Source organism: Plecotus auritus (assembly GCF_963455305.1).
Source record: "Plecotus auritus genome assembly, chromosome: 10".
In the NCBI taxonomy this organism is placed as follows: domain Eukaryota; kingdom Metazoa; phylum Chordata; class Mammalia; order Chiroptera; family Vespertilionidae; genus Plecotus; species Plecotus auritus.
In genome coordinates, this window is record NC_137785.1 from 30,271,103 (window position 1) to 30,413,024 (window position 141,922).

Genomic DNA, 141,922 nt, shown 5'->3' on the forward strand with positions numbered 1-141,922 from the left:
GAGGGGAGAAGACCCGACCAACTGGGCTCTTCGTGACTTGGGCAGAGCTGCTCGGCGAGCTTTGCCTCCGAAAAGGACTGTCCCCAGACTTCTGTGACCGCCTGGGCCGCCCCCGCCCTCGAGGTCTATAAAAGACCCGCTTCTGCCTGCGAGGGCGAAAGTGAGCCCCTTCACTTCTCCACATCCAGAGCCCTAGATTCACATTGAAAATGGTGATAATACCGGATATACGGGATCCATGTGCTAGCTTTAAACGTTGCTCTAATTCAGTGCTTCTCAAACCATTAACACCAGCATCATCTGGGAATTTATTAAGATGCAAGTTTGGGGGAAACAATCCAAAAGAGATTCAGAAGATCTAGGGTGGGCCCAGCATTCTGTGTGCCAACAAGCTCTCCAGGGACTGCAGTTTGAGTAAAAGTTATCATTAAGTCCAGTAATAAAACTGGGAAAATAACACTACATATTTCATGGAGGTAACGGCCTGGGACATAGGTACTGCTTGATACTTGGGGCTATTGTTACGGTTATAATCATCAAAAGTCATAAACACTGCTGTGGAAGAAAAGTCAGAGACACCACTCTACAGAGTAAATCAGGGATATTTTTCAATATATGAAATACAATGATTCTAATTCAGCAGGTAGTTGCATAGCTAATGATAATTTTTACACAAAAGCACACCTTTTACCATTTGGCTATTTTATTTTATTCTTTAAAACATATGCAGGAGAGTTTCATAAACTCCAGGTGGGCCTATTGCCCAAGGAACAGATTCTTATAGGCTACAGAGTCAACATTTGAGAACACTAAGACTGAATGCCCTCAGTTACAAGCAGACAGTGGAGTCAACATGGTTTCAAGTTTGTGACATAAAATGACATGTCATTACTCATTCCTAATTCTCAGGCATAAAAGAAAAAGTTATTCAAGACACTTATTAAAGATCTAGAGGCCCAGCCCTGACCGGTTTGGCTCAGTGGATAGAGCGTTGGCCTGTGGACTGAAGGGTCCCGGGTTCGATTCCGGTCAAGGGCATGTGCCTTGGTTGTGGGCACATCCCCAGTAGGGGGTGTGCAAGAGGCAGCTGATCGATGTTTCTCCCTCATCGATGTTTCTAACTCTCTCTCCGTCTCCCTTTCTCTCTGTAAAAAATCAATAAAATATATTAAAAAAAAAAAAAAGATCTAGAGGCCCAGTGCATGGAATTGTGCACGGTTAGGTCCCTAGGCCTAGCTGCAATCAGGGCCAAGTCCTCCGCCCAGCGTCGCTCTTCCACCTCCGTGACCCCTGCCTCGCGAAGCTCCACACTCACAGCCCCCACCCTGCAAGGCTCCTCAGCCTCCACGGCCCCGCCCCGCCACACTGCGAGAGTTGGACCGGTCATTTGGTCGTCCTGGTCGTAACGGCCACTGGCTTTTTATATAGATAGATAGTAAGGCTGACTGCATTCAGGGGTGCTATTGCATGCCCATAGGGACCACTGTAATAGGAACTTGAAGTGTGTCCACATAAGGACATCCAAACCTAGAGTTTTTATATGAATTTATTATTTGAGCCAAACTGACAGCATTGCTGGGAAGCAAGATCTCAAATGCTCCAGAGAATGGCCGTTTTATAGTTTTCTTGTATACACATAAAATTAAGGAGGAAACCTAAGAAATATTACATGAAGGTGGGAGAAAGCAAGGTCTGGGATAGTTAACAAGATTGTGCTCCTGTGAGGGTGGTTATCCCTCTGAGGTGTCTGGAAGAGAGGATTACTCTAGCACATCAAAGGTGTGTTAACCTAGATGCACAGAAACAATGGACAGGGCTTGCTTAAATACCTTTTACTGAAAAAGTTATATGCTTGGGACATGACTATCCACCATGACCTGCCCAGTTAGGAATTTATGATCAGAACAACCTATGAGGTTATTTTAGGTTAGATTTATTACAGCACCTTTTTTGTCCACAAATGAAAGAGAGATTGGGATCTATTGCAATATAACAAGGATATGTGGGAATATATAGCCAAGGAGGGTGGTGGGGGAGGGGGGGGAGGGGGAGGTGTCAGTGGATGGATAATTACTGAGAGTAACCATAGAGGTAAGAGGGTGTTCTGGCTAAGCTGACCTAACAAGAATGTTGCTGAAGGCAGGCCAGAGTGATCAGGCATCACCTGGGGGATGGAGGAAATGACTAACCTGATTAGATGATCAGATATAGAGGGGGGGTGGTCCTTGTTAAACTGACTTAGCAGGATTCTTGCTAAAATTAGATAATGCAGACAGGACACAGAAGTCCAAAAGTCAGGGTCTAGTTGAGAAGAGAGTTCAGAAGAGCCTGGGTAGATGTTGCTTGAGGAGAGTATCCTTTTGTGTTTGTTTTTTGTTAATCCTCACCCAAGGATATTTTTTCCATTGATTTTTACAGAGAGTGGAAGGGAGGCAGGGAGAGAGAGAGAAACATCCATGTGAGAGAGACACATCTACTGATTGCCTCCCACATGTGCCCTTCACCAGGAATCGAACCTGAAACCCTTTGGTTTGTGAGCTGATGCTCAAATCACTGAGCAACACCTGTCAGGACTTGAGTAGAGATTCTTTTTCACAGGAAGCAAAACGTCCTCCTCTCCTCACTCAATTATTTGTCACTGCTCACTTCCAATATATAGTGTGATTGAGGGCCACATTGAAAGGACCTATTCAAACTGCTGAAGAAATTACAACCAACCTAGATTGCTATACATAGCAAATCATCTTTCAAGAAAAAAATGAAATAAGATTATTTCAAGCCAAAAATAACAAATTTAATGGAAAATTAATCTGCATAAAATACAATTTTAAAATTATGTTTGAGAAAAATGAAAAGTGATTCCAGGTGAAAGCTCTGCAATGATAGGAATGAGGATCTGAGAGAGGACTGTATCTGGGGGGTCAATATACCTCTTCATTACCTGTATAAAATATGAATAATATTTCCTTGTGGAGTTAGAATGATGGAATTACCATGCATACTATAAAATCATAGAAATTGAAATCGGACAAAGTGATTAATATTCTGAGACTCTTATATTGTCCAGGAGGAAGGTAAAGGTATTTATAACTTTGTGTTAGAATGAGTATTTGTAATTTTTAGCTTAAGTAATCTATATATGTAAAAGCCTAAGCGACTGGAACGACCAGTCACTATGATGTGCACTGACCACCGGGGGGCAGATGCTCAATGCAGGAGCTGCCCCCTGGTGGTCAGTGCGTTCCCACAGACAACCTCCCTCACTGGCCAACCTCCCATGGTCCCTTCCCCTGGCCCCTGGCCCCCGGGCTGGGACGGGGAACCAGGGGTGAGTGGCGGTGGATGTGGCCCCTTTCCCAGGGGGGCCAAGGGCTGGCTCCCTCCTCGGGGCCAGTGGCCAACCTCCCATGCCTTGTCCCTCACCAGGCCAGCAGGCCCCAATTGGCCCGCTGCCTGCCTGCTGTGGTGGCGGCGTGGTGGTGAGGGAAGGAGGGGAGGAGGTGGAAAACCGAGCGGTGGCAGGGTGCCGATGATGGCAGCATCAGCGTCCAGCATCCATTCCTTCCGCACCCAGCCTGGTGACTGCTGCCTTGTCTCCGGCCTGGCCCTGATTGGCCTGGCCCCAATCAGCCCTGATCACCAGCCAGGCATAGGGACCCCACCTGTGTATGAATTTCGTGTACCAGGCCTCTAGTCCTATATAATAAAAGGCTAATATGCAAATCAACCAAATGGCAGAACGACCAGTCGCTATGATGCCCACTGACCACCAGGGGGCAGATGCTCAATGCAGGGGTTGCTCCCTGGTGGTCAGTGCACCAGGAGCCGGGCTTATGGCTGGGGAGTGCAGTCGTGGTGGCGGGAGCCTCTCCCGCCTCCGTGGCAGTGCTAAGGATGTCCGACTGCCGGCTTAGGCCTGCTCCTCTTTGGTTGCATCAGAAGATGCTCAACCAACTGAGCCATTGGCTGGCCTATAGTTTTCTTTTTTTATAATGACTTTGTATGGTTTTGCTATTAAGGTAATGTTAGCCTCATAAAATGAGTTAGGAGGGATTCCCTCTACCTCTATGTTCTGGAAGAACTTTTAGAGAATTGGTGAACTTTCTTCCTTAAATATTTTGTAGAATCCACCAGTGAGCCCATCAGGACCTATTTTTTTATGTTTTGAAATGTTATTAATTATTGAATCAATTTTAATAGATTTATATCTAATCAGGTTATCTAATTTACTTGGTCCTTTGTGTTTTGAAAGATTATGTCTTTCATGGATTGGTCCACTTATCTATGTTATAAAGTTGTGAGCACAGAGTTGTTCATAATATTGCTTTATTAACCTTTAATGCCCATAGGATTATTAGTAAATGGTCTGTCTTTTATTTCTGACTTCCCCTGTTTCTAGTTTGTTAGTATAATGGGCTGAAGAGTGTCCCCCTGCACCTAAAATTGATATGTAGGAGCCTCAACCCCAATGTGACTATATTTGAGGATGGGTTTTTTAGGAAGGTAATTAAAGTTAATGAGATCATAAGGGTGGGGCGTTATGATGGAATCAGTGTCTTTATTATTTTTTTTAAATAATTCTTTATTGTTGAAAGTATTACATATGTCCCCCTTCCCCCTGAATTGACCTCCTCCAGTCCGCCCCCGCCCTAGGCCTTCTCCACCCTATTGTATGTGTTGGGATTCAGTGTCTTTATTAGAAGAAGAAGAGACACCAGAGATAACTTCCCTCAGGCATGCAGAAGAAAGACCAGGTGAGGACACAGTAAGAAACCGTGGTCTACAAGACAGGAAGAGGCCTCATCAGAAACCAAATCTAACAGCAACTTGATCTTGAACTTATAGCCTCCAGGACTGTGAGAAAATAAATTTCTATTGTTTATCTATCACCTAGTTTGTGTTATTTTGTTATGCCAACCCTTGCAGACTAATATAGTTTGCCTGGTGAGAATTTTATTAATCTTTTCAAAGAACCAGGTTTAAATTTTGTTGATTTTTGTCTATTAATTTTCTATTTTAAATTTCATTAATTTCTGCTCAAATTTTTATTACATTATCCTGCTAACTTTGGGTTTATTTTATACTTTTTTCTAGTTTCCTAAGGTAGAAGCTATATTATTGATGTTTTCACTGCTATAAATTTCCCCTTAAACACTGCTTTAACTGCATCTGATGAATTTTGGTGAGTTGTATTTTTATTTTCATTTAGTTCAAATTCTTTTTTTAGTTTCTCCTGAGATTTTCTTTTATATGTGATTTTTATTCATTAATTATACCTCAATAAAGTCAGGGGTTAGGGAAAGAGAAAGGTCATCTGTTAATTAATGAATATCTACTAAATTTGGATATGCCAGGTATCAATCCAAGATAGTGGCAAATAATAGTCTTTGGCTTCATGGAGCTTATAGTCTAGTGGAAAGTACTTGTTACTTCATTAAAAAACCAAATCCCAGGCTCCCACATGATGGGCAAGGATTCTTGGCTCTAGACAGAAAAGGAGCAAGCTGGAACAAAGAGAACCGAGTGGCAGAAATACAAGGCAGTGAGCATCAAGCGCTCTCCATGAGTAACACTGTCCACAGACTTGTGTTGTCTGGTCCTAGGGCTGGTTGTTGGGGTGGATGCTAAAGACTCTGACCCCTTTTTTCAATTTTGTACTTAGTAAACAGCATCCTTGTCACACTTGGCTTTTCAGACATGGCAGATACTATTAGTTCCCTTCTTTTTTAAAAAAATATATTTTTATTGATTTCAGAGAGGAAGGAAGAGGGAGAGAGAGAGAGAATCATTGATCAGCTGCCTCCTGCACACCCTCTACTGGGGACTGAGCCCGCAACCTGGGCATGTGCCCTTAACCGGAATTGAACCCTTCAGTCCCCAGGCCGACGCTCTATCCACTGAGCCAAACCAGCTAGGGCTAGTTACCTACTGTATTTCCTATGCTGTACTTTACATCCCCCAGTATTCTGTAACTGCCCATTTGTACTTCTTAATCCCTTCATCTTTTTCCCCAAATCTCCTCCCATCTGGCAACCATCAAAATCTTTTCTGTATCTATGACTCTGTTTCTGATCCTCTTGTTCATTTATTCTGTGTTACAGATTTCACATATAAGTGAAATCATAAGGCATTTGCCTTTTTCTTATTTCACTCAGCAAAATACTCTATAGTTCCATCCATCTTGTTACAGGTGGCAATATTTCATTCTTTTTTTATTGCTACCATATTCTATTGTATATAAGCACTATTTGTTCTTCATCCATTTATCTAATGCTGTAATGAACATATGAATGCATATGCCCTTTTGATTTAGTATTTTGTGTTTCTTTAGATAAATACCCAGAAGTACAATTGCTGGGTCCTTCATACAGGTTTTATTTATTTTTTAAACGAGAAGTTTATTTAAACAACAAGACACTTGACTTAAAGGAAAAACTATGATTCATTTTTTTAGAGTAATTTATCTCTACTTAAAGACAGCTTGCCCTACATGTAACAGTTATATACAAACAAGTTATAAAATTGTCCTTGATTTTACACTGATAAATGAAAAACATTAAAACTACCCAATGAAATAAGGATGCAAGAATTTTTGTTGTTCTTTTATTGTTAAACAGTGAGAGCAAAATAAATTCCTGGAATCTATAATAATAAAAGTGTAATATGCTAATTAGACTAGAGGTCCTTCCGGACGAAGCCGGGGCTGTGAGGGAAGCTGAGTCCCAGGTGCCTGCCGGTGGCCAGAAGGAAGCCCAGGTCCCAGGTGCCAGAGGAAAGCCGGTGCTGGCAGCCAGGGGAAGGAAGGCCTCTAGTCTAAAAGCTGAATGAGCATATCCCCTAAATGAAGAAAGAGGACATTTTCACAGAACCAGTAATTTTTCCTCATCCCATCTCCATTTGATGTTGGCTCAGTAGTTGAGTGTCAACCTATGAAGCAGGAGGTCATGGTTCGATTCCCAGTCAGGGCACATGCCAGGGTTGCGGCTCAATCCTCAGTGTGGGGCATGCAGAAGGCAGCCAATCAACGATTCTCTCTCATCATTGATGTTTCTATTGCTCCCTCTCCCTTCCTCTCTGAAATCGATAAAAAAATATATTTAAAAACAAACAAAAAGAACATACCATTGGCCATTTAGTTAAAAAAATGCAAATGCCTGTGTACATACATCAGTTACTTTATGTACAACAAAGGAATGGGGAAGCGGAAAATGAAAGAATAGAGCAAATTATACAAGGGGCCCAGTGCATGAAGTCGTGCACCTTGAAAGGAACTGTGGGCCACGAGGCTGTGGTTGGCACTGGGGTGGGTCTTGGACCATCCTCCGTGCCCCTGCCTGGCCCCTCCTGCCCTGGCCCCCGGTCCCCTGTCTGCCGACAGCCTCTCCCACCACCACCACTCCCACATACTAACGGCACTGGCCCCACTTGCACCTGCTGACGGCATGGAGCGATTGGGGCGGTGCCAGCAGCGGGTGTGAGCTGCGGCTGCTGGCCCCAATTGCCCCTCAGAAGCAGGGGGAGGTGGAGAAGCCCTGAGGGGCGATCGGGGCTGGCAGCCGCTGCTCATACCCGCTGATGGTGCTGAGTGATTGGGGCCAGCGCTGGGGGTCAGCAATGGCTGTGAGTGGTGGCTCCAGTGCCAGCAGCAGGTGGGAGTGCCTAGCAGGACAGCGGTGCATGGGAGCAAAGAATTTTCAGTAACCACCAGAGGCTCGCCCCGATGACAGAGACTGGCACCCCACCTTGGTCTGGCACCCCTGCTCACCTGCTCCACCATCCTGCCGTGGCCAATGCTTGCCATGTTGCATGCTCTGCCCCCTGCTGCTGATGCCCGCCATGTTCCACAAGCACCCCCTGGTGGTTAGCACATGTCATAGCGACCGGTTGTTTGGTTGTTCGGTTGTTCGATTGTGCCGCCGTTGGGTCTATTTGCATATTAGGGTTTTATATATATACTAGTAGATAGTCAGATGTGTTGAAACCCAATTGCAGTTTTCTAATTGAGAATATCTTCTTGGTCTGGAGGAACAGAGTTCTGGAGTAAAGTAGCCGGTTCCTTTTTTAGTAGACACCTCCTGTCTGCTCCTGGAACACATCAATTATATCTTCATCCTCCATTTCCAATTATGCAAGTGTGTCTGTTTCATTGATTGGCTGCCCATCAAGTGGAATCTGATCTACCTCATTGAAAACGAATGAAATAGGCTTTCATTAGTTTCCTAAGTGGTGTATGCCTCTTAATCTTAAACTGCACCACAGAACCATCCTGCCCCACCGCCCTCAAATAATATGATCGTTGTTCTCAGTCTTGACTCCTTCCTTGGGCTTTTCGTTGGCCATGGCTAGAGCTGGCATCTCCTCAGCTGCCACTTCACAAAAGAGGTACCAGGTCTGCACCAAACGAGCACACAAGCAGCACCAGGAGTGGCCCAGGCTTTATTTTAAAGTCTATATTGTCTGGTATAAGTATTGCTACCCCAGATCTTTTTGTTTCCATTTTCATGAAATATCTTTTTCCATCCCTTTACTTTCAGTCTTTTGTGTTGAAGTGAGTCTCTTGTGAGACAGTTTGTAAGAGTCTTGTTTTGTCATTCATTCAGCCACCACATGTTTTTTGATTGGAGCATTTAATCCATTTGCCTTCAAATAAATTGTTGACAGATATGTATTAACTAGAGGCCTGGTGCACAAATTTGTGCACAGGTGGGGTCTGGCTTGCCCCCATTGGGGCCAACGGGCCAGGCCGGCCGGTGGGGAGGGGCCAAGTTGGCGGCTGGCCCTGCCCCTGATCAGGGTTGGGGGGCCAATCAGGGGTGGGGCTGGCCTGGGGGAGCGGCTGTGAAGACCCACTGAGCTGGAGCTGAGCATGGGCCCCAGGCTTCCCAGGGAGGACGGCCTCAGCAAGGAAACAGAAACCACCAGAAGGCTCTGCACACAGGCCCTGAGCTCCCTTTGGCCAGGCGGACTCAGAGCTGGTGTCTCTGTGTGTACAATAGACAGAGCCCGGCACTCGCCTTTGTCTGTTGGTCAAATCCACTGCACCGAAAAACGTGTTTTGTTAAGTTGTATGAGTTCCTTATATATTTTGGATATTAACCCTTTATCAGATGTATCATTGCCAAATATGTTCGCCCATATATTGGGCTCCTTTTTTGTTTGGGTGATGGTTTCTTTTGCTGTGCAGAAGCTTTTTATTTTGATACTAGAGGCTCGGTGCACAAAATTCATGCACGGGTGTAGGTGTCCCTCAGTCCAGCCTGCACCCTCTCCAATCTGGGACACCCCTCTCACAATCCAGGACTGCTGGCTCCCAGCTGCTCACCTGCCTGCCTTCCTGATTACCCCTAACTGCTTCTGCCTGCCAGCCTGATCACCCCCTAACCACTCCCCTACCAGCCTGTTTGCCCTTAACTGCCCTCTCCTGCAGGCCTGGTCACCCCCAGCTGCCCTCCCCTGCAGGCTTGATCACCCCAACTGCCCTCCCTTGCAGGCCTGGTCCCTCCCAACTGCCCTCCCCCACTGGCCTGATCGCCCACAACTGCCCTCCCTTGCAGGCCTGGTCCCTCCCAACTGCTCTCCCCTGCTGGCCATCTTGTGGTGGCTATCTTGTGTCCACATGGGGGCAGTCATCTTTGACCACATGGGGGCAGCCATCTTGTGTGTTGGAGTGATGGTCAATTTGCATATTACTCTTTTATTAGATAGGATAGTCCCATTTGTTTATTTTCTCCTTAGTTTCCTTTGCCCTAGGACAGTGGTCGGCAAACTCATTAGTCAACAGAGCCAAATATCAACAGTACAACAATTGAAATTTCTTTTGAGAGCCAAATTTTTTAAACTTAAACTTCTTCTAACGCCACTTCTTCAAAATAGACTCGCCCAGGCCGTGGTATTTTGTGGAAGAGCCACACTCAAGGGGCCAAAGAGCTGCATGTGGCTTGCGAGCCGCAGTTTGCTGACCACTGCCCTAGGAGATGTATCCATAAACCTATTGCTATGAGAGAGGTCTGAGATTTTGCTGCCTATGGTTTCCCAACTTACATTTAAGTCTGTTATCCATTTTGAGTTTATTCTTGTGCATGGTGTAAGTTGGTGGTCTAGTTTCATTTTTTTTTTTTTTGCATATTATCTGTCCAATTTTCGCAACACCATTTATTGAAGAGACTGTCTCAACTCCATTGTATGCTCTAGCATCCTATGTCAAGTGTTAATGAAGCATAATGGCTTAGGTTGATTTCTGGGTTCTCTGTTCTGTTCCATTGATCTATATGCCTGTTCTTGTGCCAGTACCAGGCTGTTTTGATTATGGTGGCTTTGTAGTATAACTTCGTATCTGGTATTGTGATTCCTCCAACCTTGTTCTTCTTTCTCAAGATTGGAATATTTGTTCTAGATCTGTGAAATATGCTGTCAGTATTTTAGTAGGGATTGCATTGAATCTGTAGATTGCTTTGTGTAGTATGGACATTTTAATGAATGTTAATTATAGCAATCCATGAATATACTAAATTCTTCCACTTGTTTATATCTTCCTCTATCACTTTTTCAACATCTGGTAGTTTTCAGAGTACAAGTCTTTTACCACCTTGGTTAAGTTTACTCCTAAGTATCTTAGTTTTTTTGTTGCAATAATAAATGGGATTTTTTTTTTTTTTTAGTTTCTCTTTTGGAGAATTCATAATTGATGTATAAAAAAAGCCATTGATTTTTGTATCCTGCTACATTGCCAAATTAATTTATTAAATCTAGTAGATTTTTGGTGTAGTCCTTAGGGTTTCCTATGTACAATATCATGTTGTCTGTGAATAATGACAGTTTTACTTCCCCCTTTCCAATTTGGATGCCTTTTATTTCCTCTTCTTATGTGATCACTGTGGCTAGGACTTCCAGCACTATATTGAATATCAGTGGTGAAGCAGACATCCCTGTCATGTTCCTGTTCTTAGGGGAAATAGTTTTTGTTTTTGCCCATTAAGTTTGATGTTGGTTGTAGGTTTGTCATATATGGTCTTTATTAAGTTGAGATATGCTCCATTTATTCCCAATTTGCTGAAGAGTTGTGTTTTGTTTTTTATAAAAAACTAGAAGCCCAGTGCATGAATTCGTGTATGGGTGGGGTCCGGCAGGCCTGGCCCAAATCAGGGCGGATCGGGGCTGGGCCTGTCAGGAGGAGGAGATGGTGGGAGGTTGGCCAGCTGGCCCATCGGGCTGATCAGGGCTGGACCAACTGGGGGAAGGGGCTGTGGGCAATTGGCCAGCAGGCCCTGACCCCGATTGGGGTTGGGGGGCCGATTGGGGGTGGGGCTTGCCATGGGGAGGGGCTGTGGGTAGTGGGCCAGCCAGCCCCGCTCCCTATTGAGGTGGGGTGGAGATCAGAGTTTCCCTTAAGATCAGGACCAAGATAGGTATGTCTGCTTTCACCACTCTTATTCAACACAATTCTGGAAGTTTTAGCCACAGTAATCAGACAAGAAGAAGAATTAATGGGCATGCAAATTGTAAAATGGGAAGTAAAACTCTCATTATATGCGGGTGACATGATATTGTGTATAGAAAATGCTAAACACTCCACCAAAAAAACTACTAGATCTAATAAATGAATTTAGCAAAGTAACAGGATACAAAATTTTTAGAAAATTAACTTTTTGGTACTTGAAAAGAGACTTCTAAATTTCAATGGGAAAAATAATATTCAGGAATTGGTAGCATTTTTATGTACCAATAATGAACTGTCAGAAAGAGAGATCATTTTGGATCATTAGAATTCCTTCCTAATTATTTTTCCCATTGAAATTTAGAAGTCTCTTTTCAAGTACCAAAAAGTTAATTTTCTAAAAATTTTCATGGCACTTGAAAATTAAAGTGGTTGGGCCTGATGGACTTTTGTTTGTAGTATGGGGTAAGAAATAGTACCTCTTTAGGTACTTTTAAAGTTTCTTTGGTTACATGTCTCTTTAGGTTTCTCTCTCTTTTGCAGCCCATTTTTATAACCTGAAAGTGCCCTGATTAATGTTTAAGCTACCTATGTTTTCAATGTATGAGTGTAATTTTGTATATTTTCTAATAAAGTTTTTCTAATTCGATGTCAGGAGAGGGAGTGCAGTGAGAGTTAATATCTGTGTCTCTGGAATCAGGCACAGATTTCATTCCTGGCTCAGCTGCTTACCAACTCGCCTTGGCCAAATGCCTCATCCGCAAATGCTTCCAAACAGCCTGCTGTGAACTTTAATGAGAAAATGTGTCTAAAGATGTAGTGCACAGCACAGGGAATGCAGTCAATACTGGTGTAATAACTTTGCACGGTGACAGATGGCTACTAGGTTTAGTGTGGTGATCACATCAGAAGGTATATATATATATATATATATATATATATATATATATATATATATAATTAAATCGCGGTTACACACCTGAAACAAATATAATATTGTATGCCTACTACACTTTAATAAAAAAGTTTAAATTAAAGCAAGACTAATAAAATAATTACATGGAAAAGCAAAAACCAAAGAGAAAATGTATTTAAAGCAATCGAGTTACTAAGTTGTCTGTCTTATGCTAGTAGTTTTTCTGATGTTTCCTTAAAAATATAGATTTCCCTTTTATACAAGTTCTCAACTGTAACTGCTTCAAATGATACTGACATCAGTTCTGGCTCCACACACATAATAATTATTCTAGATCTGGTCCCAGATTATACACCAGCATGACACGGCTTCTCATTGTTTTCTCCAAAAGCTCAGCCAAGGGCCCCCATGCTTACCAGGGCCATTCTTCTGGGTTTCAGCCCCTGGGAGTTAAGTGGAGTCACCAACTATTCACCAAAATTTCATATCTTCCTCTTTCCATATAACTAAACTATCACACTCAGATATTCCTCTGTCATCTAGCTCTGTGTGTGTGTGTATATACACACAGAGTAGAGGCCCGGTGAATGAATTCATGCATGGATGGGGTCCCTCAGGGTGGCATGTGGGGATGGGGCCCCAGCTTGTGCCCCCAGGCTCACAGCCCCGCAGCCCCACCTGGCACCCTGCTGTGGCCTGGCACCGCCCCCTCACCTGCTCCACCATCCTGCCTGCAGGGTGATTGATTGGGGCCAGGCGCCCTGCCGCCACTGGTTGCCATCGGTGGGGTGATCGGGCCCCTGCTTGCACCTGCCGTGGTCTGGCACCGCCCGCTCACCTGCTCCAGTATCCCGCTCTCATCGGGGGCCCATTGGGGCTGGCAGTACCTCCACCTGCTGCCAGCGCTGCATCACTGACGCCCGCCATGTTCTGTGCTGCCCCCTGGTGGTCAGTGCACATCATAGTGAGCGGTCGAACTCCCGTATTGAACAATTTGCATATTAGGCTTTTATTATATAGGATCCTTGCATTTTTAAATTTTTGAGCTGCTTTTTCTTTAACATAAGAGACAATGGAAAGTTGGGGGTTCAATTTTTATTGTAACTCAGCTATTCACAGGATTAGGCTTTGGGTTTAATTTTCATAAATCTCAACCTGGCTGCTGAAGGAAATAAAGATTTTTTATTTTATTTTAGGACAGTCGTAGAAGCTTTCTATCCCTTACCTTGACCTTGAGCTGAGAATTTAATGCCCAGAGGCCCCCCCCTTTTTTTTGCACTTAGAAGCAAGAAACCAAGTGCATTATATTCTTTTTTAAATTTTCAATAAAATGTTCTATGGCAGCAACTACTTGGTCACCCCAGAACCTTACCTCATAGTCACTTCATTACAGGTATCAGCAGTCCCAGCTGTCACCTTGGAATGCCAGAGACACTCACCCAGCCCATATTACTTGTTGCAGCCCCACAGACCTTTTCCCCACCAGGGCCAGTGCTGTGGCTGGACTGGCCCTTGTTCTTATTGTGATTGCAGGATGCACTTTGGCAAAAACAATCAGGGAACTTTGAAAAGCAAGATTTATTGCTCTCAGGTCCTGGAGAGTACATGGCATGCTCAAGGGCTACACAGTGAGGTTGAAGTGTGGGGGATAGGGGAGGCAGAGCGAGAGAAGACCTGAGCTCTGACTTTATTGGGATCTGAGCATGAGTGGCTGGGGCTTCATGAGGTCACTCATTATTGGCCAATTTGAAGCACAAGAGTGGGAATTAGGGCACAGGAAACTGGAGGCCGGGTCATTGAAGTGGTCTGTTATCTATGTCACCCAGGGTTTTCTGAAAGGGGAACTTTGTGAGTATGGAGAGCCTTTTTTCTTATCGGATTGTTTTGCTAGTAACTGTCATACAGCTGGCAGTACGTCTATTCGAGATGGGTGTCTTTTGAAATGGGTGCGTTGGCAATTAGCCCTTAATATCAGGCACTTACACTACTGCAGGCAATCATTTTAATCACTGTTTTGACACTGCATGCCACAGACAACCAATGTCTCCTTTACCATTGAAGACAAGGTCATCAATGAGGTTACATCTACTGGATTAGAGAATCAATTCCAGATTCCCCTCCTTGAGGTTCTGTTCCCCTGGAGCCACTCACAGTTCTGATAACCATTGATCAGTCAGGATTCAGCCAGGGAAGTAGAACCCCAATAAGTATTCTGGGATAAGGGTTGATTATAAGAATTCGACGTCACATAACAGTGGGATGAGGTGGGAAAGAAAGGCCTGGAAGGGGAGCTGGAGTTCCATAGGTGTCACCAACTTGTCAACCTGAGAAGCCATGAGCTTTCTGCTGCCAATCTGGGATTGCAGAGTGGGAGCTGGTGAAGTCCACAGAAGAGACTGTCGCCTTTGTGGGTTCACAGTCAGAAACCTGGAGATGGGCCTGGGCTAGTCAGTCAGCAGGGCCAGAGTCGAGGAGAGCTGGACATGGAGTGGAGTTGAGCAGGGCAAGCTGAACCCCCGGCTCCTCTGCATCTGTCACTGGTCTGACCATGATGACTTTTAGAGAGTGATGGCTGCCGCTTCACTTCCAGCACCCAAGTCTCATGCTAAGTGCTTTCCTGGCCAACTCTGACCCAAAACCATACAGGGAAAGGGCTTCTGAGGAAGATAGCTCTAGTCTAACCAAGATGACACATATTCATGTAGTGAGTTTAAATATGGAGATATTTAAATAAATAAAATTGGAAGTGAATTAGAAGAATTATGAGAGAATCTTGACACCTGTACTTGCTCAATTTCTCACAAAGTATTTGAATGGATGTTCTAGTACTTAATCTTCACTGCTTATGAATTATGATCATTTGATTTTTGAAGAAACTGAGTGATAGGTTAAGAGAGATGCCTGATGCCTCTTAGTTATTAAGGCAGAATTGACACACGGTCTTGCTTGCCTATTTCCAAATGCTCAGTCACAGTGATATATAATTTTCAGCCTCACTTCCTATATGGTGGAGCCTATAGGACCACATCCTTGTTCTCCCTTTTACAATCTCATCACTCCTTCCCCCTCATTTTATAGATGTTTTGATGTTTCCTCTCTCTGTACTCATTTTCTTCATTTACTCTTCCACAAAATGTTTACTAACTTATAAGAGTCCTCTTTTCACAAACCTTGCTGATTTCCTGGTATCGTTCCCAAACTTTCTCACTACTACGGAACCTCTTTTATGGAAACATGTAAGTTTTGTTACAAAGTAGTCTGAAGATTTGGGTTCTTATTCTGGATTCACCTTTCATTTGGGCCATTAGCTCTCTCACTACACTTTAGGTTCCTTGTGTTTTAGATGAGAATAGTGGCTATAACCAGGGTCATTGGGAGCATACATTAGAATATTATATGTGAGAACACTTCATAAACTCTTAAGCACTAGAGAAATGCCACTGATTGTTAGCAATGCCTATGTGATTCTCAAATTAAAAAACTGGTACTGAAGGATAGACCAAATAAAAAATATTGCCTACATTTATTCACATGTAACCAACCCAGAGCAGACCCAGAGGAGGTTGTGTCCACTGAGGATGCATACACTGACAATGGGCTGGGAAGAGAACACGAGGAAACAACTCCTCCAGCTGCCCTGACTTGGGTCCCCTGGATGGAATGGAAGTGTGGGATGTCCAGGCCTGGGTCCAACCCTGGGGTAAACAGATTACCAGACTGAGTTTAGGACAAATTTTGATCCAGCATGTATTGGAAAACACTTAAGAATAAAGGCCTTTGAGTTAGCTAGATCTGCTTTAAATCCTCATAAAAACGGTCACATCGGCCAGGTCACCGAGTTTCCCAGGGCTTCAGATTCCTAAACTATAAAATGGAGAGGCAGGAGGGCAAAAGATAATCTAGTGTGTGTGAAAACATTAAACATAGAAGGCTTACTCATGATAGGTGCTCAGTGCTATCTGTGATAATAAATATTTCATTGTATTAGCTCACTTGGTACAAGGAACATATCTTATTCATTGATGTAACTCCAGATCTTGGTTCAATGCCAAGACACAATATGGCCGCAACAAAATTTTCTGAGTGAATAAATGAGTAGATGACCCAGTAAATGAAGAGCTCATAAGGCTAAATGTGATAGTGAGGGAAGCCAAAAGCTAAAATGTAATCTGGCATGGGGTCTGCAGTTGGTGAGGATGTGGTATCCTAGCTTCTCTGAACCACAAGTTGTGTGGAAAACAGTGTATGGCCCTGGCCAGATTGGCTCAGCGGTTAGTGTCAACCCATGGACCGAAGGGTCTCGGGTTCCATTCCCGGTCAAGTGCATGTACCTTGGTTGTAGGTTCAATCCTCCACCCCTGGTTGGGGCACAACCAATCGATGTGTCTGTAGCACACTGATGTTTCTTTCTCTCTCTTTCCCCTTCCCCCATCCCTTCCACACTCTCTAAAAATCAACGGAAAAAAATATTCTCACTCTTTGGATGAGGATTAAAAAAAAGAAAAAGAAAAAGAGAAGAAAACAGTGTATGTCTAGACTCCTCCCTTTGCCACCTCTTCCAGCTCCCAGACCTGTCATTCTAGGAGACTGCTCCATATCCTCTCCTCAAGGGCCTGGTCAGGCCTCACCCTTCATGTCCTGACACCTGGACAAAATTCCAATTGGCACAGTTCTGTGGCACCTTCTCTAGCAAGCGACCTAACCCTCCTCCACTATAGATGATATGCTTGGCTCTGACCCCTATGCAGCAGGTATCAGTGTATGTGGGGATACTCTGTGGCTGGGAGTTATGTGCAGTGGCCCAAGCTCATTGTCCTCACCCAAGGAGCACTCACTCACTCACTCCTCCCTCCTACTCTGTTCCCACAGGCAGCATCCAAACCCTGCAGATTCTACATCATCTACCACCTGTGGTGGTCTGGGCCACCCTCATCTCCTGCCAGCATTTTGTGGAGGCTTCTTCCCCCAGTTCTTCTGGGAAGCCTCCACACCACCAGCTGATACACTCCTGGCTTCCTCTTCCTTCATTATATAGTCTGCAACTGTTCACTTCCTGTGGGAGGTTAACTCATCCCTGCCCCACACTGAGCTCTATCAGGGCAAGAAACTGGGGTGTCTCATTCCCCTTTGCACCCTAACATTGAAGCAGAAAATGATGGGTGATTGATGCACAGTTACTGAGAGCAGGCATGAATAAAATGCATATCAGGAAGATGGACAGAGGAATGCATGAGTGGATAAATGACTAGAAGAGTGATGGGTAGGGATGGAATGAGAGCTGGAAAAAATGGAATGAAGCTTGCACATTTGTAGTGTGGAGAAGGGGCTTTGACAGACACATTCAAGAGGGAATTGCTGCTAGTGGGTACAGGGACAATTCTTTTAATTCCTGCCTCCGTAGTGAGGAAGTCTCTCTCATACCTTCTGGGACTCCCATAACCACAGGATCCTTAATGGGCAGACAGAGGACCCAATGCCATCCTTCTCTGCCTCAATGGCACCAACAATTGTGGGGCAGCTACTGAGTCCTGCTCCAATGGGGGAAGGTGGTGGGTCTTGGAAGGGGATGTGCCAGAAATCCCCTTCCAAGACCATTAGTCCTAGGGGCTGAGACCACAGAGACCTTCAGTCTGAAAACAAGTCAACTTTATCAGCTTAAGACTACTCCAGATTCCCTCCCTCACTGGCAGGACTTGGATGCAGGGAAAGCACAGGTGGAGTCTAAGATGATGGATTTTTAGGCCTTTGCAACCTTATTTTGTGTACCTTCTATACCAAGTGCTAAGCCTGTGAGGAAAGTAAATGAGGGGAAATTTATTATTTACAAAGGAAAAATAGGAACTTTATGGTAAGAAAACCAGCAGACAATATCTTAAGCAAGTGATCAAGGTCACCGTCACCAATAATGTCATATTAACATCACAGCCCCTTGCTGTGAAGCACTGAGAAGGGCACAACATCACTCTTGTGGCATCCTTATCATAAAGACATAACCTCAATCTAATTTTGAGAAAAGCATCAGGCAAACCCAAACTGAGGGACAGTCTACAAAGATTTGTAGTAATTCTGGTCACCAATTATAATGTGTGTGGGGGAGTGTTTCACCATACCACTAAGTAATTCTCTGTGACACCAGCTGGTTGTCCTACAATTCAACGCAATTCTGTCACTATCTACCTGAAGATAGTGTCAGATCCCACAGATAAAGAGCTCAGTCCTATAAGACTGCACCCCTATACACACTTCAGATGCCAGTTGCAAGCCCAGGTTATCACCTGTGCTCTGATTAAATGGCTACAGATTGGAGGTTCCCATGACTTCCTCCTCAGGTTTAATTTGTTAGAGTGGCTCACAGAACTCAGAGAAACATTTTAATTACTAGATTATCAGTTTATTATAAAAGTTTATAACTCAGCCCTGGCTGGTGTGGCTCAGTTGGTTGGAGCATTGTCCTATACACCAAAAGGTTGAGGATTCAATTCCTGATCTGGGAACATACCCAGGTTGTGGGTTCGATCCCTGGTTAGGGCACATATGGGATGTAGCTGATCGATGTTTCTCACATTGATGTTTCTCTCTCTCTTTCTTCCTCTCTCTGGAATTAAAAAAAAAAAGTAGGGGAAAAACCAAGATGGCGGCATAGGTAAACACCTAAACTGCTGCCTCGCACAACAATTTCAAAACTACAACTAAAAGACAGAACGGACACCATCCAGAACCACAGGAAAGCTGACTGAGTGAAAATTCTACAACTAGAAGGATAGAGAAAAGCTCACAGAGAATTGGAGGTACGGCAAAGGGTCTTTGGGCGCGCGGAGAGGAAGGGCGGCTGAGAGCCTGGCTGACTTTCTCTGGCGGAAGGGGGAAGGGAGCCCCCGACCACACTGAACCCCAGTTCTGACTGCACTGAACCCCTGTTCCGGGCGAGCCCCTGGGGACCCACGCTCTTGTGGGGGGAGTCTGGACTCTCAGGCGGACACTCGGGAGCCGGGGAAGGCGGAGGACTGAAAGTCCTCTCGCGCCAGTGCGCACAAAGGCTGCGGAGGCTGCCACAGGCTTTCCCTAGCGGAAGGGAGTGAGAGGCTCCTGACGGCACTGAACCTCAGTTCTGACTGAAGTGAGCCCCAGTTCTGACTGCAGTGAACCCCAGTTCCAGGCGAGCCCCTGGGGACCCACACTCTTGTGGGGGAGTCTGGACTCTCGGGCGGAGAATCGGGAGCCGGGAAGGCAGAGGACTGAAGGCACACACGTGCGCGCAAGGGCAACGCTGACGCTGACGGGAAGCCAAGACTGAGACCCCACCCCATCCAAGCTGAGCACAGAGGCTATTGCAATTTGGCAAGTCTAATCCTATAAGGCTGTCTCCAGCACCGGACTTCTCCCAGCATAGACACAGCTGATCCTTACAGCCAACTGGCCTGGAGGTCAATTCTTCCCAGTGATACCAACAACAATAAAGACTTAATTACAACAAGGCTGTACACACAGCCCACAAAAGTGTGCACCAAGAGTGTCCACCTCAGGTTAACTGGGGAGGCAGACCCACTGGGCCAAATTGGAAACCTAGCACACAAATCTACCAACTCAGGGAAGCAGTGAAAATGCGGCGTCTAAGAATCAGATCACAAACAAAAGAAATGGAGGAAAAAAAACGACTGGATATAGAATTCAAAACCACGGTTATAAGGCTTTTTAAGATTATCCTAGAAAAGGCCGATAAATATAACGAGACCCTCGAAGATATGAAAAAGGACCAACTAGAAATTAAACATACACTGACTGAAATAAAAAATATTATACAGAGACCCAAAAACAGACAAGAGGAACACAAAAATCAAGTCAAAGAATTGAAATACAAAGAAGCAAAAAACACTCAACCGAAAAAGCAAAAAGCAAAAAAAAAAAATCCAAAAAGTTGAAGATAATGTAAGAAGACTCTGGGACAACTTCAAGCGTACCAACATCAGAATTATGGGGGTGCCAGAAGAAGAGAGAGAGCAAGATACTGAAAACCTATTTGAAGAAATAATGACCGAAAACTTCCCCCACCTGGTGAAAGAAATAGACTTACAAGTCCAGGAAGCCCACAGAACCCCAAACAAAAGGAATCCAAAGAGGACTACACCAAGACACATCATAATTAAAATGCCAAGAGCAAAAGACAAAGAGAGAATATTAAAAGCAGCAAGAGAAAAACAGTTAGTTACCTACAAGGGAGCACCCATACGACTGTCAGCTGACTTTTCAATAGAAACTATGCAGGCCAGACGGGAGTGGCAAGAAATTTTCAATGTGATGAATAGCAAGAACCTACAACCAAGATTACTCTACCCAGCAAAGCTATCATTCAGAATTGAAGGGCAGATAAAGAGTTTCACAGACAAGAAAAAGCTAAAGGAGTTCATCACCACCAAACCAGTATTATATGAAATGCTGAAAGGTATTCTTAAAGAAGAGGAAGAAGAAAAAAGGAAAGATAAAAATTATGAACAACAAATACATATCTATCAACAAGTGAACCTAAAGATCAAGTGAATTAAAAACCTGAGGAACAGAATAATCTGGTGAATATAATAGAATCAGGGGCATAGAAAGGGAGTGGACTGATAATTCTCAGGGGGAAAGGGGTATGGGGGGGTTCATAAAGAGACTGGACAAAAATCATACACCTATGGATGAGGACAGTGGGGGTTAGGTAAGGGCAGAAGGTGGGGTGGGAAATGGGTGGAGGGGAGCTATGGGGGAAAAAAGGAGAAATAATTGTAATAATCTGAATAAAGATTTATTTTAAATTAAAAAAAAAAAGTATATAACTCAGAAACAATCAGGTGGAAGAGATACATAAGGCAAGGTATGGGGAAAGGGCACAGAGCTTCTATGCCCAGATCTCCAAATGCTCACCAACCCATAGACTCTCCTAGTCTCATCCTTTTGGGTTTTTATGGAGACTTCATTAACCTTCGTACGATTGATTAAATCATTGGCCCTTGTGGATTGATTCAACTTCCAGATCCTCTTCCCTCTGCAAAGATGAAGTGGGGTCGGTTGAAATTCAAGCCCTCTAATCATATTGTTCGGTTCTCCTGGCAACCAGCCCCCACCCTTAAGCAGGGTCAAAAAGTCACCTTATTAGCATAAAAAAGACACCTTTGCGCAAGGGTGTTTGGAGCCAGAAAGAGGACAAAGACCAAATATATATCTTATTGTATATTGCACAATTATAACTTAACTTGTCAAAAGTGTCAAGGTCGTGAGAGGCAAGGAAAGATTTAGGATCTATCACAGATTGGAGGAGACTATGCAAATAAAGCAACCATGACAACAAAAGGCAATGAGGGATACTAGAGTGGATCTTAGAATACAGAGAGTTGATTAGCTGGGGAAATCCTCATAAAGTCTAGAGTTTAGGCAATAGTATTGTACCGATATTAATTCTTTTGTTTTGGCCATTGTATTATAGTTATGCAAGATGTTAACACTAGGGGAAGCTGAGTATAGTTTGGTATATGGAAACTCTAAGTATTATTGTGAATCTAAAATTATTTCAAAACAAAAAATTACAAAACATAGATTCAAGAGCAGAACATTTCAGGAAAATGTGTTTGTGGGTGGGAAGGAGTGGTGAGGTCACTTGAAGTGGGGATGATGGGGGCAGTTGAAGGGTCATGAGAAAATCTGGCTAACAGGTGTCGAAAGTGTACAACAGTGAGCAAGAAATCCAGGGAAGCCATCCAGGAGGCAGATGGATTCTGGAGTTCTGAAGACCACACTGAAGATGGAGATTTGGGAGTCATTGGTCTCTGTGAAATAATTAAAACTAGGGGAGTGAGAGTGAGGAACAGAGAGGATGGATAGAGAGAGGAGCAGGAGGGGCCAGACTAAACTCTAAGAAATAAAACTATTTCAATATTGGGGTACATTTTGTGCTTTAGAAAATCAGAATCTAGATTCATATTTGCTTATATATGCATAGAGAATCCAAATGCTACAAATCAGTACTTTCCGCCCCTGGACAGTGAGCGGTTGGTAAACATTTGCCAGTGCACTACTGTACTTAATTAACCTAATTCACTTAACTAGTCCCCTATTAGTGAACATTTGAATTATTTTCAATATTTTTGTACCACAAAGGGGGTGGGGGGAGGCTGAAGTGAATAACTTAATAACTTGCCATACCTCATACTTGTGAATATGTCTGTAAGAAATTGTCTAGCACCATAATTCCTGGTTAAAAGCTAGGGACACTGATACTTTTAACAAATATTTTGAAATAGCTTTCCTAGAGGTGAGGCCCACTCATGTTCCCTCCAGCAGCAGATGCTGCCTGTTGGTCCCCATCATCCCCAGCACAATGCCAGCAAACTCCTTTCTGTCACAGCCAATCTGACACATGAAGAATTGTTCTTCTTTATAGTTTAAATTTTCATTTCTCTTGAGATGAGTGAATTTTCTTATAAGACACCTTAAATTTTCCTTTTCTATGAACCATATCTTCATATTGTTTGCCTATTTTTTAACTGAATTGCTGTTTTTCATATTGATTTTAGGAGCTTTTTTTATATGTGGAAAATTAACCCTTTGTTATATTACTAGCAATTATTATTATTATCATGATTATTATTATTTTAGAAGTAGACTCTTGGTTCTAACAGTCTTTTTAAAAAATATTTTTTATTGATTTCAGAGAGGAAGGGTGAGGGAGAGAGAGAAAGAAACATCAATAATGAGAGAGAATCATTGATTGGCTGCCTCCTGCACTCCCCCTACTGGGGATTGAGCCCGAAACCTGGCCATGTGCCCTTGACTAGAATCAAATCTGGGACCCTTCAGTCCACAGGCCAATGCTCTATCCACTGAGCCAAACTAGCTAGGGCACAATTATTTTTATTAGTATGTCATTTGTTTTATTTTTTATTGCATTATTTAAAAGAATGTTTTTTATATTCATGGCATCATACATAGAAAGGCCATCCCAGCCCTAACTGGTTTGGCTCAGTCGATAGAGCGTTGGCCTGCAGACTGAGGGGTCCCAGGTTCGATTCTGGTCAAGGGCATGTACCTTGGTTGCAGGCACATCCCCAATAGGGGGTGTGCAGGAGGAAGCTGATCAATGTTTCTCTCTCATCGATGTTTCTAACTCTCTGTCCCTCTCCCTTCCTCTCTGTAAAAAAAAAAATCAATTAAAAATAAATTTTTAAAAGTCTTTTAAAAAAAAAAGAAAGAAAGAAAGGCAATCCCAAAGCTGATGTTAATTTTTAAAAATACTCCTCCAGCCCTAGCAGGTTTGGCTCAGTGGATAGGGACCTGGGTTCGATTCTAGTCAGGGCCCATGTGGGAAGCAACCAGTTGAGACAGAGAAACATCAATGTGTCTCTCTCACATCGATGTTTCTCTCTATCTCTCCCCCTCCCTCCCTTCCACTCTCTCTAAAAATCGATGAAAAAATATCCTCTGTTGAGGATTAACACACAAAAAAAGAGATTTTTAAAAATACTCTTCCATATTTATTGAGAGTATTTTATGGTTTTTGTGCATTATGGTTACATGTTTGCACCATTTGAAATGGATCCTGATTTGAGGTTTTGGTTCTGTGGGGAAAGGGAAAATTTCCTCCCCTATTCCTCTAGTTCTTCCGTCCTCAACAGGAGACAGATTGACAAGAGAAAAATAAAACTTAATTTCCTGTGCACAGGAGCCCCACATACATGAGAAAGTTAGAGACCCCACATACATGACATGTTCAAAGACAGAAAGGGAAAACAGGGTATAAGGGACATTCTGAGTTAGGGATGAGGTAAGGCCCCTGGGGCTCCAGGGGGAAGGGCTCAGCAGGACGATAAGGAGAGCAGAGGGTCAGTAATTAGGTTTGCCCTGTCCTCTAATTAGGTCATAAAAATTTATTTCTGGTAATAATTCTTTTTATGGGCAAAGTCCCTGATTAAATTCTTTTGGATAGTTGAGGGGACAGGGGGCAGAAGTTTCTCTTGAGCCTGCAGGCTCTTGGTTAGCTCAAAATAATCCATATACCACAGCCACACATCTTGGCGCAACTCTTTCTGAAGCCCTGTAGCTCTATATGCCTTATCCTCCTCTATAGCACAGTGTCTGAAACCTAGGAGACACTCAATAACTATTTGTTAAATGGATGGAAAAAATTAGCACACAGGCCTGCTAACACAAGAGTCTGAAACCATTATTTCCTATTAGAGTCCTGGTGCATGAATTTGTTCACCAGTGGGGTTCCTTGGCCTGGCCTGCAAGATCGGGCTAAAACTGGCTCTCTGACACCCCCAAGGGGTCCCTGATTACGAGAGGGTGCAGGCCTGGCTGAGGGACCCCACTGGTGCACAATCAGGGCTGGGGAGAGACGCAGGAGGTTGGCCAGCCAGGGAGGGACTGCAGGAGGGCCCCAGGGCGTGTCCGGCCCATCTCGCTCAGTCCCGATCGGCCGGACCCCAGCAGCAAGCTAACTTACTAGTTGGAGCATATGCTCCCTCGTGGTCAGTGCATGTTATAATGAGCTGTTGAGCGGCCTTAGCATATCATTAGCATATTATGCTTTGATTGGTTGAATGGCTGACCATTTGACCAGACAGTTAGCATATTAGACTTTTATTATATAGGACTAGTGGCCCAGTGCACAAAATTCGTGCACGGGGGGGGGGGCATTTGTGCATTATGGTTTTTGTGCATTATGGTTACATGTTTGCATCATTTGGAATGGATCCTGATTTGAGGTTTTGGCTCTGTGGGAAAAGTGAAAATTTCCTCCCACAGGGATTGGGCCTAAACCAGCAGTCAGACATCCCTCTTGCAATCTGGGACGGCTGGCTCCTAACTGTTCACCTGCCTGCCTGCCTGATCACCCCTAACTGCCTCTGCCTGCCTGCCTGATCTCCCCTAACTGCTTCTGCCTGCCTACCTGATCTTGCCCCCAACTGCCCTCCCCTGCTGGCCTGATCTCACCCCTAACTGCTCTCCCCTGCCAGCCTGGTTGCCCCCAACTGCCCTCCCCTGCTGGCCTGATCTCACCCCCAACTGCTCTCCCCTGTCGGCCTGATTGCCCCTAACTGCCTCTGCCTGCCTGATCACCCCTAACTGCCCTACCCTGCAGGCCTGATCTCACCCCCAACTGCCCTCCCCTGCCAGCCAATTTGGTTCTAATTGGTCGGTTTCTATGCCAGTCATTGTCTCTGGGCCTATATCCGGGCCTGATCAGAGAGGCAGGGATGAAACAGAGGTGCGGCTGCTGGCGAAGCCTGGAGAGAAAGAGAGAGGCAACAGCTGATCAACAGCTGCCACAGAGGTTGAGGATTAGACCCTGCCTCTCTCTCAGGCCTGATCCGCAGCCCCCTTGGCAGTCAGTAATGGGTCACCACGCGTACACTGGCGGCAACCTAACACTGACTGCAGGACTGACTTCTGGTGTTCGGTTGAGCCTTTAGTCAGTCGTTATGGACCCTGGGTTTTTATATATTAGGATTGCCCCTGTGAGTGACCTTCTTGTGGAATGCCTCCCATTTTCCTCATTTCTCCCAGGAGAGCTCAGAGCATTTCCCACAGAGCAATGTTCACTGACTTCTCCGAGGATGGGGAGACTACCAGCAGCTCTCTTCAGGCGAGGGCCTTTTGCGGGGACCACCATGGCGCTGATTGCATCTGTCTGAAATACTGGTCTCTGTGTGGTGGTTACCTAACTCGTCTTGCTGAATGCGTTTTCATAATGTGGGGTGGTAACTTGGTGGCGACTACTATATGCCTAGCTCCAGAGTAGAGAAAACATGTCTTCTTTGTCTGGCCCTGAAAACCATTGCAGATGTTAACACAAAAGTCCTGGAAAAATACTCTTTCCTTGAGTATTTGAGAAACAAACAATTCAGATCTGTTTTCCTTGGTGTGCAGTACTTGGTTCTGGTTTACAGAATGTAAATTAAAAATGTAATGTGTAAAGACAAAAGGAAAGTTTGTGGGGTAAACAGCTGATGTCATATAATATGAGTGCGTAGATGTGGGAGCAGAGAAGGGAAGCAGGGAAACAGGTGCTCAGGTGGCCCCAACGTTCACTATCCTGCTTTCAAATGTTCTTTTTCCAACAAAACTCAGCCCAGAAATCCACTCCTGCTCCTCTTGCCCTCTGGCCTGCTCTAATCAAGAATTCCTCCATCACTTGTACTAGGCAAGGCTTCTCCATTCCAACATGGACAAGCATAAATGGCTCTGACCCAGGGTCCAGAACTGCCAAAGAAGGAGAGGCAGGAGCTCAAATGAGAGACAGTTCATGACTTGGAGGAAACGGTTCTTCCTGGCACAGGAAAAGCCAGTACATCCTGAGGAAGCCACTTGTGCAGAGCCAGATCCTGCCTGGCCCAGAGGGCGCGTCCATGAATGTACAACATTTGAAGATGAAGAGTGAGCCTGAGGCTTCCCTGATCAGACAGAATCTGACACAGGCTCCAGGGGAGGAGGGTTATAAGGGAATGCATGGAGTCAAGTGTTCAAGGTCAGCTCAGCAAACAGTAGACACCAAGGAAAGGAGCCAGCAGGCCAGCGTGGCACTGAAATGCTTCCTTCGTTTAGATACTGGCTGGCACACTTGGGTAGGAACCCGCTGTGTTGGGGGAGTGTGGGCACTTGTTTAACCTGAGTGTGACTGGGGAGATTTTGATAAAGAAATGAGAGGAAAAAATATTTTAGAATATAATAGAAGTAATCCTGTTATTTGCAGATTTTTAATATTTTCTACAACTTTTGTGATATTATACTGTTAGTACAGTTTTGATAATATTATTATATTTAAAATATTTTTTCTTGAAATATTAATGTTTATTGCATGTAAATGGCTAATTATTTTGTGCCTACAATCTGTTAATAGGTTTATTTTGTATATTATAAAAATAATAATAAAAGAAAAGAAAAAAACTTATAAAAATTAAATACATGAAAAATATTTATTACCTCCCAGTTTTGTGAGTCAGCGTCCCTCCCCAGGTGCTAGCCAGAGCTGATGTCTCTTCTCATGGCTCAACTGGGAAGGAGCTGCGTCCACGTTCATTCTGTTTCTCACAGGCCGGGGCTCTGGGGGCATCCGCTCTTCACTGGCTGTTGGCCAGAGGCTGCTCTCAGTCCTCTTGTCCAACATGGCAGCTTGTGTCATCAGATGTGCAAGCCAAGAAGATAATTAAGAAAGTCTGCTAGCAGAGAGAAGCATGATCTTTTGTAACTTAATCATGGGTGTGACATGCCATCCCCTTTGCCATATTCCATTGGTTAGAAGCAAGTCAAGAAACCAGAGCCACACTGAAGGGAAGGAGATTATACAAGGGCGCCAATAACAGGAGGTGAGGATCATTGGAGGCCTGCTTAGAAGTCTGCCTCCTGTAGGAACGGAAGTACCTAGAGAAAAATACCTAAACTGCACTTCCCTCTGGTCTAGACTGTTCTTGAGAACTACTAGTATTTAAGGAGACAACCTTTTAAATTAATTTAATGGCAAAGAAGAAAAGTTAGAAAAATGCCAGTCCTTCTAAAACTTTTTAGGGCTAATTTCCTAATAGTTTATAAGCATTGGGCTTCATCTCTAAGGAGACTGGCTTTCAAAAATAGTAGTTAATGAAAAATAGGTCACTCACCTGTAATTAATCAAAACCAGAGCTTGCTCACTCCCACTTGCACCCCACCTCATCAAATTTAGTGTATTATCTTTGGGAGAGAGTCTGAGAGTATTGCAGTTGCCTATTACCACATAACAAAGCACCCCAAGGTTTACCAGTTTAAAACATGTATTTTGCTCACAAATCTGCAATTTGTGCATGTCTGCTCCACTCAGCATCAGCTGGGGTGGCTTGAATACATGGAGCTGGAATCTTCTGAAGACTCTCTCGCTCATATGTCTATAACTGATGCTGGATCGCACCTGGAGTCGTGGCCAGGACACCCACAGGTGGCCCTTTTATGTGGTTGCTTGGATTTTCTCACAGCACGGTGTCTAGGTTCCAAGGGGAGCATACTGAGAGAGAAAGACAAGCAGAGTGTATCACCATTTAGGATTTAACATCAAAAGTCACCTAGCATTGTTCTCATCATAGTCTTAGGTGAGCTGGATTCAAGAGAAGGAAACATAGACCCCATATCTTGATGGAGGAGTCTCAAGGTCTCCGGTAAGAAGGGCACGTGGGATGGAATTTATCTTTGGAAAACACAATCTGCCACAGAGAGCAAACTAGCCCCCTGCCATCCTGAACTTTCATGAGTGTCACTGACAACAGACACCATAGGTGCGTGTAGTCGTGAAGAGGCAGCAGGTATAATCTTGGTCCATGGAAGTACCATCCTTTCTGCCTCCCTCCCACTGGGGCACGAGTTTGGGAACAGAACTGCATGCCTGGACTAGAGAAGAGACATGGCCCAGGGTCGCCGGCCAAGATTGTGGGCTTGGGATTCTCATTTGTCCTGTTATTGTAAAGCCTATAAAACTCCCTGTGTTCCTTTTCTATTGCTGCAAAACAACTTAGCATCTTAAACAATGCCCACTTATTACTTCACAGTGTTATAGGTCAGAGGTCCGAGCAGGTTTGGCTGGGTTTGCTCAGGCTACTGCGAGGCTGAAATGAAGATGCTGGTGGCTGGGCCCTGGAGAAAAATGTGTAAATGCCCCAGAAATGATATCTATTAGAGGTAGCTTCTAACATCAGTTCTCTGCTGAGTGCTGCTAGGGAGGTTTTGGCCACCAGAGGATGCAAGAACCACAATGCCTGTCCCGTGGGAGACTTGCCTGAGTTCCAGCTCCTTTCAACATACCTGTTTACCTCTCTGTCACTCACTTTTTCACATCTGTACCCATCAAATCTAATGCAGGTGGGCATTGTGAAAATGAAATAATGCCAGCAGCAGCAGCATAGCCTGATACTTGCTAGAAAAGCAGAATCTCAGGCCCCAAACCCAGGTCTGCTGAATAAAAATCTGCACTTGGTGACCTAGCTGGTTTGGCTCAGTGGATAGAGCCTGCAGACTGAAAGGTCCTGGGTTCAATTCCGGGGCATGCAGAAGGCAGCTGATCAATTATTCTCTCTCCTCATTGATGTTTCTATCTCTCTCTCCCTTCCTCTCTGAAATTAATCTATAATAATAAAAGAGTAATATGCAAATCGACCGGACCACCGTACAGCAGAACGACCATCAGACCACCTTCCGGACGACCACACTATGACATGCACACACTGGAGACAGACTAGCCAAGGCAGGTGCTATGTGATTGGTTGGGGGCCTGGTCATCGCCCCATGATTGCCCTGCAGAGGGAGGCCCAGGCCACCAACCTACAGGCTGCGGCAGGTGAGCAGGGCCTACCTCTTTGGGGCAATTGATCACTGGGCTCCTGGACTGTGAGAGGGCCCATGCTGGGCTGAGGGACACCCCCCCCCCCAGTGCACAAATTTTGTGCACTGGGCCTCTAGTAAAAATACATTTAACGAAAAATCTGCACTTTGTGAAGAACCCAGGCAGTTCGCGTGAGCACTGAAGTTTGAAGGGCACTCCAGCTCAGTGGTTCGCAGCCTTGGCTGCTTGTTAGAATCACCCCAGGAACTTAAAAAATTCCTGATGTAAAGGCACCTACCCCCCCCACCCCCACCCACATTTGATTTGAACAATCTTGGGGTCTGGATTATTAAAAATTCCCCTGAGGATTCTAATGTTCAGCCAAGGTTGAGAATCGCTGTAAGTCCAGCTCATTCCACACTGTAGAGCCTGGTGTACAGATGCGGTGGGCACAGTTCTAACCTCTGATCTGATGTGGAAGAGGGGGTATGTAGAAAAAATACTGTCAGAGCCACGAGGCGGGGGTTGGTTTTGTCTTCTCAAATAATGGCCAGTTCTCCTGTATACCATTCCCTTTTTCTGCTCCTCCCCGTGGTGCAGAAAACAGAAGCTACAGTCTGAATGTATTTCCTGCTCAAATGAAATGCTATATTGTTCTTTAGCGAATTCCCTGAACCTCTCAGATGTTGACTCTTTCAATCAGGGCCTTCCTGCTTCCCCTTCTGTCAAGTGCCCTTACTCCTCTGGGCCCACAAACCCTTCTCCTTCTTGGGTCCCTAAACAACTCTCCTCCCAGACATCAGAGATGTAGGAAGGATGTGAAATGATGTGCTCTGGCTTCACCTCGTGTTTCTGCCCATCAGGAGGAGGCCCCCGCTGGAGCCCACCTTCCCATGGCTTGCCTCCCACTGTCTCCCACTTTCTTCCTTGAGACCTGGCCATCTAAAGGCCTGCAGTGCCTGTCCAGGGTGGGGCTGTGGCCAAGGCTCCTGCTCAGCCCATTCTGCTCCTGGCACCAGGAATCAGTGTCTGACATCCAGGGTGCTCCTGGCCTGTACGTAGGGCCTCAATGAAGGGCAGGTGATGGCGAGTGAAAAGGCCACCCCCAGTGGACATGGAGACTGATGATAGGCAGGCTGAGGAGGAGCAATGGTAATGGTTGGAGTGCTTCAGGATCTAACCCCAGTGTAAAAGAAAGAAAAACGTTTCTTCATTCTCAGATCACAAGGGAAGAAACTTCCACCAGTACGTGGGTAAAAAGAAAGAGTATTATGACTGGACAAGTTGAGGCCAATTTGGGGTTGGGTCCCAGGAAAGTGAAGAGGCCCAAATAGCCCAAATCTTTCCCTTCATGTTGCCCTCGGGGTATTTTAAAATCTCCTGTTTCTGTAAGGCCCAGGCCTCAGCTTGTCTTGGATCAGATCCAAATGAGGTAACAGACATTAAGAATTTTTATCCCCAAAGCTGTGTGCTGCAAAGGAACTTCTAGGGATCATGAAAATATATATTTGCCAAAATTAATGGAAGTGTACACTCAAAACAAGTACATTTTATTGTGTGTAAATTATACCTCAACAAGTTGATTTTTTAAAAAGCGTATCAGAAGATTGGCAAGAATACCTATCAATACTATCAAAGCTGGATGATGTAAGATCACAGTTCATTATGTTTTTCTCTCTACTTCTGGGAATGTTTGAAAATGTTCATAATAAGATGTTCTCTGTGCTAAACTTAGTTCAGGGAAGCAAAGTCAATCTTGAATTCCTCCATTTCACAAGCAATTTTTTGAGCATCAACTGTGTGCCAAACATGGTGCTAGGCACTGGGAATCCGATGGCCCAGTTATGTCCTGTCCCTGCCTGTGGTGTGCAGAGTCTAGTGGAAGAGATGGACATTCAAATAATCACTCAGAGAAACGATGACTTTCATAATCAATATAAAGCAGTAGGAAGTCATGAGAGATTGTAGAAGGACCCATCTTACTCTAGGCAATTAGAAAGACCACTAGAGGAGGCAATAGTTACACTGAATGCTGAAGGAGAACAAGGGAGTGAGGAAAAAAGTGCCACAGGAGCATATAAATCAGCAAACTTTCATGCTGTGCGACTAATACCTAGTACTTTCCCTTGGGGAGCTCTCATTTCATCAGGATATTCCAAATGTTGATGAATACCCTGGTTCAAGGTGATAACTGCTCTGACAAAAACAAACAAACATTCATTTCTTTCGGGACCAAGGTAAGAAAGGTTTCTTGGAGAGGATTACTGCTGAAGTATTTACAGTGAATGTTGCCTGTAAACCGAGTGTGAAAGTGAAGTGGGTGTTCACCAGGTAGGCCAAAGGGTATGCAGGAAGCAGAAATGCTCCAGCCAGTCAACAACTGAGTGAACATTGTGTCCAGAGATGATCCAGAAAGAAGAGGTGAGCCTGAAGCTGGACTTTGAAAAATGGGCATATTTATATAAGAGAAAGAATTCTCCAGGCAGCCTGATTACATGTGTTTTCAGGGAGAATTTCTGAGGATACGTGTGGGAGACAGTGTGACTTGAGAGGAGTGTACAGTCTGAGGAGTAGTGGGAGATGTGGTCTGGTATTTAAGTTAGATGGGGTTGGCATGGGGCCTTGAATGCCGAGCTGAGGAGGTTTGAGGTGTCAACTGATGGTCATTGGTGTCAATTCAGGGTCAACAGGAGTCCCCAATTTGGGGTGTGGTATAGGGGGAGACTTTATTTAGTGCAGATAGCTCAGTTATGATATAGCATGGCTATGGAGGCAACAATGGGCACAAGGCAGTTCCTGGCCTGCTGGAAGGGGTGAATGGAATCAATACTGACAGAAAAGAAAGACAAAATTGGTATCCACCATGAAATGAACTGACATAGTTCTAATTTTCTCAAAATAAGTTTTTGAAAAATTAAGTGCTATATTTTCATATAGCATTCTCAAACTTTAGATACATATATAGTTGTATTAAAAGACACATAGTTAACATTTATACATCATGTAATGTTAAAAAGATATAAATCAACAGCCATGCCCTGCTTTCCAGCCACTTATTATAAGCAGTCGCTTTCATCTTTTAGCTCTTCTGATGTTGCTCTATGTTGCTGTATAATATGCATTCCTAATATATTTTCTGCATTTTAATATTATTGAAGAATGATTCATCCTATCTAATAAAAGAGTAATATGTAAATTAACCATCACTCCGCTACACCCACAAGCCATGCCCACCAGCCAATCAGGAGCTAGTATGCAAATCAACCCAACCAAGATGGCTGCAGCCACAGAGCGAGCAGGAGGCTTGGGTTTCCCCGGCAATGGAGGAAGCCAAGCTTTCTGCACACCCTGGCGGGCCCAGGCCTCCACTCAAGGCTACAAAGTTTCAATTATAGAAGATAAATAAATCCCAACAAAAATGGCTGCAGCCACGGAGCTGGAGAGAGCAGGAGGCTTGAGTTGTCCATGGTGATGGAGGAAGCCAAGCTTCCTCAGCCCTAGCCTGCCTTGGTCTCCACTCAAGGCTACAAAGTTTCAATTATAGAAGATAAGTAAATCCCAGATACCAGGGCCTCTGCTTGGGTCACTGGGGGGCGTGGCCAGCCTGCAAACCAACACAGGCCCCTCACCCAGGCCTCCCCATGCCCCAAGGGAACCCCCACCCTGATCCAGGACTCCCTTCAGGGCAAACCAACTGGCCCCCACCCATGCACCAGGCCTCTATCCTATCTAATAAAAGAGTAATATGCAAATTGACCATCACTCCAACACACAAGATGGCTGCCTCTATGTGGTCAAAGATGGCTGTCCCCATGTGGACACAAGATGGCCACCACAAGATGGCCAGCAGGGGAGGGCAGTTAGGAGGGACCAGGAGGTCTGCAAAGGAGGGCAGTTGTGGACAATCAGGCCAGCAGGGGAGGGCAGTTGGGAGGGACCCAGGCCTGCAGGGAAGGGCAGTTGGGGGGGACCCAGGCCTGCAGGGAAGGGCAGTTGGGGGGACCAGACCTACAGGGGAGGGCAGTTAGGGGTGACCAGGCCTGCAGGAGAGGGCAGTTAGGGGCAATCAGGCTGGCAGGGAGCAGTTAGGCATCAATCAGGCTGGCAGGAAAGTGTTTAGGGGGTGATCAGGCTGGCAGGCAGAAGCGGTTAGGGGCAATCAGGAAGGCAGGCAGGTGAGCAGCTGGGAACCAGAAGTCCTGGATTGTGAGAGGGATGTCCGACTGCCCGTTTAGGCCCGATCCTACTAGGTTCAGGCCCTCAAGGGGTCCCAGATTGGAGAGGGTGCAGGCTGGGCTGAGGGACACCCCCTCCTGCATGAATTTCATGCACCGGGCCTCTAGTATATAATAAAATGCATCCCGTTTTTTGTTACTAGTTTTTTAAAATACATTAATTGCACTCTTGTTTATTAAGTATTTACAATGCCCTAAGGCAGTGGTTGGCAAACTCATTAGTCAACAGAGCCAAATATCATCAGTACAATGATTCAAATTTCTTTTGAGAGCCAAATTTTTTAAACTTAAACTTCTTCTAACGCCACTTCTTCAAAATAGACTTGCCCAGGCCATGGTATTTTGTGGAAGAGCCACACTCAAGGGGCCAAAGAGCCCCATGTGGCTCGCAAGCCGCAGTTTGCTGACGATGGCCCTACGGACATTACAAGTAAGTTTTTGAAACATTAGCTTAGCACTTTTATTCAGGCATATTGATAATAGAAAAAGTAGAACAATCCTATATAATAAAAGCCTAATATGCTATGTGTCTGGTCATCTAGTCGGCCGTTCAACCAACCAAAGCATTATATGCTAATGATATACTAAGGCTGCTCAACTGCTGGCTATGATGTACACTGACCACCAGGGGGGCAGACAGTTGATCAGTCGACCAGTTGCTTTGACATGCACTGACCACCAGGGGGAATATGCTCTGACAAGTAGGTGAACTTGCTGCTGGGATCCAGCCAATTGGGACTGAATGAGATGGGCTGGACACGCCCTGGCTGGCCAACCTCCCTGGCTGGCCAACCTCCCCTGTCCCTCCGCAGCCCTGATCATGCATCGGTGGGGTCCCTCAGCCTGGCCTGCACTCTCTTGCAATCCAGGACCCCTCAGGGGATGTCAGAGAGCCAGTTTCAGCCTGATTCCACAGGCCAGGCCGAGGGACCCCACTGGTGCATGAATTCATGCACTGAGCCCCTAGTCGTATATAATAAAAAAGTAATATGCAAATTGACCACCACTCCAACACACAAGATGGCCGCCCCCATATGGACACAAGATGGCTGGCAGAGGAGGGCAGTTGTGGGCGATCAGGCCAGCAGGGGAGGGCAATTAGGGATGACCAGCCCTGCAGGAAAGGGCAGTTGGGGGGGGGAGCCGGCCTGCACGGGAGGGCAGTTGGGGGCGACCAAGTCAGCAGGGGAGGGCAGTTAGGGGCAACCAGGCTGGTAAGGGAGGGCAGTTAGGGGTGACCAGGCAAGCAGGGGAGGGCAGTTAGGGGCAATCGGGCCATCAGGGGAGCAGTTAGGCATCGATCAGGCTGGCAGGGGAGTAGTTGGGGGTGATCAGGCTGGCAGGCAGAAGCAGTTAGGGGCAAGTAGGCAGGCAGTCAGGCGAGTGGTTGGGAGCCAGCAGTCCTGGATTGTGAGAGGAATTGGGCCTAAACAGGCAGTTGGACATCCCTCAAGGGGTCCCAGATTGCAGAGGGTGCAGGCTGCACTGAGGGACACCCCCCTCCCGTGCACGAATTTCGTGCACCGGGCCTCTAGTTAATTATAATGTCCTATTAAATCATCTATATATATAAAACCCTAATATGCAAATAGACCAAATGGCAGGAAAACCAAACAACTGGTCACTATGACGTGTGCTGACTACCAGGGGGCGCTTGCAGAATACTGTGGATGTTGGCAGCAGGCGACAGAGCGTGGAACATGGCGGGCATTGGCCGTGGCCAGATGGTGGAGTAGGTGAGCAGGGGCTCCAGACCATGGCAGGTTGCTGGTTGCTGTTATCAGGGCAAGCCTCTGGTGGTTAGTGAAAATTCTTTGCTCCTGCACACCGTGGTCCCACCTGGCACTCGCACCTACTGCTGGTGCCAGCCCCGCTCACACTCGCCAGCCCTGATTGCTCCTCAGGGCTTCTCACCTCCCCCTGCTCCTGATGGGTGATTTGGGCTGGCAGCTGCCTCTCACACCCGCTGCCGGTGACAGCCCACTCACACCTGCTGCCAGCCCTGGAACCACCACTTGCACCCGCTGCTGGTGCCCAGCGCCATTCCCGATTGCTTGGCACCGTCAGCGGGTGCGAATGTTGGCTTCCAGCCCCGATTGCCCCTGAGGGTTTCTCCACCTCCCCCTGCTCCTGAGGGGTAATCAGGGCAGCAGCTGCCACTCATACCCGCTTATGGCTCCAGCCCCACTCCCACCCATTGTTGGTACCAGCCCCTATCGCTCCATGCCATCAGCGGGTGCAAGCGGGGCTGGCGCCATCAGCCCATGGGAGCAGCAGTGGTGGGAGCGGGTCTGCTGGCAGACAGGGAACTGGGGCCCGTGGCTGGAGGGGCCAGGTGGGGGCACAAGGATGGGCCAAGACCCACCCCTGTGCCCACTGCAGCCTTGCAGCCCACAGTTCCTTTCAAGGTGCACCCCTAGTATCATATAAAATGCCTTTTTCCTTTGTCTCCATTGCAAACTATGCTGCATTGAACATCCCTGTACAAAAATGATTAGGCATTTTCATCACTTGGATTCTTAGAATAAAAATTATTGGGCCTAATAAATGCAGACTTTTTCCATTTTAATTTTGATAGAAATTTTAATAGAAAGGCTGAAATAATTCAACAAGCAGTTATCTTTTTTTACCCCATGTTTTTGTATGTATGATCTGATGGGAGAATGCAGGGAGCAAGATTTTTAATGAGTAATTCAACTTTTTGATTTATTTGCTATATGACCATTTATATTTTGTACTAGAGGCCCGGTGCATGAAATTCGTGCTCAGAGACGGGGGGTCCCTCAGCCTGGCCTGCGCTCTCGGGGATGTCTGACTGCTGGTTTAGGCCCGATTAGCAGTCAGATATCCCTCTTGCAATCTGGGACGCTGCATGCACCAGTGACCATACTTTTCATACAGGTGAAAGGCATCGTGCTATTGTATGGGCAGCTACATTTTTTTGCCCTGATTATAAAAAGTAGTACATAACATGATCCTTCTGAGGCAGTAATACCATTTTCCCCATCTTATGGGTGGAAAAAGAGAAGCAGAGAAGTTAAGTAATTGGCTTTGTCACACAGTTATATGTGTCAGACTCAGGGATGATCACAAAATGTGCAAGCCAGAGTCCATGCATGTCATTGCTGCATCATCCTGTTTTTTCAGTGTTAGAGTAGCCTTGCCAGGATTTAATTTTTAAATCTAAGGGACTGTTCCCAATATATAGGGTAGGGTCCCTAGGCCTGGCTGGCAATCAGGGCCGATCTGTGGGGTGACTGGTGGGTGGGGCGATCGGGAGGCCCCCACTGGCACTCACCTAGACTGGCAGCCTGGTGCCACCCACTGGTTGGCCCTGCCCCCTGATCGACAGCTGCCATCCAAGGCTTGCCTGTGCCTCGGGCAGGCCCTAGGCAGCTGGGGGGCTGAGGAGACTGGGGGACTCCGGAGGCAGGTGCACCTACTGCCCCAGCAGGGCTGAGGGGTGTGGGTGCTGCCATCTTGTGGCTATGGGTGCCGCCATCTTTGAGGATGGGGCAGTCAATTAGCTGCCATCTTTGAGGGCAGGGCAGTCAATTAGCATATTTCCTCCTTATTGTCTGTGGGCGCCGCCATGTTTGAGACGGTGTGAGGGTCAATTAGCATATTCCCTCTTTATTAGATAGGAGATATACACACAGACACACACACACACTAGAGGCCCGGTGCACGAAATTCGTACATGGGGGTGTGTGTCCCTCAGCCCAGCCTGCACCCTCTCCAATCTGGGACCCCTCGAGGGATGTCCGACTGCCCGTAGGATTGGGCCTAAACGGGCAGTCGGACATCTCTCTCACAATCCAGGACTGCTGGCTCCCAACTGCTCGCCTGCCTGCCTTCCTGATTGCCCCTAACCGCTTCTGCCTGCCAGCCTGATCACCCCCTAACCATTCCCCTGCCAGCCTGATTAAGGCCTAACTGCTCCCCTGCCAGCCTGATTGCCTCTAACTGCCCTCCCCTGCAGGCCTGGTCACCCCTAACTGCCCTCCCCTGCAGGCCTGGTCACCCCTAACTGCCCTCCCCTCAGGCCTGGTCCCCCCCCCCCCAACTTCTCTTCCCTGCAGGCCTGGGTCCCCCCCAACTGCCCTTCCTTGGAGGCCTGCTCCCTTCCAACTGCCCTCCCCTGCTGGCCATCTTGTGGTGGCCATCTTGTGTCCACATGGGGGCAGCCATCTTTGACCACATAGGGGCAGCCATCTTGTGTGTTGTAGTGATGGTCAATTTGCATATTACTCTTTTATTAGATAGGAGATAGATAGATAGATAGATAGATAGATAGATAGATAGATAGATAGGTAGATAGAGACTAACTTGTGGCTTTTCCAATCGTTATCGTATCTTTGTTTTCTACTTCATTATTTTCTGCTCTTGTCTTTATTATTTTCTTCCTTACATTCTCTTATCTCTTTCTATATTTCTTTTTTTAAAAAATTCTTTGTTGTTGAGAGTATTACAATGTCCCTCTTTTTCCCCTATTTGCCCCCCTTCACCTGGTTCCCACCCCACCCCAGGCATTCACCGCCCTATTGTCTATATCCATAGGTAATATGTATATGCATATAAGATCTTTAATTAATCTCTTCTCACCCCTATCCCACACCTCTTCCCTCTGAGATTCATCAGTCAGTTCCATGATTCCATGCCTCTGATTCTATTTTATTCACCAGTTTATTTTGTTCATTAGATTTCTTGTTTGTTTATTTTGATATTTATATTCAACTAGAGGCCCAGTGCACAAAATTTGTGCATGGGGGGGTCCCCTCGGCCCAGCCTGCACCCTCTCCAATCCGGGACCCCTTGGGGGATGTCCGGCTGCCTGTTTAGGCCTGATCCTGGGAGTCAGAAATCCCTCTCATGATCCTGGACTGCTGGCTCTTAATTGCTCACCTGCCTGCCTGCCTGGTAGCTCCTAACTGCCCTCACCCCCGCTGGTTTGATCGCCCCTCACTGCCTCTGTGTGCCAGCCTGATCGCCCCCAACTGCACCCTCCCTGCCGGCCTGGTTGCCCCCAACTGCCCCCCCCACTGGCCTGGTCACCCCCAATTGCCCCCCCCCCTGCCGATCTGGTCGCCCCACGCAGCCTGCTGTTCAGTCTTTTGGTCATCCCTCACTAACCACCATGGTTTTGTCCAGAAGGACATCTGGAAGATGTCTGGTCTAATTAGCATATTACCCTTTTATTAGTATAGATTGTTGATAGATATATATTAGTTGCCATTTTATTGTTCATATTTTTTTAATCTTTTTTTCTTCTTCATCTTCCTCTTCTTAAAAATACTCATAACATTTCATGTAATACTGTTTTGATGATGTTGAATTCCATTAGCTTTTTCTTGTTTGTGAAGTTCTTTATCTGACCCTCAATTCTAAATGAGAGCTTTTCTGGTTAGAGTAATCTTAGTTGTAGGTCCTTACTATTCATCACTTTGAATATTTTTTGCCACTCCCTACAAAGTTTCTGTTTAGAAATCAGCTGACAGTTGTATGGGTGCTCCCTTGTAGGTAAGTAACTGTTTTTTTCTTGCTGCTTTTAAGATTCTCTCTTTGTCTTTAGTCCTTGGCATTTAATTATGATGTGTCTTGGTGTGGGCCTCTTTGGGTTCCTTTTGTTTGGGACTCTCTGTGCTTCCTAGACTTGTAAGTCTGTTTCTTTCACCAGGTAGTGAAGTTTTCTGTCATTATTTCTTCAAATAGGTTTCAATATCTTGCTCTCTCTCTTTTCCTTCTGGAACCCCCATAATACAAATGTTGGTACACTTGTAGTTGTCCCAGAGGCTCCTTACACTATCTTCATACTTTTGGATTCTTTTTGCTCTTCTGATTGGGTGTTTTTTGCTTCCTCATATTCCAAATTGTTGATCTGATTCTCAGAATCCTCTACTGTTGAATCCCTGTAAATTGTTCTTTATTTCAGTTAGTGTATGCTTAATTTCTGACTGATCTTTGACATCCTCAATAAGATCCTTGAAAATCTCATAAGTCCCTTGAAGCTCTCATGAAGATCCTTGAGCAACATTATAACCATAGTTTTGACTTCTGTATCCTATAGTTTGCTTGCTTCTATTTCTTTCATTTGTGACATGTTTATTTGCCTCCACATTTTGGCTGCTTCCCTGTGTTTGTTTCTATGTATTAGGTAGAGCTGGTATGTCTCCTGGAATTGGTAGAGTGGCCTTGTATAGTAGGTGTCCTCTAGGGCCCAATGGCTTAGCTTCCCAGTCACCTGAGGTGGGCACTCTAGGTGTGCCCCTGTGTGGGCTGTGTGCACAGTCATGTAGTTGAGCCTTGATTGCTGTTGATGTCATTGGGAAGAGCTGACCTTTAGGCCAATGGCTGTGAGGACCACCTGTGACTACACTAGAAGAGCTGCAGTGCAAGAAATAGCCCTATGGAGCAGGACTTGCTTCAGTGGGGCTTTGGTGCTCACTGAGTTTGTCCCTTGAGTGTGTTGTTTGTGGATGTGTAGAGTTGTAATCTGGTATGGTCTGAAGCTGACCACCAGGGACACTGGCTATGGGGCCTTCTGAGAGGTACAAAGTCAGTCACTGCCTGGGGCCATCCTGCAGGAGCTACAGAGAATTCTGCAGATGGTTGCTATTTATATTGGGCATGGAAGTGATTAGGTGAGGCCCAGGTGTGAAGCAAGGCAGGCTTGTGCTAGTGCTGGGTCTTGGGCCTTTCATTGATAAGCATGCTGACACCAGCTGATGCTTGTTTGAGAGATTTTAGCAGAGTCTGAAGCCTGAGCCAGGACAGGACTTTCATGTGGAAAAGGTGCTGCAAAGAGCTTGGGTGGGCTGCAAATTAGGTGGGACAAGGTCTCAGGGATTCAGTAGGGCAGAGCAAACAGTATGATCCAGGCTAATGGAGACTCATATATGGCTTCCAGTGAACCCTATAACAGGGGAGGTCCCAGCACAGGAATAATGACCCCTGTAAGCACCCCTGTCTGCGAGAAATCTGCCCCTGAGTTCCTTCCCTGATGCCAGATAATTCAATTCCTCCCTATATGTATCTGAGTCCCCCTAAGCCACCCAGTGCTGGAGATCAGAGTGATCAAGTCTGAGTAAGTTCATGTGCCAGCCCTTTAAGAAGAACACCTGGGTCTCCAGCAGCCTCCCTATTGTGTAACTCAGCCACAATCCCTGCTGGTTTTTATAGCCCATACCTCTGGAACCCTGGACTGGGGGTCTGGTGTGGGGCTGGGACCCCTTGCTCCTCACAGATGGCCTCCACAGCCAAGATATCCCTCCAGATTAAAAAAAAAAAAAAAAAAAAAAAGCACACATGGTTATCAGACCAGCCAGTTCCATGCCTCTGCACTAGTCTCAATATGCTTCCCTCTTTGCTTCTTTAGTTTTAGGACTTCCATTCAGCCAGCTTTCAAGTGGTTCTGAATGATGCTTGTTCTATAGTTTAATTATATTTTTTTCAAGAAAAATGATCTTAAATATAATAATATTACATGCAATAAACATTAATAATTCAAGAGTAAAAGGATTTACCAAAACTGTACTAATATAATATGGTATCACAAAAGTTGTAGGAAATACTAAAAATCTGCAAATAACAGGATTACTTCTATTATATTCTAGTTACTATATTTCCCCCCCTCTGGCTCTATTTTTGATCATCAGTTTATGTTGTTCATTATGATATTTATATTTCTCTGACTGGTTTATTTTGCTTTGCATGATGCTCTCCAGGTCCATCCAAGCTGTTGCAATTGGTAAGAATTCCTTCTTTTTTACTGCAGTGTAATATTCCATTGTGTAGATGTACCACAGTTTTCTAATCCACTCATCTGCTGATGGGCGCTTAGGTTGTTTCCAAGTCTTAGCTATTGTAAATTGTGCTGCTATGAACATAGGGGTGCATATATCCTTTCTGATTGGTGTTTCTGATTACTTGGGATATATTCCTAGAAGTGGGATTGTTGGGTCAAATGGGAGTTCCAATTTTTTTTTTTTAAAGAAACTCCATACTTTTGTGAATGATCCATGTGCACTTGAGAAGAATGTATATTCTGCTGAGTTGGGGTGAAATGTTCTATAAACGTCTATTAAATCCATTTGATCCAGTGTGTTCTTTAGAGTCTCTGTTTCCTGGAAGATCTGTCCAGTGAAGTCAGAAGGGTGTTAAAGTCCCCTACTATGGCTATATTGTTGTCAGTCTCTCTGTTAAAGTCCTCTAGAAGTTTAAATATATATATATATATATATATATATATATATATATATATATATATATATATATATATATTTAGGTGCACCTATATTGGGTGCATAAATGTTTATCAGAGTTATATCCTCTTGTTGGATTGGTCCCTTTAGTATTATGTAGTGACTTTTGTTGTCTCTTGTGATGGCCTTCATTTTAAAGTCTATTTTGTCGGATATGAGTATTGCTACTCCAGCTTTTTTTTTCTTTACCTTTTGCACAAAATTTTTTTTCCATCCCTTTACTTTCATCCTGTGTGTGTCTTTTGTTTTGAGGTGGGTCTCTTGTAGACAGCATGTAGTTGGGTCATGTTTTTGTATCCATTCAGATACCCTATACCTTTTGATTGGAGCATTTAACCCATTTACATTTAGGGTTATTATTGAGAGGTACTTATTTATAGCTATTTTAATTCTGTATGGCTAGGTTTCTCTCTCTGTTTCTTCTTCTCAGCAATCCCTTTAGCATGTCTTATAATGCTGGCTTGGTGGTGATGAACTCCTTTAGCTTTTTTTTGTCTGGGAAGCTCTTTATTTGACCATCTATTTTGAATGATAGCCTTGCTGGATATAGTAATCTTGGTCTCAGATTTTTGCTTTCCATTACCTTGAGTACTTCATGCCATTCCCTTCTGGCCTGTAGAGTTTCTGATGAGAAATCAGGTGTCAGCCTTATGGGAACTTTTTTGTAGGTAACAGTTTTCTTTTCTCTTGCTGCCTTTAAGTTTCTCTCTTTGTCTTTAATTTTTAGCATTTTAATTATGATGTGTCTGGGCGTGGGTTTGTTTGGGTTCTTCTTGTTTGGGGCTCTCTGTGCCTCCTGAACTTGTGCAACTTTTCCCTTTACCTGGTTAGGGAAGTTTTCTACCATTATTTCTTCAAACGTCTTCTCTATTCCTTTCTCCCTCTTCTGGCACAGCTACTATTCTAATATTGTTACGTTTCACATTGTCCCACAGCTCCCTTAAGCTGGTCTCCTGTTTTTAAATTGTTTTTTCTTTTTGGTTCTCTAATTGAGTGATATTTTCAACTCTATCTTCTAATTTACTGATTCGATCTTCAGCTTCCCCTAATCTGCTGTGTATTCCTTCCAATGTGTTCTTTATTTGTGATATGTTGTTCTTTATCTCAGACTGTTCTTTTTTCATAGTTACTATATCTTTTTTTCATACTGTTGAGCATTTTTAACATCATTACTCTGAACTCTGTTTCACATAAATTTCTTATCTCTGCTTCATTTATCTCTTCTTCTGGAGAAGCCTCTAGTTCTTTCATTTGGTGGTTGTTTCTTTGTTTCCCCATTTTGGTTGTCTGTTTGGGTTTGTGACTATGTATTAGGTATGTTCTCTAAACCTCTCAATCTCTAGTGCAGGACAATGTTAAAGGCTGTTTCTGTCTAATTGGATTAGGCAAAGACTCAAAGCCTCCAGAGACCGCCTCTGTCTCAGATTAATAAGATTCCGACTTTAATTGCCCCCAGGCAATTGTCTTTAGGTGTGGCAAGAGTTTTTTCAACAGGGTGGGGCAGTTGCTTCTGCCTGGAGGCTAATTGTTACTTTTAATCTCTTAAGTGGCCTCAAGACAAGGTGTTTTCCAATAGGGTGTGTCTTCCCCCCAGGGCAAGGTAGACGTCTATGTGGGAAAGATGTCCACTGCTGCGTGAGGAACTGACTCAGCCCAGGAAACTTGGGGTGTCTGCCTTCTGCACTCTATCCCTGCTGAGTCCCCAGTCCTGGGTTCTGCTCTCACAGCTCCAGTCCACTTCACCCTCCCTCTGCCAAAGCACAAAGTGAGTGGCTTCACTGGGAATTTTTGTGCATTGGCCCTTCAAGTGGGTGCCCGAACTTCAACTGTCACTCCCTGGCAGACAGCACCCCACTGCTTTTCACAGCCAGATGTCATGTGGGTACCCTCCTCAGTTTTGGTGCTCTCTGTTGGGGAGCCCAGCTTCAGGATTAGATTTCAGAGTTCTCAGTGGCACTCCCCACAGCTGAGATATCTCTCTGGGACTTCAGTTGCCATCTGTGGGTGCCTGGCCAGCTCTTTCACACCACTGCCCCTCCTATCAGTCTCTAAGCGGTCTCCACCTTCAGTCCTTGGGTATCAGGGTCTTTCCTGTGAGTTTTCCATTGATTATTCAGGAAGCCTTTCCGTATTTCAGCTGTAATTCCAGCTTGTCCCTGGGAGCATGTCCGTGCAGCATCCTCCTACTCTGCCACCTTTTTTTTTTTAATAGTTTCATTGTAACTTTGATGTGGTTGTGGGAGGCAGCACGTACAGGTGCTTACCTATTCCACCATCTTGGTTCTTCTCCTCTCTCTTTCTACCTTTCTAATTTGGATACTTACTTCATTAAATAGCACTTAATGCTATCACTTTCCTTCAAATTTTTATATGTGGCATTTTAATTATTTTTAGTTCCATATATTATCTAGTTTCTACTATAATATCTTTTTGGACTCATGAGTTATTTAGAAATGTGTTTCCTAATTTTCAAATACAGCATGTCCCCAAAAAATGTATGCACACTTTAACAGCTGATAGCTCAATTTTGAAAATGAAATGTATTTTAATAAACACTGTCTTTATAATTATTCAAAGTGTGTGCATATATTTTTGGACATCGCATATCTGAATTTTTCTAGTTATATTTTTGTTATTGATTTCTGATTTAATTTTATTGTGATCAGAGATTGCATTTGTTTATCATTAACGTTGCATTGACACTATCTTTATGATAGGGGCTTAATCACAAGGAACAACAACAGCCTGTAATTATTGGAATCGAGAGTCTAGGTCAGTGGTCGGCAAACTCATTAGTCAACAGAGCCACATGTGGCTCGCGAACCGCAGCTTGCCGACCACTGTCCTAGACTGTGATGAAATTTTGTAAATATTCCATATGTGCTTAAAATACTCTTTCCTTATTGGGTACAATTTGTTCATTAGTGCATCCAAGCTTAGAACTGTTGTATTTTCCTAGTGAACTAAACTTTTATATTGTTAAGTTGTGGCTGTCTTTACCTTTAAAAATGTTTTTGTCCAATATTATAGCTACACTACTTTTCTTTTGTTAGTATTTTCCTGTTAAATCTTTTTTCACCACTTTATTTTCAACCTTTCTTTATCCTTACATGTCAGTTTGTCTGGTAACAGCATGTAGCTAGATATTTTCTGTATCTACTTTGGCTGCTTGTCTTTTAACTAGAGCTATTAGTCTTTTTACTTGCATTATAATTATGGATCTGCTTGTTATATTTCAGCCACAATATTTTGTGCAGTTTCTCTTTATCCCACTTTTTCATGCTTCTTATCTGTTGCACCTTATTTTGGATTGAGAGTTTTCCTTTTTCATTTTTGTCCCATTACTAATTTAGATGTTATACATTCTTTCTATTTTAGATGCATGTGTAATGTATTGAAGTTTCTTATCAGTATCTTTATTCTCCTTGAACAACACAAGGACTTTAGAACACCAGTTCCAGTCATCCATCCTGACTTTTAGGCCACTATTATTGTCGATGTAAGAAACATCCAAACCTGTAGATAATTTTTATGAGTTTATTTGAGCCAAACTGACAACAATTGCCAGGAAGAAAAAGCTCCACAAATTGAGAAAATACTCTGCAGAATGGCAATTTTGCAACTTCTTTTATACATTAGAATAAAAGGAGAAGATATAAGGAGGTTACATGAAATCCATTGGTGGTAGATTAGGGAGGTGGTTAAAAGTAAAGTGGGAAATCTCTCAGACTGGATAAAGAGTAAAATGGAGAGAGGCATGCTTCTTTTACATTGATGGGTATCAGATAGTTACTAATTAACGTTTACAACACAGAGATGGTATGCAGGGAACGAGATAATGAAGAACAGAGGTTGTGCCCTGAGCGGTCTGGAAAAGAAGATTGCTCTGACATTTCAAAGGTATGTTATCTTTGATGCAAACAAACAAACAAACAAACAAAAACAACAACAAATAATGGACAGCTCACTTAGGTAAAGAGTCACCTTTGTCAAGGAAGCTGCAGGCCTAAGACATGACTACCTGCCATGACCCACTGTTAAGAATTCGTATGTTCAGACCATCCCATACGGTTACTTTCAGTCCCTGAGTTTGTAAGGCCCGCCATGCAGGTCTTCCCTGAGCTTGTCAGGTTTAGTATGTGCCCCTTTCTCGTCTACATTATCATGTATTTTAGTTCTAGACTGTTTTTTTAACCTGAAAAAACAAAAATGTGTTGTTTTATTCTTTGACTGTTCATTTAGTTCCACCCACACATTCATCACTTTTATTGTTCATTATTCCACCTTACAGCTTATATTTTCTCTGAGATATTGTTCCTTTCTGCAAAGCTAAATTCTTTTCCTTTTTTTTTTTTTAAATCCTCACCTGAGGACATGCTTTTATTGATTTGAGGAGAAAGATATGTGAGAGTGAAATATCAATTGTTTTGCCTCCCTCACGCACCTGGACCAGGGATAATGCACCCCAATCTGGATCAAACCCTCAGCCGGGGTGTCTGTTCCTAAGGGGCCTGTGTGGCCAGTTCCCCTACTCCTTCCCTTTCTTTTCTCAGGTTTGCAGGGCAAGGCTAGTTGTTTCCTATAAAATTAGCCATACTTAAAATTTTTTAAATATTTTAAAATAAAAGTAAAAAATATGCATTATACCAATACATACAACAGAAGAAATTTTAGCCAGATCAAAGCTATTCTGTTTGGAGGAGTGTCCTCCTCACAGGCCTGACTGTGGAGCCAAATGAAATCTTTCCAGTTCCTCCCTTCTTTGGTCTCTTTGCAAGCAAGCATGCATCACCTTCTCATTTTAAGAATTTGCTTAATAATAATAAGAGAACCGGCTTTGCAGATGCCGCTGCCCCGAAGCCGCCCGTGACCAGCCATGGTGAACCCCACCGTGTTCTTCAACATCACCGTCGACAGCGAGCCCTTGGGCCGCGTCTCCTTCGAGCTGTTTGCAGACAAAGTTCCAAAGACAGCAGAAAAATTCTGTGCTCTGAGCACTGGGGAGAGAGGATTTGGTTATAAAAGTTCCTGCTTTCACAGAATTATGCCGGGATTTATGTGCCAGGTGGTGACTTCACACGCCATAATGGCACAGGCGGCAAGTCCATCTATGGGGAGAAATTTGAGGATGAGAACTTCATCCTGAAACATACAGGCCCTGGCATCCTGTCCATGGCAAATTCTGGGCCTAACACAAACGGCTCCCAGTTTTTCATCTGCACTGCCAAGACCAAGTGGATGGATGGCAAGCATGTGGTCTTCGCCAGGTGACAGAAGGCATGCATATTATGACGGCCATGGAGCGCTTTGGGTCCAGGAATGGCAAGACCAGCAAGAAGATCACCATTGCTGACTTGGACAACTCTAATAAATTTGACTTGTGTTTTATCTTTCCCACCAGACCATTCCTTCTGTAGCTCAGGAGAGCGCCCCTTCACCCCAATTTGCTTGGAATGTTCCATAATCTTTGTGCTCTTGCCAGTTTATTGGGTTCCATAATTTCCTTACCCCTTCCCAGTCTAGCTGGATTGCAGAGTTAAGTTTATGATTATGAAATAAAAACAAAACAGTTGTCTGTCAAAATAATAATAATAAGATAACCAATATAACGGCATAGATAAATGCCTATACTCACTGCCTCCCACAACCACATCAAGAACCACCTGAAAGCTGGATGAATGGAAGTCCTATAACTAGAGAAGTAAAGAGGAAAGCACATTGAGACTAGTAGGAGGGGCAGAGGTGTGGAATGAACTGGTCTGACACCCACGTGTGCTGTTTTTTAAATCTGGAGGGATATCTTGGTTGTGGAGGCCACTCGTGAGGGGCAAGGGGTCCCAGTCCCATACCAGGCCCCTAGCCTAGGGTTCCAGAGCTGGGAAGAGAAGTCCTCACAACTACAGGCTATAAAAACCAGTGAGGATTGTGACTGAGAGACACAGAGGCTGCTGGAGATGCAGGCATTCCTCTTAAAGGGTCTGTACACAAACTTACATGGACCTGCTTCTTCTGAGCTCCAGTTCTGGGGGAACCCAGACATGAGGAGGAACTGGATTGTCTGGCATTGGGGTAGGAACTCAGGGCAGCTTTCTTCCAGACAGAGGTGCTCACAAGGGTAATTGTTCCTGTGCTGGGACCTCCTTTGTTACAGGGTTGACTGGCAGCCATATATGAGTCTCCATAAGCCTGGAGCACACTATTTGCTTCACCCAGGAGATTTCCTGAGACCCTGCCCCATCCAATTTGCAGCCCCACCCAAGCTGTTTGCAGCAACTTTTCCATATGAATGTCCTGTTCTGACTCAGGCTTCAGACTTTGCTAAAATCTCTCAAACAAGCTGCAGCTGGTGTTAGCATGCCCCAAACCTACCAATAAAAGTTCCCAATCCCAGAAATAGCACCAGTCTGCCTTGCTTTATAGCTATGCCTCACCTCCTGCACAGTAGCTCTCCCACTGTAGTTGCAACTGGTCCTCACAGCCAATGGCCTTGGAGGTCAACTCCTCCCAGAGACATCAAGAGCAGTTAAGGCTCAACTACAAGACTGTGCTCACAGCCCACACAGGGGCACATCTAGAGTGCCCAGCTCAGGTGACTGGGGAGGCTAGGCCACTGGGCCCTATTGGACACCTACTACACAAGGCCACTCTACCAATTCCAGGAGACATAACAACTCTACCTAATTCAGAGAAACAAACACAGGGGAGAAGCCAAAATGCAAAGACAAAGAAACATGTCACAAATGAAAGAAATGAAAGCAAGAAAACTACAGGATACATTGAGTTTAAACGTATGGTTATAAGGTTGCTCAAAGATCTCCACGAGACTTTCAAGGATCTTAGTGAGAATGTCAAAGACATGAGAAAGGACCAGTCAGAAATTAAGCATACGCGAACTGAAATAAAGAACAATTTACAACAGTAGAGTAGAAGATTCTAAGAATCAAATCAACAATTTAGAATATGAGGATGAAAAGCAAAAAGAAAAAAGAATCCAAAAATATGAAGATAGTGTAAGGAGCCTCTGGGACAACTTCAAGTGTACCAACATTTGCATTATGAGAATGCCAGAAGGGGAAGATAGAGAGAGAGGGTAAGATATTGAAAACCTATTTGAAGAAAGAATGACAGAAAACTTCCACTACCTGGTGAAAGAAATAGACTTACAAGTCCAGGAAGCACAGAGAGTCCCAAACAAGAGGAACCCAAAGAGGCCCACACCAAGACACATCATAATTAAAATGCCAAAGACTAAAGACAAGGAGAGAATCTTAAAAGCAGCAAGAGAAAAGCAGTCAGTTACCTACAGGGGGGTGCCCATATGACTGTCAGCTGATTTCTAAACAGAAACTTTGTAGAGAGTGGCAAAAAATATTCAAAGTGATGAATAGTAAGGACCTACAACTAAGATTACCCAGAAAACCTCTCATTTAGAATTGAGGATCAGATAAAGAACTTCACAAACAAGAAAAAGCTAAAGGAGCTCATCACCACCAAACCAGTTGATATGAAATGTTGAAGGGTTTTTGAAGAAGATGAAGGAGGAGGAGTAGGAGGAGGAGGAGGAGAAATAAAAATAATAATAGAGGAATATGCAAATTGTCCGGGACGCTGTCAAAGTAACAATAACAACCAGACAGCAGGCTGCGTGGGGTGACAAGGCCAGCAGGGGGGTTAGTGAGGGACAACCAAACGACTGAACAGCAGGCTGCGTGGGGTGACCAGGGTGGCGGGGGGGGGGCAGTTAGGGGTGACCAGGCTGGCAGAGGGGGGCAGTTGGGGGCAACCAGGCCGACAGGGGGGGCAGTAAGGGGCAACCAGGCTGTCAGGCAGGGCAGTTAGGGGCGATCAGGCAGGCAGGCAGGTGAGCAGTTAGGAGCTAGTGGTACCGGATTGTGAGAGGGTGCAGGTTGGGCTGAGGAGACACCCCCCCATGCACGAATTTTGTGCACAAGGCCTCTAATATGAACAATAAAATGGCAACTAATACATATCTAATAACAATTGAATATAAAAATCAAAATAAACAAACAAGAAATCTAATGAACAAAATAAACTGGTGAATAAAATAGAATCAGAGGCATGGAAGCACGGAACAGACTGACAATCTCAGAGGGATGAGGGATCAGGGGTCCCAAAGAGATTAACCAAAGATCTTACCTATGGACATAGACAGTAGGGTGGGGAAGGCCTGGGGTGGGGTGGGAACTGGGTGGAGGAGGACAATGGGGGGGGGGCGTAAAGGGGGACACTCTCAATAATAAAGATTAAAAAGAAAAGAATTTGCTTAGTAAGTGGTGTGTAAAAACACCCAATGCTAAACAAAACCAACATGGGACATGACAAGCATTCCAGAATTTTTATGTTTGTCCTACCTCTATTTTTGCAGCATCTAATTTCCACCATCTTGTACAGTGTGGTTATTGAAATCATGATCCATGGATACTTATTTACATACTCTTCCCCTGGCCCCTAGAACATGTAATAGCTAAAATAGTAATTGGGCACTCACCGTGCGCCCAAGCCCAGCCTAAGCATTTTACTTCTATTACTGTATCTCATTAGAGTCTCTCAAAAGCCCTTGAGGCGGGTAATAACATTTTCCACACTTCAAAGATGAGGGCTGTGACTGGGTCCATCTGTCCATGGCTTACCTCCCATTTTCTAGAAGAGCAGCCTACAAGGTGTGTCAGTGGGAGGGGAGACAACCTAGAAAATCACTGCAGTGTCTCAAAAGGCTCTCCACCATCACTGCTGAAATGAAGCCTCCAATATCTTCCTTGACGAGTTCTCAGTCTGGGCAGAATACTGGATGGAAGTTCTCATTATAAATGTCTCCAAAACAGTTATTTTCTACAGAAAATATTGTATTTGTTCCTGACACATCCTTGCAAGAAAAAAAAATGTGGTTCTTTAAGTTTTGAGAAGTAGAACAGGCCATCCTTTCTTAGACTGCGCCCCTCTATGCAGTTTTTAAGGTCAGAATAAAATATATAAAATGAGGAGGCAAAACAGAAAACTAGGTGCTGGGACAAAAGCTGGGGAGAAGGAAGAAACCCTTGGAAGGCCTAGTCTTTAACCCTCTGGTTGATGCAATGCAAATATATCCATCTTTATCCCTCCTGCCCTTGTCAAGGTGCTGAGTCCTCGGGAACTCAAGGTACACGAAGAGTCTTTCCCAGATAGCCCCAGTTTTTAGGACAGGAAATGGTCTTGGACAGGGTGTCTGCTCTGAGAGCAGCAGCACCAACACTTGGATCCAAGATGCTGGAGAGACAAAGCAGAAGTTCACGAGAAACAGAGGCCCGAGGAATACTGTCTGGGAGGTCAAGGAGGAGGTCGCTGGGAGGGAACAGCCAGTTAGTACCTGGAGAGGCATCTGTTAAGTAGAAAGCAAGCTGAGTCTAGCCCAGAGGAAGGACTCTCAGATTGAGCAAACAAGGAACTGAAGGGGAGGACTTCAGAACATTTGGGACTTTCCAAGGTGGAGGGTGTGGGAGGGGATTTGTTAAAATCAGACACACTTGAGTAAGAAACCTTACATATATATGTAGAGTGTGGGTGAGATTTGGTAAGAAGTCAACTTACCAAACCCACGTGGATACAGAGAAAAAAAGCCAGAAGTCACAGTTCAATGGAAACAGATACTAGTAGATACAGTCAGGAAACCATGAAATATCTGGGGAACGCAAATATCACCTTATTGCTTATTACTTGTCATAAGCCTGTACTCTCCTGAATACCCACAGAGGAGTGGAAAGTGGAAGTCAGCATTGACTCTTTCTGCATCAACTCTTCATGGGGAGAATGCTATGGAAATGGTATAAAATCTGGACCCCCTCAACCCACTGCGCTGGCCCCGCTGGGAAGAGACTCCAGTGGGCAATCTCATGCTCCTGCTACTCCCTCGAATGTGGGGAAGGCAGGAATAATGAAGCAGGAGGTTTTCAGTCCACAGAGCTTTTAGGATAGGAAACAAGGGACCTTCATGTGGAGTTCTTAGTAACCCTGTTCTGTTTTGAGATTTCATTTCCACACAATAGCCCTTCCCGTGTTTCCAAAGATATTAGTTTCTAATAAGTTTCCTTCTCTCCACAGCCCTAATGCCAACCATCAGTTTTACTCAAAAATCTGTCTGGAAGGCAGACATCAGAAAAGGTCAAGCCCTGGTCAGTGTTCCCAGTAGTTAGAGCCTCAGCCCACACACCGAAGGATCTTGCATTCGATTCCAGGTCAAGGGCACGTACCTAGATTGCAGGTTTGATCCCTCATCCCAGTTGGGGCCAGAAAGAGCCAAGTTTCCTCCTCCTCCTCCACTTTTTCCTCCAACCCTTTCTTCTACTCTCTTTAAAAAGCAATGGGAAAATATATATACTCAGGTGAAGAGTAACCAAAAACAACCCCACACACAAAAGAAAAAAGAAAAGGTGAAGACAATACTGACTGTAAGGCCAGGTGCCCATATAACTCAGCCCTTAGAAAGAATCTTGCATCAACCTTGTTTCTGGAAAACACTAATCTTGCTCAGGGAGAGAAGGGTGGGTTCTAGACCTACAACTAAGATTACCCAGAAAACCTCTCATTTAGAATTGAGGATCAGATAAAGAACTTCACAAACAAGAAAAAGCTAAAGGAGCTCATCACCACCAAACCAGTTGATATGAAATGTTGAAGGGTTTTTGAAGAAGATGAAGGAGGAGGAGTAGGAGGAGGAGGAGGAGAAATAAAAATAATAAGCGACATCTTGACAGCTAGACATCTAATCCTCATTGACATGCTAAGGATTCCCAGGGTCAGCCCTGTTCTGTTTGGCCAGCTGCCTGCTGAACCTCTCCATCTGGAGGTTCCACATGCATTTCCAACAAGTTTTCCTAAATAGAAGTTTTGATATTTTTCTGCAAAACTTTTTTTATTTCAGTCTTCCACTGCCTCCTCCATTGGTAAACCAAAGGCTGAGCCTCATGCTGGGCCACACTCCTAAATATAAGCTGATAGGCAATAATCATGCACATGTAGATATAGATATATCATAATTAGGTCTACTTAATTAGGACAGTGTGCATTTTACACAGGAAAAGACGAATGAATGGATACTTGATATGTGACAGAGGAGACATGTAAATGAATAGCAGCACTATTAGTAATATTACAAATTGGAAAGCCTTTGAATGTCCATTAACATAATCAATAAGTATATAGTAGTATTTATCTACAATTTATTTCATAAGTGGAATATTATACAATACTAGAGGCCCGGTGCACGAAATTCGTGCATGGGAGAGGGGGGTGTTCCTCAGCCCAACCTGCACCCTCTCCAATCTGGGACCCCTCGAAGGATGTCCGACTGCCCGTTTAAGCCTGATCCCAGTGAAATCGGGCCTAAACGGGCAGTCGGACATCCCTCTCACAATCCAGGACTGCTGGCTCCCAACTGCTCGCCTGCCTGCCTTCCTGATTACCCCTAACCGCTTCTGCCTGCCAGCCTGATCACCCCCTAACCACTCCCCTGCCAGCCTGTTTGCCCCTAACTGCCCTCCCCTGCAGGCCTGGTCACCCCCAACTGCCCTCCCCTACAGGCCTGGTCCCCCTCAACTGCTTTCCCCTGCAGGCCTGGGTTCCTCTCAACTGCCTTTCCCTGCAGGCCTGGACGCCCCCAACTTCCCTCCTCTGCTGGCTTGGTCACCCCTAACTGCCCTCCCCTGCAGGCTTGATCACCCCCAACTGCCCTCCCTTGCAGGCCTGGTCCCTCCCAACTGCCCTCCCTTGCTGGCCATCTTGTGGTGGCCATCTTGTGTCCACATGGGGGCAGGATCTTTGACCACATGGGGGCAGCCATCTTGTGTGTTGGAGTGATGGTCAATCTGCATATTACTCTTTTATTAGATAGGATAGAGGCCTGGTGCATGGGTAGGGGCCAGCTGGTTTGCCCTGAAGGGTGTCCCAGATCAGGGTGGGGGTTCCCTTGGGGCATGGGGTGGCCTGGGCGAGGGGCCTGTGGTGGTTTGCAGGCTGGCCACGCCCTCTGGCGACCCAAGCAGAGGCCCTGGTATCTGGGGTTTATTTATCTTCTACAATTGAAACTTTGTAGCCTGGAGCGGAGCCAAGCCTTCTGCTTGCTCCGTGGCAGCAGCCATTTTTGGGGGAATTTATGTATCTTCTATAATTGAAACTTTGTAGCCTTAAGCGGAGGCCTGGGCCGGCCAGGGTGTGCAGAAAGCTTGGCTTCCTCCATCACTGGGGGCAACCCTAGCCTCCTGCTCTTTCCAGCTCCATGGCTGCTGCCATTTCTGTTTGGGTTTATGTATCTTCTATCATTGAAACTTTGTAGACTTTAGTGGAGGCCTAGGCCGGCAAGGGCAGGCGGAAAGCTTGGCTTCCTCCATTGCCGGGGAAACCCAAGGCTCCCTCCTGCTCTCTGTGGCGGTAGCCATCTTGGTTGGGTTTATTTGCATATTCGCTCCTGATTGGCTTGTGGGCGTGGCTTGTGGGCGTGGCTTGTGGATGTAGCGGAGTGATGGTTAATTTGCATATTACTCTTTTATTAGATAGGACTAGTAGCCCTGCGCACAAATCCGTGTGCCAGTAGCTCTCTGCAGGGCTGGCCGCTCCATGCCCGCTGCCCAGAGGCTCTCCACAGCCCAGAGGCCCATCTGCGGCCAGGCATGGAACGCTTGCTTCATTGCCAGGGTGACAATGCAAGTGTTCCGCACCCCAGACTGGCCAGAGGCCCATTCACGGCCAGGTGCAGAATGCTTGCCTCATCACTGCAGCGACGAAGAAAGCATTCTGCCATGCTGCTCACACTGCCCGCTCTCAGTGCCCCCCACCCGGGACTGGGGGACTCCGGCGGGGCTAAGAGGACTGGGCACCACCATCTTGTGGCTATGGGTGCTTCCATCTTTGTGACGGAGTGCTGGTTAATTTGCATATTACCCTTTTATTAGATAAGACTAGAGGCCCAGTGCACAAAACTTGTGCACTGGGCCTCTAGTAAATAAATCAAAACAAAATAATGTGGATGGATGATAGCTGATGAATGAGTACTTCTGGAGGGAGGCAGGGGGAGGGGCATACTTCAAGGTGTGCTTGTTTCTCAAATTGGGTGGGTGGGAGTTATGAGGTTCATTTTGCTGTTACACTTTGTAACTCACATCTATGGTATAGACATACTTTAATATGCAGTGATTATATATATAAAAGCCTAAGCGACCGTCGCAACCGAAACAACCAAATGGACAACTGAACAGGCTGCATGGGGCGACCAGGCTGGCAGGGGGGTTAGTGAGGGATGACCAAATGACTGAACAGAGGGCTGCGTGGGGTGACCAGGTTGGCAGAGGGGCAGTGAGGGGCGACCAGGCCTGCAGAGGGGGGCAGTGAGGGGTGACGAGGCTGGCGGCGGGGGGGGGGGAGAGTTAGGGGCAACCAGGCCAGCAGGGGGGCCAGTTAGGGGTGATCAGGCAGGCAGGCAGGTTAACAGTTAGGAGGCTGTGGTCCCGGATTGTGAGGGGGATGTCCTAGTGCTGGTTTAGGCCCAATCCCGATCGGGCCTAAACTGGCAGTTGGACATCCCCCAAGGGGTCCTGGATTGGAGAGGGTGCAGGCTGGGTTGAGGGGACCTCCCCCCCGTGCACGAATTTCGTGCACCAGGCCTCTAGTTATGTAATAAAAATGAAAAGTCAGAGAGAAGTGCCTGGGCCTAAGCCCTGGGAATAAAAGTGAGATGGGAGGAGAGCCAGGCCCTGTGGCATTTTGGAGGCTATGAGAACCTCCCAGAAGGCAGAATGGTCTCCCAGGTTCCAGCTTCTGAGAGCAGGGCAGGAAGATGAGAAGTGGAAAGTGTGTGAGATTTGGATTTGGCCACCTGGAGGGTCTTTAGGCTTGGAGGAGCAGTTCTGGGAGAGCAGTGGGGTGAGAAGCTAGGTTGTGGCTGGCTGCTGGCAACAGACGGACACGTGGATGGAAGGGGCCACATGCTGACCTGACAAGCTCAGTGGAGGCCTGCATGGCAGTCTTGCAAACTCAGAGACCTAAAGTCACCACAAAGGATGGTCTGAAATGAAACTTATGGTGGGTAGTCACCTCCTAGGCCGGTATCTTCACTGACAAGGTCAACCTTTACCTTAACTGAGCCTATCTGTCTTTTTGCACCTATGATAACATATCCTTGAAATGTCTGGGTAACTTGTAACTTCCCTTTTTCTGGACCCCTTGGGATACAACCTAATGTGCCTGGGCACCAGGACAGATACCACAAATTCCTTCATTATCATGTTAATTGTTCCTGTACCCACCTAAGTATGTGTCTATCATTTTACTTTTTATCCAATCCCTGGAGTTCCCCGCCCCCCCGTTCCTCCCCTCCCCCCGTTCCTCTCCCCCACTCGCCCCCCCCCCCCCCCCCCCCCCCGCCGCTTTGCTTTCTCCCACCTCTCTAGTCTATCACCAGGTGGGATTTCATGTAAACCACCTAGATTTCTTCCCTTTGATTGCAATGTATACATAGAGATGTAACCCGCCCTTCTCCAGAGCATTATCGCAATCCGTTGAGGTTCTGCTTCCTGGCAATTGTTGACAGTTTGGTTCAAATAAATTCACAAAAATTCTTTACAGGCTTGAATGTTTTTATGTTAACAGATGGATTAGTAGAGGCCTAGGATGAAGACAGCCCCTTCCTCAACAGGACAGTCAAGAGGGAAGGGCACTACCTTCAGCCTCTTCTATGGAATGAACTCCCCCACCCCCACTTTGTCATTTCTCCTGCTGGCCAGAGGGAAACATGACTCCAGTGGACATGCTATTCCAATTGGCAAGGTCACGACTCTCTGGCCCAGCCAGGACTCCCGGGGGAGGGAAGGGCCTGTTCTTTGCCCTTATCCTGGAAGTCCAAACCCCGTGAAGACAGAAGAAGGTAGAAGCCGTAAGGTAGGGGTATTGGGGTGCCTGCAAAGGACCCTGGGGTCCAGGCCTGGCCTGTAAGAGTCTTCTGTGAACCAGGGGAACCCTCTCTGAGAACCACAGTCCTCCTTCCCTATTGCCTGGCAGCTGGGTGCCAAGAAGCCCTTGTTGTAAGGACAGACAGACTGATCTGACCTCTCCAGACCCAGGCAGCCTCCAATATCACAGCCGAAACCGCAGGAACTGGCCCGGCTTCCTCTCATCTGAGGAGGCCGCAGCCCAGCCACCCTCCCATTGTTAGTCTTGGGAGGGGCAATTGCTGAGCAAACAGGGAAGGGAAATCCTGGATTCTGCCTCATGATCAGCCGTTACCCAGGCCTGAGGCCTCTGGGGCCCCTCAGGCCTGGCTCCTTCCTGGTCCTGTGTGTGGAAGGGAGCTGGGTGGCAGTTTACAGAAAACCCAGGGCTTGGCCTTGGTGAATACTCAAAAAACAAACAAACAGAAACACCCTGGCCCTGAACAGGTTTCATAAACACTCACTGACCACTTACTGTGTGCTGGGCCCTCGGCTAGGCCCTCCATATGTCAGAACTCTCTGACACTGCTCAGCCACCCTAGGAGGTCAGCATCAGGACCTTCAGTTTCCAGAAGAGGAAATGGAGGCTTGGGGTCATGAAGGGAGGATACTGGCAGAGGTAGGAATCCCACTCAAACCTCTTGGATCCCCACATAGTGCTCTGCACCTCAGCTCCTCTCCCTTTTAGGGAGGAGAACTTAGACAGGACCTGTTCCCTTTACCTCTTTTTCTCCCCCAGAGACCACACCTGCTGTCCAAGGCCCCAACAAAGCAGGCAACGCCCTTCCCATGGCTGAGCTCTTGCCCCTACTCCCTGGGGCGTCCCTTCTGATCCAGGGTCGAGCCCAGGACTCACTTGGCCCCCCAGCCGAGTGGCAGAACCAGCAGCCACAGGATGGCAGGGCTGAGGACCTGGCCTCTGAGCCCTGGAGGCTCCTGGAGGCACCCTCCATTCAGATAACACCATCCAGTGATGGGGAGTCACCCGACTGCACCCAGGCACCCCAGTGCCTGCAGCTGCTGAGGACCCCCAACCTGGAGAGTCTGCCCCTGGACAGGTGAGACCTGGGAGGTGGGGCAGGAAAGGGCTTTTCTCTTTCTAGGTAGGGACTCATGCTCAAGAGTGGGTTTCCTGTGGCTGTCTGTCCTGGTGAGGGCTGAAGTTCATTAGAATGTGGTCTTAGCCTGACTGGAAGTTGTTAAGTAGATGCACAAACAAAAACAGGCAATTGGGAGTACACATTGGGACAAGCAAATCTGGGCTTAGCTGAGCACCCAGTGTATTTCAAACTATGGATCATGACCCATTCAAAGACCATGAAACTGATGCAGTGCATTGCAATTGGTACTTTTTCCCCAAACAGAATTAGGATAGAATTGGAAATAACACAGCATATGAGGCATAGTGAATAAGTATGGTTCCTTACAACTTTTGTGACATCACATATGTTTCTAAGTGTGTAGGGAAGCCAATATAAAGGTATTTCCTGCTGCAGCTCACAGGCAAAAAAAAAAAAGTTTAAACAAAACTTTTGCAAAAGAACACTAGTTCTGGCACAAGGAGACAGGAACTGGGAGGTTCAAGGCTACAGGGGAAAAGAGGAAAGAGCTACACTGGCCCTGAAGAGAAATATGCACTGTGGTTTCTCCAACTCATGATAAGATTAAAGTTTATGAAGTAGAGCTCTGTGTGCCAATGTGGACAAATCTCAGAAACTGATGATGGAGAAAGCAGGTTGTAAAATCATACAGTAGGAGCCTAATTGTGTATCTTTTTATAATATGTACATATTGCTGGTAGGTGCATCCCTGTGTGGAAAAAGGATGGAAAGTGCACAGCTCCAGGGTAGTATGTACCTTGAGGGCAGAGGCAGAGAAATAGGGTGGGATCTGGGCCTTTGGCTGTGACTAATCATTTATTTCTTTAAAAAAACAAGAAAGGGTCTGAAGCAAAAATGGCAAAATGTCCACATCAATTATATATGGGTGGTGGGGACACAGATGACTGTTATATTTTTTCTTGTTTGAAATAAACAGTCCCTAATTAAAAATGTTAAAGTATTTCAAAACAAGAAACAGGCCAAGAGTAGTGAGACAGAGGGAGACGATGAGGGGTGGGGGTGTGTGTCTCTCTGAGATCTGAGGGTGAGAGGGGAGAACTGGGGGGGGGGGGGGGGGGGGGAGAGAGCTTCCAAGCACAGGAAACTGCAAGTGCAAAGGCTTGGAGAGCGGGTGGGTGCATGAACCTGTCTGGTGAGTTAGAGGAACAGCAGGGAGGCTGCGAGGTGGGGGGGGGAGGCTACAAGGAGTGAGCAGGGGAGACAGGTAACGTCAAAGTGGTGTCTTGGGCATCAAGGTGAGGGCTTTGCTTTTAGCTGGAATGAGATGGAGCCCTAGGAGAGCTCAGAGACCTGGCAGGGTTCACAGGCTTCCTCAGGCTGCCTGTAGGGGGCTGACTGTGGGGGTGGGAACAGGAGCAGGAGGCTGCAATCTCTCCGAGGGAGAGGGTGAAGGCTGGGCCAGGGTGGGAGGTGGAAGGGAGGAGTTTAGATTCTGGATAGATTGTATAGGTGGAGCCCGCAGTTTGCTGAGAGATTGGAGAGGGTGTGAGAAAAAGAGAGGAGTCAGGAAAGACTGAAGTTTGGGGGCCGCCATCCACCAAAATGGAGATGTGGAGTTGGGCTGTTTGGAGGCTGGGGAGAGAGATGGGAATGGAGTTTTCCAAGAGGAAGGAACAGCCTGTCCTGTAGAGGGGTGTGGAGCAATTCTCTCTGCGGGGTGCTTCTGGCCAGAAGCTGTGAGGTGGGACTCCCATTCCCTGTTGTCCCGCCAAGGAGTCCAGGACCTACAGACTCAGGCAGCGGTCGCAGAGAGGCGCGGGTTATGGCCGCAGAGCAGGGGTGGGTCTCACAGCAGCCTGCGGGCTGGGTGACTTGGCCACTCACTCTCCATCTTCGAGGCCGGGCTTCCCCATCTGTGAAAGGGCGCTGCTGCCCTTCCCCACAGAAGTAGTGGGGTCCCCAGGACTGGGCCGACTACCTCAAGGTCACGGCACAGATCCGCGCCGGGGAGGCTGGATTCTGACGGCTCGGCTGACAGCCGCTGGGGCGGAAAGGGGTCCCCAAGCCCCGGCGCCGGGACCTCCTGAGGTCAACCCTTCCCGCAGCCGCGATCCCCACCCCCAGTGCCAGCCGCCCCGCCTCCTCGGTTTCCCACAATCTCCATTCACCCGCAGCCCCGCCCCACCTCTCAGGTTCCTCCCTGGGGGGAGGGGGGAGCTCCCGGCCAGGGGCGCCCTTGGAGCTGAGGACCCCTTTCCGGCCCAGGGGAGGGAGTGGCAGCCTGTGCCAAGGCAGCTGCCATGGCGGCGTTTCGTTTTAACACGTCAGCCTCTGTGTTTCTCCTCTCTCCTTAGGTTCTCGCTCTCCGTCTCCTCTTCCTCTCTCTGGCTCTCTCTCTTCCTCTCTCTGGCTCTCTCTCTGTATCTCCGGCGTCCCAGCCGCCTCTCCATTTCTCGGTCTCACTCTCTTCCCCCCGCATCCCCGCTCCCCCCCATCCCCGCTCCCCCAAGTCCCTCGGTCTCTACTTCGCCGTACGGCCCCTAGAGGCTCGCTGCCCCTCCGCGGCCCGGACGGGAACCCCCCGTCTCCCTCTCCCCGCCCCCCGCTCTCGGTCCTCCCCCGCTCCCCCCGCAGCGGCCTGATATTTAGGCCCCGCCTCCTACCGGGGCCAGCCCCCACCCTCCCGCCTCGCGGGCCGGGGGCGGTGCCGTGACGCGCGGGGGCGGGAAGGGGGTGCGTGACGCTGCGGCGGCCTGCGGCTGCTGAGCCCTTTTGTGCGGGCGGCGGGGCGGCGGGGTGGCGGGTCGGTGGGGCAGCGGCCTCGGAAGGCGAGGCGGGTGTGCTGCCGGGACGCCCAGCTCGGCCCAGCCCCGCTTAGCCGCTGGCCCTGCCCTGCCCCGCGGCTGGGCGCGCCCGCCGCCGCATCCATGTTCGAGTAAGGACCGGCGGGTCGCCGGGGGCGCCGGGGCCGGGCGGGGGTGCGGCCGGAGCCAAGGTCCCGCAGCCTGGGCACGGGGGCCCGGCCTGGGTGGGGAGGGGGCTCGTGGTCCTTGGGTGCGCACGGGACTGAGCGCCGACGGCGGGGCGCTCCAGCCTGGCTGCTCCCTGCCCAGGAGCGATGCGCCAGGTTGGCGGGGCCTCGCTGCGGGTCCCGGGCTGATTCCGCAGGAGCGCGGCCTGCGGGGAGGGCCCCGGCCCGGCTCGCTCCTGCCTGGGAGACGAGGGGGTGGGGGGGCGACGCTCACCCGGGCCTTTGGACTGGGCTGGAGGCGGGGCGGCTCGCAGGCCCGGGAGCAGCCCCTCCGGGGCTGAGCCTCCTCCCACCGTCCTGTCGCGGGTCTCGTCGGGGTTCCTGGGGGATAGGGACTTCCAGGTAGCAGGCCGACCGCGTGCCTGGCCCCGCTGGGGTCCTGCACCCTGACTGGGCCCGGTGTTTCCGAATAATCGTAGGTGTCTGGGAAGTTTGTGTATGGGTGTCAGTGTCCTAGAGTGTAGGCCGCTGTTATCCCCTTTGACCGTGTGTGTGTGTGTGTGTGTGTGTGTGTGTGTGTGTGTAATTTACATGTGATTCCATCTGTGGCTTCACGTGTCACTATAAGTTGACTGTGTGTGTGACTGTAATGTATGACCATATGTGTCTGGGGCTCTGTGCTCACTCCTATGACCAACCATCTGCTTCTGAATGTGCCTATAATTTACCTCTGACCCTATTCACTCTGTGCAAAAGTCAGTTACCTGGGTGTCCAAGCATGGCTACACATGTATGACTGAGACTCTCTGGGGTTGTGCCTATAATTTACCTCAGATTCCATCTTTGTGTGAAAGTTCCTGTGTGTGTCCGCTTGTGACATTGTTTTATGTATGTGCCTGGCCTACCATGTATGCAGCTGGGAGGGGCTTTGTGTGTGTGAAGAGCAAGAGAAAGAGACCCCTTGTGACTCTTAGTGGGCCTGGGGCCCTCCCTCCTGAGACCTTGCGGGTACTCTTGACTATTTGGAACAATAATCATAACTGCCATTGTTCCTGTTACAGTTTGTAAAGCATGTCCCATGCATTGTATCAAACCTGGCCTCTGTGTTGTTGAGATGGGGCCACACCCCTAGGGCCCCGTTATTCTGAGTCTTTGGCTTCTGTGCCAGGGGCAGGGTTCTCTGTCAGCAACAGCAGCTGACACCTCCGTCCCTTGCCGTGTTAAGAGCAGGCCTTTGCTTTGTGCCTGGTGGTGAGCTCCCATATGGTGAGCACCATGGGAGCTGAGCTGACCCTGTGACTTAATTTCCCTAGGTTGTGCATGTGTTAGCTGGGGTCCTCTGTGACTGTTCTTTCACTACGACTCTAACTGGGAATGTTGTTTGCTTTCAACTCTTCTCTGAGATGTTCTCGTAGCTGTATGTGTGAATGTGATTTATCTCGGACTTTTTATGGTTTTTGTAAGTCTGCAGCCTCGTGTGTGTGCACATGTGTATGTGTGTGTAGCTTCTGGGACTTTGTGACTGTAGCATACTTTAATGCTGTGTGTAATTATGCTGGGACTCACGGCTCTGTGTGTGACTGTAACATAGCTGTGGTACTATTGCTGGATGGGGGTGTGGGGAAGACTTCTTGCAACTGGAGAAATGCACTTTGCCTGGAGCTCTGGGCCTGTTTAGCCCCAGGAAGCTGGAGGTGAGGTGTCTTCAGTGGCAAAAACCCATTTTCTTCTTAGTCCCCACCCCCATAACGGTACTCTAGCCACTCGGGGCTCCTCCCTTCTGTCTGCTGCAGGCTGCCTGGTTGGGCAGCCTCAGGGCTGTGTCTGCCCTTGAGCACTTCCTGTTCCTCCTGCTAAGGAGCAAGATCTGGGAGCACAGGCCCTGCCCTGCTCTGTCTGTCTGTGTTACACCTGTCCTCAGGTGCCCTCCCCTGACCTGTTTCTGCAGGAGACTGAGGCAGGTTGAGGAGGGGTCTGCAGTTCATACCAGAGGGGAGAAGATGAGGTGGGGAGGAATGGTCACCTTTTCTTCAGACTCATCCATAGCTCACCATTGCCTTTAGGGTGAAATCCAAACTCCTGCCGGGAGCCCACAGCACCTGTGGGTGGGCCTATGCCTTCCTGTCCTCCTTCCCCATCCCACTGGCCACCTCACTCTTAAGACCTGCTTAGCTCACTGTTCCTGCTCCCTAAACAGTCTTCTCCGTCCTTTGCCAGATCTCTTTTCATCCTGGGGGCTCAGCCTAAGTGTGCCCTGCACCCCACCCATCCACTTAGCCCTCCTTTATCACTGTGGTCCTCCAACTTGAACATGCATCAGTCTCCTGGGGCCCATCCCATCTCTGATTCAGTAAGTCTGTAGTGGGTTCCAGAATCGGCATTTCTCAAAACTTCCAGGTGTTGCTGGTGCTGTTGGTGTGACCAGTGTCAGTGAGATTATCATGTTTCCTTATTGATTGTTCCCCAAACAGAACATCCAGTCCTGCAGGCAGGGTTTATACCTGGTTTGCTCACTTCTGTGTGTCCAGTGCCTAGTGCGTGGCAGGTGGTCAGTGTGTATAGTTAGAGAGTGAATGACTGCAGTTTGGGGTCAGTCGGGCTGAGGTATCTTGCCATACCTGTCGCGGTCAGCATAGCATCTTCAACACGGGTGTGCTGGGGCAGTGGCAGTGGCCATGTACTCCATTTCAGGCTGACGGTCCTTAATGATCAAATCAGAGTGCCTTCCATGTGGTGGGCTGTCTGTCTGTATGTCCTGCAGACAGGCCTGTGAGGTTGGTACTATTATATTCCCATTATACTCAAGAAGAAACAGGCACAAAAAATCGTTCAGAAAGCTTTAGACATTTACCCAAGGTCACCCAGGGAAGTGGCCAAACGGATCAGCTTTGGCCTCAATCCTCAGAGGATTGGGCAAGCCGTATACCTGGTTGAATCCAAGTTCCGGGCAGGATGGGGGAGATGAAGAGGTGGAGAGGAAGGGGGGTTGGGAGGTAGGAAGTGTGTTTTAAATAGAGGGGAAGGAAGGTGTCTTGGAGACATGTCCATTGAGCTGAAGGAGGCGAGGGAGCCCTGCAGACATCTGGGAGAAAGGGCATTTGAGCAGAGGGACTAGTCAAGGCAGGAGCTGGGGAAGAGTGAGCGAGAGGAGAGGCGATGAGAGCAACTAGCCCTGGGCTTTCAGCTGGAGTGAGGTGCAGCAGGGGAGGGCTTACGAGGAGGGCCCTGACCTGCCTGTGGTTCATAGGCTCCCTCTCACTGCATATGTGGGGAGAGGGATGGAGCAGGGAGACCTAGGGAGAAGGTGGCTTTGAAAGTTTAAGAGTGGTGGTGGCTTAGGTCACCATCTATTTTATTCATTTATTTATTTCCACAAATCCATTTCACAGGTACAGGGGACATGACTGCCTATCCTGGTCCCTGTCTTGAGCAATCCCAGGGATAGAGCAGTAACCAAGACAACAGGGAGCTTACAGATCTGTGGGGGAAATGGAGTTGTCATCACACAGTGACAGCATAGAGTAGTCAGGGCTAGGATGAGAGAAGCATAGGCAGAGTGGTTAGAGCTGGGGTAGGAGCTGTGGGGGGCAGTGTCCAGGAGGGAGGAGGTGTGGAGCAAGAGTCCTGAAGGATGCATAAGAATTTGCTAGCAGCTAGGCCAAGAAGGGAAAGGACAGTCTGAACAGGAAAAGAGCATGTGCTAAACCTTGGAGACAAGAGAAGTTTGAGGAGCCCCGGGGTTGAGGAACTCCTACCTCCTTCCCAGGGAGATGGAGTCCCCCCTCTGCATTAAATGGACAAGTGGTTTGCTGCTTTGGGCCTCAGTTTCTTCCTCTGTGAAAAGGGTATGTGTGTGATAATCGTATCAAATGCACAGCATGTTGTGGGAAGAGTACATTCATCATATGCAGAGCTGGCCATGAAAGTGGGTCCTGACACGAGTCCCGTTACAGTTCCCCAGCTGACCCCACAACCCTGTGGCCGTTGGTGTTTATTCTGTCCTAGGAGCGTTCTGCTTGTTCTGGGCTGTCTCTCAGCAGCAGTCCAATCCTCCAAGGCAGGAAGCACCTCGAGTGGTACCTGCTGCTCCCAGCTCTAGGCAGCGTTTGGATTATTCATACCAATGTGTATTCCGAGTTCACTAGGTGCCAGGTTCAGTTTTGGGTGCTGGAGGAGACAATGAACAAACTGAATAAGTGATCAGGAGGAGTTTAGATAGTGTGGGTGGGGCTGGGGCCACTTCAGGGGGGCCACCAGGGGAAGAGTATTTGAGTGGAATAAGACAGCTGCTTATGCTGGGCCTATGGAAGGACATGCAGGTACAGGGAATAGAAGTGCAGAGGCTGGAATGGGGGGGTGACAGGGACAACACTAGGCCTTGGGTGCCACGGTAAGGACTGCTTTCAGCGGAATTGAGCTGCAGCCTGGTGAGAACTCAACCAGGAGGGTCCTGTCCTGACCTGACTCGGGTTCATAGGCCCCCTCTAGCTGTGTGGGGAGTAGATTATAGGGGCTATTGGTGTGCCGGAGGCAGAGCCAGGGCGCTGGAGGTGGGGAAGTATATAATAGAAATAAGGAAATAGATTTTGGAGGCGGGATTTGCTAACAGATTAGCAATGAGGGGGAGCAAGAAAGAAAATGCTTAGGTTTTTAGCTCAAGCAGCTGAGTGGAAAGTGGCTGCTCAATAAGTACTGTATGAATGACTAATAAGTTAATTAAAAAATAGCAGCTATACTGAGAGTGCACTGTGTGCCAGGCTCTATTAGAAGCTCTCTTGCATGTATTGATTCATTTAATCCTCCAGACAACTAGATGAGAACATGTATTTCTCACCCTTGGGTCACAGATGAAGTAACCGAGGTACAGAGAGTTAGGGAACCTGCTCTGGGCCATGCCGCTAGGAAGTAGAGTAGAATAGATGGGTGGGGATCAATGGACTGGTGGGCAGGCCTCCCAAAATAGGCCTGTCTCCATACCCCAGCTTGTTTTACCCCATAACCCCTTCTTTCCCTACCCCAGTACCACCCCCCACTCTGGCCGGAGCACGCCAAGCAGCTCCCCATCTCTCCGTAAGCGGCTACAGCTCTTGCCCCCAAGCCGACCCCCGCCTGAGCCAGAACTAGGCACCATGGTGGAGAAGGGGTCAGATAGCTCCTCAGAGAAGGGTGGGGTGCCTGGGACACCCAGCACCCAGAGCCTGGGCAGCCGGAACTTCATTCGCAATAGCAAGGTTGGTGCAGGCCCAGGCCGGGTGGGGAGAGGGGTGGGAGTTGGGGAATCCAGGGGCTTGTTCTGATTCCACTCCTTTCTCTTGCAGAAGATGCAGAGCTGGTACAGTGTAAGTGTTGGGCAGAGGGACTTGCTGGAGGGGAGGGAGGGAGGGAGGGAGGAGGCAGAAGTCAAAAAGTGGGTGCAGGGGTCAGCAGACCTGGGGTCATACCTCTGTTGCTACTTATGTGCTGTGTGACCTTGAGTGAGTTGCTTAACCTCTCTGGGCCTCTCTCCTTGTGAAACAGTCCCAATCTTACAAGGCTGAAGGTCACAATGAGTCAATGATGATGGTGGGTATGTGACACAGAGCCTGGCTTATGTAGAAATCAGTAGATGGGAGCTCTCATCATGGTTACTCTCATGTTACTGGCAGTGGAAGCCAGAATTATTAGCTAGACTTGAAGCCTCAAAGAGCCTGTCTGGGACAGAGGAGACTGAGGGCCTTCTGGGAGCATAGTGGGGCAGAATTAAGGGTATGAACCCCATCTGGACTCACACCTCCCAAACTTTCTTCAGATGCTGAGCCCCACGTACAAACAGCGGAATGAGGACTTCCGAAAACTGTTCAGCAAACTCCCTGAAGCTGAACGCCTCATTGTAGGTGAGTCTGATGCCCACCTAGTCTTGGACCCGGCCCTGAGCTCGCAGCTCTGCCCTTCCGACCCTCCCCGCCTGGGTGCTAGCCAAGCCAGCCGTGTGACTCGGGTGTCTGTCCGCCCATCTCTCCCTGGCCGCCTCAGATTACTCCTGTGCCTTGCAGCGTGAGATCCTCCTCCAGGGCCGCCTCTATCTTTCCGAGAACTGGATCTGTTTCTACAGCAACATCTTCCGCTGGGAGACAACAGTAAGCCAACACAGGGATGAGAAGTGGCCTCAGGGCAGGGAGGGCTCTGGCCCCTTCTGACCCACCTGTCCTTCTAGATTTCCATCCAGTTGAAGGAAGTGACATGTCTGAAGAAGGAAAAGACAGCCAAGCTGATCCCCAATGCCATCCAGATCTGCACAGAGAGCGAGAAGGTGAGTGAGAGGACCTGCTGGCAAGGCCATGTGGTCACTGATCTTAGCCGGCTCCTCCCTTCTCCCACCACCAGAGCCCTGTATTTTCTGCACCCTGATCTGTGCTCAGTCTGTGGCTTTCTCTTTGTTCTTCCTGCCCCTGCCCTGGCCAAGGCTCCCATCATCTCTGACCTGGATCTCTGCACCAGCTCCTACTTCCTTAGTCCCTGCAGTCCGTCCCCCCACACAGCTGCCGAGACAGGATTAACAGTAAAATTCTTCCCTCCCCCCACGTATCTACAACTCAGATGTCCTCTCTCCTTGGAAGCCTTCCCTGACACTCCATTCTGTCCTCACGATCTTGCCTCATGGTCCCAAGATGGCTGCCTCACACCCACGGCCCAGACAGGAAAGGAAAAAGAAATGTGGTCCGGACACACATGCACCCCACTTCACAGCAGAATTCCCTTTGTGTTTTATTGGCCAAAAAAGATCAGCTGACCACCCTACTGGGCAAAGGAGGCTGGGAAAGTACCATGGGCTCCTCCCCCTCACAGCCCAATCACTCTGGACTGACCGCATCTGGAGATGTGCCTGTCTCCTGCTCTGGACTGTGAGCTCTGGGGGCGGGGGCAGGGTCCGCCCCAGGGACCATCTCCTCATCATAGTGACTCCAGTGTCCATTGCTGAGATGTGCACAGGATACACATTCTGTGGAATGAAGGAAGGAATGATGGATGGATGTACATCAGGATCGAGATCAGGAACAGAGCTGGTTGGGGATGGAGCTTCCCTCTATCCTTCCATGTCTTTCCCACACCCCATCGCTCTCCTGCAGCATTTCTTCACCTCGTTCGGGGCCCGGGACCGCTGCTTCCTGCTCATTTTCCGCCTCTGGCAGAATGCACTGCTTGAAAAGGTGAGCCTGGATGAGGCCTGGGTGGGGGGTGGGGGGCTTACGGGTGAGCCAGGGGACCATGGAGCCAGGGGTGCCAGAACTGCAGGACTGCTCAGCTTTTCTCTATGAGTATCTGGCCCCACGTGTCGGCAGCTTCCTCCATAGGCACCATGAGGGGCCACCATGGGCTCTAGCACCAGACCTTGCCCACTAGAAATATGTATCCATGGCCCCTTATTCACCGTAATGGTTTTATATATGTGGCAGCAAAATCTGATCTGAGCTAATAATATGGTTATTATCTTGAGTGTCAGCACTGCATAATCAAACTTTTCTTCTAGGATGGAAGTGGTCTCTGTCTGTGCTGTCCAGTAGAGTAGCCACTGGCCAAGAGTCTGTTGAACTCTTGAAAAGTAGCTAGTGTGATTGAGGATCTGCACTTTTAATTTTAATTAATTTAAACGTAAACGGTCATGCGTGTCTATTGCCTAGCACAGGTCTAAATCTCACTATGACTATTCATGTGTTTCGGGACAAAACGTTATTAATGTGCATGACTGGAGTAAAGCTTAGATGTGATCAATATAAGGTTATAGTATCCAATATAGAATCTACCAGTGGTTCTCAAACTTTATAATTTCAGAACCCTTTACACTTGTTAAAATAATTGTAGACTCCAAGAATATTTGTGTAAGTAGGTTACACCTAGTGATATTTACTATATTAGAAATTGAAACTGGGACATTTTTAAACATAAGAATACACAAGCACGCATTGCATTAGCCACCAGAAAAATGACAGCATGGCCTGTCATAGCCTCTGGAAAAGTCCCTTGTATACTCATGAGAAAATAAAAGTGAAAAGATCAGTAACATCTTATACTACTAGTACTATTTATTATACTTGTGAAATAATTTTGACCTCATGAACCCCCTGAAAGGGTTCAGGGGACCCCCAGAAATCTTTGGGCCACACTTTGAGAACCTCTGACTTACTATACACTGCACTGGATATTAAATATACTAGTTATTATCATTGGCAATGTACTATCATTCTTAAATCCCAAATCTTAATTTTGAATCATATCTTGCCCCAAAGGTTTTGAGTTAGGGATTTCAGATTTTTACTTAACTACAATCTGATAGCCCATTGAGTGCTAGCTGAGCCGGCTCTTCTGGAATGCCCACTGTGGTTGCATAGGTTTACATAGGATGCATTTGGCTGCAAGTGACTGAAATGCCAATCAAACAATGGCTTAAGAAACAGATACTGAATTATTTCATCCTATCTAATAATCCTATCTAATAAAAGAGTAATATGCAAATTAACCATCACTCCGCTACACCCACAAGCCACGCCCACAAGCCAGTCAGGAGCGAATATGCAAATAAACTCAACCAAGATGGCTACGGCCACAGAGAGCAGGAGGGAGGCTTGGGTTTCCCCGGCAATGGAGGAAGCCAAGCTTTCCACCTGCCCTTGCCAGCCTAGGCCTCCACTCAAGGCTACAAAGTTTCAATGATAGAAGATACATAAATCCAAACAGAAATGGTGGCAGCCACAGAGCTGGAAAGAGCAGGAGGCTAGGGTTGCCCATGGCGATGGAGGAAGCCAAGCTTCTGCAGCCCTGGCCAGCCCAGGCCTCCGCTCCAGGCTACAAAGTTTCAATTGTAGAAGATAAATAAACCCCAGATACCAGGGCCCCCGCTTGGGTCGCCAGGGGGCGTGGCCGGCCTGCAAACCACCACAGGCCCTTTGCCCAGGCCACCCCATGCCCCAAGGGAACCCCCACCCTGATCCGGGACACCCTTCAGGGCCAACCAGCTGGCCCCTACCCATGCACCAGGCCTCTATCCTATCTAATAAAAGAGTAATATGCAGATTGACCATCACTCCAACACACAAGATGGCTGCCCCCATGTGGTCAAAGATCCTGCCCCCATGTGGACACAAGATGGCCAGCAGGGGAGGGCAGTTGGGAGGGACCAGGCCTGCCAGGGAGGGCAGTTGTGTGTGATCAGGCCAGCAGGGGAGGGCAGTTGGGAGGGACCAGGCCTGCAAGGGAGGGCAGTTGCGGGGGGGACGAGGCCTGCAGGGGAGGGCAGTTAGGGGTGACCAGGCCTGCAGGGGAGGGCAGTTAGGGCTGACCAGGCCTGCAGGGGAGGGCAGTTGCGGGGGGCACGAGGCCTGCAGGGGAGGGCAGTTAGGGCTGACCAGGCCTGCAGGGGAAGGCAGTTAGGGGAAAACATGAGCTTTTATGTGGCAGTCAGGTTCCGGACTCCACTCATCCACTGCATCACACTGATGCTCATGTAACGACAGGTCTGGAGGCAGGTGGTCCAGGGTGGGTTTGAAGGCTTCCCTATGTTGTCAAGATCCCAAGCTCGTGTCCATTTTTCCATACTCTCATCCTTTGCATATTAATGTTTTGTTCACATGCCTGTTGCCTCGTGGTTACAAGGTGGCTGCCACTGCTGCAGGCATCGTGCCCTCATTTAAGTGTCTCAAACATGAAGGAGAAAAGGGTTGAATAGAAAATGGAATGTCCTTTATCAGGGAGGAAAAGCCTCCTTTAGCAGATTTCTCTTTGTATTTCTTTAGGTAGAACTGGGTCACATGACTGCCTTCGGTTGCAAAGGAAGTTGGGTTTGTGGCAAAGGAAAGATGAATTGGCTGGAGAAGATTTTCACCCCAAACAAATCAGAGTTTTGCTGGCAGGGAGGGAGGGTGGCTAGATGTCAGGTTGGCATGGCTCATGGTCTGCTGCTGCTGGCCTGTAGCCCCTCCAAGGCCCAGACCCGCTCCTCCGGTAGTGCTGTGCTCACGCCTGTCCTCTCGGGGGCAGCCCCAGCCACTAGGGGCAAGAGTGCTGGGGCAGGGGCTCAAACAGGACAGCACAGTGTTAAAGGCTGTAAGAAGGGGAGGACAGAGGAGGGTTCCAAGCTCAGGCCCCGAAGCCAGATTGCCAGGGTTGGAGTTCCAGCCCCATCACTGAGGAGCTGAGGGACCTGGGTAAGTCACTGAACCCCGTCAGTGAAAGGGATACTGTCCCTACTTCACAGCAGCCAGAGTTGGGCTCAGAATAAGTGCTTGGCAGTGTCAGCTCTTATGGGGCAGGGTTGTCAAGTGGTTAGCTCAGGGTGTTAGACCAGCCCCTGGAATCACATCTCAGCACTGCCACTTGGGCCTCAGTGTCATTGTCTTAAAACGATGATAAATGCACCAATTTTACAGAATTGTTTTAAAGAATCAGTAAGTTAACTCACGTGAAGGACTTGGAATGCCTGGCATATGATAACAGCTCAGTGAGTGCTGCTGCTGCTGCTATCATTATCACTGTTATTTCTGTTTTGTCATGGTCATTTACCCCTTCTGGCCATGGGTAGCTGAAAGGCCAGGGCTCCTGAGGACACTGGAGAAATGGGGGGGCAGGACAGCATGGGGGGGTGGGGCAGAGGTCCGGAGGCTGGCTGGGTTTGAATCCCTGACCTCGTGCACATGACTTCTCCTCCCGGGGCCTTGTATTCTCCTCTGAACGGGGGGACCGTTGACCTGTAGCGGTGTGAGTGTTGTGAAAACCGAGGGGAAAGTCCTGGGCATACTGACTCCTCCTCCCAGGGCTGCCTTGGGGCTGAGATTTAGGATGGGAGACCATGCTGCCCCATGTGGGCACTGGGGGGACTGCTGAGGCTGGTGGGGACGGGTGGGAAGGGCTCTGGCCTGGGTGAGGTGGAGGCTAGCCCCCTTACGTCCTGCCTGCCCAGACGCTGAGTCCCCGCGAGCTCTGGCACCTGGTGCATCAGTGCTACGGCTCAGAGCTAGGCCTCACCAGCGAGGATGAGGACTATGTCTGCCCCTTGCAGCTGAATGGTCTGGGGTGAGTCAAAGGTTGACAACTGGTTCCGGGTTTGGGGGAGACAGGAGGGGTTGCATGCAGAGCTCCTGGACTCCTGGGTGGACCGAGGTGGGTGTATGGGGCTCAAGGATACAGTGACCTCACCCCCTCCCTTTCTTTGCAGGAGCCCCAAGGAAGTAGGAGATGTGATTGCCCTAAATGACATCACCCCCTCAGGGGCAGCCGACCACAGCCAGGAGCCAAGCCCAGTGGGTTTGCGGCGTGGCCACATCACCCCCAACCTTTCCCGAGCCAGCAGTGATGCAGACCATGGGGTGAGCAGGAGAGTGAGAGAGAGATGAGGGTGCTGAGGGGAAGAGACAGGCGAAGGCTAGAGGTGGTGTTGGGGAGAGGGACAGGTTAGGGGAAAAGGAAGGCATGGTCAGAGGGACAGAGAAGTGGATGGAGGTAGATGGGGGGTAGATGGAAGATAGATGGAGCTTGTGAGTGGGCAAGGAAATTAGGGGCAGGCAAAGGAGAGACAGACAGATGGAAAGAGTGAGAGACAGCAGAAACAAGAGAGGGATGGATGGATGAGTTAGGATTTAGGCAAGGCATGGACAGGACAGACGGATAGGACAGGCATAAGAAAGCTTATGGCCCAGGCATCCAAGATAAGCCTGGAAGGGGCTCTCAGCCCTCGTCTTGGTGGCCCTAGGGCCTCTTGTAACTCTGCTGTAAGCCCTCCATATACATGTGACCTCCAGGAATTGGTTTTCTTACAGTCGATGTGGGCACACAGGAGGCCCTCAGGCTGGGATGGAGGTAGGACAAGGCTGGATTAAGCCATTCTCTGCAGGCAGAGGAGGACAAAGAGGAGCAGACAGCCAGACAGCCAGATGCCTCTTCCAGCCAGACAGTGACTCCAGTGGCTGAACCCCCGAACGAAGAGCCCACCCCACCTGATGGACCCACTTCCTTGGGCCCCTTGAAACTGCTGCCCAGCGAGGAGCTGTTGACGGACACGAGTAACTCCTCCTCATCCACGGGGGAGGAAGGTGAGGCAGGTGGTCTGAATCATTTTTTTCAGTTGCATGTGACAACCTTACTCAGACTGATATAAACAAGGATTTGCTAGCTCCCTGGATTAAGAAATCCAGGGAGTGGGCAGGTAAGGCATTCAAATGGTGTTGTTAGACACCTGGTATCTTTAGATCTGCTTTAAAGGTAGCAGGGCAGGGTGGATAGGAGCACAGACTCTGAAGCCAGATTGCTAGGGTTCAAATTCTGGCCACAGTGGTTCCTAGCTATGTAACCTGGGCGAATTATTTAACCTCTGTGAGCCTCATTTCCCCTATCTGAAAAATTGGATAAGCACTAATAATCACTTCATAGGGTTGTTATTAAAAGAATTAAATGAGTTAATACGAGTAAAGTTCTTGGGCCAGTTGGTATTAGCTACTATTCCCATCATCATCGTCATCATCATTTCCATTTCTCTGTACCAACTTCATTTTCAGGTAGCTTCTCCTCTGTGGGAGCAGAGGGAGCCCCTGCCCTGCTCCAGAGAAGTCTAGCAGAAGGAAAAGATGCTTTCCCAGTGGCCCTACTAACAGCTCTAGGGTTGGCTCTGAGTGGAGAGTGAGCCAACTCCTGAGTTAATCACTCTGGCTGCCTGGGGTCACACACTCCCCTCTGAAGCAATCACTGTGGCTGTTTGGTCTGGTTGCACACACCCCTGTGAACCAATCACTGGTTGCTTGGGATCACACACATCCCTGAACTGATCACTGTGGCCAAGCGCCACAGGCCAGTGAGCCTATGATTGCTGGAAATGCAGTTGGCTGGGCCTACGTGATTGCTCCACCCTGAACCAATCCTGGTGGCTCTGATTGTCTGGGTCTGTGGAACACGCCACCCTAAAGCCACCCCTGGGGCAGAGGGGGCCGAGTAGTGTGCTGTGTCACAGGGTCCATTGCGGTCTAGGAGGATAGGCCTGCCCACCCACTCCACAGGGCCAGGAGTGGGGGAGTGGTCACCACAGGGAATCCGAGGAACCACTCTGAGGAAGGAGGAGCGCGGGTGGCCTCATTCGCTGCCCTTGTGTGTGGCCCAGCAGACCTGGCTGCCCTGCTTCCTGACCTCTCTGGCCGTCTCCTCATCAATTCCGTCTTCCACATGGGTGCAGAGCGGCTCCAGCAGATGCTCTTCTCAGACTCGCCCTTCCTGCAGGGCTTCCTGGAGCAGTGCAAGTTCACAGGTCAGGGGGTGAGGTCCCGTCCCCCGGCACAGGGAGGGGTGGGGAGGACAAGCCCGGAGACAGACAGGCACTGCTGTGCAGGTTGGGTGTGGCAGAGTGCGGGGCTTAAAAACAGCATCCATGAGACCAGAGTGGGCTGCCTCTTACTAGCAGTGTTCCAGCCTGTCTGTGCCTCAGTTTCTTCTTCTGCATGATAGAGGTATGTCTTGTCAGGGTCTCAGGAGAGTTAAGTGAGTTAATACTAAAAAAGTGCCTAGAACAGTAACCGATAGTACAGATTTCATAAATATGATGTAATGATCATACATTTAGTGCCCATTCTGTGCAGAGACCAGGACAGATGTATCCAGAATCTAGTAAGAATGAGAGGAAATAGATTCTCACACAAATAAGGGTGAGTGTCAGAGGGGTAGCTGAGATCTGAGAAGTATCAGGAAAGGCAGCTGGAAGGATGTGAAATTGAAACTAAGGCATGAAGGAGGAACTTTTCCAGGGAAAGAGGAGGAGGTTGGGGAGAGGGACCCAGGAGGCCAGCAGTGTGCCTGCAGAGGCCCTGGGGCTAGAGGCAGGCACTGTGAGACACGCCTTGAGGCTGGGCCCCTGTGGCCTGGTGTGGCGAGGGGAGCCACAGCAGTAGGTAAAGTGCAAGGATTGACCATGAGACCAGCAGAGGAGTTGAGGAGTCAGATGGGGGCGGGAGTGTCCAGGCCCAGGGCTCTGGGGAGAGCCTGGAGGACAGTTGTACCACCCCTGAGATAGGGCTCCAGAGGACGGGCAGGTTTGAAGAGATGCTGAAGCCAATGTGGGGTCCAGTGGGTGGGAGGGGTCCAGGGAACTTTCAGGGGAAGGTGTTCAGGAGGTCACAGGATCTTAGGTCTGAGGCTTAGGGGAGAAGCCAGGACTGGGACAGAGAGGGAAGCTGAGGCTGCAGGAATGGATGAGATGGCCTCAGGAGAGGTGGGAAGTGTAGGGAGAGGAAAGGTTCCAGCCATCATCAACATACAAGGTTTTGAATGTCTCAAGGAAGGTGGGGTAGGCATTAAGCTGGGGACGTGGAGGAAAAGCAAGTTTGGGGGCAAGGCCTACAGCCTGTGGACAAAGGGCTGGAGAATAGTGTTCTCATTCTGCTCTTCCCTGCCCCAGACGTGACCTTGAGCCCCTGGAGTGGGGACAGCAAGTGCCATCAACGCCGAGTGCTGACCTACACCATTCCCATCAGCAACCCGTTGGGTCCCAAAAGCGCCTCGGTGGTAGAGACACAGGTGAGCCAGACAGGTGGCCAGCTGGGTTGGGTGGCAGGTGGGGCAGCCCTGACTCCCTCCCTTGTCCCTGCAGACTCTGTTCCGGCGCGGCCCGCAGGCGGGCGGGTGTGTGGTAGACTCGGAGGTGCTGACGCAGGGCATCCCTTACCAGGACTACTTTTACACTGCCCACCGCTACTGCATCCTGGGCCTTGCCCGGAACAAGGCCCGTCTCCGGTGAGCAGCTGCCTCCACCTGATGCCCTGGTGGTTCCAGAGCCTCTGCGCCCCACTCTCCCAGCCAAAGTCAGCAGCAGAAAGTTGGTTGCTGCCCTGGCAGGCAGAAGTGTTGGTCCCCAAGAGGCCAGGGACATCCAGAGGTGTTGGACCTGAGCTTCTAGAAGGATGGCACTGCCATTGACCAGGATGGGGAAATGGGGAGAAGTAGGTTTGGGGAAGATCAGGAGCTCAGTTGGGGATGTGTTAAGCTATCTTAGACCCCCATGTAGAGGTGCGTGCAGCAGCAAGATGGAAGGGGTTCAGGGCTGAGAGGGTATTAAGCCTCAGTTTGGGTGGGCAGTGCTGAGGCAGCACTTATGGAAGGGAGACTTGCCAAGGTAGTGGGTATGGACAGAGAAGGGTTTATGGGCTGACTGGCCAGCACTTCTGGGGAGCAGGGATCACAGGAAGCCATGGTTGGGTGGGGGCAGGGTGTTTGATTGGTCTATGGGTGTACAGGGCCTCTCTGAATGAGGGGGAAAACACCCCCAAAAATGGGGCAGCAAGGCTGGAGTCAGACCCTGACCCCTGACCTCAATCCTCCACCCCCAGAGTATCCTCTGAGATCCGCTACCGGAAGCAGCCCTGGAGCCTCGTGAAGTCTCTCATTGAGAAGAACTCGTGGAGTGGCATTGAGGATTATTTCCACCACCTGGGTAGGGCACAGAGCCGGACAGGACGGGTGGGGGGGGAGTGCGGCAGGGGGGTGCTGGTCAGGCTCAGACCTGCAGAGTGCTCTTTGTGTCCGCAGAGCGAGAGCTTGCCAAGGCCGAGAAGCTATCCCTGGAGGAAGGCGGGAAGGATGCCCGGGGGTTGCTGTCAGGCCTGCGGAGGCGGAAGCGGCCCCTGAGCTGGAGGGGTCACGGTGATGGGCCCCAGCACCCAGACCCAGACCCCTGCACCCGGGCTGGCATGCACACCTCGGGTGTGTCCCTCAGGCCTGGGCGGGGCTGGCGGAGGAGTGGGGCCCTTGGGGTGGGCTAGATGAGTCTGACTCCGAGTTGCTTTCCCACAGGCTCCCTCAGTTCCCGCTTCTCAGAACCATCCATGGACCAGGGCCCCGGGACAGGCATCCCCAGTGCCCTGGTGCTCATCAGTGTTGTGTGAGTAAGGAGGCTGAGCTTTGGGCTCAGACAGGCCTGGATCTGCATCTTGTCCGTGTGACCAGGGCCTCACTGGGCCTCAGCCTGAGTGGGAGTGTGCTCACCTCAGTGCTGTCTGGGATGTGCCCAGCAGAGCTCCATGCAGTGTGCTGCTCTGTTCATCGCAGACAGTCTTCCTGCTGGGAGAGCGGCGCCCTGGGGCTCAGGGAGGTTAGGGGGACCTGACCTCACCCTGAGGACAGGGAGGGCTTTCTGGAGGAGCAGGTACACAAATGAGGTGAAATTAGGTGAACCAGGAGAGTTGCAAAAGAAGCAATTATACTTGCACATTGTATTCATGTTTTCTGTGCCTAACCCTAAGCTGGTGATGCTGGGGACACAGTAGTTACCAACAGCTTTGTGGGGAGACAGTCCTGGCACCAGACCACAGTGATGGCGGAAACACAAGCAGAAGCGACAGGGCTGGGATGGGAGAGCCTGGGAGGCCAGTGGAGGCTTCCTCCAGGTGGGATCGGTGGGCAGTTAGAGAAAGCTTCGTGGGACAGAACTCCTGAGCGGAGGCCCCAGGGGGTTAGACAGGGAGAACCACATGCAAAGGTCTGGAGGCGTGGGGGGCAGGACACTGAGGAAATGGAGGTGAGATCCCATGGACATGGACTCTAGGGGTGAGCGTCAGATCGGCCACGCACTCTGCCTGTCTAGGCCAGCCTCAGTTTCCCAGCAGCAGCAGCAGCAATCTAGTGAGAGGCTGTGTGGCATGCTCTGCTGGGACTGGGGTGAGGAGGGTGGGGGTGGGTAGGATGAGCTGGGCAATTCTCATCTCTTTGTTTCCCCTCACTGCCTCCTCAGGATCTGTGTGAGGTAGGGTCTGCAGCTTCTCTGTTCTCTGCCCTTGGCTCTCCCAGGGAGGTGATTTGGTGGACGGTTAAGGGTGTGGGCGTCAGACAGGATGAGAACCCTGACTTGGCTACTTCTGTACTATGTGACCCTGGACATGTCTCCCCCTCTCTGAGTCTTAACTTCCTCCTCTGAAAGGGGGGAGTTGTGTCCTTTCAAGTTGTGTGTGTGCGCCCAACTCCTGACCTCTGTCCCCTGCCCCCAGCCTCATCGTCCTCATCGCCCTCAACATCCTCCTCTTTTACCGCCTCTGGTCCCTGGAGAGGACAGCGCACACCTTCGAGTCCTGGCACAGTCTGGCCCTGGCCAAGGAGTGAGTGGGTACCCTGAGGGGGTTTGGAGCTTGGGCAGGTGGGGGGAGGCCAAGAGTCCACTCAGGTCCTGTACCCCCCAACAGCAAGTTCCCCCAGACGGCCGCAGAGTGGGCAGAGGTCCTGGCTCTGCAGAAGCAGTTCCACAGCGTCGAGGTGCACAAGTGGAGGCAGATCCTGCGGGCCTCGGTAGAGCTCCTGGACGAGGTGCGGCCCCGGGGCTGTGGGACCCTGCACTCATATCCAAGATGCAGCAGATGCCTCTGGGCCTCAGCTTCCTCCTCCATAAAATGAGGAGGCCGTTCATAGTCCCCCAGCTTCTAGGGTTGCCCGGAGAATCAGCAGAATGGAAAAATAGAATATACTGGCTCTCATCCTGGGCCCAGCCGTTAAATGGCAGTGAGAATTGATCTCTGCTGCCATGTTTTGACTGCCTCGCCCCCCAGGTTCGGCTTGGTTTGGGCATCCTCTCCCCCAGCATGACCAGGTGGTGCCTGCAGCTCTAAGCTGACAAAGGAAAGTGCTCACTCACTGGCTGCTGGGGTCATGTGTTCACCCCTGAACCAGCACAGCGGCTAGGGGCAGGCCAGGCTTGGTCCCTGAGTCCCTCCCTCACGTGGGGTGACTAAGGGATCACATAAGGGGGGGAGAAAAGTTCTCCAAAGGATACTGGGGTCTCACCTCTGGAAGGGGTTGCCCCATAAACCCCCTATAGTTCAGGGGCAACATCTATTCAGAAGGCCAGGTTTAAATTCCGGTGTGTGACTTGGAGCCTTGGCTTCCTCCTCTGTAAATGGGATAGTAATTGACGTTACCTCAAAGACTGCTATGAGGATTAAATGAGTTCAAATTGGAGTAGTGCCAAGTTCATGCGAACATTTTGTGTTTGCTGTTAGTAGTGCAATCCCAGTGCTAGGCACACAGTAGGTGCTCAATAAAGTGGTGGCTCAGCACAAATTTCAGGCATTTGGGGTAAGTGCCCAATGTGGGGAGTGGGTGTGGGAAGTTGGGGAGCAACTGGCATTAGCTGGGCACCCAAGGGTATCTGAGTGTAAGTTGGTGGGTAACAGTGAACATCGTGTCTGGTCACTATAGGCCATAATGCTGAGGCTTATCTAGGGGCCTCATTGCACCCTGAAATTATGCTCGAACAGGTACGCTCACTCTGGGAAAGGCCATAGGACAGGGTAGAAGGGTTTGAAGCTCAGAGAGGGAGGGAAGAGCCTCTCCATCCTCAGCTAAATGCCTGTTATTTTCCTCTCACATTGCTATGGGCACAGAGTTGACTTTTCAAATGTATGCTAACAGCAGACACTGATCAAGCTGTGCTGCTCTAAGCGTCAAAATGACCAACTGCCTTGCTTCTCATGGCCAGCCTCTGAGGGAGGTGCTCTTCTCCCCCCATGTAATAGATAGGGATGCTGAGGTATGGAGCGATTAAACTTGCCCAAGGTTGCATAGCCGGGAATAAGAATAACATGTGTGCCAGGTCCTAGGTGGTCACACATCAGGAACCTGAAATAACCTGGTGCAGCAGGTATGTTACTGACCCATCCTTCAGCTGAGGCACCTGGGTCGGGGAAGGGGCTTGCCCAAGGTTATTCAGGAAGTAGCAGAGGCTGGACTTGAACCCAGGCCATCTGGGCCCCTTTCGTCTGCTGCCTGTAAGAAGTTAAACTGAGTACAGATGGCTCCGCTTGTGTAACATGGTGACCCTGGCAAGGGGACATGGCCTCTCTGGACCTTCAGTTCCTCAGCTGCAGAGTGGGAAGTGATATCACCCCTCCCAGCATTCACCTCTTCCCTCAGATGAAGTTCTCGCTGGAGAAGCTGCATCAAGGCATCACTGTGTCAGACCCTCCCTTCGACTCCCAGCCACAGCCCGACGACAGCTTCTCCTGAGGACGCCAGGTCACACAGCCATTCCCCCAAACGGACAGATGGACACAGAACCTCGGTGACCACTGCTGGCACGGTGTGAGCACCAGGAACCTCCTGCCCACCCATCCCAGTGGCCCAGCTAGGGGCCATGCAGACATGGGGACCACAGAACCGAGATGCACTTTAGACCAGCGTGTGCGAGTCCAGCTGCCATTGCCTGCCCAGCCAGGGAGCTGGCCTGGCCTTTGGCAGGCCCCCTGCTAACTTATTTTGCCCTGCTGGAGTTGTAGGGGCACCTCCTGGGGTGCACGATTCCCTCAGCTCTGGGTTTAATGTATTATATTTATTTGGGCTGACAGAGTCCCAATAAAGGGTTGGAAATGGCTGTGGCTGTGCCTATGGAATGGGCGGGAGCCTTCTGTTGCACTCATCCCATGCGCCAGGGAAGGGGATCTGTTCGTTTCCTGGGGCGATAGTCACTGATATGACCTGGAATTCCCTAGCATCGCACACAAGCTTTGCCTCATCAGGGTCCAGTGTGGGGGCTCCTAGGACAGACTCTAATGCCTGGTGGCCTGGGTTCAGATCCCACCTCTGATACTTAAGCAGGCATGTAACCTGGAGCCGGTCAGTCTCTTTCAGGTTTAGTTTTGTCTTCTGTTCACTGGGCATAAGAATAGCCCCTGTCTCTCAGGGTTGTTCAAAGTGAGTTGTTCTCGAACTTAAGCTACATTAGAATCTCCTGGAGGGCAGATTGCCAGACCCACCGGCAAAGTGTGATTCAGCAGGTTCGGGGTGGGCCAACAGCCTGTACTGTCTGCAAGTTCCCAGGTGATGCTGATGATGTTTGTCTAGGGATCCCACTTTGAGAACTGCTGTGTGAGGAGTTAATAAATGTGGCCACTTATGATAGGGTACTCACTAATGTTACTCATTGCAGAAAAACTGAAGGGGGAAAAAGTGAGTACCAAGTACATACCAGGCTAAGTGCCATGGTCTGATGTTCATTTAATTCTTGCACTGGCTCTATGAGATGGAGACAAATAGTTACATGCCTGAGGCCCTTCAGTAGGAAGGCAGGGACTGTAGGCCTGGCCCCTGGTGGCTCCACATTTAGATGCAAGGTCCTGACTTCTTCAGGACCCCACTACGGCCCATCCAGATGAGGCTATCTGAACCCCTGTCTTACTGATAAGGAAATGGGCTTAGCATGGCGCTCAGTGACGGCGGGGGGGGGGGGGGGGGGGGGGGAGGGAGAGTCACAGCGGGGTACTGTCAGTGACTATCACCCCAGGCTAAGGGATACAGAGAGACCTTCAATATGTCCCAGTGAGGCTGTAAGAATTTTTGTAATTGATGGCCTGGGGCAGAGGACTGGAGGAATGGGACAGAGGCAGGATGGACCACAGGAAGGGAAGAGCTGAGCCAGCCTCCTATCCTCTAGCTATGTGGTCATGGCAAGTTACCCACTCTGAGTCTCAGTTTCCCATACCTGTAAAGTGGGCACAATGGTAATACCCACCTTGTAGGAAAAATTATATGAGTTAATGTTAGTAAAGTGCATAGAGCAGCACCAAGCCCATAGCAGGTGCTCAGGGAACATCTGTCAGTAGGTGCCCATGTCCCAGGCCTAAGACCTGTCCTCATTGTTCCTCTGCCTACCACCCCTGCCAGAGGGAAAGCTCAGAACATCAAGGTTATTTTCTATAGGGGAATTTCACAACCCAGGAAGTAAGTGCTGGCACAGAGGCCCAGACCACAGAAGTGTCCGATGTCCCTGGCTTCCTGTCCCTCTGCCACAGGCCTGCCCCACACCCTGGTTCCTCTTGTCCAGCAGGGCTAGGCCAGTGGGTTTCTGGGACCCTTCCCCCTCCCCCCCAAACTGGTGGCCAGGACCTGAACTGGGGGCCAGTGACCCACCCCCCAATCAGAAGTCTCACCCCCACCAGAGTCTGACAGCCTATCTTCTCCATTCTGCAGAACCTACTGACAAGACAGGCCACTTGCCATTACTGGGCAGGATTCCAGATCTACCTGAGGCCCAGGGGCATGACCCTAGGTGAGGGAGTGACTCAGCCTCAGTTTCCTCTTTGTGAAATGGGGCTAATAATAGAACTTGCTGCACATGTTAGGAGTTAGAAGTTGATTCAGCATATCACAAGGACTCTGGCATTGGCATTTATTTATTCACAACAAATATTTATCAAGCACCTACAATGTGCCTGGCACAGTTCAGGTCTGGAGACACAGGTGCACAGGACAATGTCCTCACCCTGGGGGTATATATTCCAAGATTGGAGGGACAAACAGTGAACAGAGAAACTATATACAGGAAGAGTACAATGTCTGGTGACAACTGCTGTGGGGGAAAAAGGTAACAAGTAAAGGAGGTCAAGTAAAGACGGGGGAGGCAGTTTCTCTGGAATGGACAGAACCCAACGAAGGTGACATTGAAGCCAAGAGCTGTAGGAGGAGCTGGTGTGAGCCTTTTGGATACTTGGGCGAAGAGTGGTCCAGGCAGAAGGGAGGGCAAGGGCAAGGGCCCTGAGGTGGAAATGAGCTTGGTGTGTTGGAAACAGCAGGGACCTGGGCAGCCAGCTTAGCAGTGGGAGAGAGGAATAGAAGATGATGTCAGAGACAAAGGAGGGGGCATCCTCCTGAAAGATAGCACCCCAACCCCCCAGGGTGTCCTCTGGTTTGGATCCAGTGTCCCTCCTGTTTGGGAGGGGTCTGCCATGCTCTGGCCTGATGCCAGGGATCACTTGGTGGTCCAGCAAGACCCTCTTGATCCCATGAGGATGATCTCTATAATTTGAATTCTTAAGCCCTGCCCCCAAACTGCCCTCTCAGCCCCCTTGTGATTCTGGGGGTGACCTTTCCCAGACTCTGACGCTGGGGGTTCCCAGCCTCTGGAGGGGCCGGACACCCAGACCATGCGCCCTTGCCCAGAAGCCGTCGTCCCTGAGCCATCCGGAGAGGCCGGTGGAGCGGGCGCCTCCCGGGCCGCTGCGGCAAAGGCTTGGCTGCCGCGCCCTCCCCCCCCTCCGCCCCCCTCCCGCGGTGATTCATCCCGCCCCCTCCCTCTCCCTCCTCCCTCACAGGCCGCCGCCGCGGCTGCAGTGCGCAGGAAAGCGGGGCCCGCACCCAAGCGCCCAAGCCTAAAGGGGCCTGGGTCCGGGCATCTGGCGGATGCGCCGGGCTGTGCGCGCTAGCGCAGCAGCCCGACCAGCAGCAGCCACCCGCGCGGCGGGGATGCCCGGACGCCGGGCCCGGGGGCTGGGCCCCCGGCGGTAACCGGAGCGGGGGGGCCGCGCCCCCCCTTCTTCCCCCACCTCGCTGGTTCCAGAGCCGCAGCTGCTGCGCCCGCGCGCTCCCGGGGACATTCTAACGGCCGCCGGGCCCCGCCGCCTCTCGCCCCGCTATTAATACCGGCGGCCCGGGAGAGGGGCGCAGCGCAGTCATGGGGACACTGCTGGCTTTCGTGGTCGGCACGGCGCTGAGTAAGTGAGCGGGGGGCGCGCGGCGAGGGACACAGCGGGGCACGGTCAGGCAGCGGGTTCAGGCTCAGGGCCCCGGAGTGGGGCGAGGGCCGCTTCCGCCCATCCCCCGGCCTGGCTGAGTCCCTTCAGAAGTTGTGCCCACCGGGCGCGGGGCTTGGGGGGAGGGGTGAAGTTGCGGGTGGGCCAGAGACGGCGGGGTCCCGCTGGCACGACTTCGCGGCTTCGGGTGGCCAGCTGGGGGCGAGGAAACGCGGAGTCAGCTGCTCCCGGAGCTCCGCAAGCTGCAATGTGACACCCACGCCGCAGGGGTGGCTGGGGGTGGGGGAGGAGGCGGCGCCCGGAGACTGAGACTAGAGAGATGGGGAGGCTGAAAGAGATGGTGACAGGAGAGGGAAGGGGCGAAAGACGCAGAAGGACCGGAGTACTCTGGAGTGCTCCATTGGGAGACTGGGGAGATGGAAGTAAAGGGGCAGACAGAGAGGAGAGAGAAACAGAGTTTGCCAGAGGAAGAGATTGAGGAGAGTTCATCTGAGCTGCAGAAGGAACAAGTTAAAAGAGGCAGAAAGAGATGGAGACACGGGGAGACACGGGGAGGAATGGAGCTTACAAAGGGATAGGGAAAGGTGGAAAGAGCGCGCGGGAGAGCGTGTCTGAGCCTGGAAAGAGAACACGAAGGGTGGGACCTTCAGAAAAACCCCTAGGAGAGATAAAGAGGGGGGAGTCAGAGACAGTTATTCAGGAAGGTGGAAAGGGACGGCAGAGTAAGGGAACAAGAATAGAGGAAGAGACAAAAAGACCCAGAGCTGGAGCTGGAGGCACAGCATTGGGTAGCACATACTGAGAGTTACTGAGCACAGTAACAGCCCTATTGATTGGGGGCCTTCTGTGTGCCACCCCCCGCCACACTTTGGGGCGTTACCTAACTTATGGAATCTGCTCAGCAAACTCCAAAAGCAAAGATGATTGCTTCCCTCACCATTCACAGAGGAAAACTGAGGCTCAGAGAAGATGGGTGACTAGCCAAGAGCACACAGAAAGTGGCCGAGCCAGACTGTGTCCGGCTCTGTCCACTTGTCATCATTATTGAGGGGAAACATGGCTTCCGAGGGGCCTGCGGGCCAACAACCTGCGAGCCGAGCATGGCCTAGGTGATAGGTGTCCCTGCTGTCCCCACAGTGTCCTCAGCCTGGGCGGGCTGTGTGGAGGTAGACTCGGAGACGGAGGCTGTATACGGGGACACCTTCAAAATTCTGTGCATCTCGTGCAAGCGCCGCAGCGAAACCACCGCTGAGACCTTCACTGAGTGGACCTTCCGCCAGAAGGGCACTGAGGAGTTTGTCAAGGTGTGTGGGAGCCCCACCTTGGGTGTGGGAGGGTGAGCGTAGGTGTCTGAGTGGGGGCAGGATTGAGGGGGCTGATTGTTTGCTCTCAATAATGTGCTATTCTTGATGACCTGAATTTAAGTTTCAGTTCCACCGCTGACCAGCTGGTGACCTTGGGGAAATCACTGAGCCTGTCTGAGCCTCAGTTTTCTCTTCTGTAAAGACAGGGTGGTCATGGTGTCCAGCTCGTAGTCTGTGTGAGGATTGACTGAGATGATGTACCTGGCCCACGGTTGGCACAATGGAATTACTTTGTACCAGCAAAATATTTTGGGTGGCCGTCACAGAGGAGAAGCAGAACGTTTTGACCTCCTTTACACTATGTGTGCTTTGAATTACAGCTGAGGAGGCGCCACACACTTTTAGGGCCCACTGGAGAATTAGGGTCTACAGCAGCGGGATCAGGCTGCCTCTGTCCAAGAGTGAGGCGGATGTCTGGAGACCGGGCAGAATTGTAGAGAATGAATAGGGGCTGGGGGAGTGATGGGGAATGCGTGTGAGTGTGTGTCTCAGGACTAGGGACACAGTCAGGGTCTGAGGCAGACCCAGGCATGACCCTAGCCCCGCTGTACCCTCCCTGCCTGAGCCCATGTGTATATCCATCCATATGTCTGTCTGTGTGTCAAGGCAAGGGACAGAATAGAGGTCTAGGTGGGGTACATGAGCCCAGGCAGTGACCCCCACCGCTGCCCGCAGATCCTGCGCTATGAGAATGAGGTGCTGCAGCTGGAGGAGGACGAGCGCTTTGAGGGCCGTGTGGTGTGGAATGGCAGTCGGGGCACCAAGGACCTGCAGGACCTGTCCATCTTCATCACAAATGTCACCTACAACCACTCGGGTGACTACGAGTGCCATGTCTACCGCCTGCTCTTCTTTGAGAACTATGAGCACAACACCACCATCGTCAAAAAGATCCACTTGGAGGTAGTGGACAAAGGTGAGTCAGGCCCTGCCTGTCTCCCTCCACTGGCAGATGGAGGGACAGATGGCAGGAAGGGGGCAGGCTGGCTGCATTCTGGGCCAGCCAACTGCCTACGGCAGCAGGGGGAACAGCACCTCTTTCCCCAACCCCAACTTTGGCCTCCATTTCCCTTCAATTCATGGAGATGTCACAGAAGGCCTCTCCCATGCAAGTTCTGGGTGTGAAACCTTTGCTGTCTGTGCTGTGTGACCTCTGGCAGGTGTCTTTCTGACTCTGAGCTGAAGGGTTTGTCCTGTAGGAAACAGGACAGTAATGGTATCTACCTTTCAGGATGTTGTTTGAAACATTCCTATGTTCCAGGGAGGTTGCAAGGACTGAGTGATATGCTGGGTGTCAGCTGCTGGCATGCCTGTATGTGGGGCGATGGTGGCAGTTCGGCTTGTCAAGTAGCCTGAGCTCTGCCTTCCCGTGTCACCGTGGGGGAAGAGATGGCAGTGCATCACTTAGAGTAGTGCTCCTCCAATCTGCACACAGCCCTCCCGGAGTCTTGCCAATGTGTGGATCTGGACCCAGCAGACCTGGTGGGCCCAGGGTCCATTTCTGAAAAGTGCTCAGGCGAGACTGGTGCTGCAGGTCTGGGGCCACCCTGAGGAGTAGGCTCTAAGATGTTTTTGAACCGTTTCATCATTTTGGCTTCAGTTGCCTTGGACCCCTTCTCTGAACCATATTCTGAAGGATGTAAATTGGAATTTTCCAGGGCCCTATGACCCATATCGGCTTAGAGAGTTGGGGAGCTATCCCAGACCTTGGACCACCAAAAAGCTGTGGCAAGGATAGCCCTTGGGGCCCGTAGCACACACACACCATCATGGGCAATGTGATCGTCCTTCCTTTCCCCGAGACAGGCCTCAGCACCTCATGTAGATGGAGACCCTCTGGGCTGGGGCTCTTATAGGTTGGGGAAGCCCAGGCTCAGGGAGGTAAGATTACATGGCCAAGGTCATGGGGCTGGGACCTGAACTGAAAACCAACCAAGCCTGTGTGACTGCCGTTTCTGCTTTGGCATGATTCACTGTCTTCAAAGTGACCTAGCAGCCCGGCTGGTGTGGTTCAGTGGCTGAGCATCAGCCCATGAAGCAGGAGGTCACGGTTTGATTTCTGGTCAGGACACCTGCCTGGGTTTCAGGCTCAATCCCCAGTAGGGGGGTGCAGGAAGCAGCCAGTCGATGTTTCTCTCTCATCGACGTTTCTATCTCTATCCATCTCCCTTCCTCGCTAAAATCAATAGAATATATTAAAAAAAAAAACAAACACCGAAGCGATCTGGCAGAATTCAATGCCGGAGATGTGTCTGAGCAGCTCTTTGGTGTAGGACACCATGCTGGGTGGGCAGCACTCACACAGCAGATGGGGCCCTGCCTGCATGAGTGTGGAGAAGGTGGAGTGGCTGTGACAAAGATGCTCCCAAGTACTGGGGCTTATAGTCTGTGTCAATCCTCTCTCGAATCAGTGCTGAGATGAGGGGTTCGGGGGGCAGGAAGGTGCCGTGATCCCGTCAGGCACCACGGTCTTTCCATCTGTGGTCTTGCCTGGCTCAGGCTGCCGTCCTCATCTTTGTGGTGGAGGCTGGGGCTCAAGCACACCGTGGGCCAGTAAGGTCTCTCTTTTTTAACATTATCTACCATATTGCTCTACTCTCAGAGTCTATGTTCTTAACACCATCTATCACATATAGAGCTCTTTATGTTGTGTTCGCAGAGCCTGCCATTTTAGCATTACCCCCCATTCTCTGGTGTTTTTTATCTACTATATTATAGTATTGCCTTTTAGCATCACCCACTATACTATAGTGTTTTATATTATACTATTTTAATATTACCTAGCATACAACAGTATTTTTTATTATAATCCATCACACTAAAGTATTTTTAACATTATCTACCATACTATCATATTTTTATCATTACCTACCATGCTGTAGTATTTTAAAATATCAATCATATTATAGTATTTAAAAATTAAATACTTGTTACACTATAATATATTCACCACCCACCATATTGTAGTATTTTTTTTTTTTTTTTTTTTGTTAATCCTCAGCAGAGGATATTTTCCATTGATTTTTTTTTTAGAGAGAGTGGAAGGGAGAGGGAGAGACAGAGAGAGAAACATCATTGTGAGACACATTGATTGGTTGCCTTCTGCATCCTGACCAGGGCCAGGGATTGAGCTTGCAACTGAGGTATGTGCCCTTGACTAGAATCAAACCCAGGACCCTTCAGTCCACAGGCCAAAACTATCCACTGAGCCAAAGCAGCTAGGGCATATTGTAGTGCTTTTAACCTTACTCATCAAATGACAGTATTTTACTGCCCCTGATATTATTGTATTATTAGCATTGTTGGCCATGCCATATTCTTTTTCTTTCTTTTCTTTTTTTTTTTTTTTTTTTGGTGTCTGTGTGTAGAAACTGTTGAAAGTTTCATGTTAGTTTGGTCTTTTTTTAAAATATATTTTTATTGATTTTAGAGAGGAAGGGAGAGAGAGAGATAGAAACATCAATGATGAGAGAGAATCATTGATCAGCTGTCTCCTGCACACCCCCTGTTGGGGATCATGCCCACAACCTGTGCATGTGCCCTGACCGGGAATCAAACCGTGGCCTTCTGGTTCATAGGTCGATGCTCAACCACTGAGCCACACTGGCTGGGCCATATTCTTTTTTTATTTTAGTTCACTCTCTTACTGAGTTTCAACATTACCTATCAGCCTATGTTGCTTCCTGATAATAACTGCTAAGGAATGAACTGAGTCATTTCTAAAGGAGGGGCAGTGGGTGTTGGTGGTGAGACCTTCACTGGCTTGGCAGAGGTACAGAAGATGGTAGGAGACATCTGCGGTCCCCACTGGGAGTGGGGCTGGCAGATGGGGAGAAGAGGGCTAATTCTATTTTGGATATGTCAGCCAAGTGTAAGTGAATCAGGAGTCTTTGGCTAGAAATAAATGATCAAGTTTATTTAAAAGTCTTAGGGTTTGCAAACTGAAAACACAACTAGACAATACCCAGAGTGTTCCGAAGAAGAAAGAAAAGCTAAGAGCTCTCACAGTGAGAAGTGCATTCGTGAGAAAAACCAGTCTTACCTTCTGAGCCTCTGGATTAACCCAAGATGTGATTTCCCAGGAGTCTAGTAATCTGGATAATGGATGTCAGTAGGTCTGGACACATGAGCATTAGTTCAAAAGTTTACGTTTCCAGGCTAGTTGAATCAGGAGTAGAGTCATTTCCTCTGCCTCTACCTATTTGACTTTAGTAATTTAGCAGCTTGAACATAGTGATTTCATTTGATTTCTTCACTCTTTCCTCAGATGTGCCCATTATGAGTGAAGAATGTCTTGAGGTGAAGCAGTGTTTGAGGCTGGTGAGAAGTCCGGCCTGTGTGGGCACGCAGGGGAAGCTCTTGTAAGATTTGGGGTTTTTCAAGAAAGCAAAGATCTCCCCAGAGAAGGTGCCTCTGAGCTTCTCTGTGACCCTGTGCCTCACTTTCTCATCTATAATGAGGGAGAACGCTGGTCCTCCCTCTGAGATGTCTGCATGGGTCGATGGGGACCACACTCTCTGTACAGCAGCTGTTACCAAGTCTTTCTTTGGCTGTGGAAGCTTTACAGAGCAGATAGGAGCTCAGACCCTGCAGTCAGTTAGAGTCGGGGGTGAATCCTGGCTCCGAGTCCAGTCCTGGCTGTGCATTTTTTCTCAGCACCTTTCCCTCTCTGGGCCTCAGTATCCTTGTCTGGAAAACGAGCTATAGAGCCGTGTCTGTCACTGTCCTAATCAGATTGGAAGAGCAGGAGGTACAGAATTCCTTAAATCATTGGGCACTGAGTTCCAGGAGCAGGGTTGTGAATTCTGGTGATGTGAGCTGTATTGAACATTTATCAATCAACTCAGCATGCTTCCTGAGGTCGGTTGGCATGGGAAACCAGAACTGTCTCTACCTTCGGGGTTGTTTCGAAGAGTCAGGGGGATGCTCAGATAAAGACCAAAGCACAGAGCCTGGCTGAGAGCACATATTCACTGCGTGAGATGCATTCATGAGATCTTTTGAGTAAATGAATGAATGAATGAATGAAGTGTGAAACCCTGTCCCCACCTCCTCCTGTGGGGAAGTAGGGGGGAAGCATCCAGCCCTGTACCCTCCCTTGCGCTGGCCCAGAAAGCATCAGTGCCATCTGCGGGTGAGCAGCAGAAAGTGCGCACTGACGGAGGAAGACCACATGGGCACAGTGGGGGAAGATGAGATCCTGGCCAGCCGGAAGGAGGGGCTGGGGATGCAGACACCTGTGGAATCTGGCCTGGGTGCCACAGTGGCCTTCAACTCTGGTCCCCTGGCTAACTGCACTCCTGTTCCGTTTAAATTTAGGCTCAAGGAAAGGAGCCAGTGCTGTGGAAGGATAGGGGGTTTCCAGAGAACAGCCTCAGCAGCCAGGGCTTACAGTCTGTGAGTGCATCCAAGCACCTGAGGGATGTTAACTGCCATTTTCTCTTCCCAGCCACCCTGTGAGAAGGCATGAGTATTATCATCCTCATTTTACAGAGAGGGAATCAAGGCCCAGAGGGGGAGAGTCACTTGCCTACGGTCACACAGCTACTAAGAGGCAAAGCCCTGACAGTCTGGCCCTAGATCCCTTGCTCTTGAGTCCTATGCTATACTGCCCCAATAATTACAGTAATAATATTAATAATAGAAAATATTTATTGACATCTATATGTCAAACACTAGTCTATGACTGTTTAAAAGCCCTTTTAATTCTACATCACTCTCATGAAGGAGTTATGATTATCAACTTTTTACAGATGGGGAAACTGAGACCCAGAGAGGTTGAGTCACTTGCCCAAGGTCACACAGCTGGCAAGTGGCAGAGCCTGCATTTGAGCCTGAGCCTTCTGGTTGCAGAGCTATAGCTCTTGGGCACCTCCAGCCACCTGACTGACACAGATGCACCCTCGAGGTACACAGGGAGGCAGGATGAGGTGATCCTGCAGCCCATCACAGCTGGTGACCAAGACCACAGTAACAGTGATGACACTAGGGAAGCCGCACATTGCCATGTGCAGACCAGGCCCAGGGCGGGCGAGCCACTTGTCCCAGCTGGCACAACAAGCTTGAGGAACTCAGGCGGTCCTGCCTCCTGAGCCTGGCCTTAGCTGCCACTTAACCCTGCCTGGCCCCTGCAGCCAACAGAGACATGGCGTCCATCGTGTCTGAGATCATGATGTATGTGCTCATCGTGGTGTTAACCATATGGCTTGTGGCAGAGATGGTTTATTGTTACAAGAAGATCGCTGCTGCCACAGAGGCTGCTGCGCAAGAAAATGCGTAAGTGGGGTCAGTGAGGAGGGGGGAGGCAACCCAGGACTCCCGAGAGGGGAGCGTGAGTTAAGTGGGGAGGGGGGGTGGGCAACCCCGGGCACCATCTGCCAGTTGTCCCTAGAGGGGGCATTTGTTGTCAGAGATGGGAGAAGGTCCCAGCCCTCTCCTCTCTTATACTCTCAGCCACACTTCTTTTAGGACCTAGGGTTCAGGCCCAGAATACTGTCCCCCAAAGATATAGGAGTCCAGGTCCCAGCCTGTTTCTTCCCCGGGACCCAGGAGTTTGAGCCCCCAGTCCTCTCCTGCCTCAGACTCAGGACTCCAGACTCCAGCCTGGACTTCTTGTGGGTCACTAGGAGTCCGGCCTGTCGCCCCTCCTTTCTCTAACTCCGGAGCCCTGTGCTCCTGGGGCAGAGACCAAACCCTCCTCAGTCTCCTGGCGGTGGGCCAGCCTGATGGGGTCACTGTCCACCTGGCCTTTGCTCCCACAGTTCGGAATACCTGGCCATCACCTCAGAAAGCAAAGAGAACTGCACGGGTGTCCAGGTGGCTGAGTAGCCCTGGTAAGGTGGCTGTGTGGGCAGGGGCTGGTAAGTCTGGGAGGGGGTCAGTTCACTAGGTCCCTGATCCTGTTTCTCCCTCACCTTTAGGCCCTGGGCTCCTCAAGGAAGAGCCAGCCCTAATGGGGAACTTCCGGGCAAAGCCTGCCCCCAATGGGGGTTGGCCATTCCTGGGCCTCCACAGCCTCAGAGTCCTGCCAGCGGAGCTGCTAGGGTGGGAGGGACAGGTGGCTTAGCGCACACCCTTAATCCAGCCTTCTTCCTCCTGCCCACTTGCCCACTCTCGCCATGCATGATGGCTAAAGCAATACCGCCGCTGCTGCCACCCCTGCTTCTGCTGCCTGTTTTTTTGGGGTGGGGGCGGTGAGGTGGGGGCAGCGGCTCTGCACCCCTCCTTCTTGCTGATTTGCACACATTGGCCGCTCAGACACGCACTGTGGGGCCCAGCCCCTCCCTGCCCAGCGGGGTCGTGAAGGCCAGAACAGTTTTGCGCAGGGGGTTCTGGAACCCACTTCAACCCTCACCGACATTTCCCCTCCTGCTTCCTCTGGCTGGACCTGGGGTCCCCTCTCCTGTGATGCACTCCTGCCCAGCCCACCCTCTCTCACCAGCCTTGGATTGTGGCCACTTAGAAAGTGGTCCAGACAGCCTCGTCTCTCTTTACACAAGTAGTTTTGTTCGTGAAATAAAGATTCTTGGACTTGATTTCTAGTCTCTCTCGTGAACCCAGTCGCCCTCTACACTCCACCCCCAAATCCAAGAGCCTCAGTTTTCCCTGGGACCTGCCCTCCCTACACACACTCAGGGGTAAGGATGGGGAAGGAACAGGTGGGTGCAGTGTCTCAGGCTCAGTGCCTGCTGAAAGCCCAGCAATTGCAGCCGCTTAGTACTTGATTAATGTGGGATGGGGGTGTCATTAGCTCAGCAGTGACCGTGAGTGGGAGGGAGACTGGGAGGGAGCCAAGGAGGCAGCGCGGGAGGGCGTGCTGCCGGGGGGAGAAGAGGCACAGCAGCTGTGGCGTGGGTTTTTGTGTCCCAGGCCAGCACAAATGAATCAGGAGGCTTTGTTAAAATTAAAAATGGCAAAGTATTCAAGGGTCTTGGGGTTTGCAAATAAACACTATCATGTGATACCCAGAGAGTTCCCAAGAAGAGATAACAATGGAGAGAGAGTTCATACAGTAAAAAGCACATGCGTGAGGGGAAAGTCCGTTCTGCATTCTTGGCTTCTGAACGGGTCTGAAGTTGTGATCGGATGTCAGGGGTCTGGATACATGAACATTCTTCCCTAAGCTCTTCAGAGGGTGATCTATAGGGTTATATCTCCAGCCACTGATGCACGGCTGGAAAGTCTAAAAGTTCTAGTTTCAAGTGTAGTCAAAGCAAAAATAGAATTGTTTCCTCATACCTTACCCTAACTGACTTCAGAAATGTAGCGGCCCTCTATAGTGACTCCATTTCATTTCTTCCCTCATTCCTCAGCAGTGTGGGTCTCTCTGGAGTGGTGCAAGTTGGAGAGGGGGAAGGAGAGAGAGGGGAGAGACGAGGGGCTGAGCAGCACCAAGTCTACACCAGTGTGTCCCCTGTGGGAGGCTGTGGCTGAGTGGGGTGAGCAGGTGGGTCTGACGGTGCGAGGACAGCCTAGCTGGGGTGAGAGCTGTGGTCTGTTTATGTGGCTGTCCACAGTCAGGTGTCTGATAGTGTCTGGCTGTTTATCTGGACCTGGGGTGTGACGTGGATCATTCTTGACCACTAGTGTGACAGTGTGTATTTGCCATTGGTCACTTCCGGCCACTTGGCTTGGGCCTCAGCACTCAGTGCTGCCTTTTCCGGGCCAAGCCCCCTTCCCCCCTACCTAGGACTCTACAGGCTCCAGAGGTCATTGCTGCAGGCAGCAGAGAGGCTGCCAAAGCAAACCAGCCCCCGTGACTTGTAGGAAAGCAGCTGGGGGAGGAGGCTGGGGGGGCGGTGTATGTATGAGCAGGGCAAAACAGATGGACTGGGCAGGGGACTTGGGAAGGGTCAGAGGCTGGAGCCAGAGTTGGGGCGGGGGACGGGTCTGGGGCAGGGCCTGGAACTGGGGAAGGGACAGGGACTACCTTGTTCAGGAGCTGGACAGGGGGTGTTGCAAGGGGCCGGGGTGTGCAGGCAGGGACAGAGTTAGGCCTGAGCTGGGGTAGGGTGGGGGCTGGGCAGGAGGCAGGAGAAGGAGCAGGGCAGTTGGGGCACTCTGTCTGACCCCCTCTAATTCATATCCCCATTCTTTAGTCTTTGTAAGCACCCCAGCCTACTCTGTCTCCCCAAACCCATGTCCCCAGACCAAACCGGCCCCTACTCCCACCTCCCCTGACTGGCATACCTGGATCCACCCCTCAGGCTGGAGGGAGGCAGGTGGCTGGGCTCCCCTGGTCCAGCCCCTGCAAACCCTGCCCCACCAGCCAGGTGGCCTCTGGCGCTGCCAATCCCTTTGCCCGCCCCTCCACACCCCTTTCCCCGCCTCCTGCCCAGCCCCCTCCTCCTCAGGTGAGGCAGCCAGGCCTAGCAGGCCCCACGCCGCTGCCTCTGCCTCCTGGCCGCCGCCGCGGGGCCACCATGCTCCTGCCCAGGCCTGGAGACTGACCCTTAACTGGCACCATCTCTCAGCTTCACCCCCACCGGCCGGACCCCAGGGTAAGGACCAGGGCCCTCAGTTCCAGTCCCCAGGCTAGGGGTCCCCTCACTCCCACCTAGCCTAATGCTCCCCTCCCAACTGAGGGACTCCCAGGGACCCCAAGAGTGGGCTCTCTAACTTCTCTCCAAGGACCTTAGAGCAGCCCCCCCCCCCCCCTTCTTCAGATTCAGAGATTGGGCCCCAGTCTCCTTCTCCCTCAGAACTAGGTGCCCTGCCCCTCCACCCCTCCAACCTCATACCATGGAGTCCTGGCCCCCAAAACCATCTTTCCCTAGGGCCCAGGATTTCAGGCCCCCACTCTGCTTAGGAATTCAGACCCTCAGTCCTCTGTCCTCCAGGCTGAGGCATGGGAGCCCCCAGCCTGCCCATCCAGGTGTCTCCCTGGCCACCAGTCAGACACTGACCCCATCCTTGAACCCAGCCTAATCTGCGTCCGTGATCACGGCGTGCTCTGGCCAGGGCCCAGGTCCTCCAGCCTCCCTGGATGGGCGCCTGGGACTGGGGGCACTGGAGCTGGGCTGGGCTCCCCAGGCCCTGCCTTTCCGTTCATCTCCCCACAGGTCCTGCCCCGGCCCAGGAGGTCAGCCGGGGAATCATTAACAAGAGGCTGTGACATGGCGGAGAAGGAGGGTAAGTCCCCCTTTCCGTGAGCCCCAGCTTTGGCTCTGCCTGACTGCCCCCTCCCTCTGTGCTTTCTTTCCAGCCCTCCGCCCCCTTGGAGCCCCCTCTCTCTGGCACTCCTCCTGGGCCCATCCCCACCCCCTCTGAAGCCTTCGCCACCCGATTAACTATTAACCACATGTTCTGTGAGTCTGTGCCACCACCTGCCCACCTGCTACCCCGCATGACCTTCCAGGCTCCTTGCCTCAGTTTCCCCTCACCTCCCAGCAATTCCTCAGCTGACCCTGGGCCTCTCCTTCATTTGGGGTTATGGTGGGGAGACTGGCTGTTACGGTTAAAGACACAGACTCTGGAGCTGAACCTTTTGGCCTGAGTTTGAATCTGCTTCTGCCACTTTTTTGTTGTATGATCTTGTGCAAGTGACATCATTTTCCTGGACTTCAGTTTCCCCCCTGGGTCAAGCATGGGCCCTAATGCCACATGAGGTTATTGGGAGCAGTGACAGCAGCAGGGCAGGGTGTGAGGTTGGGAGCAGCATGACGGCAGGGGCTTAGCATGTGAGATGTATGCTGTTAACCAAAGCTCATGACAGAGGCCAGCAGACTTGGAATCCTGGGGATCTGAGACCCCCACCAATTCCGACATTCCTCCTGCCGCCTGGCATTGTGGGCAAAAGAGCAGAGGGAGGACTTTGGACCTGGCAGGATGGAAGGAGAGGGGAGAGAGAGCAGAGAAACTACTCCAGGGCAATGGGAAGAAGCCACTGCCGAGTGGCTGGCTCTCAAGGGCTCTTGGCAGCCCCCAGCCAGGGCTTCCCACAGCCTGGCTATCTGGACCTTCTCCACACATGGGAGCCAGCTGGGGGTTGGGTGGGAGGCGGCTTTTCCTCCCTGCCCTCCACCCGGGCGGACTCCCTCTCTTCCTCCTGGAACCAGGCTAGCTGGGTTCGGTCCTAGGTAGTAGTGCTTTCTAGCTTTAAGGCCCTGAGCAAGCAGTATGCCTAACCCTCTGGGCCTCTGTCTTCATCTGTAAAACGGAGATGGTACTCATGCACACCTCACAGGGTGGTGCAAGTATTTAATGCAGGAAGTGCTGAGTGTGTTGTCTGCAATGATCAGTGTGGATCACTGGCTCCTTGGATCTCAGTACAGTTAGCCACTCAGACCCCCAACCATTCAGCGATGGCCAGAGTGCGGCCAACTTCCAGGGGCTCAGGAGAAGGCGCTCCCTGCATTTAAATACTCACACCACCCTGTGAGGTGTGCCTGGGTACCATCTCCATTTTGCAAATGATGGGAAGGATGGACAGAGACAGGTCTGGGTACAGAGGGAACTGAGGCAGAGTGGGCTCCAGTGCGTCCTCAGGCAGCTCAGGCCCAGTCTTGCAGGGGAGTCTGCCTGGAGGGTGTGGTCAAATCAGGACACAGATGCTAAAAGGTTGTGGTGCTGTGCTTATGTGCTGGGTGACCTGGGGTAGGTGGCTGCACCTCTCTGGGCCTCTTTTCCTCACCCATAAGCCAGGGTGGGGATAACAATACCTTCCTCACGAACAGTTGCAAAGACTTGAGGATCTGTAGGGCAGGACCGTGAGTTGGCATGCGGGTTGAGAGCCATTGCTGCTGCAGTGGTTGCTCGGTTTGTGTTAGGCCCAACTCGAGGGTCTTGGTGCTCCTGGGGACTCAGCCTTGGAGGAGGTGATATCTGAGTTGACACTCATGATGAGGAGGGAGTAGGAGGGTGTGCCAGGCAGAGGGAATGGCCTAGCTAAATGTCGGCAGGTAACAGACTGCTGGGAGTGCAGTGGCACATGGCTAATTTGGGTATTCCTGGAAGTAAAGTTGAAATGGAGCTGAGAGGGTGATGAGGTGTGGCAGTGGGACCGAGGTCTGTTCCCACTATTTTTGATGAGGGGCAGGCAGATGCCTGGGTGTGCTGGGTCTCTCCACAAGATGGTGCTGTCTGTTATTCGTTGTTGCTCTTTTCTAACGTCTATTTGTAAGTCTGTGGTTTCAGTTGTTTTTTGGAAGGGCTCTCAGGTTAGGGGAAATATATGTTCAACTCTCAAATCTCTACCAGCCGTGCTTCTATGCTAGGGTTGCTGGCTGGGGGCCTTGGACTATGTCCTGTGGAACATTGGGGAGTCACGGAGAGTTCTAGGGAAAGTAGGGACAGGTTGGGTTTGATATTTAGCAAAAGCCCCCAAGCTTCCATGTAGAGGCTGGACCAGAGGGGGAGACTGAGCCAGGAGTTGGATGGAGTGAGGGACAGGGAAGAAGAAGGTGGACAGGAAACATTCAGGAGGCCTGCAAGCTGGGGACCTGCAAGCTCTGAAGGGAGGGAGGTGTCCTGCAGAGGAGGGGCAGGCCTGAGGATGAGTGCTTCAGGTGCGACCTGGGATTTGGGGAGACATGGAGGCCAGTGTGGGACCTGAGGTGTGAATGGCTTAGAAGATTCCAGGAGGGAATATCTAAGAGGCTGCAGGACCCTAATCTGCAGGAAAATCATGGCCTGGGACAGAAAAGGGAAACTGAGGCTGTGGAGGCAGGGGAGACAACCCGCTCTGTGAATTCCAGATTTCAGAGATAAATAGGTCAGGAGATGGAGAAGGCACTGTCGGAGAAGTAGAAGGAAAGACCTCTGGGTGTCCCAGAATTTAAGTGAGGGGACTTCCATTCAGGAAATTGAAGTTGGGTCGGAGGGGGACTGAGACATGAAGCCGTCAGCTGAGTAGAGTCTCAGAGACAAGGAGCCAGAGCTGTCACTTGTGAGGGTTTTACAGACAAATGGTGGGGGCAGGAGGTGCCCCTGCAGGAGTGCAGAGCAGAGCCTCTGGGTGAAGTCGGGGCGGCGGTGGTGGGGGGGGGGAGGCGGGGGGGCGGGAGCGGGGAGCTGGCTCACTGATCTAAAAGGCCCGGTGGATCCCATAGAATCACAACAAGGATGGTCTTCTCTCAGAGTGAGGGTGCTTCCTGACCACCAGAGGCACCTGTTGGGGGGTTGCTCGAAGTCCCCTGAACCAGAGGGCATGGAAGGAGGCTCTTCCTCTTGTCATAGGAGAATGGGGGGCAGAGCTTTCTGCCTTAGCAGGCGCAGCAGAGCACAGCTGAAAACAAAGGAACCAGGACCTCCCACTAGAACCAGGAAAGTGCTTGGGTACAGAGTTGGGAGTGGGCCGGGAGGCCCTCCTGAGACATGGCGAGGTCTGCCAGCTGGGCCCCTTTGGAGGGAGGGAGTGTTCTCTCGTGCCTGACGAGAACCGCTGGGCTCTCAAATTCTTAAGACACCCAGACAGTGGCCATCCCAGGAAGGTCCTGAACCACTCCCCGCTCTGTTCTGGGTGCTTGGCTGGCCCTGTGCCTATCGGCCAGACGACTGTGCCACAGATGAGAGAATGGGATCTCTTGTAGCCCTGGGAGTGCCTTGCAGGTGCCAAGGGCAGTCAGGCACATGCCAGGCCCAGCTGAAGGCTTTCAGCAGCCTTTTCTCTTTGTTCCTTCCGAAATGCCTAGCAAAGGGGTTGGCTTTTAATCCCCAGGGGCCCTGTTGTACAGGGAATAAAATCCATCTTCTCCCCAGGTCCCAGGCCTCCCTGGCTGGCCCCAGCTTTGGTTCCACTGTCTTCCCAAGTGCATGCCATTCTGGCCATATCAGTGGCCTCTCTTGCCCTCTAACAGATCATGCTTATTCTTGCCTCAGGCCTTTGACTATGCTGTTCCCTCTGCCCACAGTGTTCTTCCTTAAGGTTTGCATGGCTGGCCTCAGCTCAAAAGTCACTTATTAGGGCTGGGCTTGTGTGGCTCAATGGTTGAGCATCGACCCATGAACCAAGAGATTACTGTTTTGATTCCTGGTCAGGGCACATGCCTGGGTTGCAGGCTCGATTCTCAGTAGGGGGCGTGCATGAGGCAGCCGATCAATGAGCTTTCTCTCTTATTGATGTTTCTATCTCTCTCTCCCTCTCTCTTTCAAATCAATAAAAAAAAAAAAACCAACCCGTATTTTAAAAAAAATCACTTATTAGGGAGGCCCTCCCTGAGCACCCTACAGAAGCTACCTTCTGCCCCCGACATGAATTATTTTCTTTATAGTCTTTGCCACAACTGGAAATTATCAAGTTCATTTATTGTCTACTTGTTCACTTCCCCCTCATCTTACACACATGAGAATGTGAGCCCTATGGCCAGCATCTCATCCATCTTGTTTTGGGATGTGCCTCTAGAGCCTGAATGGTACCTAGTACACAGCAGATGCTCAATGGGACAATGAATGAATAAGGCTCCATTTTACCAATGAGAAGACTGAGGCCCAGAGAGGTGAAGGGAGTTGCCAGGACCACACTGCTTTAATGACTGAAAGGCACTTTTGGAGAACTTGCTATATGCCAGGGACTATGTACAGGGAGAGGTAGCATGGCTTAGTGGTTGTACATTTGAGCCCCAGCTCCAATTCTTCCCAGGGTTCAGGACCCAACACTGCCTCTTGCTAGCTGAGTCACTTCAGGCATGTGATTCTTCTCTGGGCCTCAGTTTCCCCTGTATGAAAAATGGGACTCATAACTGAGATAAGGACTGAATAAATTAATGCATTTAAAGCAGTACTTGGAGCATAATAAGTATCTGATAAGAGTTTGGCTATTATTATTTAAAAGAACTTTATTATTTAAAAGTATTATTTTTAGAGGGTGGATGCCCATTAAATAGGTGAGGAAACTGAGGCTCAAAGAGGTGATGTCACCTGTCCCAAGGTCTCAGCTAAGGGTGGGGAAGGTCAGTATTTAGAAGTGAGGCTGGCAAGTTTTCAAACTTAAGTTCTTAACCTCCAGGAGCAAACTTGACCTTGGAGCTGGGTCCTGTGGGGAAAGTCTGGTACCCAGGGACAGAGGGTCTGGAACATTAGAGAGAAATGAGGCAGTGAGGGAATGCGAAACAGCAGGGACGAGAGCTGCCAAAAGGGCAAAGGTCAGGAGTCACAGCCCCCAGGAGAAACGTCTGGGAAAGTTAGCAGAAGTGAGAGGTCCAGGAAGAGATGTCCCAGCGTGATGACGGAGCTACAGAGCAGCGTCACTGGGGAGGAGAAATGCCAGGAGTGCAGGCAGCGAGGGTGGCAGCTGTCCCAGCCACTCCCCTTCCCAGCTGAAACCCTTGAGGAGCTGGACACCTGGCTGTCCTCGCTGCAGGGGAGAGGCAGCCCTGCCAACTGGGCCTGGTAGGCTCAGACATGTGGGGGCAGACAGAGCTGACCCTATGCCCAGACCCCACCCTGACGAGGACAGGCCTGGCAGTGGCCCCAGCATGGTTTCTGTTGCAGGTGGCCGGACTGTGCCATGTTGTTCTGGATCCAAGGTAGCAGCTCTCACTGCAGGGACGCTGCTGCTCCTGACAGGCATCGGGGCAGCATCCTGGGCCATTGGTGAGAGTGGCTCCCTGCACCTCTACCCTCCCCTGCCCCTGCGGCCCCAGCCTACCTGCCCTCACCTCTGCCTTCTCTGCAGTGACCGTTCTACTCAGGAGTGATCAGAAGCCACTGTATCCAGGTGAGTAAAGCAGGCTGGGACCCTCTGGGGCGCCCTGAAGAAAACCTGTGCCTGGTGGGAGCTCAGTGGAAGGATTTTTGAATGAATGCACTTGTGCTGAGTGCTTGTCTGGACCAGGTGCTGCTGTAAGCAATTCACTTGTCTAACACAGTGTTTTTCAGACTCTAAATGTGTTACCCATTAATGTATCATAAAATTAAATTAGTGAGTTGAAAATCGGATGTTAAAAAGTATGAAATAGATGAGACTAGAAAATATTCGAATGAGTCTCAGTAAGAAAAACTCCTGTTAATCTTTTATTTTGGTTTTATGAGGGTGGGACTGTTATTCTCTCCATTTTAAAGATGGGGAAACTGAGGCTCAGAGCCATGGGATGGTTTGCCTCAGAAAACAGAAGTTCAAGGCCTCATCATGATGGAAAACTGTTTTTTGGTTTTATGTTTACTGCAGAGCGTAGACAAAACATGTCTGAGAGGCACTGTATGAAACCAGTGAACGCTCTAGCTCCCCTAGAAGGTAGCTGCTATCATCCCATTCACAGATGTGGAAAGTGAGGACCAGAGAGAACACACAACTGACCAATGATGGGACAGGCATAGCCCTTAGACGTGCCCAGTGGAGCTGTGTCTGCAGCAGGCAGGGAGAATGACCGCACTGATAAACAGGCACAGAAGCTCATTGTGGAATGAATGAATGAGTCGCCCAAAATGCTAACTTCACGCTGCCTTTTCGTGGTCCAGACAGCAGGAAGGAAGGGGAAGCTGGGTGATGGGATATCTTTTTCACTCCCATGCGCCTCATCTACTTCCATAAAGGACTCAGCTCACATTAAGAGAAGAAATGAAAATCCAGACAAGGGAAGCCAACATCAGTGCTAGTGGTCAAGCCAGCACTTACATGTGCCAGGCACAGGCCTTGGCTCTACAGGTGTCAATTCATTAAATCCTCACAACAGCCCATTTTAATATGGGGAAACCAAAGCACACAAAGGCCAGGTGATATGCTGCAGGTCACAGAGCTAGTAAGCTCTGGAGTGTGGAACTCGGCAGCTGGGTTCAGCTTTTATGCAGAACCTGTACGTGCTATGGCCCCTCACGAAACGGGAGCTGCCGTAGTGAGGGCTCCCATATGCCAGGCCCTGGCTGTGGCCCTTGCACAATAGCCTGGTGACGCTGGAGCTATTATCATCACCCCAGATGGGGAAACTGAGGCCACTGAAGTGCACTTACTTGCCCAAGACCACATGTCACATCAGGGGCAGGGCGGAGGGATCATGCCCCTGCCAAGTCCCTCCATGGCTCCCCACCACCATTGGGCTCCCAGTGAGGGCCTTTCTTTGCCCTCATTTCACACTTGCTCCTGTCACTCTCACACCCTTGAAGGACCCTCCTGGCACCATAACCTTTGTTCACCCACTTCTTTCCAGCTCGTACCTAGAGGCAGGTTTTGGGGTTCTGCAGTGTCACTGCCAAGTGGGGGCCCTGGCAGAGTCTCCATGTTCTCATCTATAAGCTCGGGGTGAGAATTAGAGGACAGAATGATCCAGGCAGGGCTTGGCTCTCAGCCAACTTGGTAAACATTGGTTTTAACTTCCCTGAGCAAGGCCTTTGGGCACTCCCAGACTGCATGTTCCCCAAGTCCATGGCCATCCTGCTGCCCAGGTAAAACTCTCCTCACACTCACAGTGGATTATTTACTCCTGAAGCATTTTTTTTTTTTTTTTTTTTTACTGCCCCAGACAGTGTCCTGAACATGGTGGATGCTCAGGAATTTATTTATTTTTAATCTTTACTTGAGGATATTTTTCCATTGATTTTTAGAGAGAGTAGAAGAGAGAGGGAGAGTTTGCCTCCTGCACATGCCCCGACTAGGGCCTGGGCTGGGGAGGAGCCTGCAACCTAGATACGTGCCCTTGACCAGAATCGAACCCAGGATCCTTTGGTCTGCAGTCCGACACTCTATCCATTGAGCCAAACTGGCCAGGGCAGGAAATCTTTGCTTAACGACTGAGCACAAATACAAACCGCTAAGATGAACTAACTTGTCCTGGGCTTTACCGAGCGGAAGGTAACAGGCCACAGTTACGACCAGCTCAGGCCAGGCCCAGCACCCTTGCCCTTCAGCTATACTTGGGGTCTTCAAAAAGCGCTGGGAAATTACAAAACAAAAAACAAACAAAAAATCCCCACAAAAAAAATGAAACTATATCCTTGCCTCATTTTTCTGGGGTTGTCACACTTCTAAATATATCAGACAATTTGGTAAGCAAGCCAGGTGGCCCAGAACACACTTTGCATTGATTAAAATAATACAAATGAGAATAAAGTGTTTAAAAGTGAGAAACAGTGGCACAAAATAAGGCTTTAAAAATAGTTAGAGGGGGCATTTTATATTCCTTCCCCCTCCACCTTCCCTAAAACACAATCATAAAGTGAATAATGGTTTCCTAAAACCTCATACTTCTTGGAATTCACATTTCTGGAGCATTTATTTCAAAATAAGAATTTACTCTACCCCACTTGGTATTTCAAATCCAAGTCTTGGTCTTGGAACTCAGGGGGTGGTGGGTACCACCCAAGAGAGGTGCCAGGAAGCCCCTGCCCAACCCCAGAGCAAGGGGCCATGATTAAATCAAGAAAGCAAGCCAGGAAACGCCTTTTTAAAATTAAATATATTGGGATGACATTGGTTATAGACTTCAAGTGTACATTTCTATGAAAAATGATCTGTATATTGCATCATGTGTTCATCATCCAAAGTCAAATCATCTGTCACCATATATTTGACCTTTTACCCTTTACTTACCCCCCAACCCCCTTCCTCTGGTAACCACCATATTGTCTGTGTCTGTTTTTGTTTGTTTGTTTATCTTGTCTGTTCATTGGTTGCTTTTAGTTTTATATCCCACATATGAGTGAAATCATATGGTTCTTGACTCTTTCTGTCTAACTTATTTCAGTCAGCATGATATTCTCAAGATCCATTCATGTTGTTGCAAATGGCAGTATTTCATCTTATTAGCCAGGAAGCTCTTAGCTAGGCCGTGGATCAGTGTATTTGGGGTGGGGACAAGTAAGGGTCTCTGTTAGACCCACAGAAGGAGCAGGGGGTATGCAGGTCAGCAGGCCCGGTTTCACATCCTGGCTTTGCCAGTTTTTTAGGCCCCTGGAAAAATACATCCTTTCTGAGGCTGTTTCTTTTCCTTTTTTTAAAAAAAAAAAAATTTATTTATTTACTTTTATTACTAGAGGCCCGGTGCATGAAATTTGTGCACGGAGGGAGGGAGGGGGAATGTCCCTCAGCCCAGCCTGCACCCTCTCCTATCTGGGACCCCTCGAGGGATGTCCGACTGCTCGTTTAGGCCCGATCCCAGTGGAATCGGGCCTAAACAGGCAGTCGGACATTCCTCTCACAATCCAGGACTGCTGGCTCCCAACCACTTACCTGCCTGCCTGCCTGATTGCCCCTAACCACTCTCCTGCCAGCCTGATCACCCCCTAACTACTCTCCTGCCGGCTTGATTGCCCCCAACTGCCCTCCCCTGCCGGCCTGGTTCCCCTCAACTGCCCTCCCCTGCAGGCCTGGTCCTCCCCAACTGCCCTCTCTTGCAGGCCTGGTCCCCCACAACTGCCCTCCCCTGCTGGCCTGATCTCCCCCAACTGCCCTCCCTTGTAGGCCTGGTCCCTCCCAACTGCCCTCCCCTGCTGGCCATCTGTGGCAGCCATCTTGTGTCTACATGGGGGTGGCCATCTTTGACCACATGGGGGGGCCATCTTGTGTGTTAGAGTGATGGTCAATTTGCATATTACCTCTTTATTATATAGAATTTTAAAATCTTTTTTTGTTGAAAGTATTACATATGTCCCCCTTTTCCCCCATTAACCCCTTCAAGCCTGCTCCTGCCCCCCCACCCCAGGCTTTCAGAGGCTCAGTTTCTTCCTCTGTAAGATGGGCATAGAAATGGTCTCTACCTCCCGGGATGGTATGGGAGAGAATAAGACACATAGCATGGGGCCAGCCCATGGACATCCCCAGGAAACGTAGTCAGTATGATTATTTCTGCACTGTTATTGTTTCACCCTTACGAGGGGAAGTTGCCTAAGAGACTGTGTAGGGCAACTTTAAAAGCTTGGGGTTTGGAGTCACTGGGGCCTGAGTACATATCCTCTCTGCCTCGTTTGGCGATGCGGGACAAGTCACCTCACCTCCCCAAGCTTCCACTCACCCATCTGGAAAATGGGGATGACCTTTGTGGCCTCGGGGTACAGTGACAGAGAGCATGTAGCATAGCGCTGGGGCACAGTAGGTCCTCAGCAGGACAGGGTTCTCCCTGGAAGTCCTTGCCCAAATCTGTGGGGCTTGGGGAAGATTGCTCGGCTTGGTGTGGTCTCACTGGGTTTTCCCTGAGAGGATGCAAAAGTGACTTTCACCGGAATCAGGGTCCTAGAACAGCCATGGGCAAACTACGGCCCGTGGGCCGGATCCGGCCCGTTTGGCTGTTCTATCCGGCCCGCGGAGCCGAAAGAGCGGAGGGTTGTCTTGCTCTCCCCTCCGCTCCTTTACTTTGAATTTATATTAGTTCACACAAACACTCCATCCATGCTTTTGTTCCGGCCCTCCGGTCCAGTTTAAGGACCCATTGTGGCCCTCGAGTCAAAAAGTTTGCCCACCCCTGTCCTAGAACGTGCTCTCAGAAAAGGAGAGGCTCACAGCCGATCTTCCTCCAAACCTACCTTCCCGCTTTCCCCAACCCTGTCAGTAGTAGCTTAGTCCTTCAAGTGGCTAAGGCCAAACACTTTGGAATTGCCCTTGACCCCTCTCTTTCCCTAATCCAATTGTCCCCAAACCCTGTGGGCTCCACCTATAAAATCTGTCCAAAATCTAAACTCTTCTCCCCCTCCAGTGCTCCACCCTGGCCCAGCCTCCATCCTCTCCCTCCTGGACATACAGCCACCTCTATCTCCTGCTTCCAGTCCCTCCTCCCCCAACCCCCCACTTTGTTCTCCAGAGGGAGCCTGTGAACCCTAGGCAGGTCAGAGCCCTCCTGGCTCAGATCCTCCCCAGGAGCACCTCACTCCTGGTAAAAGCAAAGTCCTAGCATTGATCCAGTCTGTCTCCTGCCTCACCTTCCCCTCGCTCAGTCTGCTCCAGCCTCCTTGCTATTGCTCAGTCCCCACCCCCAGCCTGAGGATCTTTGCAATTGCATTCCCTTCCCTTGGCCTAGTTTTCTGCCCCCTCACTTTTCTTCACAACTTTCTTTCTCACTTCCTTCAGGTCTTCGTTCCCTTACCACTTCTCGGGAACTTTCCTTCCCAGCTATTGAAAATCGCAGCGTCACCCCAACCTCACCACTCACACCAGCACCCTGACTCTGTCAAAGCTTGATTTGTCTCCCTGGCCCCTTCTTTGGTGACACATGATCTATTTTCCTTATCTGTACCTTTCCTTATCCATCTCATCTAGTGGCCTTTGAATGCCACAGAGCAGGGGTCTGATTTGTTCACTGCCTAAACTAGAGCCGGCACGTACTGAGTGGGGAATGTAAATAAATATGACTAAGGACTGTGGCCTGGCTTAGGGGTGAACAAGGGTCCTCTGGCCGTGTGTGGGGAGCTGAGAGGACATCAGCTTTCAATACCACCAGCGCCAGGCAGGAGGAATCCCTTCCAGGCGCTGTTCAGCCCTCCTGTGTGTCCCTGCCCCGCCTCGTCTCTGTGTGAGGATGTGCCTTGTTGGGTGATGTTTATTGTTATTTCCCTCACCCCAGACTTCGGTTTGGTGAGGGCTGTCTTAGTAATCTTTGTGTACCTAGCATCACTCCTCATAGGACTAAGCATGAAGTATGTGTCTAGTTAAAGCTTAGTTAGTTTGGTGAATGAATGAGTGAATGAATGAGTACTACATCATCTGCTTGGAGAATTATCATGCACTTTAATATACTCAAGGCTCTGACAAGTCCTACAGGAAAGATACCTATCCTTTCCTCTTTTTTTAAATTTAAGACTATAGGATGTCTATTTAAATATTTTGGCAATCTGATGTATTAGTCAAGGGTCCTCAGATGGCAAAAGATGGAAGAAAAAAAATAAACTGGCTAAATGAAAAAGGGAATGATTAACTCAACCACTTCTGGGGGTTCTTCAAGCCTGGCTCCATCAAGGAGCTTAAAACTATTAGCAGAAATCTCTTGGCTTTCCTCTATGTTGGCTTATTTGTTCCCTCACGTGGGCAAAGATGGCCTCAGCACATGCAGCCTCACACACCATTCCCTTGGGGGACTGGTTGAAACAGTTTCCCTCTTTCCAAATGTCCCAGCAAAGTCCCAGACTTACAGCACGTGAGCAGCCAGCTTAGGAAGTCCTGTGGAAAGAGGCACTTCCCTGTTCCCAGCAGGGCCAGCCAAAGTCCCTGGGCGGCTGTTCCTTGGTCTAATTTGTCCCGTGCCCTTCTGGACACAGTCAGGAGTGCGGGGGCGGGGGGTGGGGGGGGGGATGGGGTGCTCTGATCAGCCCTGCCGGGACTCAGACTAGAACACACAGCGGAGCGCAGCCAGGAGGGCTGGGCAGGGGGTGAGCGTGCGGCCGCCCTGTCTCCCGCAGTGCAGGTCAGCCCAGCAGACACTCGGCTCACAGTCTTTGACGAGACGGAGGGGACGTGGCGGCTACTGTGCTCTTCACGCTCCAATGCCAGGGTGGCGGGACTCAGCTGTGAGGAGATGGGCTTCCTCAGGTACGGGGTGCCCCTTGGAGGGGTGGCAGCGGGAGGATGGGAGGAGCAGGCCTGACCCCTGCCCTGCCCAGGGCACTGGCCCACTCGGAGCTGGATGTGCGGACAGCGGGTGCCAACGGCACGTCAGGCTTCTTCTGTGTGGACGAGGGAAGGCTGCCCTACGCCCGGAGGCTGCTCGAGGTCATCTCCGTGTGGTGAGGAGGGCAGTGGGCAGGTGCGGGCACACACCCCGGCCCCGCAGCTCCCCAGGCGCCCCTACTTGCTCTTCCTCGTTTTCCTTCTCTGTCTGAACTGGCCTCTTTCTGTTTCTCTCTGTCCCCATCCCTGTCTTTCTTACAGTGACTGTCCCAGGGGCCGCTTCCTGGCTACCATCTGCCAAGGTGAGACCCTGACACTCAGAACCCTCTTTCTGAGACCAAGGTAGGACCATGTCCCCCAAGGATGGGTCCCTGTCCCCTTCAGATCTCCCAGGGCAGGGCCTTGTCCCATCGGACAACCCCAAGCAGGCCATACCCTCTCGGTCCTCAAAGGACCAGGTCGTGTCCTCTCAGACTCCCCCAAGGGGGAGCACCCCTCACACTCCCGGAGTGGGGCGTGTTCTCTCAGACCCCCTGGTGCAGGGCTGGCCCTGAGGGCTCCCAGGCCCCCGCTCCCCCTGACTCCCCTCTCTCACAGACTGTGGCCGTAGGAAGCTGCCCGTAGACCGCATTGTGGGAGGCCAGGACACCAGCCTGGGCAGGTGGCCATGGCAAGTCAGCCTTCGCTATGATGGCGCGCACCTCTGTGGCGGGTCCCTGCTCTCTGGAGACTGGGTGCTGACAGCTGCCCACTGCTTCCCTGAGTAAGTGACCCCCACGGCACTAAGGAGGGTAGCGGGGGCAGCAAGGTGGGGAGGCTGTTTCCAGGCAGGCTGCCACCCTCCCCTCCTGTTCTCTGGTAGGCGGAACCGGGTCCTGTCACGATGGCGTGTGTTTGCCGGCGCTGTTGCCCAGGCCTCACCCCACGGCCTGCAGATGGGGGTTCAGGCAGTAGTCTACCACGGGGGCTATCTCCCCTTTCGGGATCCCAACAGTGAGGAGAACAGTAATGATATCGCTCTGGTCCACCTCTCCAGCCCCCTGCCCCTTACAGGTAAGTCTGGGGGCTGAGCCCTGGCCTGGGGACTCCTGAGGCCGGGAGGTCAGAGGAGGGACCAGGGGCCTAGGAGTCCACGGTGATAAGGGAAATGCTCTTGAGGGACACAAGTGGGTGCCCACCAAGTGGGAATGATTAGTACGGCCGCTTTGTAAAGTCTGGCAGTTCCTCAGAAAGTGAAACACGGAGTTGCCATGTGACCCAGCGATTCCACTCCTGGGGGACGCCCCAAAGAAATGAAAACACGTGTCCACACAGGAGCTTGTACACAAGCATTCACAGCAGCACTGTTTGCAGTGGTCAACAGGTAGAAACGACCATGTCTGTCCTCTGACAAATGGATAAAAACGTGGCCAATCCATACAATAGAATACTATTTGGCCATAGAAAGGAACAACCACTTCTGTGATACGCAATGGCCAACCCTTGAAAACATTCTGCTAAGAAAGAAGTCGGACACAAAAGGTCGCTATATGATTCCGTTTATAAGGACTGTCCAGAATAGGCACATCTATAAAGAAAGCAGATTCGTGGTGGCCAGGGTTGGGGATGGGGAGATTAGGGGTGATAGGTAAGGACACAGGGTTTCTTTGGGGGTGGTGCAAATGTCCTAAAATTGATTGTGGTGCTGGACTGTACCTTCCTAGTGCTCCACATGCTATTCAACATCTGTGAGCCCACTAAAAACCATTGACCTGTGCATCCTAAGTGGGTGAATTGTGTGGTATATGAATTCTATATCAAAAACATTTTTTACCACAAAACCCAATCAAATGAAATGAAGACAGTGTTTTAAATGTATGGATGAATCAGGCAGTTAAGAGTCATTCCCCTGCAGCTCTCTGGGGCATTCCCTTGCTCCCAATGAGGAAGACTCACGGGGGGCCAGGGTGTCTCTGACACTTCTCCAGGCCTGCCTGGGGGGCTGAGGGCAGGCCTTGGGCTTCAGCTTTCAGCAGGCCATTGTGTGTAATGACAATAAAAACCATGGTGGTGGTGATGGGCCTCCGACAGGCACCAGTCTGATGATAATAGTGAGAGTACAATAAAGTGATGTAGTGATGAGAGGAATGAACACAAACACCTGCACGGCGCCTTCTCTGTGTCAGGCTCTGTTCTCAGGTCCCGTGCACAAGCTCATTTAGTTTTCACCGCAGCCTGGGAGGGTGGATCCTTTAATCATCCTGTTTTCCACCTGGGGAGAGGTCCCGACAGAGAGGAGGTAAATAATGTCTCAGATTCCCACAGCTGGCAAATGGCAGAGATTGGAGCCCAGGCCTCCTGGCACTGGAATCAGCCTGCAACCCCTAGGCTGTGTGCCAGGGAAGCCAGGACCATTTTGTGGTTTGCATTGTACTTATTTTTATGGTTATTTTCTTTTTAATGATTCATGATACTGGTTTTCCATTTAAGGGAGTGATACATGTTCTTTTTCTCCTTAAAACAAAATAAAGTCTCCTCTTTAGTGAAGAGTGAGGGGTTAACAGCACTGAAGTAAGGAAGTATCCATGAGGCACAGGGGGTGGGGTGAGAGTGGCTTGGGTTTAAAACACAGCTGAGGGGTAACAGCTTCACCGTCGGATGCAGGTGCTTGCCAGCTGTGTGATCTGGGGCATGTGGCATTACCTTTCTGTGCTGTACTTGCCCTCATCATAAAAAGGACTTCCTAGGGTTACTGGCATGATTAAAAAGGTGAATATGAGTCCTGGCCAGTGTGGCTCAATTGGTTGAGCGTCCCTTGCACCAAAGTTCGAAGGTTCGATTCCCAGTCAGGGCACATGCCTGGGTTGCAGTCTTGATCCGCAGTAGGGGGTGTGCAAGAGGCAGCCAATCGATGTTTCTCTATCATCATTGATGATTCTATATCCCTTTCCCTTCCTCTTTCTCTATAAATAAATAAATAAAAACATATTTTTTTTTTAAAAAAAAAAAAAAAAAGAAAAGAACACGGCCTGGGAATTGGGCAATCTGGGTTCAAATTCTGGCTTTGCCATTGACTCATCGTGAGACTTTGAACAAGTGCCTTGGCCTCATCCCCCCTTCTGTGAAATGGGGTAATAGTCCTCTTCCTCCCTGGGCTGATGGAGAGGGAAGGAACTGACACAGGAAGGTGCCAGATACCGAGTGAGCTCTCAGTGGACAGCAACTGCTGCTGTAGCTGCTTTAAAGAACAGAGGAAAGGCTGTGTCAGGGGCACTGGAGGCAGCTGGACAGACGTTGGTTCCAGGTAGGGCTGGACCAGCGTGGTCTCTCTCACAGAATACATCCAGCCCGTGTGCCTCCCAGCTGCCGGCCAGGCCCTGGTGGATGGCAAGATTTGTACAGTGACTGGCTGGGGCAACACACAGTACTACGGTGAGTCCCACCCTCTGCCTGGGAAGCCGCCATGAGGGAGACTGACCTGGGCCAGAGAAGAGCAGTCTGGCAGGTTTGGTGCCTCTTGGCCCTGGGCCATAGGGACACTGAGGAGCCTGGGATGGGCACCAGGAGGGGAGGGGGGTGTGCATGCTCACCAGCTCTCCCCAGCCTTGCCCGCACACCCCCAGGCCAACAGGCTGGGGTACTCCAGGAGGCCCGAGTCCCCATAATCAGCAACGATGTCTGCAACGGTCCTGACTTCTACGGGAACCAGATCAAGCCCAAGATGTTCTGTGCTGGCTACCTTGAGGGTGGCATCGATGCCTGCCAGGTGAGGGATTGTGGGGGACAGCCCCTGACCCTGCCACTCTAGAGATGGAGGCACAGGGCAGTGGGCGGTCAGACTCCCTACCTCAGGGCCAGATGACTCTGTGACCACAGCCTGTGGCCATCCGAAAGCACCTCCAGCCTTGCCTCCCCTTCCCCCACCAGGGCGACAGTGGTGGCCCCTTCGTGTGTGAGGACAGCATCTCTCGGACCCCACGTTGGCGGCTCTGTGGCATTGTGAGCTGGGGCACTGGCTGTGCCCTGGCCCAGAAGCCAGGCGTCTACACCAAAGTCAGTGACTTCCGGGAGTGGATCTTCCAGGCCATAAAGGTGAAAGTGGGGCCCAGGTGGAGCCAGAGGATGCAAAAGTCTGGGACTCTCATTGGGGAAGGGGAGGCAGGGTTTTCTGGAGACCTTTGCTCAGGCCTAGAAGAGGCACCCTGTGGAACAGAGGCATTTCAAAGGGCTTCTTGGAAGAGGAGGCTAGTTGTGGGACTTTCAGGGAAGCCTCTCAGACCTCAGAAGGCCCCAATTGTCTCCCCAGATTCACTCCGAAGCCAGCGGCATGCTGACTCAGCTCTGACCTGATGCTTCTCCTGGCTGCAGACGCCTCCAGGGCCCGAGTTGATCTAGGTGGCCTCAGCCCCACATGGTGGGAAGCACTCTGGGCCTGGGATGGAACTTTTTTCTTCTTGGGCCCAGCCCACAAGTCCAAGGATACCCTCCCTCCAGGGTCCTGTCTTCCACAGTGGCGGGCCCACTCAGCCCTGGGACTACCTGAGACTCACCTTCCTGACCCGCATGTAAATATTGTTCTGCCATCTGGGGATCCCCATCTAGGTATCCCTGATGAAAAGCTGTTCTTTAAATAATAAAATTGGTTTTGATTAATGTGGCCTCTGAGTTTGCAAATGTAAGAAGCAATATTTTGAGGGAAGGAAACAAGGAATTAGGGCCTGGAACAAACCAGGCAGGGACCATGACCTCTAATTCCCACTGGCTTAGGAGAAAAGAATTGATTCATAACTGGAGATGCCCTGAAGCATCGGGCTTCAGGTACTGTTGGATCCAGCTGCTCAAATATTTCTTTTTAACAGAACTGTGCCTGTTTTCCTCGCAAATCTGCTTTTCTCTGCATCAGTTTCACATCCAAGCAGCCTCCCCTACAAGCAGAGACAGAGATGCCCCCCCCCCCCCCCCCAAGCAACAACAACCACCACCACCTCTGGGTTTACACACCATGGACCACTTAGTGCCAGAGGGAAGGGAATGCTTCTTTCCCAACAGCCATAGCAAAAAAGCCCCAGGCCTGCTCTCACTGGACAGATTTGGGCCATATGCTCATCCCTTATCAAATCACTGTACACATAACACATGAGGTGGCAGGGAGGTTTGACCCTCAAGAACTACATGAGTGTGGGGGGTTCCCCAAAGGAAAATGGGTTGCTATTTCCAGAAAAAATGAATGTAGATACCCAATAAGAAAAAAAGACATCCACCTTTGGCCAACACAGGAGAAGGCCCTGTAGGATGGAGACAGGAGCACCCAGTCCTGTGAGCACAGCCTGAGACCCCACCTCTTCCTTCATCCAGGCTGGAAGTTGGGTCCCAGCTTCGGACACCCACTGTGTTTTCTAGAGCATCTGCCTCCCTTGTGGGGGCCCAATGGCCACTAGGGGGCGCTGCTGCCTCTAAAGTGTGAGAAATTAAGGCCCTTTTTGGCTAGTCTTGCCCACTGGTGCTGAAAACGAGATACTCTACAGGACAACGCTAATCGAGTGCAGGTTTCTCATCACTTTCAACAGCAACAATTATAATGTTTTGCCCATCAACTACAAGCCCCCAAACAAATTTTCTAAAACATTAATAGACACAGGAAAGCACCTCTGAATAACTCACTATCTTGGAAAATGCCCCAAGCATCACTCCCTGCACACCAAACTATGCATGGTTGACCACCACCCTGCTTAGTCCATCAGAGCACCCAGGTACCAACCCACATCTGGTTGGCAGAGCTCCATGCAGTTTTTCCAGACGCCTGCCTGTGGCTGGCAGTCCTGGCCACCCTGCGTGAGGTGTAATTGAAGACCTGACTCACGTGGCTTTGTTAGAAATGCATTGAGTTACAGGGCTGTGACTATACACTTTCCTCTGTAATTTTCAGCCGGAAATTGTACTGTACATGTGTTTTATGAAGTTCTGGGACTCAGAGAATATGGCCCACCCTCGGGTTCTGAGCAGATCACGTCCTGGAGCATCTGAGAGGACACAGCTCAGCCTGGCCAGGAAGGAGTGGTCTAGGAGGAGAGGCTGCTGCTCTGTGGGGACTGAAGGGGCCACGGCCCTGACCTGGGGGAGCTGAGGAATGTGGCCCTATTCCAGGGTATCTGTCCGAAATTTGGGCATTAAAAGTCAATAGGCAGCCTACTGGGAAAATGTCAATCGGGGCCCCTGGGGGTTCTGCCAGCATCATTGCTGCCTTGGAGGGAAAGTGGGGTGGGGAGATTATCATTCACTCAACAGCCATTCACCAGTTTCCTTTGTATGCTAGGGGTCAGCGAGCCCCACTTTCTCCTGTTCCCACCAACCTGCCACCCACCCCCGAGAAGTCCCAAAGAGATTAGAAAAATAATAACAACCGCAGGGCTGCTTTGAAGTAGTGCTGGAATTTTGGTCTTCAGAATAACTGCCTATCAAAACTCTCACTTCCATGTCATTGCTGTGCATCTCTGAGCCAGAGCATTTGGCCCGTCTTATCTAATTACTGTAACCACATCAGGAACAGCAGCAAGGCTCTGCACTCATTGTTATGTTTATAGCTGAATATTCACTTTCAAATATAGAAAAGCCTCCTGGGTGTAACTTGGAAAGGAAAGCTCCATATGCGGTTTATAAATTGGCATTCTCCAGTCAAATTCAAGGAGAAATGTACAATTATCCTTTCACAACAGTTATTCTGAAAGTAAAATGGCACCATGATTAACAATGATTGTGATGGGCATTCATTTTATATTCAGAAATAATTATTGTGAATGTTCAAATAGTGGTGTAAATAGGGAATGGATTTTTGTTTCTGCAGAAAAGGAATACTACTTAAATCCTGCAGTTATTAAGTGAGCAGCTGTTCCAGTTCTACTGCTGTATAACAAACCGCCCCAAACTCAGTGGTGTAAAATAGCAACCATTTATTATGCTCAAGATTATGTGGCTCAGAAAGTCAGACTGAGAGCAGCAGGGACTGCTTGTCTCTGCTTCGTGATGTCCAGGTCCTCATCTAGGAGACCTACGGGGCAGAGTGGCTAGTGAGCAGGGACTGGATTGTGAGCTTCCTTACAAGCCTGGTGTCTGGGCTGGAAGGCTCAAAGGCTGGGCTTAGTTCAGACTTCCAACTTAGTGTATGTTCAAGTGGCTTGTGCATCCTGCCAGCATGGCTGCCCCAGGACATTTGAATTTCTTGCATGGTTCAGGGCTCTGGAGTGAACATTATAGCAAATGCTGCCTTTTGCACCCAGTCTCACTTCTGCTTTACTCTGTGGTTGAAGCAGTCACACACCTGCCCAGACCCAATGAGAGGAAACAGAGACAGACCCCAACTCTCTATCTGTTGAAAAAATTTTGGCCATGTTTTAGAACTGCTACAGGAACTATTGACTATGGAAGCACATCGGCCACTGACAGAAGAGGAATGATACTAAATTATCACTAAAGTGTTCAGCCTGGAAGATTCACCTGCTATAGTCCTATATAATAAAAGCCTAATATGCAAATCAACCGAATGGCGGAACCACTGGTGGAACAACCGGCTACTATGATGCTCACTGACCACCAGGGGACAGATGCTCAACACAGGAGCTGTCCCTAGGCCGCAGGCCCCAGGCCAGCCAAGGTGGGTGCCAGTGGGAGCCCCCCAATCGCCCCGCCGGTTGCCCCACAGAGGAAGGCGACCAGTGGCAGCAGGGCGATCGGGGGGCGGGGCTGGCCAACGAATGGGTCGGTGCTGCCCCGCAATCACCGCACAGGTCACCCTGAAGATTGGCCCTGATTGCCTGCCAGGCCTAGGGACCCTACCCGTGCATGAATTTCGTGCATCGGGCCTCTAGTGTGGATAATAAAATTCTGACAGTAATACATGTCTAATACATTTTCTGATTTGTTTATATAACTTAGTAATTCATTCTTAGATAGTGATATTCATTCAGCTTTGGCCATATCTCTTTAAGTTTAAAAATTTTTTTAATTACAGTTGATATTCAATATTATATTAGTTTCAGGTGTGCAGCATAGTACATTTATATAACTTATAAAGTGATCCCCTTGATAAGTCCTGCACCCATCTGACATGATATAGTTATTAAAACATTATTGACAACATTCCCTGTGCTGCATTTTACATCCCCATGACTAATTTGTAACTATCAATCTTAAAGGTCTCAAGCAGAGACCCACTTACTCACAAACATTCACCCTAAGCTCCAGAGAAGTAACAGCAGCTAGACGAGCTGCAGGGACGTCAAGGGAGAAACTGAATGATCTGGCATCAGGGCAAGAGCAGCTCTTCTGGGACAGAAGTGTTATCAGGCATCATTGTTCCTTTGTGGAGATCTCCCCAACACCACCTGCAGGTGCAGACAGGTGCCAAAACTGAGCCTCCATTAATCTAACACTGCTCTTGCCCCACCTGGTGATTCTCTGAGACCCCCCCATACCACCTAATTCAAGTACACACCAGAGATCTTTCTGAGGATAATCCACATAAATGGCTGTCCTGGCCCCATACTGCAGACTTTCCTAAAAATCTCTCAAAGGTCCACAAATCCCAAACAAGCAGCAGCTGGCCTCAGGATACCCTGTACCTCTTGCCAAATGGCCTCAAGCTCAGCACTAGTGCAACTAATCTCCGTTCACAGCATAACCACCCCAAGGCACCTTCAAGCCCAGCACGGGCAGCTACCACCAAATTGCAGATCCTTTGTAACGCCTATCAGGTGGCCCTAAGTCAGATACAGGTAGCAGCTGACCTTGACCTGCACCAGAGCCCCTCCCAAGAGGCCCCTAAACCACCATACCTGATGGCCAGCTTCAGACCACACTTGAGCACTACCCAATTAGTGCCACACAAAAAAAACACACCCAAAGGGGGACTCAGCAGGCACCAGAGCCCTGCTAAAGCAAGGGGCCAGCCTCCACACAACAGCTTGTCCTCTGTAGTCACCACCAGTTAGCCCACCCACTGATGTGCCAATCCCACCCACTGACGTGCCAATAGCAATCAAGGCTCCATCACAACAGGAGACCACACACAACCAACACAAGGGACACCCCTAGAGCACCTGTCTCAGGTAAACAGGAAGACTGTGCCACTGGGTCCCACAGGATACCTACTACATAAGGACGCCTGCCAAAACTGGGAGATATAGCAGATCTACCTAATATATAGAAACAAACACAGGGAAACAGCCAAAATGAGGAGACAAAGAAACATGTCCCAAATGAAAGAACAAGACAACACTCCAGGGAAGGAACTATACAAAATGGAGGCAAGCAATTTACCAGATGTAGAGTTCAAAACACTGGTTATAAGAATGCTCAATAAACTTAGGGGAAGAATAGATGATCTCAGTGAGAACTTCAACAAAGAGATATGAAATATTAAAAAAGAAGGCAGAATACATAAAAAAAGAACCAGTCAGAAATAAAAAAACACAATAACTGAAATGAAAGATACATTAGATGGAATCAAAAGCAGATTAGATGAAGCACAGGAACAAATCAGCAATTTGGAATACAAGTTAACAGAAAACACCTAATCAGAATGGTAGAAGGAAAAACAAATTTTTTAATGAGGATAGTTTAAAGGGCCTCTGGGACAACACCAAGTATATCAACATGCCCATCATAGGGATACCAGAAGGAGAAGAGAGAGAGCAAGGGATTAAGAACCTATTTGAAGAAATAATGGCTGGAAACTTTCCTAACCTGGTGAAGAAAATAGACATACAAATTCAGGAAGCACAGAGAGTCACAAACAAGATGAACCCAAAGAGGCCCACTCTAAATCACATCATAATTAAAATGCCAAAGGTTAAAGAAAACAAAAGAGATTTTTATTTATTTATTTTAAATACATTTTTAATTCATTTCAGAGAGGAAGGGAGAGGGGGAGAGAGAGAGAAACATCAATGATGAGAGAGACTCATTGATTGGCTGCCTCCTGCATGCCCCCTACTGGGTTTCGAGCCCACAACCCTGGCGTATACCTTTGACCAGAATCAAACCCAGGATCCTTCAGTCTGCTGGCTGACACTCTATTCACTGAGCCAAACCAGCTAGGAAAAAAAAAATGAGGGAGAATTTTAAAAGCAGAAAGAGAAAAGCAATTAGTTACCAACAAAGGAGCTCTCATAAGACTGTCAGCTGATTTCTCAACAGAAACATTGCAGGCCAGAAGGGATTGGCATGACCTATAACCAATTCTACTCTCCCCAGCAAAGCTATAATTTAGATTCGAATGACAGAGATAAAGACCTTTCCAGACAAGAAGAAGCTAAAGGACTCAATCATTGCCAAACCAAGAAATGTTAAAAGGACCTTTTAAAGTAAAAGGATGAAAAAAAGGAACATAAGTATGAATAATAAAATGGCAATAACTATGTACATATCAATAATCACTTTAAATATAAATAGATTAAGTCTCCAGTCAAAAGATAAAGGATAGGATGTCAGAGGAATGGCAGTGTGATAGGTTACCCTGGTCTCTCTCCTTGAAGTTACAACTATTTCAACAGCTATAATTCAACAAAGGATTCCCTGCTCACCAGACAAACACATCTGAGGATCCACATATCGAAACATCTTAAGGTGGGTGAGTCAGAACAAGTAGGGGAGGAGGAAAGGAAAAGAGCAGAAATAGGTACTATGGATGCAGTCCAAAGCTCACTGTGAGTCTCAGGAGAGGGGAGGAATCAAGATGCTGCCTGCACTCCCTGCCGTCTAGAGTAGCAAAGAGATAGAGTATTCCTGCCTGTGTGGTTGGTAGATGCTGTGGCTGAACCCAGCAACTTAGGGAAAGACAAAGTACAGAGATGCAGCTGTGGTGGTCCAGTGACTGTCACTGCCAGGCAAGAAAACAAAGCCAACAAGTTTGGCTGCCATCCCTCACACTCTCAGCACTACCTTCCCCTCATCCTTCCAGAGCTAGCAGCAGGCACCCAAAGAAGCTGCAGAAGTGTGTCAGGCTACTGAGCACATTATCTACAACTTTGAAAACTGAAGAAAAAGAAGCATTTTTCCCTGAGTGACAGTAACATGCTGCAACTCATCCCAGCTATGGGATGGAGATACAGAGGGGAAGCAGCTGAGGCCTGGCAGTCATCAACAGTAGGAGTACAAAGCCACAAATGCACCAGTTGGGCTCTCCCACCTCATCCTGCCCCTACCAATTGTGGTTACACTGCCCATATCATCTGGTTGCAGGGGATAGCACTGGGATTTCACAGGCTTGGAACTCCATCACCAACTGCATTGCCCCACAGGGGTAGTCCCCTGAGACAAGGCAATCTGATCACAAAGATGCCCGCCTCCTCATGGAATACAGGGTATTTTCCACAACCCTACAGAGATCTGAGAGGCTAGAGCCGTGTAAAAAAAGAAAAGAAGAGAAAAGAAAGAAAGAAAGAAAGAAAGAAAGAAAGAAAGAAAGAAAGAAAGAGAAAAAGAAAGGAAGAAAGAAAAGAAAAAATTTGCACTTCAGCCCCTCCTTCTGGAATTAAAGAAAGAGCAGATTTCCTTCCATAAATGCTTAATTAGAGAAATAATTCATCAAATACCATGAATAACCAAAGTAACAAGGCAGCTACGAAATTATTTCTTTTAATTTATAGAAAGTAAATGTAACACATGGAAAGATGGGATTTGAATGACAGAGAAAAGATGATTTCAGTTCTGAAAATATTGGATGAGATATAAGAAAACACAGATAGGCAGTTTAATGAACTCAGAAATAAAATCAACAAAGGGAGTACTTTACCAAAGAAATTGAAACTTAAAAAAAAAAAAAAAAGAAATTCTGTAGCTGAAGAACTCAATAGAAGAGATGAAGAATGAACTAGCAAGCTTATGAAATAGAGCTGACCAGATGGAGGAAAGAATTAGTGATATTGAAGATAGAAATCTAAAAATGATATAGAAGGAATACTTGAGAGTCAAAACAATTAAATAATTCAATAAGAACTCTCTGACTCCACCAGAAAGAGCAATCCTATATAATAAAAGCCTAATATGCAATGACTGTTGGAACGACCCATCACTAAGATATGCACTGACCACCAGGGGGCAGATGCTCAACACAGAAGCTGCCCTCAGCCCGCAGGCCCCAGACCAGCCAAGCTGGGTGCCAGCGGGGGTGGGGGGGGGCATTGATCCCACCAGTTGCCCTGCAGAGGGAGGTGACTGGCAGCAGTGGCAGGGGGTGGGGCCGGCGAGTGGGCAGTGGCAGGCCGGCCAAGGCAGGTGCCAGTGGGGGCCCCCGACTGCCCCACAGATCAGTCCTGATTGCCAGCCAGGTCTAAGGACCCTACCCATGCATGAATTTCATGCATTGAGCCTCTAGTATAAGAACAATGGGTATACCAAAGGACAGGAGAGAGAGATTGGCACAGAGAGCCTATTCAAGCAAATAGTTGACAAAACCTCCCAAACCTATAGAGAAAAGCTAGATCCTCAAATCTAGGAAGCCAACAGAACACCTAATTATCTCAATCAAAAAAGCCTTCTCCAAGGCACATTATATTAAAATTGTCAAAAATTAATGAGGGAGAGCCAAGAGGGCAGTGGATTAGGTGGAAGCTCACTCAAACTGGAATTACAACTAAAGTATTAGAAAATCATCCTGAATAACCAACTGAAGACTATCTGGAGAGAAGCCTTATAACCAAGGACTTGCAGAGGAGGCCACATCGAGACTGGCAGGATATACGGAGGTATGAGAGGGCTAGCTGGGCCCTCATGGCTGACAGCTGAAGTTCTGGAGGGATTTATCAGCTGTGGGTGATTCCCTCTGAGAAGTGTGGGGTCTAAACCCCATGCTGTCCTCCCCAGCCCAGAGGCCCAGAGTCAGTAATGGTGCCCACATAACATCTGGCTGTGAAAAGCAGTGGGGTTTCTGTCCACCAGGGTGAGAAATGCAGGCACCCTCTTCAAGTGCCAATGCACAACATTTCATTCTCAGCCACGCATTTTGGGTACCAGTAGAAGGAGGGCAGAACTGACTAGAGCAGCATGAGGAGAGTATGGGGTTGGTGGCTCTGGGGAGAGAACTGAGAGGGCAGCCACCAGGATCCCTGTGCCAAGTCATTCCTCCATACAGCATAAGCCAACTTTCTCAGGCAGAGCATTCCCCTCCATGCAGCATCAGCCTGAGGGGAAGCAATAGTCCCACCCACTGGAATCCCTCTTGCCCCTCCCTGTGAAGCTTACACTCTTTTGAGGAGTATAGCCAGGGACTCTTTAAGAGACTAAGCCTATCAGACAGCCTGCAGGTAGAGGCAGATCTCTGAATGCTTTGAGTCTTTTGCAGACCTAACTCTGGGCCCAGTGCTAGTAAAAGCTGGCCTTAATATAAAGCTTGGTCCATGCACCTAAGCCCAGCAGAGGGAGCCACAAGCTTTGTACCATTGATAGCTCCAAACAGGTTGCCCAAGGCCATTCACAGACAGCATCTGACATTGGCCTACACTGGAGTCCTTCAGAAGAGGCCCAGAACCAATACATCCAGTGACCAGCTCTATACAACAATAGAGCAGGATCTAAAAAGCTTCATAAGCAGCATATCCACAGGGAGATCTCAGTAGGCACTGAACCCTGCTGAGGCGAATTCTGCTTCATATGATCAGCACCTGCACAGCAGCTTACGTGCTGTGTTGGAGGTTGAGCCTCACTGTCAGCCAGACTGAGGGTCAATCCCACCCACAACTGGGTAAATAGCAATCAAGACTCAATTACAACATAAGAGCCCACACCATGCACACGGGACATTCTTACAGCATCCAGCTCAGGAGATCAGAGAGACTGCGTTACTGGGTCCAACAGATCACCTACATGTACATAAGGCCACCCAACCAAGACTGGAAATTGTAGATCTAACTAATACATAGAAACAAACACAAAGAGGCAGTCAAAATGGGGAGACAAAGAAACAGGCCCCAAATTAAAGAACAATATAGTTTTCCAGAAGAAGAGCTGAATGAAATGGAGGTAAGCAATTTATCAGATAGAGGGTTCAGAGTAATAATTATAAGAATGGCCCTAACCGGTTTTGCTCAGTGGATAGAGTGTCAGCCTGGGGACTGAAGGGTCCCAGGTTCGATTCCAGTCAAGGGCATGTACCTTGGTTGCGGGCACATTCCCAGTAGGGAGTGTGCAGGAGGCAGCTGATCGATGTTTCTCTCTCATCGATGTTTCTAACTCTCTATCCCTCTCCCTTCCTCTCTGTAAAAAATCAATAAAATATATTTAAAAAAAAAAAGAATGCTCAACAGCATGAAAACAACAACAACAAAGAAACCATAAAAAAGAACCAGTCAGAAATGAAGAATATCTATACTAATAAAAGGGTAATATGCTAATTAGACCGGATAGACCAGATGTCTTCTGGATGTCCTTCTGGACAAAGCTGTGGCTGTGAGGGCTAAGGCAAGCTGCCATGGCTGGGAGGACCCATCGCAGAGCCCGAGCCGGTGGGCAGGGCCTCCCTCTGTGCAGCATCGATCACAGAGCCCTGGCAGGGTGGGCAGGGCAGGCAGGGCCTCCCTGTGGGAGCAAGTGAATGCAGAGCCCAGGATGGGTGGGAAGGGCCTCCCTCTGCTCTGCAATTGATCCCAGAGCTCCAGCAGGGTGGGCAGGGCCTCCCTCTGGGGGCTCCCAGACTGCTAGAGGGTGCAGGCCTCACTGAGGGACGCCCCCAAATGCACGAATTTCGTGCACCAGGCCTCTAGTCTGAAATAAAGAATCACTGGAAGGAATACACATTTAGCTGAAGAAGGAGAGGACTGAATCAGTGATTTGAAAGACAAAGTAGAAAAAAACACCCAATCAGAGCAGCCAAAGGAAAAATGAATTTGACTTCAAAGGCAAGAGGAAAAAAAAAAAGAATGGGACTATATCAAATGAAAAAGCTTTTGCACTGCAAAAGAATCCACCACAAAATAAAAAGGCAACCAAAAATAAAAAGGAGAAGTCATTTGCAAGCAACACATCTGATAATGGGATAATATCCAAAATATATAAAGAACTCATATAGCTCAACAACGATGACCAAAAAATTCAATTAAAAATGGGCAGAAGACCTGAACAGACAGTTCTCCCAAGAAGACATACAAATGGCCAACAGGATATGAAAAAATGCTCAAGTTTAATAGTTATGCAAATCAACACTATAATAATAGCACCTCATACCTGTTAGAATGGCTACTATAAATAAGACAAATAATAACAAGTGTTGGAAAGGTGGTGGAAAAAAAGAAATCATGAGCCCTGGACAGTGTTTCTCCATGGTTAGAGCACTGCCCCACACACTGAAGGGTCACCTGTCCGATTCTAGATTCCCGGTCGAGGGCATAAATTCAATCCCCAGCCCCATGTGGGGTGTGTTTGAGAGGCAACCAATCGATGTGTTTCTCTTTCTCTGCCTCTCTCTCTTACTCTACCTCTCTCTCTCCCCCCTCCCTTTCACTCTCTCTAAAACTTGAAAAAATGTCCTTGGGTGAGGATTAACAAAAAGAAAAAACAAAACAAATAAAGAAACCTTGATTCACTGCTGGTGAAAATGTAAAGTTGTACAGCCTCTATAAAAAACAGTATGGAGGTTCCTCAAAAAATTAAAAAGAGAGTTAACATATGACCCAGTTACCTCTCTTCAGGAAACTCTACTGGAATAAATTTGTAAGTATTTATTTGTAAAGTTATATGTGCTCCTATGTTCATTGCAGCACTACTCATTAGCCAAGACATGGAAACAACCAAACGGTCCTTCCATAGATAATTGGATAAAGAAAATGTGGTACAATGGATTACTACTCAGCAAAAAAAAAAAAAAAAAAAAAAGAAATACTGTCATTTGCAACAACCTGGATGGATCTTGAGAATATCATGCTAAGTGAAATAATTCAAACAAAAAGGCAAAACACATGTGATTTCACTCAGATGTGGGATATAAAACTGAGAGTAATAAATGAACTAATAAAACAAACAAACAAACAAAAACTCATAGACACAGACAACAGTATGGTGGTTACCAGAGTAGAAGGTGAGTGGGGGAGTAGTAAAGGGTAAAGGGTAAATACAACGCAATATTCAGATGATGTATTATAGAAATGTACAGTTGAGATTGATATAATTTTATTAATCAATGTCACCCAATAAAGTTAATTTAAAAAATTTTTAAGTGACACAGGGTAGCTGAATAAGAAAACAAGACCCATGCATATGATGAAAACAAGAGATCCACTTCAGATCAAAAGACTCATAGATTGAAAGTAAAGGGATGGAAAAAGATATTTCATGCAAATGGAAATGAAAAAAAATACCTGGGGTAGGAATACTTATATCAGACAAAATAGACTTTAAAACAAAGGCTATAACAAGAGACAAAGAAAAACAATTTATAATGATAAAGGGATCAATCCAATAAAAGATATAATCCTTGTAAACATTTACACACCCAAGGTAGGAACACCTACCTTGGGTGCATAAACCAAATATTGGCATACATGAGAGAGAGATGGACAGTAATATAGCAATTATAGGATATGCTCACACCTCTTCAACATCTTTCAGACAGAAAATTAACAAGAAAACAGTGGCCTTAAATGAAACACTAGATCAGACATTAAAATTATCTGAAAGTAGTTGATACTTTCAGATAATTTCACCCCAAAGCAGCAGAATATACATTCTTTTCAAGCACACGTGGAACATTTTCCAGGACAGAGCACATGTTAGGCCACAACACAAGTCTCAATAAATTTAAGACAATTAAAATCATATTAAGCATTTTCTCTGACCACAATGGGATGAAACTAGAAATCAATTACAAGAAAAAAACTGAAAATATATGGATGCTAAATAACAAACTTTAAATAATGAATGGGTTAACAATGAGGAAGAAATAAAGGAAGAAATAAGAAGATATCTTGAGACAAATGAAAATTAAAATACAACCCAAAATCTATGGGACTATGAAAAGCAGTTGTAAGAGGGAAATTCATGGTAATACAGGCCAAACTCAAGAAATAAGAAAAATCTCAAATAAACAATATAACCTTATACCTCAGGGAACTAGAAAAAAACAACCACAAAGCCCAAAGTGAGTAGAAGGAAGGAAATAATAAAGATCAAAGCAGAAATAAAATAGAGTCTAAAAAATTAATACAAAATATCAATAAAACCAAGAGCTGGTTCTTTGAAAAGATAAAGAAGATGAATAACCCTTTAACCAGACTCATCAAGAAAAAAAAGAAAGAGAGGACCCAGATAAATAAAATCAGAAATGAAAGAGAAGTAACAACTGACACTCCAGAAATACAAAGGATTATAAGAAAATACTATAAACAACTATATACCAACAAATTGGACAATCTGGGAAAAAATGGATAAATTCCTGGAAACATACAGTCTTCCAAGAGTAAATCAAGAAGAAACAGAAAATCTGAACAGACTGATTATTACTAATGACACTGAAACAGTAATTTAAAAAAAAACCTTCCAACAAACAAAAGTCCTAGACTGGATGGTTTCACAGGTGAGTTTTACCAAATATTCAAAGAAGAGTTAACACCTATTCTTCTCAAACTCTGCCAAAAAATTTAAGAGGAGGAAAGTTTCCCAAGCCTGTTGTACTAGGTCAGCATTACCCTGACTCCAAAACCAGTCAAACACATTATTTAAAAAAATAAAAAATTATAGGCCAATATCCCTGATAAACATAGATGCAAAAAATCCTCAACAAAATAATAGCAAACTGAATTCAGCAATACATTTAAAAGATCATACATGATGATTAAGTGGGACTTATTCCTGGGAAGAAAGGTTGGTTCTATATCCACAAATAAATTAATGTGATAAACCACATAAACAAAAGGAGAAATAAAAATTACATAATCATATAAATTGATGCATAAAAAGAATTTGACAAAATCCAGCATTCATTTATGATAAAAACTCTCAGCAAAGTGGAATAGAGAGAACATACTTGGACATAATAAAAGCTATACTGTAGAGAGCCGTCTGGGAAGGCACATGGATACCTTTTTTTTTTTTTTTTAAATATATTTTATTGATATTTCACAGAGAGGAAGGGAGAGGGATAGAGAGCCAGAAACATCGATGAGAGAGAAACATCTATCAGCTGCCTCCTGCACACCTCCCACTGAGGATGTGCCCGCAACCAAGGTACATGCCCTCAACCGGAATCGAACCCGGGGACCCTTCAGTCCGCAGGCCGACGCTCTATCCACTGAGCCAAACCGGTTTCGGCCATGGATACCTTTTTTAATTCTTATCAGCTGAGCCCAAGGGCACTGGCAGAATCCTGTTATCAGTACCCATGTACTTGGAATGAGGAACAAAAAGGACCTTGACCCATCCAAAATAAGGAGCTTACTCAGATCCTGATGAATAGGATTTGGGCACACCCGAAACTCCTTTTGATCATAAAATCCCTTTTGGAAACCAATAAATATGCTGTGTTGTCTGAGGTGAGTGTGACTGTCTCTCTATCAGAGGACAGGAAGCTACCCGGCACCCAGCTTGAATCTATTTCTGTCTTTTGTCTCTTTCTTTCTCTAATTTCTTAACCCCCAAGCTCCTCCCCTCAGGAACCTGTCTTTCTCCCTTTCCGTGCGGAACGCGGAAAAGGAAGAAACACCGCACCACATTTGGTGCCCGAACAGGGACCTGAGTACGGAGGGAAAATAGGCGAGGGGGTCACTTCCACGACGTGCACGCAGATTAAGGTAAATTTTTGGGAAGTGTATTGTGTGTTGTGAATTGTGAATTCACTTGAATAACCGGGTATAAACATGGATAATTCAGAGTCTCGGAAAGGAGATTCTTCCTCCTCCTCCTCCTCCTCCTCCTCCTCCTCCTTCTCCTTAGCCCACCTTCCCCCCCTTCACCCGCTGCCGCTCCTGCCGCTGCTCTTAAGAGTCGGCCTAACAAGTATTTACCTCCTAAATATGAGCGGAAGCCAGAGATTGAGAAAAGGAGATACAAACATTACCATGAGCGAGATGATTTAGATGATGAGGAAGATCTTGCTCACAGTTTTGAAAAAACGACCCTAGCCCCTGGGCCTTTACGGCCAGAAACTGGCACACAGCCAAATATGAAAGTAACTACAACTTCTGTGCCGCTGGTACTATCCCCTTTACAGCTGACCTTACAGGAGGCAAGACGAGCTGGAGAGGATATTACAGGATTTTCAATGTATCCGATCCTAGAAAGGCCAGACCCTACCAACCCAGGGCAGATACTGAGAGTGCACAAGGCCATTCCTTTTAAAACCCTCAAGGAGTTTAAAACCTCTGTCTCCATGTATGGCCCCACTTCTCCATTTGTCTTGAGCTTGATTGACACTGTAATTAGTGAAGCTCTGCCTCCTCAAGACTGGCAAACATTGGCTAAGGCATGTCTTTCCCCTGGAGATTATTTACTGTGGAAATCCAATTGGACTGAAATTAGTGAAAAACAGGCAGCTAAAAAATCAACAACAAGGTGTGCCTATCACTCTTGAAATGTTAATAGGAACTGGAACATGTAGCAGCTTACAGGCTCAGATGATGTTCCCTTTGCAAGCTTATCAGCAGATAAATATTTGTGGCACTAAGGCTTGGAGGGAGTTGCCCACTAAGGGAGAAAAAAGCATGGACGTTACAAAAATTATACAGGGGCCAGAGGAGACCTATCAGGACTTTGTGGCACGGTTGCTTCAGGCAGTAGACGGAGTGGTTGGAGATTCCAATACGGGATCCCTGTTAGTGAAGCAACTGGCTTTTGAGAATGCCAATAGAACATTTCAGGAGGCTCTCCGCCCCTACAGAAAAAGGGGGTCAATTTCTGAGTTCATCCGTATTTGTGCTGATATTGGGCCATCCTATGTTCAGGGAGTGACTTTGGCTGCTGCACTGAAGGAGTCTCTGCAAAGGGACCATTCAGGGAGCAAAGAAAAATGAACTTGTTTCACTTGAGGAAGGCCAGGCCATATTGCAAAGAATTGCTGGTAACAGGTTGCCTCAAGGGGACAAGGAAGTTCAGCTCCTAGTCTCCCTGCTCCGCAGTTGGGATTTTGTCCTCGCTGTGGCAGGGGAAGACACTGGGCCAATAACTGCCGCTCCCAGAGAGGCATTGATGGCCAGCCTCTTGACCCACATCAGGGAAACGGCAAATGGGGCTGGCCTCGGCCCTGCCAAACAGTGGGGGCACTGTCGTACCATACCGGCCTGCCTACAACCGGTCCACTATCAGAGAACTCTACCGCGCCACCCCAGGAAGTGCAGGATTGGACCTCTGTCCCACCGCCAAATATGTACTAACTCCCGATATGGGTCCACAAGCAATCTCTACAGGGATTTATGGACCATTACCTAAGGGCACCATGGGACTTATTTTAGGAAGAAGTAGCTTATCTATGAGAGGATTTCAAGTTTTACCAGGTGTGATAGATCAAGACTATACTGGTGAAATTAAAGTTATAGCACAAGTTTTCTTTAAAATTCATAAAATAATCTGCAGGAAGATTTTGATCTTGGCCAAATTGGGTGTTAGTTATAAAGAAAAAATTTGAGATCTGTCTTTTAAGCATGAAAAAATGTGGCCAGATCTGTTGCAAAAACTTCCCCTAAAGTAAGCAGGATGTAGGGGAAGGGAGAGACACGTGGCGATCCAATATAGACACCACTCCCCAAGAAAGCCACCATAAGAGGCCTCATATTCGCCATCTTTCCTTTTTCCAGCTAATGAATTAAAGTTTTTACAAATTCATAAATGCATCGGGGATTTCTGTGCTCATGTAAAGCGAAAAGGCCAGTTTAAAAATGAGTGCGCATAGTTTTTGAGCTGGGCTTGACACTTTTCTGTGTACAGAATAAAAACCCTAGAGATTTTAGCTTTAAAGATGGCGAAGATGAACTGGTAGACAAATTAAAGCTAGTTTCCCAAGGCATTTTAAGCAGCCCCTTTTGAAATTCCCTCCCTGAGGCAAGTAACCAGCAGGAAGTAGATAACAAGTTTGCATATGAATGGCGGATGCAAAAACTAGTAAATCATATATGAATATAAATATTTGTTTGATGGTTTTTTTCCATGTTAAAATTTCAAGGCCTTAACAGAGATGATTCTTGTAAAGCTCCAAGGGCCCAGAGTAATACAAGAAAATTATTCTCTCTTATTAAAAGAAATCCTTTTAAAACATCTAATATACTTGAAATTGCATGGTATTATTCTACAATGTCATTATAATTTTTGATATTTTACAAACAGCATATTGTACAATTAATCCAAACAAACTTAAAAATCTAATTTTTTTTTTAATGTTTAGCAGCAATTTAAAAGGGACATGAAAGGATTCAATTCCTTCCACTGTGTGAAAGGCCCCTTGGGAAGGTACTTGAGCATTCTATATTGGCCCTTTTTGTCAAAAGGAACCCTCTTCTCACAATTCAATTGCCCACAGCTGTTGCTTGAGTTTTCAGTTCATTCTGAGGTTGAAACCTCATGTTGGATGGTACCATAGATCTGTCTCTCGCACAATGGTGTGAGCTGGGCCCTCCCTGGAGAAGAAACCTGGGTTCCCCAAGATATATGATCAATGCCGGGGCCCCCCACCAGTGGGGGGATCCCAAGGCAGGTGCTGGGCATGGAGGCCATAGGGGCATAGGCTACGAAGGAGACAGAACTGAACCTTACATCACCCTGCTTGGTCCCGGAGGATGGCTGGTTAGTCAATGACGGATAAGACTCCTCAAGGGAGGGGCAACCTAAGACAGGCACAGTCGCAGGGGGCCATCAGGAGAGAACTTGGGGGTCAACAGAGGTGTGACAGATCCTCACCCCCCCAACATTACAGAGGCTTGAACCCTCGCCCCTTCTGAGGGAGGTCTCCTGCCCCATGGCTGCTTCATGCTTCCCATGCCCGGCTCAGATTGAGACCCAGGCAACAAACAGATTTGGCCCAGCTAAGACTGAGACCCAGTTACAAACAAGAGACTTGGCCCAGCTAAGACTGAGACCCAGGCAACAGAGAAGTGGTTGAAGGCAGCTGCCCTATACCTAAATCTAGCCTAAATCCAGGAGTGCTCAGGGATTTCTCAAGGATGCATATAATCCTTTCCATTAACTAAAATTGTCATTAAAGTATTAAATTTGACAGTAAAATAGTCAAGTTTTCAGATTAATTTAAATTGGCTAAATGAAATAAGGGAATATTCAAGAAAATCTAATTGTACAAAATGCTGTTCCTAAAGTATTAACCAAAATTTCTATTGGTAGTTCATTTCATGTTAAAATCGCTTAACATGCAATGAACCCTAAAGCAGTCATAATTTTGGGCAAAAAATTAAAAGGATCCCAAGTAAAATTCATAAAAAAGATTTCTTTATTAACCTTTGGACGAGAATATGTTTATATTTCCAAAAACTCCAAGACCATGTGGATTCCTGCAACAGAGAGGAATTAGCAGGAAATAATTCAGCCATGAAGACAAGAGGAGAAACAGTCCAGATATGGAAGACGCTGATGATACCTTTCCATGCTAGCAGTCAGCAGCTGTCACTGCAGGTTGCCCAGGACCAAACCAGAGGTCAAACCTGCATTGCCACCATTTGTCCACCATCCAGATGTCATTGCTGACGTGTACACTTGGAACTTTTGGACATTGAAACTTGGACTCAGAACTGTTGGACATTAAAATTTGAACTTTTGAATATTGAAATTGGGACCTAAACATTTTTTGTTCTTATATGTTTATTTCTGATCTATAAATGCAAGATTTCTTTTAAAAAATTAAAATGGGGGAGATGTAGAGAGCCGTCTGGGAAGGCACATGGATACCTTTTTAAATTCTTATCAGCTGAGGCCAAGGGCACTGGCAGAATCCTGTTATCAGTACCCATGTACTTGGAATTAGGAACAAAAAGGACCTTGACCCACCCAAAATAAGGAGCTTACTCAGATCCTGATGAACAGGATTTGGGCACACCCGAAACTCCTTTTGATCATAAAATCCCTTTGGAAACCAATAAATATGCTGTGTTGTCTGAGGTGAGTGTGACTGTCTCTCTATCAGAGGACAGGAAGCTACCCGGCACCCAGCTTGAATCTATTTCTGTCTCTTGTCTCTTTCTTTCTCTAATTTCTTAACCCCCAGGCTCCTCCCCTCAGGAACCTGTCTTTCTCCCTTTCCATGCGGGACTCGGAAAAGGAAGAAACACCGCACCACACTATACATGACAAATAGTCATTCTGACAGGTGTAAGGTGGTACCTCATTGTTCTTTTGATTTGCAACTCTCGGATGATTAGTGACTTTGAGGATGTTTTCATGTGTCTCTTGTCTTTCTGAATGTCCTTTTTGGAAAAGTGTCTATTTAGATCCGTTGCCCATTTTTTGATTGGATTGTTTATCTTCCTTTTGTTAAATTGTATGTGTTTTTGGAAATATCCCCCTGTAAATGTTGGATATTAAACCTTATCGGAGATAACATTGGCAAATATGTTCTCCCATGCAGTGTGCTTTCTTGTTGTTTTGTTGATGGTTTCTTTTGCTGTGCAGAAGCTTTTTATTTTGATGTAGTCCCATTTGTTTATTTTCTCCTTAGTCTCTTTTGCCCTAGGATCTATATCTGTAAAGATATTGCTATGACATATGCCTGCAATTTTGCTGCCTATGGAGTCTTGTAGGATTTTTATGGTTTCCCATCTTACATTCAATTCCTTTAGCCATTTTGAGTTTGTTTTTATGTATGGTGTAAATTGGTGATCTAGTTTTATTTTTTTGCATGTATCTGACCAAATTTCCCAGTACCATTTATTAAAGAGACTGTTTTGACTCCATTGTATGCTCTTGTCTCCATTGTCAAATATTAATTGAGTATAATGGCTTGGGTCAATTTCTGGGTTCTCTATTCTATTCCATTTGTCTATATGTCTGTTCTTGTGCCAGTACCAGGCAGTTTTCAGAACTGTGGCTTGGTAATATAGCTTGATGTCTGGTATTGTGATCCCTCCAACTTTGTTCTTCTTTCTCAGGATAGCTGTGGCTATTTGGGGTCTTTTTTTTTTTCCAGATGAATTTTTGGAGAGTTTGTTCTAGATCTTTGAAATATGCCATTGGTATTTTAGTAGGTATTGCATTGAATCTATAGATTGCTTTAGGTAGTATGGACATTTTAATGATGTTGATTCTACCAATCCATGAACATGGTATGTTCTTCCATTTGTTTATGTCTTCCTCTATCTCTTTTTTTCAATGTTCTGTAGTTTTCTGAGTACAGGTCTTTTACGTCCTTAGGTATCTTAATTTTTTGGTGCAATGGAAAATGGGATTTTTTTTCCATTTCTCTTTCTGTGAGTTCATTATTGGTGTATAAAAAGGCCATAGATTTCTAGGTGTTAATTATGTATCCTGCTTCATTGCCAAATTCATTTATTAGGTCATCAGATCCTGATGAACAGGATTTGGGCACACCCGAAACTCCTTTTTTTGATGTAGTCTTTGGGTTTTTCTATGTACAATATCATGTCATCTGCAAATAAGGACAGGTTTACTTCTTCTTTTCCAGTGTGGATGCCTTTTATTTCTTCTTCTTGTCTGATCACTATGGCTAGTACTTCTAGTACTATGTGGTACAGGAGTGGTGAAAGTGGGCATCCTTGTCTTGTTCCTGTTTTTAGGGGAAATGGGTTTTATTTTTGCCCATTGAGTATGATGTTGGCTGTAGGTTTGTCATATAGGGCTTTTATTATGTTGAGGTATGATCCTTCTATTCTCACTTTGATGAGAGTTTTTATCAAGAAAGGGTGTTGGATTTTGTCAAATGCTTTTTCTGCATCAATTAATATGATTATGTGATTTTTGTCTCTCAGTTTGTTTATGTGATGTATAACATTTATTCATTTGTGGATATTGTACCATCCTTGCATCCCTGGAATAAATCCCACTTGGTCATGGTGTATGATCTTTCTAATGTATTGCTGAATCCGATCTGCTAGAATTTTGTTGAGGAGTTTAGCATTTGTGTTCATCAAGGATATTGGCCTGTAGTTCTCTTTTTTTGTGGTATCTTTATCTGGTTTTGGGATTAGGGTAATGCTGGCTTCATATAAAGAGCTTGGAAGTGTGCCTTCCTCTTGAATTTTTTTGAAATAGTCTGAGGAGGATAGGTTTTAGTTCTTCTTTGAATGCTTGGTAGAACTCCCCTGTAAAGCTGTCTGGACCAGGGCTTTTGTTTGCTGGAATATTTTTTATCGCTGTTTCAATTTCTTAGGTAGTTATCGGCCTATTCAGGTTTTTTTATTCTTCTTGGTTGAGTTTTGGGAGCTTGTATTTTTCTAAGAATATGTCCATTTCATCTAGGTTGTCCATTTTGTTAGAATAGAGTTGTTTATAGTATTTTTTCATAATCGTTTGTATTTCTGTGGGATCGGTTATTACTTCACCTCTTTCATTTCTGATTTTGTTTATTTGGGTCCTCTCTCTTTGCTTCTTGGTGAGCCTGGCTAGAGGTTCATCAATCTTGTTTATCCTTTCAAAGAACCAGCTCTTGGTTTTGTTGATCTTTTGTATTGTTTTTTTGGTCTCTATGTTGTTTATCTCCACTCTGATCTTTATTATTTCCTTCCTGCTGCTTACACTGGGCTTTTCTTGTTGCTCTCTTTCTAACTTTTGAGATGTATGGTTAGATAATTTATTACCATTGTTTCTTGTTTTTTGAGGTTGGCCTGTAGAGCTATGAACTTCCCTCTCAGAATTGCTTTCACTGTGTCCCATAGACTTTGGATTGTTGTGTTTTCATTGTCATTTGTTGCCATGATGCTTTTTATTTCTTCTTTGATCTCTCTGGTAATCCACTCATTGTTTAATAGCATGCTATTTAGCCTCCAGGTGTTTGATTTCTTTGGGTTGTTTTTATTGTAGTTGATTTCCAGTTTTATGCCATTGTTATCTGAGAAGATGCTTGATATGATTTCTATCTTCTTGAATTTGAAGAGACGTTGGCTGTGTCCCAATATATGGTTTATCTTTGAAAATGACCCATGTGCACTTGAGAAGAATGTATATTCTGTGGGTTTGTGGTGAAATGTCCTGAAGATGTCAATTAATTCCATCTGACCTAGTGTGGCATTTAGGATGGATGTTTCTTTGCTGATTTTTTGTTTAGAGGATTTGTCCAGTGGTGTTAGTGGGGTATTAAAGTCCCCTACTATGACTATATTGCTATCCATCTCTCCCTTGATATCCTCCAGGAGTTTTTTTTTATGTATTTGGGTGCTCCTGTATTGGGTGCATATATGTTTACCAGAGTTATATCTTCTTGTTGGATTGCTCCCTTTAGTATTATGAAGTGGCTTTCCTTATCTCTTGTTATGTCCTTCACTTTGAGATCTAATTTGTCAGATATAAGTATTGCTACCCCAGATTTTCTTTTTTTTTTTTTTTCATTTCTATTCGCCTGAAAAACCTTTTTCCATCCCTTCACCTTCAGCCTGTGTGAGTCCTTTTTTCTAAGGTGGGTTTCCTGTAGACAGCAGATATATGGGTCATGTTTTCTTATCCACTCAGCTACCCTATGTCTTTTGATTGGGGCATTTAATCCATTGACATTTAAAGTTATTATTAATAGGTACTTGTTTGTCACCATTTTTATTCTTTATGCCTGTGTTCCTTCTTCCCTTCCTATTTCTTCTTTTTACCTTTAGCATTTCTTGCATTGCTGGTTTGGTGGTAATAAACTCCCTTAGTCCTTTTTTGTCTCTGAAGCTCCTGATTTCACCCTCAATTTTGATTGATAGCCTTGCTGGGTACAGTATTCGTGGATTCAGACCCTTCCTTTGTATGACTTTGTATATTTCATTCCATTCCCTTCTGGCTTGATGTGTTTCTGTTGAGAAATCAGTCACTAGTCTGATGGGGGATCCCTCGTAGGTAACTTTCTGTCTCTCTCTGGCTGCTTTTAAGATTCTTACTTTGTCGTTGGTGTTTGCCAATTTAATTATAATGTGCCTTGGCGTCGGTCTTTTAGGGTTCATTTTGTTTGGGACTCTGTAAGCTTCTTGGACTTGTGTGAGTTTTTTCTTCCCTATATCAGGGAAGTTTTCTGTCATTATTTCTTCAGGTTTTCTATTCCTTGCTCAGTTTCCTCTCCTTCTGGCACCCCTATTATGTGGATGTTGTTTCGTTTCATGTTGTCCCAAAGTTCCCTTAGGCTCTCCTCCTGGTTTTTAAGTTTTTTTTTCTTCTAGATCAGGGGTGGGCAAACTTTTTGACTCGAGGGCCACAATGGGTTCTTAAACTGGACCGGAGGGCCGGAACAAAAGCATGGATGGAGTGTTTGTGTGAACTAATATAAATTCAAAGTAAAGGAGTGGAGGGGAGAGCAAGAGAACCCTCTGCTCTTTCGGCTTCGAGGGCCAGATAGGACAGCCGAACGGGCCGAATCCAGCCCGCAGGTCGTAGTTTGCCCACGGCTGTTCTAGATGCTGCTCTGCTTGGGTATTTTTTCCTACCTTGTCTTCTAGCTCACTGATGCTGTCTTCTGCTTCTTCTAGTCTACTTTTGATGCTTTCTATTGAGTTCTTTATTGCAGTGATGTCATTTTTCATTTCTTCTTGGTTCTTTTTCATTTCCCCTTGGTTCTTACACATATTATTGAATTTTTCTTCCAACCTTTTCAGCAACCTTATGACCATTTCTCTGAATTCTTTCTCTGACATATTGCTTGCCTCCATTTCGTTTACTTCCTTTTCTAGTGATGCCTCCTTTTCTTTCATATGTGGGCTGTTTCTTTGTCTCCCCATGATCTCTCCTCTCTGGTTGTCTGGTTATGTAGTGCTCTCTCTCTCCTGCATTGACTTAAAGGCACAAAATACAACACAAGAAGGCACAATGCACAAGACACTGAACACAAATGTATTCATGATACTAATAACTCCAAATAAAGGTGACCACCAGATAAAAGAGAATTAGGAGATTTAAAAAAAGAGAGTGCAAAAATGATAGTCAGAAAAGGAAAAAAGTAAGAGAGAAAAGAAAGAAAAGAAAAAAGAAGGGGGAAAACTATTTATATGGGGAGAAAACTCAATAGAACAATAACGAATACAAAAAAATGCAAACAACTAATACCCAGAGATGAATGCAAACTACAAACAACAACTAATAACAAGTGAGGAGAGGAAAAACAGAAGCAAAATAAATAAATAAATAAATAAATAAATAAATAAATAAATAAGAGAAACAATCATACAAACAAGCCAATCTAATCAGCAATTAAACAAACAACAACAATAGGACAGAGAGAAAGAAGGGCAAAGCTAAACAAAATAAAACATAAAACAAACAAAAACAAAACAAACAAGAACAACAAACAAAAAAAGGGAAGAGAGAAAAAAATTGGATAGTGAAGGAAGAGAAGAGAGAAGTGTGTATGGACTCGGAGAAGGATATCAGAAATTAGATCTATAATTAGGATGAATTTGTAACAGAGGTAAAAATAAGGAATAGGGAAAATCTAAAGGAGAAATAGGGTAAGAGAAACAGGACAACTAAAGGGGGAAAGTAAGGAAGAGAGTGTTGGCATAAAGGTAAAGTAGAGATAGAGTAAAATGATGCTAAAGGAAATATGAAAATAGAATGTATTAATGTATTAATCCCAAAATAAAATAGAGAAAATAAAATTAAACTTTAAAAAAAGGTAATATAATAGTAGTAATAATACTGATTAAAAATAAAAATATAATAATTAAGAAGGTAAAATCAAGTGAGAAAAAAAGAAAAAAATTAGTTTCTTAAGTAAAAGATAAAAAATAAAAAAAGTGCAGTAGTGAAGGTCATTCACTTCCTCCACTGTTCTGTTTGGCACACCTGTTTCCTGTCAGGTAGTCAGGACAGTATTGAAGTTCCCTGTGTTCCATCGCTCCTCTGTGTTATACACCACAATCCTGTTTTCAAGCAGGCAGTATTTCTTGTTTCTCAGCCTGCCTTTAGTTGTATTTACACAAGAGTCAATTTGTGATTCAACCCCTGGGTGGCAGTGTTTCTGTATTGACATCCGGGGCTATAAGTCCTCTCTACCCAGTATTTAGATTTTGTTTTCCCTACCATACTTAATAATGGTTTGGGGAAATGGACTGCCCCAGAGCTGGTTTTCTGATAATTTCTCCCCTCTCTGATCCCCAGGTTCCACAAAAATAACTTTCCCCTGCAGTCTCTGAGAGTGTTGTTAATTGGGTGACCCTATGTTCTGGGCTTAGTAATCAAAATCAAGGATTTAAAGAGAAAAAAGAGCCAGAATAAGTGTTCAAACTCACCACGTTTTCGCCCCAGCATGTCTCTCTGCACGTCTTTTTCCCCTGGCACAGTGCAGCTGGTTTCCTGGTAAAGCTTCAGGCTGCCTTTTTGTGCCCAGCCCAGCTATGGGTTGATTTCTAGAGTTCCCTTCTTCCAGCAGCCCTGTGGACCCCCTGCCACATTCGCAGACTACCCTGGCTCCAACATCCATGGATTTTGTGGGGCACAGGTTTCCTCTGAACCTCTAGATCCTGCTGCACATGTTTCTCCCTCTAGCCTGGATCGCAGACCTCACCTTTCTCTGGGAAAAATCTGACCTTTCTGTGAGAAGGTGCAAGAGCTCATCCAAGTCCTCGTATTCGTGCTGCTTGAGACCTAGTGTTTGTGGGTTCGCAGCTGGTCCCTGGGTGTTGTGGTTGTAGGGTCCTGGCAGGTATCCGATTCTTCCCGACTGAAGGTAAGGCTAGGCTTCTGATCACAGCCACTCTCCCCTTCAAGAAGGCATGGTCTCTGCGGCAAAGCTGGTCGCTCTGGGAGAGATTTCAGCAGCAGTGGAGGCTGCCCGGTCAGGGGAACCTGTTCCGGGAGTCCTCAACAGTCCCTTGGAATATAGCTGTCTCTCACTCACAAATAGACACTCCCTGTACGTCCACACATTCTCCTTTCGTTCTCTCACTCACACACTATCTTGCAGTCTGCCTTCCCATCGTCAGCCATCTTTGATCTCTGGAAGAATTATTATCATTCAAATGTTCATACCACCAAAGCAATCTATAGGTTCAAAGCAATCCCTATGAAAATATCAATGGCATTTTTTCACAGAACTAGAACAAATAATTTTAAAATTTATGTAGAACCACAAAAACCTTGAATAGCCACAGCAAACTTGAGAAAAAAGAACAAAGTTATCAAACTATACTACCAGGCTATAGCAATCAAAAAAGCATGGTGGAACAGAATACAGAGCTCAGAAATAAACCCACACCAATATGGTCAATTAATCCATGATAAAAGAAGCAAGAGTATACAATATGGTAAAGATAGTCTCTTCAATAAATGGTGTGAAAACTAGATAGATTGCCGAAACCGGTTTGGCTCAGTGGATAGAGCATCGGCCTGCGGACTGAAGGGTCCCGGGTTCGATTCCGGTCAAGGGCATGTACCTTGGTTGCGGGCACATCCCCAGTAGGGGGTGTGCAGAAGGCAGCTGATCGATGTCTCTCTCTCATCGATGTTTCTAACTCTCTATCCCTCTCCCTTCCTCTCTGTAAAAAATCAATAAAATATATTAAAAAAAAAAAAACTAGACAGATACATGCAAAAAAAAAAAAAAAAAGGAAACTAGACCACATTCTTATACCAAATATAAGAATAGACTCAAAATGGATTAAAGCCTTAAAAATAGGACCCCAAACCATAAAACTCCTAAAAGAAAACATAGGCAGCACACTCTTTTGCCAGGGCTGACCAGCAACCACTGAACCATGGATGAACAGATTACTTCAAGCCAGTTTCACTGTGGGGGAGAGGGCTACGGGACAGCCTGGCTGATAGCAGCCAGGCAGCCTTGATTGCCTGCCTCCTTAGGCTTTTATTGGAATTTTTATCTTTAGATATAATAAGTAGGGTGAGTAATATTGGGAGGACATATGTGTCTGCAGGGTCCTCTAAACAAGAAAACCTAGGGATTAAGATAAGGATTCCAGTAAACACCCAGGGGTCTGCACATACACAGACTTGTTTGGAAAGGTCAAGGAATAATTAGGGGCACCGCCTTTGACACTCCCTTAAGTCTTCCCTAAGTCAGAATTCCAATAGACAGGGTAGGCGGCCTTCCACACACTTCCCTTTTATCAGAATGTCCTCCTTACAACTTTCCAACCAAGTCTCTTGTGCTCCTCAACACTCTTTAATGTTGTTCTTAGTAATATTTTTTGATATATCTCCTTGATCAAGGGAAACAAAACAAAACAATAAACAAATGAGACTGCATCAAACTAAAAATGTTTTGCACAACAACAGAAACCATCAACAAAATGAAAAAACAACCTACCAAATGGGAGAACATATTTGTCAATAATACATCTGATAAGGGGTTAATATCCAAAATTTATATAGAGTTCATACAGCTTAACACCAAAACCCTCCCCAAACAACCCAATTAAAAAATGGGCAGAGGACCTGAGTAGACATTTATCTAAAGAGGACATACAGATGATCAATAGACATATGAAAAGATGCACAATGTAAGTAATTATAAGACAAAGGCAAATTAAAACCACAATAAGATACCAGCTTACACCTGTCAGAATGGCTATCATCAATAAGTCAACAAACAGTAAGTGTTGGTGAGAATGTGGAGAAAGGGGTACCCTCAATTTTGGTGGGTTTGCAAATTGGTGCAGCCACTATGGAAAACATTGTGGAGATTTTTCAAATAATTAAAAAATAGAACTACCTTATGACACAGCATTTCCACTCTGGGTATTTATCTAAAAAATTCTAAAACACTATTTTGAAAAGATATATATATATATATATATATATATATATATATATATATATATATATATATATACATACATACACATACACACACACACACACACACACACTAGAGGCCCGGTGCACGAAATTTGTGCACGGGGGAGGGGGTGTCCCTCAGCCCAGCCGGCACCCTCTCCAATCTGGGACCCCTCAAGGGATGTCCGACTGCCCATTTAGGCCCGAGGATCAGGCCTAAATGGGCAGTCGAACATCCCTCTCACAATCCAGGACTGCTGGCTCCCAACTGCTCACCTGCCTGCCTTCCTGATTGCTCCTAACTGCTTCTGCCTGCCAGCCTGATCACCCCCTAACCACTCCCCTGCCAGCCTGATTGATGCCTAACTGCTCCCCTGCCAGCCTGTTTGCCCCTGACTGCCCTCCCCTGCAGGCCTGTTCACCCCTAACTGCCCTCCCCTGCAGGCCTGGTCACCCCTAGCTGCCCTTCCCTGCAGGCGTGGTCCCCCCCAACTGCTCTCCCCTGCAGGCCTGGGTCCCTTCCAACTGCCATTCCCTGCAGGCCTGGTTGCCCCCAACTTCCCTCCTCTGCCGGCTTGGTCACCCCCAGCTGCCCTCCCCTGCAGGCTTGATCACCCCCAACAGCCCTCCCTTGCAGGCCTGGTCCCTCCCAACTGTCCTCCCCCGCTGGCCTGCTCACCCACAACTGCCCTCCCTTGCTGGCCATCTTGTGGTGGCCATCTTGTGTCCACATGGGGGCAGGATCTTTGACCACATGGGAGCAGCCATCTTGTGTGTTGGAGTGATGGTCAATCTGCATATTACTTTTTTATTAGATAGGATAGAGGCCTGGTGCATGGGTGGGGGCCAGCTGGTTTGCCCTGAAGGGTGTCCCAGATCAGGGTGGGGGTTCCCTTGGGGCGTGGGATGGCCTGGGCAAGGGGCCTGTGGTGGTTTGCAGGCCGGCCATGCCCCCTCGCAACCCAAGTGGAGGCCCTGGTATCTGGGGTTTATTTATCTTCTACAATTAAAACTTTGTAGCCTAGAGCAGAGCCAAGCCTTCTGCTTGCTCCGTGGAGGCAGCCATTTCTGTTGGGGATTTATGTATCTTCTGTAATTGAAACTTTGTAGCCTTAAGCAGAGGCCTGGGCTGGCCAGGTTGTGCAGAAAGCTTGGCTTCCTCCATCACCGGGGGCAACCCTAGCCTCCTGCTCTTTCCAGCTCCGTGGCTGCTGCCATTTCTGTTTGGATATGTATCTTCTATCATTAAAACTTTGTAGCCTTGAGTGGAGGCCTAGGCCAGCAAGGGCAGGCGGAAAGCTTGGCTTCCTCCATCACTGGAGAAACCCAAGCCTCCCTCCAGCTCTCTGTGGCGGTAGCCATCTTGGTTGGGTTTATTTGCATATTCACTCCTGATTGGCTTGCGGGCGTGGCTTGTGGGTATAGCGGAGTGGTGGTTAATTTGCATATTACTCTTTTATTAGAATATATATATATATAAAATCTCCCTATGTTCATTGCAGCATTACATCCAATAGCCAAGATATAAAAGCAACCTAAATAGCCATCAATATTTGATTGGATAAAGCAGCTGTGGCACTTATATACAATACAACATTACTCGGCTATAAAAAGAATGAAATCTTACCATGGATAGACCTGGAGGGTGTTATGCTGAGTGAAATAAGTCACACCGAGAAAGACAAGCACCATATGATTTCATTTATATTTGGAATCTAAAAGAACAAAATAAACAAAAACAGAAACAGACTTATAGATAAGACAACAAAGTGATGGTTGTCAAATGGGAAGTGGTTTGTGGGGCTGGGTCAAAAAGGTGAAGAGATTAAGAAGTAACAAATTGGCAGTTACAAGATAGTCACTGGGATGTAAAGTACAGTATTGGGAATATCTATACTAATAAAAGGGTAATATGCTAATTAGACCGGGTCGACTGGACATCTTCTGGACATCCAACTTCCTTCCGGACAAAGCCATGGTGGCAGGGGCCAAGGCAGAGGAGGGTAGAGGTGATCAGGTCCACAGGGGAGCAGTTAGGAGGTGGCCAGGCTAGCAGGGGGGCAGTTAGGGGGCAGCCAGGCTGGCAGGGGGGCAGTTTAGGGGTGATCAGGCTGGCATGGGACCAGTTAGGGGGTGACCAGGCTGGCAGGAGACCAGTTAGGGGGCGATCAGGCTGGCAAGCAGAGGAGGTTTGGGGCGATCAGGCAGGCAGGCAGGTGAGCAGTTAGGAGCCAGCAGTCCCGGATTGCAAGAGGGATGTCAGACTACTGGTTTAGGACCCATCCTGCAGGGGTCCTGGATTGGAGAGGGTGCAGGCCAGGCTGAGGGACCCCCTCCCTGTGCATGAATTTCATGTACCAAGCCTCAAGAACAGGATAATATGCAAATTGACTGAATGGTGGAAAGACCGGTTATGATGCACACTGACCACCAGGGGGCAGATGCTCAATGTAGGAGCTGCCCTTAGCCCACAGGCCCCAATCACCCTATGTGGGCCTGCCAGCCAATCTCTTGGTCCCTTCCCTGGCAGGCCAGCTCTGATCACCTGATGGGGAACGGGAAACCGGGGATGGGTGGCACCAGGCCAAGGCCCCTGCCCCGCC

General features: G+C 48.1%; 3 protein-coding genes and 2 pseudogenes across 17 annotated transcripts; 4 read left to right on the forward strand and 1 right to left on the reverse strand.

Moving 5' to 3' along the window:
- Positions 1-8,061: 8,061 nt before the first annotated feature.
- LOC308235515 (small ubiquitin-related modifier 2-like) lies at positions 8,062-8,340 on the reverse strand (annotated as a pseudogene). Its single transcript has one exon. The product of its transcript is annotated as a small ubiquitin-related modifier 2-like (transcript).
- A 38,696-nt stretch (positions 8,341-47,036) lies between these two features.
- On the forward strand, positions 47,037-47,577 carry LOC308235961 (peptidyl-prolyl cis-trans isomerase A-like; annotated as a pseudogene). The gene has a single exon. The product of its transcript is annotated as a peptidyl-prolyl cis-trans isomerase A-like (transcript).
- Positions 47,578-57,026: 9,449 nt separating this feature from the next.
- Positions 57,027-80,521, forward strand: GRAMD1A (GRAM domain containing 1A). 8 transcript variants are annotated; one of them, XM_080645915.1, is made up of 20 exons: positions 57,027-57,082; positions 57,872-58,190; positions 66,185-66,395; positions 66,483-66,503; positions 66,953-67,037; positions 67,177-67,280; positions 67,358-67,453; positions 68,271-68,351; positions 72,095-72,207; positions 72,350-72,500; positions 73,025-73,223; positions 74,285-74,425; positions 75,569-75,687; positions 75,761-75,903; positions 76,497-76,600; positions 76,696-76,869; positions 76,960-77,047; positions 78,150-78,257; positions 78,342-78,462; positions 80,065-80,521. In XM_080645915.1, the coding sequence occupies exons 2-20, from the start codon at positions 57,922-57,924 to the stop codon at positions 80,155-80,157; spliced, it is 2,421 nt and encodes an 806-aa protein (XP_080502041.1). In that variant the 5' UTR covers positions 57,027-57,082; positions 57,872-57,921; the 3' UTR covers positions 80,158-80,521. The 8 variants fall into 8 exon arrangements, with proteins under 8 accessions (XP_080502041.1, XP_080502040.1, XP_080502042.1 ...); XM_080645914.1 differs by lacking the exon at positions 57,027-57,082 and having other exon boundaries at positions 57,878-58,190; positions 74,282-74,425; XM_080645916.1 differs by lacking the exons at positions 57,027-57,082; positions 57,872-58,190 and adding an exon at positions 60,935-61,128 and having other exon boundaries at positions 74,282-74,425.
- A 2,709-nt stretch (positions 80,522-83,230) lies between these two features.
- SCN1B (sodium voltage-gated channel beta subunit 1) lies at positions 83,231-92,574 on the forward strand. The gene is made up of 6 exons (XM_080643420.1): positions 83,231-83,636; positions 84,813-84,979; positions 85,715-85,955; positions 91,174-91,315; positions 91,801-91,872; positions 91,960-92,574. Exons 1-5 carry the CDS (start codon positions 83,597-83,599, stop codon positions 91,865-91,867), a joined length of 657 nt encoding a protein of 218 aa, XP_080499546.1. The 5' UTR covers positions 83,231-83,596; the 3' UTR covers positions 91,868-91,872; positions 91,960-92,574.
- A 1,809-nt stretch (positions 92,575-94,383) lies between these two features.
- Positions 94,384-112,137, forward strand: HPN (hepsin). 6 transcript variants are annotated; one of them, XM_080643421.1, is made up of 13 exons: positions 94,384-94,539; positions 95,101-95,170; positions 100,469-100,570; positions 100,653-100,694; positions 107,294-107,423; positions 107,495-107,617; positions 107,763-107,803; positions 108,099-108,264; positions 108,364-108,554; positions 110,817-110,912; positions 111,104-111,246; positions 111,408-111,572; positions 111,787-112,137. In XM_080643421.1, exons 2-13 carry the CDS (start codon positions 95,155-95,157, stop codon positions 111,823-111,825), a joined length of 1,254 nt encoding a protein of 417 aa, XP_080499547.1. In that variant the 5' UTR covers positions 94,384-94,539; positions 95,101-95,154; the 3' UTR covers positions 111,826-112,137. The 6 variants fall into 6 exon arrangements, with proteins under 6 accessions (XP_080499547.1, XP_080499551.1, XP_080499548.1 ...); XM_080643425.1 differs by having other exon boundaries at positions 108,538-108,554; XM_080643422.1 differs by having other exon boundaries at positions 94,385-94,539; positions 107,530-107,637.
- The last annotated feature ends 29,785 nt before the right edge of the window (positions 112,138-141,922 follow it).

Bases quoted from the DNA above. Each gene is read 5' to 3' on its own strand.
- GRAMD1A (XM_080645914.1), top strand. From the start codon at position 57,922: ATGGCTGAGCTCTTGCCCCTACTCCCTGGGGCGTCCCTTCTGATCCAG. The intron at 73,224-74,281 runs GTGAGGCAGGTG...TGTGTGGCCCAG, and splicing joins CTCATCCACGGGGGAGGAAG to CAGACCTGGCTGCCCTGCTT. The intron at 78,258-78,341 runs GTGAGTGGGTAC...ACCCCCCAACAG, and splicing joins AGTCTGGCCCTGGCCAAGGA to CAAGTTCCCCCAGACGGCCG.
- SCN1B (XM_080643420.1), top strand. From the start codon at position 83,597: ATGGGGACACTGCTGGCTTTCGTGGTCGGCACGGCGCTGA. The intron at 83,637-84,812 runs GTAAGTGAGCGG...CTGTCCCCACAG, and splicing joins CGTGGTCGGCACGGCGCTGA to TGTCCTCAGCCTGGGCGGGC. The intron at 84,980-85,714 runs GTGTGTGGGAGC...CGCTGCCCGCAG, and splicing joins GCACTGAGGAGTTTGTCAAG to ATCCTGCGCTATGAGAATGA.
- HPN (XM_080643421.1), top strand. The intron at 100,695-107,293 runs GTGAGTAAAGCA...TGTCTCCCGCAG, and splicing joins TCAGAAGCCACTGTATCCAG to TGCAGGTCAGCCCAGCAGAC. The intron at 108,555-110,816 runs GTAAGTCTGGGG...TCTCTCTCACAG, and splicing joins CAGCCCCCTGCCCCTTACAG to AATACATCCAGCCCGTGTGC.